The sequence below is a fragment of the Mixophyes fleayi genome, chromosome 9 (assembly GCF_038048845.1).
Source record: "Mixophyes fleayi isolate aMixFle1 chromosome 9, aMixFle1.hap1, whole genome shotgun sequence".
NCBI classification, from domain to species: domain Eukaryota; kingdom Metazoa; phylum Chordata; class Amphibia; order Anura; family Limnodynastidae; genus Mixophyes; species Mixophyes fleayi.
In genome coordinates this window covers 27,848,273-27,956,539 of record NC_134410.1, presented here as the reverse complement: position 1 = coordinate 27,956,539, position 108,267 = coordinate 27,848,273, and the positions used below count along the sequence as shown (strand labels likewise).

The window sequence follows — 108,267 nt, the reverse complement described above, 5'->3', positions numbered from 1 at the left end:
CCCCTTGTACCAGCCCTCGAGTTCATCCTAAATTATCATTAGGTCACCATGAAGCCAGGTCCCGGGGTAGCATGTGTCATTTCTGTAAACACAACGGGGAGTCACGCTGCATTTACACTGGTCACAATTTGAAAGACGAGGAGGGTAGAATTATTTGCCCTGTCCTAAAAATGTATACTTGCTCGTTATGTGGGGCAACTGGTGAATCCTCCCACACCAAGAAATACTGCCCACTGAACAAAAATAAGCAGAGTCCGGGTACAAAGGCTGGACGCAACTGTTTTGGGAGGAGGGTGAAACGTTAAGTCAAAGATCAACACTCCTCAACATGAAGCCAACATGGTTGTTTTTTATTGTTCTCTACATTTTAAGGGACTGTCTTTTTTTTTTTTTAACATTTGAAACTGCAGAGATGAAGCAGTGGACTAAGAGTTTTACTGTGTATGGGGGATACCCACGTGCTAATTTTATTTTAATACCACATAAAGAGAAAAGCTTAAACCCTCAGTTCCTGCAGCAAGACAAGAAGTCAAGTTTATGTTTTGTTTCAAGGTATACTTCACCGAAACTTTTACTTGTGACTGTTCCACACCTCGGCCCTGGAAGAGAAGAGAACAGTGAAATTACAGTTAGTAGAAGATATTTTCTGGCTTCTGAGGAAATCCTGTTTTTGTTGAAACAATTTGCAATAAATAGTTATTTTTTCACGGATATGGTTTCCTTGCTTATCTTTTTGTGTAACATAAAAGATCAGGTAACTGTTAATAATCTTATACCTATACAAAGTCAAATCTTTAGTTTCAATCACTCTGTATTAGCACAGTACAGCTATAGTACAACTGATAAGTAGGAGTTTAAAAGAACTTGGTAAAGTTGGCAATCTTATATATACAAATTATTATTAACAGACTGTGACATGATGGTTAAAAATAGTTATCTGCAGATGTTCATAAAATACGGTGTTAACTAAGAGGTCAAATTAAATTCATCTTGGGGGCGATTCCTTATTTATAAACACAAAATGCTTGGTAAAATATTTTAGCACAAAAAAAGCCTCACATTACAGGTATCCAGGGAAGCAGTGCTTAGAAACAGGGGTTGTACAAAGGTGGGGATCATCATCATTTTATGTCCCTATCTCTTGAGAAGATTTTACTATGACACTAACCATAACTTTTAACTGCTTACAACTGATTATTGTGCTATATAGCACTGACTATACTATCATAATATGCCACATATAAATGATATAATATACATTTTACAATCAGGATCAGGGGTGCAGAGCATTTAGCAGAAGCTGTTAGTTCTAGACCATGGGTACTAAGTAGTATGGTTAGTGGCTGATAGTCTAAAACAAAAACAAAAAAAAGACTACTCAAAAGGGGGGATAAAAACACTTGCAGAACCTCTTTATATGTCTTATTGTAGGTGTATTTTCCCAAAAGCAGGACCCACTTTTCATGCTTGCTGTTGGCACTCTGTACATGATAAAAGCATCATTCATTTGTGTGAAAAGGTTTATTGTGAAAGTATACTATGATGGAAAGCATAACAGTTGGTAAAGGTAAGATTACTACACATGAGCAACTAGATTTTTTTTTTAAACACTTAAATACTGGAGACCCTCAGAAGCTGCAAGCGGCATTACTTGCCCAAACAGTTTATACAGAGGTAGTCAACCAATGTCTCTGCAGCTCTTGGGGAACTACAAGTCCCAGCATGCCAGTGTGTTGATCAAAGGCTGGAAAGCCACAGACTGCCTAAGCCTGATTTAGAAAGTTAAACATAACTAACTGGCAGAGAATGCCCTTTTCCCGGAAATGGTTCAGACCTGCAACATTTTGATACTCCATGAGATAAGTAAAAAAACACAGGGCCCGATTCATTAAAAAAAGTAAGACAAAAAAATTAGTAAGTTTTCTCCAGGACAAAACCATGTTACAATGCAAGGGGTTCATATTAGTTTATTATTTTGCACATAAGTTAAATACTGGCTGGTTTTTCATGTAGGACACAAAGGTGGAAAGTTAATTTTTTTTTTTTTACTTTACTTTCGTTAATGAATCAGGGCCATAGAGTTTGCCTATTTAATGTATTAGCACGAAGATACAAAGGAGGGACTATAAAGGGCATTTACAAAAGTACAAGACTTTTCCATTTGTGCAAATTCCCCAATTGGCCACACAGCACATCCTTAATTACATGCCCACATCCCGGTATTTGGAATACCCGGAAAAATCAATATGCTCCTACTTTTTTCAAGCCCAATTTAAATGTGCATGTTGTAAAGTCTAATCTCTCATAAAGATCACTCCCTTCACTGCGTCAAACTTCTCCATTTTTAGCCTAACATACAGTATTGGTTTATCATGGTGCAGGAGTGAGGGGACATTAGGCATACCTCCCAACCGTCCCGATCTGAGGGCTCTGCATGGCAATGAAGGTATTTGGAGGGGAAGAGAGTATCGGGCAGCCAAGCACATCAAAAGCGCCAGCCCCCCTCCCCCCCCCCCCCCATTGTGATGTGGTCACGCCCGCTGTCTCAATACCGTCTACCCAAATGTTGGGGGTATGCATTAGGAGGTATATGTACTAAACTGCGGATTCATTAGATCACCGGGTTTTGCCATTAATGAAATTGGTGTTTTAAATATGTCAGCCAGAATTGGCGAGTCCGCAGTTTAATACATTTACCCCTAGAACTGTCTGTATTACACCTGTCGGATCTTTATGTGTGAATGTTTTTATTATTACATTTGTACAAATAAGCTTTCTGGTAAAAGAAGACCTGGGAAGTACAGAAGGTGTCCTAGTGATTTACAGTAATGGTACATTACTCCCTATATATTCAGTAGAGGGTGGTCTGTTTATTTATTATATTATGCAAGAGTTTCTAATGAATACCTTATTACTTCTCTACCACAGATGAGTATATCACTACCTATCATGGTTTATACATATTAACAGGCCTTCATATATTTAATAATGTACACCACTGAGTAGTTTGTTCTGCCCAGTGACAGAACTACCATTGGTGCAGAAGGGGCGGTGCAGCGGGCCCATGAAGTAATGGGGCCCCGGTTCCTTCCTTCCCGCCTCCCTGCACGGAGCCCACAGGTCGCTAGTTCTGCCACCACATTAAGGCACAAGGTGGAAAGCGGAGTGCTTTTATACAGATCACAGATTTCTGAGGTTACGTCTAATAACTGCAAACGTGTATAGCAGGGGTGCTTTATTTATTACAATACACAAGATTCCTTCATTAACACCGAAGTGATGACATCAGAACTCCCCGTTTATACATATATTATTTACAGGAGTTTATACATATATTATTTACATGAGTTCATACATATATCAGCACCACTTGTGTATTACAAGCAATTTAATATACAGTGCTACATAAAATGTTTGAGCTTTATAAGTAAAGGATAATATAACATAATAGAGTCAAAAAACATGTATTAGCCTTCCCCCTTCCCCGCCCTCTGTAGCTGTGCATTGAGCGTACTGAGTTGCTGTGTTTACTGTACTGTGCTGTCTCCCATTGTATTGTGATTTTGTTTGTCTCTGTACGGCGCTGCGGATGCCTTGTGGCGCCTTATAAATAAATATTAATAATAATAATAATAATAATAATAATAGCCTCTATGTTTAATAACTTCACAATTTCACAAGACTAGGGGCAGGGGAGGGCTGGCAAATGTTAGCCCAGGGGGCAAAACTCAACTGAGTAGCCCATTAAGAACATTTTAAAGGAAAACAAATGCAGGACACACAGTGATCCAGCCCAAGGTAGCCCATTATAGGACCAGCCCGGGTGGCAGATGCCCGCCACACCAGCCTGCCCCTGACTAGGGGGTATATTTACGAAACTGCTGGTTTAAAAAAGTGGAGATGTTGCCTATCATCCGCTCTGTAACAAAATAAATGTTACCTTTCAGTCTTCCTCAATTTTGAAAGGATGTACCCTTCTTCTAGGAACCTGATTAATGTTTTAAAAAATAATGTCTTCCTATTATATCACCTCTGTCCCTTAATTTCTCTAAGCTGTCCGTGTTCAGCTATGGAAGTATTTTCTGATAAGATTGATATGCTGCCCATACATCATTTTAGTAGCTCGTTTTTCTTTTTCTATTTTAATAATGTCTTCCAGAACTGTACACAGTACTCAAGTTAAGGTCTAAACAGATCTGTAAACTGGCAATATAACCTCCCCTCTCCTGCTATGAATACCTCTTTCTTTACAAACCTGTTACAAATCTTTGTATCATCTGCAAAAAGACCATGAGTAGTACACTAATATATAAAACAAATCAGTACCCAGGACTGATGAGACAATTGGTTATAAACTTAAGCCAATGAACTGCAATCCTAGGGAATGATTCAATTAGCCTTGAGGTCCCGTAGGAACCTAGTACAATGTTCTGTGATGTTGTAGATAAAAATGTAACTAATTTTTGATCGCACCTCTAATGAGTGATGTTTCCTATACCGTACATTGTACCAGGTTCCTACGGGGCCGTGTGGCTAATTGAATTTGCCCCTCTTTCTTCTGTCCGGTAACCATACCATTATCCATTCCACTATTTTAGTGTCAAATCCAAGGCTATTCAGTTTCTGAATTTATTTTAACGTCAATCATTTTCTATTGAAATTTTCACAGGCATATGGGGTACAGAAATATGGGTCTATATTACGGAATTTAGACTGTAAGCTCCAATGGGGCAGGGACTGATGTGAGTGAGTTCTCTGTACAGCGCTGCGGAATTAGTGGCGCTATATAAATAGATGATGATGATGATGATGAAAAGAGGGGGAGACAAATACACATAAAGGGGAGGGGGCAATCAAGGGAAGGTATGAGGAAGTCCCCCACACAGGGGGCAAGGGGAAGTCACTCAATTGAAACAGCATTCTTATATCAACAGTGTATTTACAGATTAAAACATGTATATAGTGTACTTATTATTCTTTCTTATAGCTCATGGAAATAACACATGGTGTATCAAGGACATCTAGCATAGGTGAAGCATGTTCATTGGGTTGAGGGTCCTCTATGAGGGCCGCTGGTGAGGGAGATATTGAGAATTCAGGGGCATCACGTGATCTGCCAGGGCCGTATATGACATACTCATGCCATCCAAACCATTTCACGGTAGGATCTGAAGCGGATGAAGAATAGGGCATATCAATTGTCTCCATCTCAAAGCTATATTGAATTTTTGAGACAACTCGGGTGATAGTGGGGGGAGGAGGACTTCCAGCCCTGAGCTATTGCCGCTCTAGCAGCTATCAGTATATGTCCTAAGAGAGAACGATCATGTTTGGGAATGACGATCGGGTATATATGGAAAAGAGCTTAAACGGGGTCTGGTGTAATAGTAGCGTCTGAGACAGTGGATATCAAGGCAAAGACCTCCTTCCAGAGAGGCTGGATCACCGGACATGTCCAAATGACATGGTAAACGTCGGCTATCTGATTGCATTGACGCCAGCAAAATTTTGATTGGCTTTGCCATATCTTGTATAGACGGTCTGGATTGAGGTAGACCCGATTAAGGAGCCTGACCTACATTTCAGTATGGTTAATGCATATTGACATACGATGTGAGGATATATAAATAATTTCCCATTGTTGCGGGGTAAGGGTTAAACCGATGTCTGCTTCCCAGCGGAGTTGGGCTGGGGCTTTAGAGGCTGGAGCCAAGGACTGGAGTTACTGGTACCAGAATGTAATTCCTCCTTTGATGGTCCTTTTTGTTAATCTATCCAAAACAGGAGTCGGTGGCAAAGACAAAACGTAAGGGGTTCTAGAGACAGTTCCCACCCAATGTCTAATTTGCAGATATTCATAGGTCTCAGATGTAGGTAGATTATATTTGTGTTGAAGCAAGCTAAAGGGGAGAAAGAGACTTTGGGCAAACAACTCAGATAGGGAGGCTATCCCCTATCTCTCCATATGGTAATATTCAGATCCGGAATAAGTTTAGACAGTGCTTGGAGGGAGAGATTGCGGGATGGAAGTGCAAAGTTTGTATGTAGCTCGATAACTTTGTCCCACACCAGTAGGGGAGCAGTTGTCAGCATTGCGGCATAACAGCACTGGCGCCATGGGTTCGAGGCTGACTAGAGAACTGTGTAAAGTTTGTATGTTCTCCCTGTGTTTGTGAGGGTTTCATCCAAGTGCTCCATTTTTTTTTCTTCCTATAGTCCAAAACATTCTTGCAGGTTAATTGGTTGCTGACAAAATAGACCCTAATGTGTCTGTGTGGCTGGTAGAGTATTTACACTGTAAACTCCAACGGGGCAGGGACCGATGTGAAGGATTATATATTCTCTTATAACGTTGGAATATGGTGGTGTTATGACAATAAACAATTGTGGTCGGGACTTTCACAATAAAATAATTCAAGAATGCATGGGGCAAATATAAGGCTATAAAACAAAACACAAAGCAAAAAAACAACAAATAACAAAACAAAACAAAACAAAACTGAGATAGAAAAAATAACAGGCTCATAGGTTCTTTTTTGCTGCCAAATGCTATGATTGTATGACAATATGACGTTTGTCTGGACCACTATTTCCAACTTACTTCCTGACTGAATTAACCTGAATTTAATTAGCCGATATCATACCTCCCAACATGCAAGTCCCCAGCAGCGGGAAGGGGCGTGGCCACATATCTATGGTGCTGTAAAGTGCTTGGCTACCCATTAGCCACCCTCCTTCGCCCCAATATTCCCACCAGCGAGACAAACATGTCTGTGGCTCAGTGGGCAAAGCCCTAAATTTGGTACTGTCCCGTTAAAATCTGGAAAGTTGGGTGGTATGTGATATAAAGGGCTTGATTTACATCAACAAATTAGCTTAGCCCAGGTTGAGGTGCTTCACGTGTGATATTGACCAGAAAAAAAGAATGGATTGTAAGGGGGCAATTCAATTTCCCCTGAAATAACGCTGCATGAAACATATTACCATTAATACGGTAAATTTAACCCGGATTTCTGCTTGCGACTCCCTGAGCTGCAAGCAAAAACCAGCGTTAAAGATTACTATACTAACTGTAATTATGCGCACTATTACCACAATAACGGTAATAGTGCCCAGGACACGTTACTTTCTGCTGTAATGCGGCCAATTGAATTTCCCCCTAGGAATTACATCGAAGGGGCAGAAAATATTATTGTGCACTTGGTAAATATTGAAAAATAGGGACAATTGTAGGTACAAACATTTGCAGGGAAATATCTCTCAAACGTGAACTGCCCCTTGCAAACTAAGAAAAAATGACAAATATCTGCCCAATGACGTGTTATCTTGGCATACATTAGGCTGCGTCCACAAAGATGATTTTTCAGACATGCAGGGATCATTGTAGCATGAAAAATGATATAAACATAATCATCCATACATGTACCCATTGCAATTGGCTCCTGCTCACACTGAAGAAGCGTCAATCTGGACGTTTACATTGACTGTCTGAGCAACGTAAAAATAATAAACACCTGATGAAATACCACCTCCATTAAAAGTGTTTGGGTACAATATAAAGGACATTTTATTTGGGGACAAAAGAACCAAAATACTGTCCATTCTATTTGTAATAGTTATGAGCACTAACCATAGACCAATTTGTTTAACTTTTTAATAATAGACTAAATTACAACACCCCCCCTATTAAAAAAGACAAAATCTACCAAAATATTCTCCTAAATTTACAAAAATTCTCTCACAAAAAGTTGCATAAATTCTATTTAACCTAGGCTTGGGCACAGGGCAGGATTAAGATTTGTGGAGGTCCCTCAGTAAGTTAGGTATTGCAGGGGCAAACGCAGGATTTGTAGAGGGGGGTTTACACACCACGCCGCCAGTGGGCGTGACCAGCATGCATGGGGGTGTGGCTATACTTTTAGACAGTACTTGGCTGCTCTCCAACTCTTCCTATCCCTATAATATACATGGGCAATGCTGCGTGGACTACTGTTAGGTGCACGCAGCTCTCCCTTTTCAAGCAGAGCCGTGTGAAGCGGAGGCAGGATACAGCCACCTCAATTGTCCCAGGCTTGGAGGGGGGTTTCCAGGCACTAGAAAATCCCCGCTCGGTTTGCTTATGTGTTGGGGCCCATGTCAGGTAAACTACATGATCAAAATGAAGCCTGCAGTTAATGCGGTTCAGCTTTGTCCAAATGCTGGGCAGTGGGCATGCAGAACCCTCTGTGGACAGCGCATGCTGCTGTCACATGATGAGGATGGTAGCTGCCACATGGTAGGATGGCCAATTTGTTGTGGTCTGGGGCAACTCTTGTTTTAGTGTCTAGGGGCATGGGTGTCTATGTTGCCCAACCTTCAATCTGATGCTACTTATGCAACATCTGGCACTCAGTGCTACTTATTGACATTATTTAGCATGGCATGCTGGAGCTTGTAGTTCTACAAAACCTGTAAAGAAATAGGTGCACCACCTATCTATAGATAGACATGTTTAGCACTCCAGCTGTTGGTGAACTCCACCCTTAGTTACACTACTTACCTATTACACCTAGCTCACCACAGCTGGCACAGCTTGGCATACACAGTATAATGTCTGCCAGCACGCACACGTGACTGGGGCGAGGCCTCGCGGTTGCCATGACAACGCTTTCCTTCCCCAGTCAAACCTCACGACACCAGCTCAGCTTGCTGCCATACAGAGAGCCTTTCACAGGCGCTGACTGACCGAGCGCTTGACCAATCCGAGAACAGCAAGACGAGAAAGGCGGACGCATGTTTGACGTACAGCCCGTGTAGCCAATAGGGGGGCAGAAGATGGGGACAGCGGCAAATGGGGATAGAGGGCGGTGTTGCTGGGGGTTACCGGCGGTTTAACTGACCGAGGCTTAGTAGCTTGAGGAAGAGAGAAGAAGGTGAGTAAGGGGATTATCTGTGTAATATCTGCTTTTACTTTGTGTCCCATGATTATTCACCTGTCTGATGGTTCCTCTGCCCATTCTCTATGGCTAGCACTGTGTCCTTCTATATTATATTTTATGATTATTTCAGCACCTGGGACCACTCACGGGCTTCATTCCTCAGTGTATTCCACATATTTCTTGCAGTTAACAGTGATCTCTCCTTGTCCCTGTGATATACTATGTATAGTTTCCATAATAATCAATAATAAATCAAATCTCATGGGACTTGAAGCTCTCCTGCAGTTGTGGAACTAATAGTCCCAGCATGCTCTTTTCAGTGCCTGCCTGGTACTTGTAGTTCCACAACACCTGGTGAGCCACTGGTTTTCCCAACCCCACTTTAGCTGTTGTAAAATTGCCCTTTCTGCGATCATTTAGTCTGCCAACGCTTATGGGTGTTATAGTTTAACAACAATGGAGTACTCGCAGATATTAGAACCCTGATCTATGCTATTAATTCTCTTTTTAACATATATCTCAGTAGTTCGGTGATAAGTGATGTTGTGTTTTGTACCTGTTGATGATATCCGTCTCTTTTAGATCACATTATGGATGAAGCTGAGATAGCCGAAGCACGGTGCGTGTTTAGAGGCATAGAACACATACTGCGTGTCCGTGACACTGGAGATCGCCTAGAAGTAGAAGTGGAGGATGCTTTGACGACTGACCAATGGAGGGGGGAGTTTGATGCTGAATGTGAGTATCAATAAGTAAAGAAGAGCACTGACTTCTTAGAGGGTTCCTTTGTTTCACAGCGATGTTCTTCTAACAATACAACTCATTGTGTTTATATAGTGCACGTTAACCTATGAGAAATAGGTTGTGCAGCGTTCTGACATTTTAAACTGTATGTTACAATTTTAAATTACAAGGGTGGAAACATTGACAAATGTAACCTATTTTTAATCTGTTTATTGGGGTGCAAAAAAAAAAAAAAGAGCCAATCGGTGTGAATGAGTTCTTAAGACTTACAATGTGTCAGTTCTATCACCCTTTGTTTGGTAGCTATCGGGCCAAAGAGAACGATTTGCAGCCTGCATTATTTTTGTATTGTCATTTTCTTTAGTCGATGCCCATTTATCATCTTCACTTGGTTTCAGTTATAGAAGACCTCACTCACAAGACAGGGAACTTCAAGCAATTTTCCATCTTTTGCAACATGCTGAACTCTGCTCTCACTCAGGTAACGCTCCTGCACTTTCTTTTCTCTGTGATCGACCTGTCTGCATGACCCATACTGCGACGGTACTTACAGTTGTCATGTGACCCTGTGTAAAGGATTAATACTGTATATGACAAGTGGTTGTAGTGTTTAATTTCTGAACACCTATAAGAACTATGGGTCCCCTTATAATTTTTGGTCCTGGGCCCACATCTACTTCAGAGATGAGTTTGAAAAATATTTCATCACAGCATCTAACTAATAGAATTACGTTTAAAACAATCATTTTATTATGTTTTGGGGTGACTAAAGGAGCCCTGCCATGTTTCCCCATTTTACTACTCTGTCTTTGACTTGTTAGAGCAATATCTACACAATCACATAAATGGAGAGATTTTAGTAAGTTAAGAACGTAGTTTGTTACATAAATAAATCATTAATTGGGAAATTAATCTATGAAGAGTGAATTTGTTATTTTGTAACTCTTAACCTATACTGAAGGCTGTTAGAACACACTGATTTATCTCTTTTGATGGCAAAAAAGCTTTAATTATATCTGAGTAATTGCAATAGTTTGAAATATCTGCATTACAAAGTGTTTTTCTCTTTCCTACCATTGGGGGACCCTGCGAGACATTGGGGTAGAGTAGGTGGGACTAGGAGTCTAGGCACTTATTAAACTTGTTTGTTCCCCACGCTCTCGGGGACATTTTTCGCGAGCTGACACCGATATGGGACTCTGCTTTGGTTCCCTCAAAGTGCATCTCCCGGTGCTCTTAATCTACTTCAGCGCTGTTTTACAGGATCACGGGAGGTTTAGTCTTTTCTTCAGGTTCAGGCCCCCCTTTGGTTGGTTAGGTGAAGCCATGGAATCTAGATCTTGTCCTCAGAGCATTTACTTTTGCCACTTTTGACCCATTCATTGTGGGAACTTATGTTATCTCATGGTAGGGGTGTTCCCTTGGATATTGCCTCTGTTCGCAGAGATTCGGTGTCGGGAGTATGGATTGCACTCTCACATTTTATTTTCAAGGAGGATAGAGCGATGCAGCATGGTGGCTTAGTGGTTAGCACTTCTGCCTCTCAGCACTGGGGTCATGAGTTTGATTCCCAACCATGGCCTTATCTGTGTGGAGTTTGTATGTTCTCCCCGTGCTTGCGTGGGTTTCCTCCGGGTGCTCCGGTTTCCTCCCACACTCCAAAAACATACATAGTAGGTTAATTGGCTGCTATCAAATTGACCCTAGTCTGTGTGTGTGTGTGTGTGTGTGTGTGTTAAGGAATTTAGACTGTAAGCTCCATCAGGGCAGGGACTGATGTGAATGAGATCTCTGTACAGTGCTGCGGAATTTGTGGCGCTATATAAATAAATGATGATGATGCGTCGCACCGGGCGTTATTGGTTCAGATAATAGTGTCTGCATCCCACTTGATGCAGGGGCTTGTGGTCAAGCACTCTTTTATTCTTCCTCCTTTTCGTGTTGCAATCTTCCTTGGCTGGTTGTGGTTCGTGCTCTTGACCTCACGGTCTCTGTCCGTGAGACTAATGTCCTCTTTGTCCTTTCGGACGCTTAATAGCGGGGTTGGCCAGTTTCAAGTCTCTGACCTGCTACATCACTTCCACCATTCTGTTGGATTCGGTTTGTGCCCCTCATTGTGTTCTGGTGACATTTAGAGCGCACTCTCCAGGGCGGTTGGCGCTTCTTGGACGGCACATCTGTGTTCTTCGGTTAAGCGGTTGTGCAGGGTGGCAACATCCACATCTGATGAGTTTCTAGGTTGCATGGCTTTGCATCCTCTGATACGAGCTTTGGGCAAAAAATATTGCGTACAGCCGTTCCCTTCCTTAGAGGCCGCTTTGGTATGTCCCAATGTCTGTGTCCCCCAGTGGTAGGAAAGAGAAAATAAGATTTTTACGCACCGTAAAATCGATTTCTCTGACTCCATTGTGGGACACTGCGCACCCTTCCTTGTTCTGAAAGTAGTGCTGCGTTTGATGCCATTTTCAGAATGGTTTCTCCTTTCTTCTTGGCTTGGTTATACAAAACTGAGCTGGGGAGTATGGGCATAGTAGGGGAGGAGTGTGGGGAACAAACAAGTTTAACAAGTGCGTATACTCCTAGTCCCACCTACTATACCCCAATGACTAGCAGGGTCCCCCAATGGAGTCGGAGAATTAGATTTTACAGTGAATAAAAAATCTTTTTCTTTTTCTTTTTTTTGCTGCTTCTATGCGTTTGTTTAAAAAATGTACCATATATATTCTCGAGTATAAGGCGACCCGAATATAAGCCAAGGGACCTAATTTTACCACAAAAAACTGGGAAAACTTATTGACTCGAGTATAAGCCTAGGGTGGGAAATAGCGCTATATAAATATCGTAAATGGTGATGATGATGATGATATCTGTCAGTTTACAAAAATACCCCCCCCCCCCCCCACCAAAAAAAATAATACAACAAATCTTTTGAAAGACTATATGACACAGAAATACACATTTATCTCTCCCTGTTCATCTTCTTATAAGTGATTTATATAAACTTTTGACTAGGACTGCACTGCTATAGACATTAATATCTCTGGGGATAAGGCAATGGGACCGTGGGTATATATCTTTGCATGTGTATTTATATTATGGTGAGGTAGCTGAGCAATAATGTATTTTTCAGGAAGCGTGGTATTGACTGGAGCCAGGCTGCCCCCCTCTCTCCCTGAATGTCTGTAAGACTGTCTGTGCCAGAACGCACATGCGTTCCACTGCGGAACTACACAGACATTCAGGGAGAGAAGGGGGCAGCCTGGCTCCAGTCAATACCAGAAAAATACATCATTGCACACACAGAGGTAATGTTTTATGCTCCGCTACCTCACCATAATATAAATACACATGCAAAGATATATACCCACGGTCCCATTGCCTTATCCCCAGAGATATTGATGTCTCCTCCCAACTCACAAGAGTTTGGTGCTTGCCGAAAGCTCCGCAGTGGAACGCATGTGCGTTCCACAGACAGGAAGTTCGGCACTTGCATTGCGAGTGCCGAGCTTCCTGTCTGTGGAACGCACATGCGTTCCACTGCGGAACTAACGGCAAGCACCAAACTCTTGTGAGTTGATTTTTTTTGTCCACCAAACTCTTCAGTTAATGTTTTCCTTCTCTTTCTCTTCAGCCCTTAAGCGGGCTGAAGCTATGGAGGCAGGCACCACCCTCCTTACGGCCGTGCATTGTGGTCTTTAACTATCACTCGAGTATAAGCCGAGGGGGGGCTTTTTCAGCACAAAACAATGTGCTGAAAAACTCGGCTTATACTCGAGTATATACGGTATCTGTTATTTTACAATCTACATAAAGTAAATTGTCTTAAAATGTACAATAGAATAGCATATATCTGAAATCAGTAACAATCACATACATAAATATTTATGAAGACTAAAAAAATAACCCCAAAAATGAATGCATTATAGTAAAAACAAACTAAACCCTTACACCTGCTACCCAACAGTTCAAGTGAACAGAGTGGGCAGAAGGGCTGTTATATAATAGTATATCTGATAATTAACAGGTAAGACACTTTTATATAAAGGGTTGAAGTTAAAATAGTACATGTGCCTTGAAAAAAATATTCAACCCACAACACATCGAATTTTAAGTAGGTTGAAGAAGGATTTTTTTTTATTTGTCACTGATCCAAAAAGTTTTGAGTACACCAGTTAGTGGACGAAAAATAAAATGGAAGCACCTAAGTATGTGATGGATACCAAGCATATCAAAAGCATGGGCTTCCACAAAGGTGTGGCTTATGCGTTGACTAAGCAAATGACATTCCAGCATGTCAAGGTCATATATAAAAATTTTGGACTGCCTTGATTGCATGTATTTAGAACTAGCATGGCTGCAAGATAGGCAGCACGGTGGCTAAGTGGTTAGCACTTCTGCCTCACAGTGCTGGAGTCATGAGTTCAATTCCCGACCATGGCCTTATCTGTGTGGAGTTTGTATGTTCTCCCCGTGTTTGTGTGGGTTTCCTCCGGGTGCTCTGTTTTCCTCCCACACTCCAAAAACATACCAGTAGGTTAATTGCCTGCTATCAAAAATTGACCCTAGTCTCTCTCTCAGTCTGTCTGTGTAAGTATGTTAGGGATTTTAGACTGTAAGCTCCTATGGGGCAGGGACTGATGTGAATGAGTTCTCTGTACAGCACTGCGGAATCAGTGGCGCTATATAAATAAATGGTGATGATGAAGATATTTGATTTTGTAAAAGGGGTGATTGTTGGGGTGAGTTTAGCAGAAGCTACAGTGGCAAATACAGCACAACTTGCTAAATTTTCACAAACAACTGTCTCTAAGGTAATGCCAGCATGGTATTCCAAAGACAAAACATCATCTGCAAAGGACAATTATTGGGCAGAAAATCATACTCCAGGAATGTGATATTAATGCATTAATGCAAAGTACAAGGCAAAACAGGCAAGCATCTGCAGATCAATTGACTGTAAATTTCATCCTGTGCCGTGAGCTTCCAGTTTACTCAACAATAGTCCAGCTCCAGTTTCCTCCCACACTCCAAGAAAACATACTGGTAGGTTAATTGGCTGCTAACAAATTGACCCTAGTCTGTGTGTGTGTGTATGTTAGGGAATTTAGACTGTAAGCCCCAATGGGGCAGGGACTGATGTGAGTGAGTTCTCTCACAGCGCTGCGGAATTAGTGGCGCTATATAAATAAATAATGATGATGATTTCATGTATTCTCCCTAGACCAGTGAATCGGTAACACTTGACCTCCTGACCTATGCTGACCTGGAGTTGCTACGTCATAGGAAAGCAGGGGGAGCCCAGCGACAGGCACCCCCAGCCCGAAGCTCATCCCTCAGTTCCAAGCGATACTTGATACTTATCTATTCAGTGGAGTTTGACAGGTGAATCTTTTCAGCAGGTGTAGTTTAGATGTGCTTAGTTCCACCTTGCTCTATGCTCATTTCTATATCCCTGCAGGATACATTATCCACTCCCTCTGCCCTATGTTGGCAAACCAGACCCTGTTTACTTACGGCAAGTGATTCGAGGCTTGAAGGATGAGCTGGCTGCTCTGAAACAGGTATCAAATGGAGAGAGCAGAGAATCTGAGATCCGGCATCTGCGAGAAGAGTGAGTACCAAAATAATTTTGGTATTTAAAGAATAACTTCAGTTATCTCCTCTCCTTTTTAATGAGAGAGAACCTCCCTCCCCCATCCATACCTGGAGCAGACAGTCGAATGGTGGTGCTGGAAAACTTTTCACAGACATCTTTTAAAGAGCTATAGACAGCCTTGCAGTATGCTTGTATCCCCTGCATTGTTGTTGAAGGTGAATTGAGCCTGGTTCGGAGCAAACCAGCATTTGGCTTCAGTTAAAGTGGGGGAGTGTTTGGAGTTTGTATGTTCTCCCCGTGTTTGCGTGTGTTTTGTCCATGTGCTCTAGTTTCCTCCCACACTCCAAAAACACACTGTTAAGTTAAATGGTTGCTGACAAAACTAACCCTAGTGTGTGTTAGGGAACTAAGCTCCAAAGGGGTAGAGACTGATGTGAATGAAAATATTCTCCTGGTAATTGGTGGTGCTATACATTATAAATGATAATAATTAGTGTTGTCCTGTAATAACTATTATTCAGGCTCCAACGAATGACAGAGGAAAAGCGAGAGGCTGATCTCGCGTTACAGCGGCTGCAGGACGATGACATTCCCAGTGGTAAAGAAGCCGGTCACATACGTATCCTAAAGAGAGCGGTACAGACTTTGGAGTTAGAGCTACAGAAAGAGAGAAGCAGGAGTCAGCGACTGGCCAGTAAGAGGAGGGAGGAGTGCAGGCACCTAACGGAACAGGTAAAATGAGAGTGACTCATACGTCCTCTTTCTGTACTCTTTATTAAAGAATGCCAGCTTTCAAATTTGGTGCAGAAAGTTGCCAAACTGTCGAATTTCAGAAAACCTTACAGAAGCCTCAATACAATTATGTTGTGCTACGAGGGATACTCTTAGGTTCTTTTCTTATGAATGGAGATGGCAGGCTACATCCTCTATCCGACCACCATCTCCTCTCCTTCTCTCTCTCCTCTTCTCCTGCTCCCCCCCCCCTGCCCAAACCTACTCTGTCCATACGCAACCTCGATGCTCTTGACCATGCCTCTCTGTCCTCCTCTCTCGATACCCTCCTTTCTCCCCTTTCCTCCCAGGCCTGCCCCAACCAGGCGGTCTCCCTCTACAATCACACCCTCACCTCCGCTCTGGACGCGGTCGCCCCTGCCCACTCCGTCCACCCCCGCTGCTCCAAACCCCAACCCTGGCACTCCAAATTTACCCGCTTCCTCCAAAAATGCTCCCGTTCCGCCGAACGTCACTGGAGAAAATCCCGCTCCCTGGCTGACTTCCTCCACTTTAAATTCATCCTTTCATCCTACAGCTCTGCCCTCTCACTCGCTAAACAATCTTTCTTTAAATCCCTCATCTCTTCCCAGTCCTCTAACCCCCGCCGCCTCTTTGCCACCTTCAGCACTCTCCTGGCCCCCTCCCCTCCCCCCACCCCCTCCTCCCTGACTGCCTCTGATTTCGCCTCCTTCTTCTCCTCTAAAATCGAGGCCATCCGACTTGAAATCTCCTCCTCCACTCTCTCTTCCACCCCTCCCACTCTTCTGTCCTCCCCCCCCAACCACCTTCCCCTCCACTCCTTCCGTCCCACCACCGGCGAGGAAGTCCACTCTCTCATTTTATCCTCCCCCCCCCCCCCCCCCCCCCCACTACCTGCCCCCTGGATCCCATCCCCTCCCACCTTCTTCGCTCCCTTTCCCCCACCACCTGCTCCCACCTCGCTCACCTCTTTAATCTCTCCCTCTCCACTGGCATCTTCCCCTCCTCCTTCAAACATGCTCTCGTATCCCCCATTCTTAAGAAACCTAATCTCGACCCCACTTCTCTCTCGAACTATCGCCCCATATCTCTTCTCCCTTTTGCCTCCAAAATTCTTGAGAGGCTCGTCTGCAGCCGTCTCACCTCCTACCTTTCTGAATACTCCCTCCTTGATCCTCTCCAGTCTGGTTTCCGCCCCCTCCACTCCACTGAAACTGCCCTGGCTAAAGTCACCAATGACCTCCTCTCTGCAAAAGCCAGGGGCCACTTCTCCCTTCTCATCCTCCTTGACCTCTCTGCAGCCTTTGACACCGTTGACCACCCCCTCCTCCTTCACACCCTCCAGTCTTTCGGCCTCTCCGGCCCAGTCCTGTCCTGGTTCACCTCTTACCTTACTCACCGTTCCTTCTCTGTCACCACCTCTGGGTCTCTCTCCCCCCCATCCACCCTTCCAGTTGGGGTCCCTCAGGGCTCTGTTCTGGGACCCTTACTCTTCTCTCTATACACCTCCTCCCTGGGTGAACTCATCAGCTCCTTCGGCTTCAGCTACCACCTTTACGCTGATGACACTCAACTATACCTCTCCTCTCCTGATCTCTCTCCCTCCCTCCTCTCTAGGGTGTCCGCCTGCCTCTCTGCCATCTCCTCCTGGATGTCCTCTCGATTCCTCAAACTTAACCTTGCCAAAACTGAGCTCATAGTTTTTCCTCCCTCTCATACCCCATCCCCTTCTGACCTCTCCATCACTGTCAACAATACCTCTATCTCACCTGTCCCCCAACTTCGCTGCCTTGGTGTCATCCTCGACTCCTCTCTCTCCTTTGGCCCCCACATCCTCTCTCTTGCTAAATCCTGCCGCTTCCAGCTGCGCAACATCGCTCGCATCCGGCCCTTCCTCTCCCAAGATGCCACCAAATGCCTTATCCACTCTCTGATCATCTCCCGCCTGGACTACTGCAACCTCCTCCTCACTGGCCTCCCCCACTCTCATCTCGATCCCCTTCGATCCGTCCTTAACGCTGCAGCTAGGCTTATTTTCCTCTCTCGCCGCTCCTCTTTTGTCTCCCCCCTCTACCTAGCCCTTCACTGGCTCCCATTCCCCTTCAGAATCCTCTTTAAGCTCCTCACACTCACCTACAAGGCCCTCGCCAACTCCACTGCGCCCTACATTTCCACCCTCCTCTCTATTCATGCTCCATCCCGCCCTCTCCGTTCTGCCTCTGACCGTCGCCTCTCTTCCCCCCTTATAACCTCCTCCCACACGCGTATCCAAGACTTCGCCCGCGCTGCCCCCCTCCACTGGAACAAGCTCCCTCCCTCCATCAGAACTTCCCCTAATCTGTCCGGCTTCAAACGGGCCCTAAAAACCCACCTTTTTCTTAAAGCCTTTCTGTCTCCCACTTAACTTCCTACCTTATCTTCTGCCTCTGTCCCCCTACTCTCCCTCTCTCCCCTGCGTCTCTCTGTCTGTCCACCCCTCCCCTTAGATTGTACGCTCCTCTGAGCAGGGCCATCTCTCCTCCTGTTTCTACCACTTCTAACTCTGCTCTCCAGCTACTTAGCCCTCCTCCTCAAAGGTCCTCCACCCCACGTCCACTTTCGCTCCCTCCTCCCCCCTGGGGGTCTCCCTGTCTTCCGCGCCCCCCTTCTTGGGCCCCGTCGTTTTCGGATCCTCCCTCCCCTTTCCCCGCCCTCTCTAGCTGTGCATTGAGCGTACTGAGTTGCTGTGTTTACTGTACTGTGCTGTCTCCCATTGTATTGTGATTTTGTTTGTCTCTGTACGGCGCTGCGGATGCCTTGTAGCGCCTTATAAATAAATATTAATAATAATAATAATACATAAGCCACAGGAGTGGCAGAAACTGGTAAAATAGATTCCATCTAATAAGAAGATATTACAGCTTCTAGAGAGGAGATCAGTAGACTGTGGTGAGACCTGTTATATGAAGTTCTAGTTCATAATCATGTTCAAAGTAATCTTGCAAGTAAATAATAGACGATCACAACTGGATAGTGTTGCGCACTTTTGTTATTCACAGCACATTGCAGAATTACTTTTAATTTGTCCCCTCCCCGGGGAACATATATCTGATTACTTCTTACCCTCTGGGCTGCAGCTGTTACTTTAACGTTAAAAGGGTAGTGCTAGAATTATTTTGTTTTTCAAGGGACCATATATTACTAACATCCTGTGTTACTACCTCCCTTAATTCAGCTGGAAGAGGCACGGGCTGTGGAGCGGACACTTTGTCTAAAGGTGAAAAGTCTGAGCACGGAGCTGGCTATGTACAAGCGAGGGTGAGATATTGATGAATGTTGATGAATTTATTATTCATTTACTTTGTACTGTGTCGTTGTGATAGAAGCTTGGTTGGTTGTATTGTATTACTCTCCCCTATGAGTTTTGTATGTTTGTATATGAAAGATGACGCATGAGCTTAACGTAAATTAGTCCCTCGCCCCTCCTACAGGCGCGTGACACCTACTGGCCCTTCCTCCCAGAGTCGCTCCAGCTCTGCTGGTCGTGCGCCCATTCACCGTAGCACCTCTAGGGGAGAGACTGGCACAAGGCGGGAGCGGTCCACATCGCGGGAGAGAAGTGGACGGAGCTCGGGTGAGGGAAGGAGTCTGGCTAGGCAGGCCAGGTTATCACCCTCCCCTATGGGTAAGTGCCACCTCCTTCTGTCTGCACAATGTGCTGCCTGTGGGGCAGGACCAGCAAGTATCACAATATGAATGTACTTACTAAAGGTTAGAATACAATGCCCTTATAGCTACATTATGAGTATCTACCATTGCAGTAAATATATGCATATAAATCTGTGTGCAAATAGATGGTTGCATTGCTGGGTGGCACCATTACAAGACCTTTACTGCACTCCCAAGTATTGATGTCTATTTAATGCTCTGGTTGGTAACCAATATATTTATATATGACAAATAGCATCGCCACCTATGGTGTTAGTTGATGATGCATACTATAATTATGATTGTTTACAGTTCTAATGTGATCGTTATTAATGATTCTTTTATACCTTGATTTTTGCAACTTATTTTTATAAGAAGGATAACAAGCAAAGCACCAACACAAAGATAACAAGCCTTTACTTTTATTTGTTAACAGTTATTCATATAGCGCCTACATTATATGTAGCACTTTTACAGGGAATATTTAATCAATCATTCACATCAGTTGTTGCCCAAGTGGAGCTTACAATCTATGTCCCCTACTACATGGACACACTAGGATTAATTTGGTCGGCTAATTAGGCCAATCAGCCTACTTCTATGTCTGCGGAGCGTGGGAGGGAACTCGTGCAAATGCCAGATGGATAGGGCCTTGGTCAGACTCGGGCCAATGAGCAGTGTAGTGAGGCAGCAATGCTAGCCACTGTGCAACTATGCTGCTTATATGCACTCTCCCAGTTGTTGCTTTCATTATCCGATTTAATTAATGTGCCAGAGGCTGATATCATCACACAAATGGACAGAGATTTTTTTTTCTCCATTTGCTTACTGTCACAGGTTGTTACTATGTATGCCATTGTATAATATTCTGTGGACTGTGACTAGCCGCTTATATCTCAAATGTTTTCTCTTAGCTATCCGCCCCCCGCGGTTTGACCCTACAGCTTACATCAGAGACAAAGAGCGTAAACAGAAAGACACAGACTTGAAGAAGTGGGTGAATATTCCTCCACCTGCCCTCTGTCCGTGCCATATATACCCACTCTTTTTCCATTTACCCTGTAGTGGCATCTTTTCAAAACTCTACCATTATTTTATTTTTATTTAATTTTTTTATAGAGGTCGTCAGGTCTTGGCATCCCCATCCAGCATGAGAGGCCAAAGACGTAGTTCATCAGGTAAGCCATACAGCCATGTATTGACCTACTCTACTACAACACCTTCGTGTGCCGAACAGAACATTTCTACAGGGTCCATTTAATAGTGTCGGAGAAGCATCTTAAGATGTTTCTCCATGTGGTCCTGTTGCCTTCTCCATCATAACTTACTTATAGATGTTTCTCTGTAACAGTTGAGAGTCTTCGAAGTCATCGATCCTACCAAAGCTCCGGGGATGACATGGAGTATGCCAACCCGCTGCCCATCAGGTGATGTACTAAGCATACTGGGGTTTTGTACTTCGTTGGGGAGGTGCTGGTCCAACACAGGTAAGTCCACTCTCCACGTTGTTCACAACCTACTGTAATCCTGTTGTAGTGGAGACAGAAAACTGGCTACACGTGGCCGGAAGCCCTGCACTCATTCATCCTGGAACAGCCGCAATAGGGTAAGTTCAGTTATGAAACCTGCTTCGTTGTTGCTCTCTGAAGTCAGTCTGTGCTTTTACTGTTGGCTGATGGACATTTGTACAATATATTCTGTGTAAGCTGGAAGTAGGAGAATATCACTTGTCATTTCCTTTGGTTTGCAGGGGAAGAGAGACCGGTCATCTGGAAAAAAAAGGCTTTCCAGCACCCCAAACTATGACCGTAAACCTGAGAAAGGTACCGGCCCACGACCATATTTACAAAAATCTTGAATGCAATGAAACCTGATCAGGAGTTAACCTTTCGTATAAATCCTTACTAACTCTCTTTTCTCTCCTTTTTTTTTTTTTACTGAACTTAGAGAATCGCTTTGACCCAGTTTCTGACCTATCTGACATTGATGCCCGACTGCAAGCGCTGCAGGATTACATGAGAAATCTGGACACACGCACCTAAAGTAGAGACCTGATCAGTATTGATAAAGCATGAAGGCTTTCAATCATTAGGACAAGGTGTACGGAGAAACAATGGCCGATCAGGACTATTATTTTGATTTAATATATTCCCACAATGAAAATGTCTGACATGCACTTCTCTGCCGGAGGTTCTTGGACACTAGCAGTCTCTGAAAGGTTCTTATGCTGCTAGTTAGTACACAGTCAAACCGTGCAGTTCGGCGGAATATGCAACATCCTTCATCAGTGCTGAATTATGTAAACGGAGCGGTCATAGATGGAGCCTGGTCATTCATATTGAAGACTTAACCATGTCAAGGAAGGACTCCACAGAGCGCAATGTAATCTGGCTGTGATGAAGTTAATGGACCCATAAGATATTTCATCCCTCATCTTGGAATGGATCTGACATTAGATTTGGATAAATGAAACACATACTATGTTAAGTAAAGGGGAGGGTGCAATTTTAGGACTAATGTATAAGGAGGTTTATACTTCCTAAAAGGCCTGTGTATATGGGATCTGTGTGTTTATGCCATTTTATTATCAAATGTTTTTGGCTGGTGGATGGGAAGATGGATTTTAAATGTGATACATTTATTTATTTGTATTTTAATGTCTTCAATGAAACTTGAAATATTTTTTGTTTTGTCTTTTTCTTTTTCTTTTTTAGTCCCTAAAAAATATTTAACTTTTTAAAAATATTTAAAAGTATTTTAATCCTTTCAAAATATTAAACTCCGGAGTTAAAATATCAAGTTATTTAAGACTGGTATCGGTGCTGCCCACTCTGAAATGGCAAAGATGTAACTCTGTGTTCCAAAACAAGCCTAACTCATTGTTTGAAGGGGAAGGTGAAATAGTCTGTTGTTTTAGGGTGCTCTCCTTCCTAATGGAAATCATAGACACAAACACAGAAAATATAAATTGGTTCTATTTGTAATATTAAATAAGGTGTGTGTGTGTGTGTGTATATAAATATAAACACATACAGGACTATTAATGCACCATATATATATTATTTTATGTATATATAGTCCCAGCTCTTAAGTCACATTGTTCTGACCAAGCCGTGGGGGGGGAGTGGGGAGGAGCCCTTTGGGGTGTGGTGCAGCACTTCCAGTTTGCTGCACGTCACTAAAAAGTATTGATTTAAAAAATAAATAAATACAAGCACAACAAATGGCACGGCAAACAGGGAGCAGGTAAATGCCCCGCCGGTTTGTCTGACAATGGAGCAGATAGATACACTGCAGGTCCTTCTGACAAGGGATCTGGGTAAATGATCTGCATTCCTATTGAAAAGAGATGTTGTATAAGCTCTGCAGCTACTTTTGACCATGGAAGTGGATAAATGCTCTGCAGATCCTCTTGACAAGCTAAGCGGGTAAATGCTCCGCAGGTCCGATTGACAATGGAAGCGGGTAAATGCAGTTTTCTCTGACAAGGAAACTGTTAAAGTGCTCTTCAGGTTTCTCTGATAAAGGAGCAGGTAAAAACTTCTAAGCGTCTGACATGTGAACTGTAAAATGGACTGTAGGCCTCTTTAACAAGAGAACAGGTAAATGCTCTGCAGGGTCTTTGTGAGAAGTGAGTATATGCTCATTAGGTTTCTCTGACAAGTTAGCGGGTCAATGACCTGCAGGTCTACCTGGCATGGGAGTGGGCAAATAGTCTTTCTGATGAGAGGTAGGTAACAGCTTAATAGACCTCTGGCAAGGGATCTGGAAAGTAATTTGTAGGCCTCTAATAAGGGAGTGGACAAATGCCTTGTGGGCAGCACGGTGGCTCAGTGGTTAGCACTTCTGCCTCACAGCACTGGGGTCATGAGTTCAATTTCCGACCATGACCATATCTGTGTGGAGCTTGAATGTTCTCCCCGTGTTTGCGTGGGTTTCCTCTGGGTGCTCTGTTTCACCCCCCCCCCCACTTCAAAAACATACTAGTAGGTTAATTGGCTGCTATCAAATTGACCATACTCTCTCTCCGTCTGTGTGTGTATATGTTAGGTAATTTACACTGTAAGCTCCAATGGGGCAGGGACTGATGTGAGTTCTCTGTACAGCGCTGTGGAATTAGTGGCACTATATAAATTGATGATTCCCTGCAGGATTCTTTGGTAATAAAGCAGTTAAATATGTGCTCTTCAGGTGTCTCTGATGAGAGCAGGTAAATGATCTGCAGGTTTCCCTGGCTAGAGAGCAATGTTCATTCTCAGAAGTGTTCTTTACCAAGGGAGAAGACAAGTACTGTGATGAGGGATCATCAAAATCCTTTGTTAATGATCAGACTGAAAGGGAGAGGTCTCGTGTTATGTCGTGTGCTGTATGCTGGTTAATAGGACTACACTAGTTGGGTGATGCCTCTACTTAGAAGTCAGTGTTTTCCTGTGGCCAGTAGGCTTTTTATATTAGAGAGAGATAATTTGTGTATGGTGGTTTAGTTCTCTGGCATATTAATTGCTGTGCGTGCATGACCCTGATTCTGTGTGTGTCTCTGGCAAGTGGTTAATAATTTAGCTGAGAGTCTTTGCTAGATCTGCTCTGTTGGTTGTCTTTGCCAGACACAGGTTAATGAGCCCAATTGGGGCTGGATGTCTTACAGGCAAGGGTTAATTGTTCCCCCAAGTGGCTATGCATTGGCCAGCGTTGGTTTCTGCCTGGCAGGGAGGGTTAAACGATGTGCGCTCGTCTGCACTATGTTTGGTTACATTCCTGTGCCGAGAGTTTTCGGATGTTTATATTTAGAGCATGTGGAACTTATGAATAGGGAGAGAGACATGGAAAGAATGAGATTTCTATCTATATCTGCACATCTATCTGCTTAATTCTCCGCCCTTCTGTCCATCAATTTACTGTACCAGTAAATGTCTGCACATCGTTTTACAGCACCTGTCTAATCTATGTGCCCAAAGTGAATAATATAACTGGTTAGAGGTATAACACTAATTTCTGTTTATAAACGAATCCTAATGTAAAATGTATGGGACAGGAGAGACGGTAATAAATGTCGAGAGGACATAGACCACAAGAAAGGTAATATGGAAGATAAGGGGCCTAACGCTGAGTTTAACTTGCACCACTTTGCGTATCGTAACTGCGCACGGCCACAATCTGACCCTTGCACCTCCTTACGACAGGAGAAGCAGAACCGGGAGGGAAGCGCCGATTCCTATTCACGTAAATGCGGCTGAGGGAGCCGTATCTTTTGCACCTGATGATCATCATCAGCACTAGCTGGCCGCTGCTGATTGGCCGAGAGTTCACCTCTGAAGCTGATAGGTGCTTTCTTCATTGGTGGTCCGTATATTCTAGGTTTTTGTGGATGTATATTAAATTTGTGTGTGAGAAGGAATATTATATCTGCTGTTTTAATAGATGTTTGGATAGAAAATGCACAAAGGGAAGGGGGACAAATAAAACTGATGGGAGTAGAGGAATGAGGGACATTTGCAAAGAAGGAGAACGAGAGTGGGGAGAAGGAAAGGTGGACAAAGTAAAAAGACATTGTGAAGGCAGGGAACAGGCAAAATGGTGTGTGGGGGGATTTAAAGGTGGAGACGGAGGGGACTGTAAAGAGAAATAAGGGGGAATTAAATTGAGAAGGGATTACACGGCGGGAAGCAGAGAGTAAGGTTGGAGGAGAGTAATGGCGCATTGTGGAGGCAGAAAGAAGAGGGAAATGATGTGTGAGATTAAGGGGGACTGTGAAGACAGGATAGGGATAGGTGACTGCTAAGGCACAACAATAAAAGTGGTGTGATTGCAAATCCATAAGGAATGACCAAGAGGAGTTGCAAAATCATTTTATAGGAGCTGACGTGTGGGGAGATCGCATCTAGGAAGGGAAGATTGAGGGGTGAATTGCATAGAAAAGAAAGAAGATCTGACTTGGGGAGGGGGTTGTGAGAAGGGGTCGCAAAAGCAGTAAAATAAAAGGAGATAAAGGAGAGTGATGCATAAACAGTAGAGAGAGAGAAAAAAAGAAAGTGATTGGGGAGTGTAAATTAAAGAATACAAACTGGCTAATTAGAGAAGGAAAAGTGAAGCACGAGGGATAGAGAGGATGGAGAGCCTCAGGGAAGCAGGCTGCAGAATCAGTGGAAACTGAGAGAGAAGAGACTGAGAAAGTGAGAAAACTGCAGCAGACAGGAAAAAATATTACTGGAAAAACCTGATTGGGTATGAGAGGAATGACTTGGAGATAAAATGAGTTGACTTTGTGAAAAAGAAGTGAGTAATTCAACCTTGTTAGAGTTAAAGGGACAAGGGAGGTGGAGAAGGGGGGTTGGATAGTGGCAGGAAGGAGGGAGAAAAGGGTGGGACAGAAAACAGAATTTAGAGGATAGGGAGAGAGAAGCTGAGAATGAGGATTGCCTACTGAAGGGATAAGGAGGGAGAGAGAATCTGGTAGTCACGCAAGATAGTAAAAGAACAAGAGGTGAAGTATCTTGCAGATCTCAGTACTTTCAATGCCTCGTTGTTTGTACTACTCAAGTCATAATGTTGTGGCAGTATCAGTAAGAGCTTATATAATAGTGTAATGTATCAATAATTACTTTAAAGCACTGAGAATAAGTTAGGCTAGTGGGAATTGATGATAGAAAGCAGCAGGTAGTAACCGGTACCTATAATTATCAAAATACTAGTTGATACCAGTCGATGCCAGTACAGTGAGTATAATTTGCTATAAAATTTAGACCCGGACCCAGAATTCATGGATGTAAGATGATCCCTCAGCGACTGTGACATGGACAGGTGGTCCTGCCAGTGAACCCCGAGTACCAGTACTCACAGGATGGAGCGTATACTCCTGACACCGGCACTCCTGAGTCTAGATGCTCTGCTGGACCTGATGATTTGCGTGTGTCACGAGTTGGTCACATCGCCTTTGGCCCATGAGCCGTACATCGCAGATTTCATCCATTGGGGTGAGTGTCTCCTACTGTAGCCCAGCATTGTTTTTCAATGAATGTTTATGTAGTGCCTTCATATGCCATATCGTTGTACAGCACATTCCAAAGGCAGAAAAAGGGTAACATAAACACACAGACCTGAGATCCTGTACAGAGTGTGTGGCTGTCACTTACGTCCTGCGCCTGTGTAATCCTGTGACTATAGCCATGTGGTTAACATGTCCTGAGTTTATAGGCTCGTCATCTGGTGTCGGGGAAAAATCTTGACTTTATTTGGCACTTAAAGTAATACAGAGAGAGTTAGACGGACTGTCTTTCAGTGTGTCCCTTGATCTGCTGTTTTATCACGAGTATTTATATCTTTGCACCTGTTACATTGTATGTAGACGCCATCTCTGTTCTCTATCTTATTGTTTCTATATACACCATCAATACCAGAATGTACAATACTGATGTATAGATGAAATCTATATGTACGTATATGTTTATACACACACTAGTCTGACTGGATGGGTTGGTTTATAACCCAGGGAGTGTAGGTGTCTGCAGCGTAACGCCCTGTAATTATAGATACAGTGCTGGCTGCTGCATGGTGTGACACAGACAGAGGGGCTCCTTCCCTCCCATAATAGGGTAACAATGGGTAATATCAGTTTGTCATGGTATGAAAAGTTCAGAGTAAAGTTATGAGACCTTCCACACAGTGAGAACACAGAGGGCTGTCTGCATGTTTGGCATGGTGGCACAATCAGGAGGGACTTTGGACTGTCCCTCTACAACTTAGTGTTATATGCTTCCCGAAAGATCCTCCCAATAATATGACAAAGAATGTCTCTCTGTACCTCCACATGCCAGCTAATACAGCCTCTCCTCTTTAGGGTGGCACAAAGAAATGTGGTAGCTTGTTTCTCAATGTAGTGTGAACTTGACACAACAAAGGCCCACACCACAATCCCATGAGGTTCAATCTAGAGGCATGTAAGAGTCCACTTGTTATACGAGTGGGGGGCTGCTCTCCATTTTTATACCCAATTTATGTGTGAAAGTGTTATATAAATAGAGGTGAGTGTACAGTCTGCGTCTCCCAGAAAGTGGGAATGAGTTAATTCCCCAGACGGGGAGGTAACACTATTACATTAACCATATGTGGAGTCTGTAAGAGCTACAGACTGACACAGTCCATATAAGGAAGAGGTCTTACTCTGCTCCCCCTGGACTAAGTACTCATTCTGCTGTCCCCACACCCTCCGCTCTTTCATTGCTCCCCCTTACTACCCCAATTATACTGATTGCACCCTAACACTCAGCATTTATACTACAGCCAGCACTCACTCAACATGGGAGACCCCCGACTCTCATTGTTATTCCTAATATTAGTACTTTTAAAGTGCTCCATAATAGAGACCAATAGCCATGAATTTTAAAATGCCATATCCAGCAATTATTTATTCTGCTATATACATATATATATATATATACATCAACATACGATGAATTGCTGACACAGCTCCTCATCGGCAACACACACTCCTTAGTCTATTCTTCACCTAACAGTTGTTTCTTCTCTTAACACCTATCTTTTCCTCATTCATTTATTGGGGTAGATAAACTGCTGAGGACATTCATCTCTCTCGTGGTCAGGATTTGATGGATTCCCAAGGACATACAGAGTTCTCTCTTTCTCATGTAGTTAGAGGTGGACAGGCTGCTGAGGACATTCAATGCTCACGTTACGTAGACAGTTGTGGACCATCAGCAGATGACACTCTGAACTTACCTCTGTATGTGAAGACACACAGAGCTCTCCTCGTGTGGTCAGTTGTGGACAGTTAGCAGTGACACGCTCCTCATGTGAGGACATAGAGTTCTCCTCCTGATGTAGTTAGAGGTGGACAGGCTCACTTTACGTGGTCAATTTTGGACAGTCAGCAGATAACTCTCCTTATGTGAGGACACTTAGAGCTATCCTCATGTTCATGATTAAACACATGGGTGAGGACACTTGGCATGCTTTTCCTTAAGTGATCAAGATTATCTTGAGGACAGCACTGGTGCTACTAAATCTTGGCCTGGTTGAGCTGGTCAACAACTGCCCTGTCCAACTGGTGTAGACTTTTTTATCTCATCTAGTGCTTTTGCTCTATTATGCCTCCATCTGGTTCTCATGCACTGTTCCCTCCTTGAAACCACTATTCTTGCTGTATGCTTATAGTACTTAGTGCCGTTATCTTTTTCTTTCTCTAGTTCTTTTACTACTCCTATTCTTTATCTAGTGTTCTTGATCGTCTTTTCCTCTTCATTTAATGCTCTATATCTAATCTTCCTCTTTATCGAATACTGTTGCTCTATGCATCCTCTTCATCTTATGTTATTTTCTTCCTCTATATTTAGAGCTCTTGCCCTGCCCCCCCATCTAGTTTTATTGATCTTTTCATCACTTATTACTATTGCTTTAGACTGCCCCCATCTTTTCCCTTTCATCTATTGATCTTATTTTATGCTACCTCTTCGTCTATTGCTATTGTTCAGTTTTACATCTGAATTTAGTCCTCTTGCCCTATACTTTCTCCTCATCTAGAGTTCTTGCTGTATTCTTGATTTAGTACTCTTGATTTGTTCTTTCTCTTCATTTAGAGCACTTCCTCTGCTCCACCTCTTTGTCTGATGCTTCTGCACTGTTCTTCTTTTAGTGCTTTTTGCTCTCTTCTTATTTTAGTGCTTTTTGCTTTGTACTTCTTTTAGTGTTTTTGCTCTGTTCTTATTTTAGTGCTTTTGCTTTGTTCTTTTTTTAGTGCTTTTTGGTCTGTTCTTCTTTTAGTACTTTTTGGTCTGTTCTTATTTTAGTACTTTTTGGTCTGTTCTTCTTTTAGTACTTTTTGCTCTCTTCTTCTTTTAGTGCTTTTTGGTCTGTTCTTTCTTTTAGTACTTTTTGGTCTGTTCTTCTTTTAGTGCTTTTTGGTCTGTTCTTCTTTTAATGCTTTTTGCTCTCTTCTTCTTTTAGTGCTTTTTATTCTCTTCTTTCTATTCTGTTCTTGCTCTGATTTTCCTCATTATTTAGCATTCTTCCTTTATTTTTCCTAATTGTTTAGAGCAGAGATGTGAAACTTATTAATCAGGATATGCAATGCATTCTACTGGGAACTTCCCAACACTGACATTTTGGGCCCCTGAAAAAATGCAAATTGGATACCTGGTGTCTCAGCTAAAAAAAAGGTTGAGTGTCATTGGTCTAGAGTAGGGTTGTTCAACCCTTTTTATCATTTATAACCTTATGATGATTAGTTAATGTGTCCCCCCTATTCTGTATCAATTCATCCAAAGTTCCCTTAACATCTGTACATTTATTCCATGCACCCCTGAATGATAAATGATTGCCAAGTAAATCCACTGTGTCATTAAATGTTTGGGGGAAAAACATAATTTTAAATATGTTTTATTCATAATATATTAAACTATTATTCTGACATTAATCCATGCATACCACAGAATTTGTGGAAGTACCCCTTGATTCTGTGTGATGTACCCCTGGAGTTACATAAAGCATACATGGAGAACCCCTGGTCTACACAGCTTGCTCCTCTTCTCCCTCCACATCCATCTTTAATTAGTTTGGCTACTAGGTGGTTCTTTTGCAATTGTTAAATTATAATTATTATTATTATTATTATTATTACTATTATTATTATTATTATCACTAACAAGCATTTTAGAAGTTATGCTTATGTTATACTAATTGTTGTGTGATAATTCATAGATTTTAGTTATATTAAAAGCTTTATATGTTCCAACCTTTGTCTACATGTCTCATCTTTGAATATTATTAAGTGATAAATCATCAGACACTTGTGTTTCCAGAATGTTTATCCCCCCCCCCCCATGTGTGTGGCACATCATACATGTAAGCCAAAAAGGAAACGCCTGTCTATCCCAGTTGTGCGAGACATTTTCTAATTCAAGGCAACTATCATTTAAAACAACTTCTTCATAGAAAGTATTGATATTTCTCGTAAAGTGCCGGTCACCTGCACACACTGGAGGCAGCCATTGTAGGCTGAACCAATATTTATGTGAATGGAAGTAAACAATACATTAGGCACTAATGATATTACTGAGGCATGAAGCACACTCTTCTTAGTGAATTTAGGCTTATTGACGACACTTTGGCTACTTCAACTTTATGTAAGTGACCGGTACACTTAAAGGTTGCTATCTGGGTATGGGGCACTATTTCGGTGAGAGCTTATCCTAAACTAGACTTATTTTAAGAATTTTCTCTGTTACTCATATTATTTTATGAAACATCCAGCCTGTTATTGTGATAGACGAATGTGCCCTGACACACTGATTAGGAATCACTGCTCTCGGTATATACTGTTATATGTAGGAGACCTTGTATCCATACTGTGCTCAGGGTTTCAGTATACAAGATCTATGTGTAACGTGTACATTTGTCGGTTGGCAGCTGAGCCATTAGTCCAGAGTTTACGGGAACAGAGGATGAAGAGAAGTGATTTTGACATACTAAAGGTGATTGGACGAGGAGCATTCAGTGAGGTAAGAATGTGGTGATCTCTGTTCTCTATATAATGACTTACTTGTTTTTTAATGTTTAACCTTGGTATGTGAAGATTGTTCTGAAAATATCGTTATTGTTTTGAGCATAAAATGTGGAAACAAGTATTTAATTATTTGTAGACTGTCTACACAAGTAGAGACAGACATATTCGAGTCTTTTTTGCATACTAGCCACCAATAGTATGGTATTCATTGTATACTAGCCACCAGGAGTATGGTATTCATTGTATACTAGCCACCAGGAGTATGGTATTCATTGTATACTAGCCACCAAGATTATGGTATTCTTTGTATACTAGCCACCAGGAGTATGGTATTCATTGTATACTAGCCACCAATAGTATGGTATTCATTGTATACTAGCCACCAGGAGTATGGTATTCATTGTATACTAGCCACCAAGATTATGGTATTCTTTGTATACTAGCCACTAGGATTATGGTACTCATTGTATACTAGCCACCAGGATTATGGTATTCATAGTATACTAGCCATCAAGATTATGGTATTCTTTGTATACTAGCCACTAGGATTATGGTACTCATTGTATACTAGCCACCAGGATTATGGTATTCATTGTATACTAGCCATCAAGATTATGGTATTCTTTGTATACTAGCCACCAGGATTATGCTATTCATTGTATACTAGCCACCAGAATTATGGTAATTATTGTATACTAGCCACCAGGATTATGGTATTCATTGTATACTAGCCACCAGGATTATGGTATTCATTGTATACTAGCCACCAGGATTATGGTATTCATTGTATACTAGCCACCAGGATTATGGTATTCTTTGTATACTAGCCACCATGATTATGGTATTCTTTGTATACTAGCCACCAGGATTATGGTATTCTTTGTATACTAGCCACCAGGATTATGGTATTTTTTGCATACTAGCCACCAAGAATATTGTATTCATTGTATACTAACCATCAAGATTATGGTATTCTTTGTATACTAGCCACTAGGATTATGGTATTCATTGTATACTAGCCACCAGAATTGTGGTCTGTTTTGTATACCAGCCACCAGATTGGTGTCTGTATTTTTATACTAGTCACTTAGATTTAAGTTTTTTTGTCCCCCTCCATGACTCAATAGAAAAGATATAGGTAATCACAAAGATAATTACCATTACAGATAGTAAAAGTAATTAAAAATGATCATTGTATTTTTTTATGCTGATAGACACACATAAGAAAGTAATGTGGTAAGATCATTACACAAGGAGCACCCTGTAATTATATCCCCCTTGGCCTGGGCTGAAATGACCGTTCCACAAATGCAGACCTGGTGCATTGTATACTTGCCGTTAGCTTGGGGGCTGTATTACATATCGGCTATACGATTGGGGTGGGTATTGAATACTTACCACTAGAATGACTCCACTAAACAACATATACAGAGACTCACATTATAGAACTATGTATGGTTTATTCATGCCTGATTCATTCAAAAGCTATGCATGTCTAATTAATGCATGCCTAACACAACAACATGCTGTGTATCATATGAAGAATGTGTCTCTAATCTTTATTTGAAACATCCTGTCAGCAAAGTATGGGTACAAGTTATTCTGTTCAGAAAGCTACGGTTTAATTAGTATAAATAGGAGCAGTCATTCTGCCTGCTTGGTTGTAGGTAAAACACTTACCATAGACTCTAATAGAATAATGCCATTAGCACACAGTACGATGTCCCATCGTTCCTCCTGAGCAGCAACCTGACTGAGTCAATGGTCCAAGGGGTGACAACTATATGTAATGTGATTGCTGTGGACTTTGGAGATGATTGACAGACCTCTACTTATAATGGCTTCTCATAGGCAACACAGGAGATTAACCCACAATACTGAGAAAAGGAAGCCATATATTCCAAATAATATGTATATTTTGGGTATGTCCTCCATGTATGGAGCACATTTGGAGGGACAACACCTAAAGCTAGAGAACAATTCAACAGTTGTTAAGGATTTGTCCCTGGAAATGCCCCTCCTTTTTTAATATTGACCTACTGCACAGTACAATTCCTGCAGTTATGTATGCTGAATGCAATTCTCACCATCCATTCTTATACTCTGGACTTTGTAACTTGATGTTTATTGAATGGGAGCATTGAAAATGCAATTACATTATGTACCCAGGTCAGTAAACAAATGATGGGCAATGTTGCCCTTGTATGTCTTACTGAGATCACGCATCACGTTTCCTAGATGCACTTGCTCAGCATTAAAGTGCATCAGCTCTGTAAAATCTTCTAACTATAATAAAATGAGTGCAGCATTGTGAGGTTTGGTTTGAGATGCTGTAGTGTCATTAACAGCTTTTATTTATGAGTTTATTCAAATTTAGGAAACCCACTTTGTAAAATGAAGAGCGTTTTTTAAAAAAGCCGAAGGGAAACACAAAGGATTGTCCTTACTCCTCCGTATAGTCACTTGTTAGATGCTACTGATACCTAACTCCGTCAGTATGGATGTGTGGGAATGAAATAACAGGAAGCTGCAAATGATGAACCTGTCCAGCCTGCTGATATGCACCTGTGGCTAGGTAGTGACAGGCAGAATCCAGAACGAACATTACATTTGGATGTCCCTGTGTGCAATGAGTGGGTGTCCCATTGGAGATTGCTAGGGGCACACCCTCCAACATAGACACCCTACTGTTCTACTGTTCTACTGTTCTTCTGTCTTGGCCGGAAATCAAAGAACTAAGCATCTGGTAATATCTCCTTTTTGAACCACCATTTAAAACTAGACATAGTTAGGGGTGGCTTTAGAAACTGGGAATATTTCACCAAAACCTGAGTTTCCTTTTTGTGTAAAGCAGAAGGAATTAATAGTAAAATACTTTCTACTTGCCTTCTCGAAGGGCCAATGACCATATCTTCTTTGGGGTGTCTGATGGGCAGCACGGTGGCTTAGTGGTCAGCACTTCTGCCTTACAGCACTGGGTTCATGAGTTCAATTCCCGACCATGGCCTTATCTGTGTGGAGTTTGTATGTTCTCCCCGTGTTTGCGTGGGTTTTATCCATGTGCTCCGGTTTCCTCCCACAGTCCAAAAACATACTGGTAGGTTAATAGGCTGCTAACAAATTGACCCTAGTCTGTGTCTGTCTGTGTGTCTGTGTGTTAGGGAATTTAGACAGTAAGCCCCAATGGGGCAGGGACTGATGGGAATTAGTTCTCTGTACAGCGCTATATATATATAAATGATGATGATGACTGTCACCTGCCTCTTTACTACTAGGCACACCTAGGCGGTCACATGAGGTGCCAGGATTTAGGGGATTCCTAAAACACTGATGAATGACATAATGTCACTCATTCAGTATCTTTATTTTCACCGCTGCACCCCCACACTGAGTGACAGCCACTGACATGGAGGGTAAGCGCTGGCAGCTTCTTAATTGTGAAGCCTCTGGCTGCTTCTCCTCCATTCTGGTAAAGGGCTGGGAAAATTTCACCTCCCTCACCCATTCCATACGAGCTAAGAAGCTGGTAGAGGCAAGGGAGGGGGCGCCTTGGTGGAGGGGTGCCCAAGGCCGTGTCAATCATACAGAGTGGTGTTGATAGCCCTCTAAGTGGATTTTTTTATTTATGTGAATGGGAAGTTCACAAGTAACGGCATCAGCACCTACTTGGCAATCTGAGCTATAAGTGTAGAAGGGAGAGTGGAGTACAAATAATAGAGCCATCAGGGAACCTTGCAGATCCAACATGCAACATATCCAGGGCAAGTGGGATTTTAAGTGTATTTATAGCTTATATTGGGAGTATTTTTTTTTTCAAAAATTTTAATATAGACGATGAGTTAGAGAAGAATTGTCTGTGATTCATTGGCATTTTTTTTAGGAGGAAGTTAAAATATTTACTCAACTGATACCAGATGAGATGAAGATCAGTTAGGACTTAGGGTGGGTCTACACATTCGTGGAGGTCTGAAATTTGAACGCTTTGTGCTGCATGGGGTGTAGGCTTTTATGAGCTCCAACAAATTTCACATGTTTAGACTGAAGTACTGTCAAGATATGAGATCAGAACATGGATGTTTAAAAAAAAAAAGATAATGTATGGTCATTTGGACAAGAGAACAATATTAAATGTGGTGATAAGCGGTGTGTGGACCCACACTTGTCTTCACTGTCTAGAAGAATAAAAGTGGTGGGTGACTAGCACTATATTACAGAAAGTAGGTTGAAGTGGGCTTAATTCACAGATGGTTAAATAATTTGCTGTCCAGTGAAAATCAAAGTTCAACTTAAATAATTGGTTTGGAGGAGAGACACTTGTGAGTGTCTGATTTTGAGTAAGATGTAGACCAGATATTTGTGTAAACTGATCTGGTGTGGGATAAAGATTTAGAAATGCTGTTAGGGTTGGCAGAAGCTCAGATGTACAGTATGTTGTTGTGAACAAGGAACACTTAAACTCGTACTGACCTATTTGGCTTCTCATAATACTTGTATCTTTTCTTATAAAAGCTGCAATTGTTTCCTTGACATAATAAAGAGGCCTATTTTGTTCTACATTTAATTCTAAAACTATAGGAGACATGACCCTGCAGTTTTATAAAAAATAAGGGGGTAATGACTAGACGGTACCACCAAGGGACCATGCTTTAAGTACTCTATACCGAATAATAAGTTGTTCCATTAGAGGGCATCAGGCAGGATGAGGATGAGCATAGGTTGCCTGTTGTTGATTCAGATGCAGCCTTTTGGCAAATGTGATTGAAAGATGACTGCTATCATTGTATGTGTGGTCATCATCCAATTGTTTATTGTCCTCTTTGTGAAATAAAACATATTGCTGCCTCCTTTAACCAGCCTTTGCCAGTCAACTACTAGTTTTAGCATGCACAGCTGACAATAACTTCAGGTAAAAGGCAAATTATCACCGCAGGCTAAAATTATTCAGAGCTAACACTAACCAAGCTCGCTACCGTATTGCAATATTCAAGTATGGTATATGTGTACCTTTTTGTCAGCTGTGAAGTGTTGAAGTGTCTGCATGGTGTGGTACATTTATCATGTGCATGGCCAGCTTCAAATCTGGTTGCTATGGGTTACAGAGCATGAATGGGCTGTTTCCTCCATGGTATTAAACAAGCCCCATAGTCTCTATGGTGCTTCTATGTCCAGCACACAGTGGTAACTACTATTTTGTTGGCTGAACCAATATTCATGAGAATGCAGCTTATAAGTTCCCTAATACACAGTGACAACACTTAGGGATATATTTGTAACGCCTGCGGGGAACAGGACAGACGCACACAGATAACTTACCTTACAAACGATGGTCACCTCCTGTCCGCTTCCGAGACACCCCAGCCACTCTCCTACCCCAGCAGACCAGCAACCGAACCTCTGTCCCCTCGTTTTACTTCCCTCTATGGAAGAAACAGAAATTAAGGCCGTGCCTATCAGGGGAGGGCTGTCCGAGACCACAGCAATGAGCAGAGACACTCAAGTCAATCTCGCTTGCCGCCACCTCGTTTTATTTTTGCCAAGGGTGCGGGACTATGAGCACTTGAGATCAGGAACAGTCCCGCCTCAAGTACTCCACTCATCTCTCAGTGAGGGTCTAACCGAAAGAGCGAATATTGCGTTATACTCACCAGGCACTCCAACTTCCGGTCCCTGCTCTCCTGCTTCTCTCAGACACCTGTGGATGACAGACACAACACAGCCTCCCTCTACTCTACCAGTGAGGCTACTATGTACACCCACACCACTGCACTAACTAACAACAGGCGGCCCGACCCTACCAAATATCTAATGGCCAGGAACGCAACTTGACTATAAACTGGGTGCCTAAACCTCCTCCCTCTACTTCACGGGGAACACCAGTCGGTGTTCATGCACTACTCCGGATGGCTGTTCTATAACCCTCACCCAGGTCGTACTGAGAAGACTATCTTCTCCTATGGGGTCACTCACAAATTCCTAAGGACTAGTCGCACGTGGCACGAAAGAGGCTCACTGGAGCAGCGCACCACCGGAGTGTCAACTGCGACACGGAACTGCCAGTCGTCACTACCGGAACTCGAAACGACTGCCTTCACTCAAGCGGAAAACCTGTCCCAGTCCGGAACCGCCAGAGAACGTGCCGGAACTGAGGACTGTAACACCCAAATAGAACTACGGGACACCCCCTGGAACTGAAATGTGCTGTGCTGCACTGCCAGTGAGAAACTCAATCACCGCCTCTGGAAACCAGCATAACCCCAGGGACCTACGGGATGGGAAAACAACTGTGTGTTCTTCCCTAGCTATGTGTATGTGCTTAACTACACCTTGTCCCCACAGACTCCAAAAACATACTGGTAGGTTAATTGGCTGCTATCAAAAATTGACCCTAGTGAGTGTGTGTCTATATTAGGGAATTTAGAATGTAAGCTCCAATGGGGCAGGGACTGATGTGAATGAGTTCTCTGTACAGCGCTGCGGAATTAGTGGCGCTATTTAAATAAAAAAAGATGATAATGATGATGATGAAGATGCAGATTATTGCAGGAATAATAAACAGATGATTCAATGACCAAGGTAAAAGTCAAAAGCATACATCAAACACAAGATTTCCAACTTCCCATCAGGGTCAATGTGCATCTCATCCAAATTATTGCCTTTGAATTCAGCCAGTCTGTCACTCTTGAGAGCCATTAACAGTTTGCTGATCTTGGTAAGTTGGAGAGTACTTTCTGGGAGGTGGTAATACTGCTGGTGCACAATGATGTCATGCCGAAGGAAGTCCGCCAACTGATCCAGTGTTGTTTAGGTTGAGAACCTTTGAAAGAGTGGCAACGTGCTTTCAAAGTTTCGTGGAAACCAGCGTGTGGGAATGTTTGGCCCCACACTCTCAGACAAACAAACCCTCCATCATGGCTCGGCACTCCACAAATCTCAATATATTTTGCAAGCTGTGCCTGACTTTCAGTGCCAGAGAGCGTGTCTTAAATGTACTTGTCTCCTCGTCATAGCCAGCTACCAGCTTCACAGCATCTACTATACGCAGAAGGTTTGATGAGGTGGTAATATCTTATTTCCTCTATAAAGGGGTAGCTCTTCTGGTCTGTAGCAGTAGCCTGCCCATTTCTCTAAACTTCTGATGGATGTACATGCTAACATCTGAACTGACCCGGTTGGAGAGATGCTGCCCCATCTGCATGATGCATCGGTCATTCTTGACTGTGAGAAAGACTTCCTCCTGGGTCATGTCACTCAAGAGCTTCCAAAAGCCATCACTGATGTCAGGTGGAACAGGCTCAGCAAAGGCTCTGTTTTTGCCAGGTGTAGGTTTCGTCGCCCCTTCGGTTTAGCTTACATCTCTTCATGTGTCGTTACAGGTACTTCCATGCAAACATACCTTGGCAGGCTGCACAGTGCATGAAACCTTCGTCATCCATCTCTTTGTCTGGAAGTGTGCATAGGCCCAGAACGCCACAACCTATGCTTATAACATCAGCGTTGTGTGCAAAGTTGCCTCTATGGTGAAGATGTGCCAATTGAATGCACCATTCTTTCGAGTGCTTGGGGAATTTTATGGCCCGGGCTCCTTCAGTCTCATTGTGGTGAACATGCTCCATATGCCAGGTTAATTTTGTAAGGGGCTTCTCACAGTACAGGCAGCACTGCTTTTTGTTATATGCCATGAAGCCATCATTGTTTTTGAATAGCTTCCGACCTTCTGTGTTTAAAACACCACTGCCATCTGGTCGAGAATGGTCGAGCATAGAACACATCTCTGGGTACCTGCATTTACTTCCACTGCCAGTCAATGGGGCATCACCACTGGTGTCTGAACCACTCTCCTCCAAAGTGTCAGGGGCATACTTATCTCTACTGCAATCTCCTCCTCTTCCTGCTCGTAGTGGGACATTCGTGTGAATGGTCAACTAACCTCTATGGTGGCGTGCACACACACTCTACCCTCCATATCGGACACATGCACATTTTTTGCGGGGACATGGCAGATTTTTAAGCTGAGCATATCAGCAATGTACCCTGCATTGGTAAGCTTGTTCAGACCTCATTGCTTGTCCCCACTAGGACCAAGGTCCCCACAGTGCAAACAGCTCAATGTCCCCACAAGTATAGGAATGCAAGTACGCACACACACACTATATATAATATACAGCTTATATTATATAGTGGTCTTTTTACATACATTATGAAAGACTAGCTCATTTTAGTTATTAAATAATTAATATTAATTAAATCTTATTTAAACATTACTGCATAAAAGTTTAATTCTAAGAATAAAGCATTTTTAATGCCTTTATTCTGTGGACACTATCCTGAGCTGGCGCTAACAGCACAGGTAACGTGGCAGTAGAGTTTCCTCGTGTTGCCAACGGTAACACTCATTGTCCTTTCATAAATAGACCTCTTGTTCATTGTCTGAAAGAATGGATGCTGAAGAGAAATATATGGACCTTAGCAGTGACATTCAGTTCATAGTACATGTCATACTTCATCTGTTCCTCTGTTCTCTAGCTCAGCCATTTGCTCATTTCTTATCTCCAGGTTGCAGTTGTGCGGAAGAAAAGCAACTCTCAAGTTTACGCCATGAAGATAATGAACAAGTGGGACCTCCTGAAAAGATCGGATGTGAGAGGAGAGGGCATATAGAGGGATGGTGTGTGGGGAGTAACGGGAGAGAGTAAAGACCAAAGGAAGAGGGTGACCAAGATCACATTTTGTTCATGTCTGTTGTGTCTAGGTTGCCTGCTACAGAGAAGAGCGAGACGTGTTGGTGAATGGAGACAACAGGTGGTTAACACAGCTGCACTTTGCTTTTCAAGATGAAAATTATCTTGTAAGTTTGTCCTACTGCAAAGACATTGTGATATCAGAAATAAGGGGAAGGGGGACTCTGTTCCTTGTTACACAATGTGTTGCAGGCAACTGACCAAACAGACAGTACCTTATTCCTGCAGAATGACAGTGACTTAGAGAAGGGAATAAAGTCTGTCCTTTAGGACATTACGGTTGCAGGTGACAAACACAAAGCCTGGTAATCTGTGCTTTTATGTATGGAGATTTATCATTTTAGAGGTAGTATAGTCAGATACATGAATTAGGTGTCCTCAGAGTGATCCACCGATTTCGACAGAGGTCTTTTTGGTTTATTTTCTAGTACGTTGTGATGGATTACTACGTGGGAGGTGACCTCCTCTCCCTCCTCAGTAAGTTCCCAGATGGGTTTCCTCCCCACATGGCTATCTTCTACCTGGCTGAGATGGTCATGGCTGTCAATTCTGTCCACTCTCTTGGCTACATACACAGGTGAGGGAATCGCGAGCTATGTAGAAAATTTGTCTTACAGATGTGATAATGATTAAACTTTTTTCTCAATCTTCTTCTCCTATTCTCCCCGTCCTGTCCTTCTATTTCAGGGATATAAAGCCAGACAACATGCTTTTAAACCGGTCGGGTCACATCCTTCTTGGGGACTTTGGTTCTTGCCTGAAACTACGAGAAGACGGCACGGTACAGTCAACCTACGTTTCAGTCTCCGCTCCTGACCACTCCAATTCTCCAGTTTTTTACTTAAAACTCCTCACTTTTCTCAAAGGTTTCCTGCTCTGTGGCTGTGGGGACTCCTGACTACCTTTCCCCAGAAATTCTCCTTTCCCTTGAAGACCACACCTTGTCCTATGGTGTTGAATGCGATTGGTGGTCAATAGGGGCTTGCGCTTATGAAATGTTCTTCGGACACCCTCCCTTTTATGCTGAATCTGTTGTGGAAACATACGGAAAGATCCTTCATTACAAAGTAAGTGAACTTTGGTCCACAGTACATGTGAATTTGCCTTGTATCTCTATCTCTCTATAAGACATAGGGACTGTTTTACTGTTGGGTAAAATAGAGTATTTCATTTGTTCTATAGAGGCACACAAGCAGATGAGTCTTTGGGATACTTAGCTTCATCGCCAGGGAGACACTGACAGAATCATAAATAGTTATATTAGTTTTCTATCTTTGGGGTGTTACACAACCCACCTCCTCTCCTCCACATGAGTACGTTGGTGGGAGTTGCTCCCCTAGGGCTCCTGTCTTTTGTACTTGGACCTCTGAAAGATAGCTGACTGAATGATGCAAGTCCAATTTACTTATAGAATTAACAGCTGGTTTATTATTGGATGATAGCGATAGCTGTTAATTTGGGAGCCGGCTGTCTTCTACACCTGCATCTTACCTACAATGATCCAAGTACAAGTCAACATTAAACAGATGGCTGGAGATCTAACGTGAGAGTAAGGAGGTCCATCTTCTGGAATACACAGTCAGACATGACCTCAGTATATGACATTTTTCTATGGCGAGACTGCCAGATTGGACCAGTGAATATTCCACTCTGATACACCTGACATTGGTCAACACCAGCTGATATCACCCTTTGATGCAAACCACAAACCACCTGCCCCCACGCAGCTGTACCAACTCAAAGCTGAATGAGGATGTATACACATTGAATCATTAAAAGAGGTAAAGATGGGAGGCTATTAAATTTAGCTTCCTGGCAATTACATTGCAAGTGATTTGTGGTGGTTACAGTAATGGAAACATTGGCTTAGGCCGGCCCACAAGGAGCTATTTTAAAGGTATAAAAAATTCTACAACCATTAAAATCCATCACTGGGTACACAGTACTTAAACATGATTAGGAGAGAAAAATGAAAATGAAAAATTATATAGTAAGACATATGTTATTTATTTAATGAAAAATTATATATATCTATATATATATATATATATGTATATATGTATATATACGTGTGTGTGCTATGTAATATCTGTATGGGCATCCCCTTTAATTTTAGCTACAGTGAAATCCTTACAGACAGTAAATTCCTACGGATCTGTAAATATTTAACTGCTGTAGGGAGACTACGACAGATAATACTTGGGAATATTTCATTTGCTGGCTTGGGAATAGATACCATAACAGGCTGAAGAGAAGATCAACTTACTCTTTCTTTTTCCAGGAACACTTCAACTTTCCCTCCTCAGCCAATGGGATACCACCTGAGGCGTTTGAATTCATCTCATCACTCATCTGTGAGCGGGAATTCCGTCTGGGCCTCGATGGAGTTCATGATTTTCAGACACACCCGTTGTTTGCTGACATTGACTGGGAAGACTTGCGGGATTGCACTCCACCGTACGTTCCTGACTCAGGAGGAGCCACAGACACCTCAAATTTTGATGTGGTTGAAGATCAGCTATCAGAAATGATCAGCGGGGGAGGAGTGAGTATCTTCATGAATTAAAGGGCAACTATCAGAGTTTTTTCTAACGGAAATTTAGTACCTGATGATTACAGCACCTAAAATAAAAATTTATATTTACTAAACTGCGGATTTGAAAAAGTAGAGATGTTGCCTATAGCAACCAATCAGATTCTAGCTGTCATTTATTTAGTGCACTCTACAAAATGACAGCTACAATCTGATTGGTTGCTATAGGCATCATCTCCAGTTTTTCAAACCCGCAGTTTAGTAAATATACCCCCTGGTGCTTAAGTTTTGAAGGTATTTTTTAGAAATCTCAGGGACAACTAAAACCTTTGAGGTCCAGTGCAGAATTACAGCACATGGACGTCACAATGAACCACGCTGTAATACAGCCCAACATTTAAAGCTAAATGGCAAGGCAAGGCTTGATTTTTCTAGCACAGACAGCATAGATCCCTGTTGGAAGGAATCGATGTGATGTGGACAGTGTTGCATTGTGGTATGCAGGGCCCACAAGTAAATCCAGCTACAACGGCCCACTTTAAAGTTGATAATAACATATTTATGTACATACTTTTCTGATAAGTTTAATAGCCAGTCCAACTCAGCAGGTGAAACTTCTTTCTTAGTCATTGTGATTGCACATTTGCAAAGAGATCCTAGAAGATCTCGTTTGGTCATTTTCCCTGTGACAAGTAAGAAAGGAGAGCTTTGTGGCATGCCGCATTGTTTACTAGTAAGGTAGCAAAGTAGAACCCTTTGTACAAATTGCATCTCTGAGGGACATTTATAAAAACGGTCATCACTAAGTTTTTAGCAATTTGCCCCGTGTCTGTATTTTCAAGAAACTAGCCCAGTTCATTTGGAGTCTGACATCACTTGTTTTGAAAGTGATCCAAAGCAGAACCTCTTGTTTTTCTCAGGAGACCATATCAGATGTCGGAGACAGCTCTCCTCTTGGAGTCAACCTTCCCTTTGTTGGCTACTCTTATACGTCAAGGTAAGTGCAACCTGACCTTTCTGCAATATTGATGATGATCAGCAGTGCTTGGTAAACATTTTTGTGTAGATGGAACAATAAATGTGTTTTTCAGAAAAACATGCGATATTTGTACACATATTGCATCTATGTGTCTGTCCTAGGGAGGATGGGAGAGAGCATGTTTGGGGAAACTTGAGAAGCTCCTGTGGATGTACGTTGGGATCAAACCCAGACCTGAAAACGATGAGCCATGGGGTGGACTTGGTGAGTAATTTTGTCACATACAACCCTAGTTTCCATGTTCTAATCATTTCATACATGCAGAGCTTCTTCTTTTTCTTTGCTTGGGATCAGTTTCCAGTTTCAGACATTAAAGAGTTTATCAACAAATTAAGAGCGGCAATATATTTTCCTTATCCTTCTATTAACACCAGTAACCTTTGTGTATATGTGGTTGAACACAGTATAGTAAACTACTTCAATATTCTGTAATTAAAAGAATATTATCACCATCAGCTATTTATATAGCACCACAAATTCCGCAGCACTGTACAGAGAACTCACTGGCATCAGTCCCTGCCCCATTGGAGCTTACAGTCTAAATTCCCTAACATACACACACACAGACTAGGGTCAATTTGATAGCAGACAATTAATCTACCAGTATGTTTTTGGATTGTGGGAGCACCCCCAAGCAAACACAGGGAGAACATACAAACACCACACAGATAAGGCCATGGTTGGGAATTGAACTCATGACCCCAGTGCTGAAAGGCAGAAGTGCTAACCACTAAGCCACCGTGCTTCCCATAATAAGGGATATAAGTCCCAATTGGTTTATTGAAGAGGTGATATCACTGTTTATAAGTATGCACAGTGTGCAAGACTTTGTAATCTTAGCCTATATGCCCCCTTGGCTGTCTGCCTCTGTAAACGTCTTTCAAGTTGGTGGTTTATGGAATACACAGACTACATAGTTCTGCGAGATGGTATTGCGTCACAGGAGCACTGCATGTAAAGGGATAAATTGGTATTTTGGGTGTTGGTAATAAATTTATATCCAGACTGTAGTAAAACATATACTTCATGCCATCAGGAATCACACCTGGACCCCTTACTGTTGTCCGACTTGCGGAATGCTCTACAGAGTGAGATAGAGGCCCGGGAGGCTCTAACTTCAGAGATCAACCTACTTCAAACAGCCAATCAGAGCCTGGCCTGGTGAGAGCTGATTTGTCAGGATGCATGAAACTTGTCCTTTTCAATGACTATACTTATTGATTTATTGTGGACTGAATAGAAATGTTGTGCCAGCAATTGAATAAATGAATGTAATGTAACCTATTTTTTCTAAGTTAGATTATTGTGATATATGTAGTTCCCCTGTTGCTATATGTATGTCTTGTTGTGTACTATTAATATGTACATCTGAATTTTGGATCTATCAAATAATAGTAGGTATTTAAATATGTGAGTTTTACCCTACCATTCCCCCATGTGGAAAGTAGTTCATAGGCAAACGGAATTGTTTAGATGAAATTAGATTTTTTGCTGCAGGAAATGATATTCAAATTAACCTCAAGTGTGTAGACTGTATATATAGGGACATTTCTTGTTTAGCAGGTGGTTGCAAAGTAGTTTTAACCTCGCGAAGGGACTTGACTTTTACATGTCCTCAGATGTGCTGGGGATCTGCCGTTGGCAATTTATGGGATATCCTGTGCCCCTTCTGCAGGCAATTGATACGGTAAAGTGCATTTATCTGCACTGAAGAATGAATGTAATTAAAAGATTAAAATCTAGAGATCTGAGAATGAAGACCTTGTCCTCATGATGTATTAAAAACATAAATGAGGCTCTAAAAAGCAGTAGCTTGAAAAAAGTTAACTAAAAGTTGTACTAAAGGTTGTGTTCATAAAAGGATAACAATCAGATCACCTATGACGGTCCGCAGCCTTGCATATCAAAGCGTCAGTATGGCAGCAAAATCAAAATACGGAATGTGCAAATGGAAGAGAACCTGAGAGGGGAAGTCTGAATTTTTACTTTTTTTGTAAATAATGCGTCAGATAATTGTATAATACTTGAATGGCGTATGTTGTGTTATTTATACTTGTATAGTGACTGCTCCATAAGCGAACACCTTTCCTGTACACATTGTGTTTTACAATCTCGCTTACTTCTACCAGTGAGTTTGGTTTAGTAGCAAATTGTCTATTATCCTCTCTGTCCCCACAGTCGCCTGTATGAAGCCGACCAGATGAACTGTGAACTTCAGAGCAAGATCCGCTCATTGGAGCAGCAAATAAGAGACCGAGAAGGAGGGGAGGAAGAGGAGAGAGGTGAGAGAGGTCCCCAGTTTAATAAAGAATCCATTTACACATTAGGTAAAATTCAAGTGATTTACTTGTGTGCCCTATAGCTGTGTCTATTGCATGGCGAACGCTGCTGGGAAACCTGTTATTAAGATCTAGGAACGTTGTGGTTGGAAGCAACACAGTTACAACATGCAGTGTTCCAGGTCTAGCGCATGTGTGTACTCATGACGCTTTTACCGTAGAGAACCATTATACCAGGTGCCCACCGTACCGTTATAATCAGGGCCGCCAAGAGGAATTTCAGGCCCAGATACAGCAACTTCTTGAGACCCCTTCCATAGCTGCCACAGGGGGCATTGGTGGTCTCCTCTACTACACAGGCAGGCCAAGGTCACCAGACAGGCCCGGGCCCCGGTACCTTGTACCTGCCTTCCCCTCTTTGGCGCCCCTGGTTATAATACCCGTAAAGGTATCTTTTTTTACCTTCTGTGTACAATCTCTAACACTGTTGTACCGTCTGTTTCTTGTGTTTTCAGCGGCTTCCTCTGCCTCCTCCTGCTCTCCTAGTCACTTCTGCTTCCTCTGTATATACCAATCTCCCCTTCTCTGTCTTTATAACTAACCTTTACTCCCTTCTACTAGCAGCACGTGTCTATGATGTGTCTCCTCCACCCTCTTACAGACAAACTTTCCCCCCCTCGAAGATGTGAAACCTGCAACCAGAACTCTGAGCCTGCTTCTAGGATTAGACAAGTGAGATACCTCTAGGGATGGGAATGGGAGTCTGAGCTGGTGCTCTGGGGAACTAGTGGGGGTAACAATACATCTAGGACTGGATATTGGGAAAGGGGGTAAGAGGCAGTCTTGGTCCTGGGGAGGAGGAGACTACAAGAAGGATATGGTGATTGTATAGGACATAGAATGCATATATCAGCTAACGGGCATAAGGGTTATGGTAGAGCCTGGTTTGGTGGACGGGGTACTAAGGGATTGTGGTAGTGGTAGGAAGGATTAAACCAGATGGATCATTGAAACCTCCAAGGCTGACTCCATACTTGTGTCTGTCTTCTCTCTCAGCTAGATAGCTGTATGCCTTCCTATTGCTACCCCTTAGTGACACCAGTTCACCGTCATATGCTGCTCTTCTCACGGGTATGTCACGTGCATGTCACCTATTGTGTTCCTCCGTGTGGCAAGTGGTGGACACCCCATCCCTCCCTTGTATGTCTCTGTCACAGTATACTCTGGTCATCCCTGTTGGAAGTCCCCTGTCCTGTGTGTGTTGTCCAAATCAAAGGGTTACTGAACCTAATATACAAGTTAATCCAACATAAACATATATATATATATATATATATATATATATGTATATATACACATACATACTCACAACAATACATGTAAAAGTTCTTGGAAGTCTTTTACATTGTTTTACCATTTAATTTACCATGTGCCAAAATACAGAAAGTTTGTAATAACTAAAATGATTTGTGACAGAGGACAGAGGAGAGGGTCCCAGAGACGAGGGACCAGATGTCAAGAGGACATGGTAACCTTAATGCAGCATCAATGTATTTACCCCCTTTAAATTCCAATTCCTGTGTATTGTTCGCTTTTATTTCATCCTCAATCTCTCTCTCTTTCTGAATCTCTGAATCTCTCTTTCTGAATAACTCTCTCTCTCTTTCTCTCTCTCTCTCTCTCTCTGTCGCTTCCTCTCTCTCTGTCTTCTGCTCTCCCTGTCTCACTTACCGGCCTCATTTCTTCTCCCTTTTATTTCTCAGATTCCCTCTGTGAGTGGCGGATCATTTTGCCCTATAAATACTGTTGCGCTGGTGAAATTCCTGTGCTGGTCCGCATTGCGCAGTCTCTTTCAGGCTTCACTGATGAATCAAATATTGGGCCTTTTCGTCTTTTGACCGAAAACGCCATGAGCACCCTATATATATTCAACAAACCCAAGTTTCTGATTTAAAACTTCCTCCGTAGGCATTGCTAGATTACTCAGTCTGCTTGGAAGGCATAGAACGGGTCCTCTGCTGGGCAGGTGTGACAATCCGATCAGATCACAACTGACCTACATTCAACCATGCAGTGATCCAGTATGTAATGGCAAACCTGATTCTCAGTCCTGCCAAATCCAATCCAGTCCAATCCGAATCTGGTTGACTATTGGGTGGATACACACTGCATACTGTTGACCAATTTAGTTTAATTGAACAACCAAAATCTTATCAACCATTTCAAGCTGAGGGAAGAACACAACTATTGTCCTCTTCTCTGAGACTCAAACACAGGAAGTGTCACAACATTACCTTAAATATAGTGAGTTCTCTTAGGTTCTGAAATTTTAATATATATATATATATATATATATATATATATATATATATATATTAAAATGGCTCATCCAATTGTCAATACCTGAAATTTGGTATACTGACATTATTTGACAAAAAAATTAGAAAAGTCAAGTCCGTTAACTTCCATCATCCCCCCTTCCCCCCCGTGGGAGGGGTAGTAAAGGCTAAATTTACGACTTGAGGGGTCAAACTCATTTTCGTGAGGTAATTTTACCTCATGAACACACATTAAAAAGGGCGCTTGCGTTGGGAAGTAAAGATCTTTCCCTGAGGAGGCCTGGGCTAGGCCCAAATGCATGACAAGAACCTTTTTAAGACCTTAAGTATCTTGATTTGACTAGAATGCATGAGTATCATGCACGGGTTAACTTATATATATATATATATATATATACACACACACACATATACATATTAACTTGTATTTTAGGTTTGGTGGTCTTTCGGCACTTGGCGTTCCTCTGTGTCACTCTTTCACTGTGTCTCCTACAGGTACCTAAACCAGACTCTTCCTGGGTCGGATACCTTCTGCACCCGAGCACTTGGCCCTTGAAGTAGATGATGACTCCACTCTGAGGGACAACTTTGAGACTCAGTTTTCAGAGATGTACAGAGCAGTCACGGAGCAGCAAAGTTTACATGTCTCAAGCACTCTGATAGCCCTTAATCGCAAAGATCAGGTTTACATTATATACTTTGTGTTACACTGATAACAAATGTATAAGAAGTCTGACACGTGTAAATTAAAGTGCACCTGTCACTGAAGACAGCCATTTTGTTGCATTTTCGTTGTATTTGGTTCAGCCCACAAAATGGCTGTCTGCTATTTTAGACCTTAGATGCACTTTAATGATATACAGACACACTGTGAGTTCTCACATCTAAGATTACCCAGCATCCTTATCTGCAGTGGAAGAACTGCTTGATGTGTGATTTTTATTTTATGTTTTTACTGTAATTGTCTTAATCACGTGCACATATGTGCAAATACACACGCACACATATAGAGATTAACCTCAAGCACATAATCAGCATTGTTTTGACAGGTCTTAAATAACATAATAACAGAGTAAAAATAATATTTCTATGAATCTTTCATTTATAGGAATAAACTGTGAAAATCTAATACCTTAAGAAAGATGTTTTTATATTATGAGGTAACGCACCAGCTTACCCACAACATAGCAGCAAAGGACATGAATCATTTGCTTAGCCCATTACAGGATGTGTTGATGTTTTTTTCACTGGTTTATTTCAGATAATTTTATTATTTTTCTATTTTTGGCCAAAAGTATATACACGTAGAGTATGCATAGATTTGTGTATAACGGCGTTTCTACACAAGAGTACTGAGATCACAGTGACTTCCCTTTATGACAATCCTCTCTTTTCTCTTTTGATGAAGTACGATGATGATGGTGATTATGATAATTATGTGTTTTTAGAAGCAGCAGTTGATTATGACTATATACAATGTGAGACATAAGAGGTAATGAGGCGAATCTTCTGTTCTTAATCGGTGCATAATGGAGTCAGACTACATTGTCCACGATGGGAGATACTGGCTTATTTAGATGAATGTTAAGGACGTTTAGAACTTACCTTTGAAGTAATGAATTATTGATAATGGTCCCAGTTTGAATGTATTCCGAAAAAAAATTCAGTCCAACTGTTTTCTGTCATGTTTTAAAATAGATGAGACCAATCATTGCACTCACTTGTTGGGGGGCACAGTCAGGGAACTAGAGTCCACCCATCTCCTTGACCCAGTGGCAGATAATATTAAACAGAACACAGTGGAGTCCTACATCCGTGAAGTATGACTAGTTCTGAGTGAACTGGTAGACTGAGAATGAATATTGGTTTAGCCCACAAAAAGGCTACCACCATTGGAGGTAATTTTTGAAGGGCGTTCGATGCGCCATCATTATTCAAGCATTTGGTTATTACTCCTATTATAAAAAAAAACTAATTATGACCCAAAACCCTCTCTGATATACTTGTCCAATCTCTCAACTGCCATGTTTTTCCAAGTTTCTGTAAAGGCTTGTCTACACTTACTTCTCTCACCTCCTTTCCTCACACCACCTAATGCACCCTTTTCAATAAGGCTTTTGTTCCATCATCATCATCATTTATTTATATAGCGCCAACATATTCCGTAGCGCTTTACAATTGGGGACAAACATAGTAAACTAATAAACAAACTGGGTAAAACAGACAAAGAGGGGAGAAGGCCCTGCTCGCAAGCTTACAATCTATGGGACAATGGGAGTTTGACACATTAGGTTAAGTCTACATTTTGCATTTTGGCCCAGTCAGACTGCAAAGGTAAAAGTGACTCATAAGCTAAATGATCCTGTCACACAACAATGTTGGTCAGGGGGTGGTTGTTTTGTGTGAAATTGTGTAACGGGTGGTAATAGGGTAATGTAGTGAGGTTAAGAGGGTGGCTGAGGAATATTATAAGCTTGTCTGAAGAGGTGGGTTTTCAGAGAACGCTTGAAGGTTAGTAGACCAGAGGAGAGTCTTATTGTGCGAGGGAGAGAATTCCTTAGAGTGGGTGTAGCCCAAAAAAAAGTCCTTTAACCGAGAATGGGAGGATGTAATGAGTGTGGATGAGAGACGTAGATCTTGTGCAGAACGGAGTTGCTGAGTTGTGAGACAAGAGAGGAGATGTATGTTGGTGTAGCCTTGTTGATGGCCTTGTATGTTAGTAAAAGTATTTTATATTGTATTAGGTAGAAAACAGGCAGCTTGTACTGACCAAGGTGGTCAATAATTTGATCACTGCTAAATCTGAAGGCCTCTTGTCACTTCTAGGCTTGGTCCTCAGTCCTCTTCTCTATCTATACCACTTTTCTATACCACTTCTCTTAGACAAAATAAATAAGTTGGATTTCAGTGTCATCCCTATGTGGATGTCGACCAAATTTTCCTGCTCGCATTCTTCAACATATGTTTTGGCCTGTGTTACTGAATGTCTTTCTACCATGGATGTCCCCTTGTTACATCAAACTCAGTCTTAAAATTAGAGCTAATAATCTTTCCACTAGTCAAATAAACTACATACTTGACATCAATTTCTGATTACAACACGACAATGACCCCTACCCTTCAATCCCACTGCCTAGGTGTCATCAACTCAGGACTTTCCTTTGTTCCCCACATCCAATCTATATTCAGATTTTGTTACATACATCTAAGAAACATTTCCAGAATACACTTTAATTCCTGCATCCACTATTGAAATTTCATTCTTGCTGGTCTTTCTCTAACCAGACTTTCATCCTGTAATCTAGACTAATTTTCCTTTGAAACTACTGCTGCTCCATTCAGCTGGTCCTCACTTTTCTTACATGTATAAAATACGGGTTGGATACGCTTTACTTATTACCAGTATTCCGACATGGAGAAGCCCTACAAAGAAAATCCGAAAATCCGACTTACCTTCAACCCGACGCTGGACATCTCCGATAAAAGCACCATGTTGACAGCAAGTGATTCCGATTGAACAAGTGTTCGGCACTGCAGGCTGACGTCATCGCGACGTCTGTCATTAGAAATTTAAAGTGGCAATGTTGGGTTAAGTGTTTAAACACTTAAGCTTAGGGGTCCCCACATTGCCGGTTTAAATTTCTCCATGTCGGAATAGTGGTAATCGTAAAAACGATTATCACCGATAAAATACATCTACTAACGTACAAAGTCATTATCAAAACTGTACCAATATACATCTCTTTCCTTGTCTCAGTAAATCTTCCAACTCAGTCCCTCAACTCTGCCCAAAGTTTGCGCCTCTCATCCACACTTATTACTTGTGCCCATTCCCAGTAACATGACTTTTGTTTTGGCTGCCCCCCACTCTGTGGAATTCCCTCCCTCTACAACAAGACTTTCCCATTGCCTCAAGTCCTTCAAGGGTTCCCTGAAGACTGACCTCTTTAGGTTAGTGATCAAATTCCCGAACCACCCGATTACCACTCAAAACTTACATTTATTTATTTACAACCTACTGACCCCCAAACCCTCATTGCTGTATGACTGGATCATATAGCCCCACTAAGCACTTTTCCCATTGCAATCTGGCTGACCAATATGCACTCTGAGGCACTTACTCTTGTATATGAAATGCAGAGTTTCCTATGGACTATAAGCTTGCAGATAGGGCCCTGTTACCTCTTTGCCCTTACTACTGTGTTTATCCCCAATTGGAAAGCGCTATGGAGTATGGTGGTGCCACACAAATAAATAATGCACCGTACAAAATGACCATGGGTTTGCACCCGTCTGTTCGCCCAGCACATACCAAGGTGCACACCTGCTCCCCGCTGTCAGAAGATGCCTCCACTACTACAAGTGGGCCTAAGTGTGTGGAGGAGTATAAGATGAAAGACGTGCACTGTGCCAAATTTATAAACGTCACATGAAAAGTCTAACTACCGACCACTTTATAACCACCCACTCATTGGTTATAACTTGTGGGGTTCTCTGCTAAAATACTGCTTGGTGTAGCCTCATTTATGACTTAATTTAATCATGAAAGTGAGGGGACTTGTGACACTTTTGTGTTTTTAAAGCTTGTTTAACATTGGGCAAAAAGTGTATTTAGAAATCACTTCTCTACTAGAGAGCAAACCGTGTCCCATTAAAAGTACAGGATCAGACTTGATCTCCACCAGCCCTGAGCTGCTACAAAAAAAATATCAAGTTTTTTGCAACCCTAAAAATTCACGTCCTTCGCCCCTTTATTTTATTTCAGTATTCTTACTCCCCAAGCTGATATCTTGTTTCTGCAGTACTCTGTCATCCTCCATAAATGGAGCGATGTAACTCCGCCCATCTCCTCCCATTGGCTGATGCAAGCTTATCTTCCTCTAGTAATGCTGCCCTTTAAACCTGTGCGCTTTGGTGGACATCTAGGTTCATTTGCTGAAATAGGGGCATTTCCTATGGATCTCGGATACTTTTTGCTCCGGAAATTGCCTCTACTGTGTTTAAGCAAAGGCTACATTAACAGTTTACCACCGGATTGGATTTCAGGCTAATACCCAAAAATCTATTTTACTCATTAATACTTTGAAATGACTAGACGCTGGTTTAGTTTATTCCAAGGAATTTTTAAATAGAAGCAACTGTGGCATCAGTCCCAGAAGAGTCTCGTTCCTTCAATACCTAAAGTGCATATTGTAATCTTAATTTCCAACCTAGCAACCAAATAACATCCAATGACAGCAACAGTCAGATGTTTGCACTTCACTTGTGGTCTTTTTATATAGAAGTCTATATATCTGCGTAATTGTACTTTAGGGACAGGGCCGGATTAACCATAGGGCTAACTGGGCTATAGCCCAGGGGCCTATGGCATCCAGGGGGCCCTTGAAAGTGCTCAGCAGCAGTATTGATCGGTCGGGGGCGCCCAAGCCTGATCAGTGCTGCTGAGCACTTTCACTGCAGTACTTCCCCGGCGCGCTGTAGTCTCCTTACTGGGGGGGCCCTCACGGGGGAATGGAGGCCCCTTTAGCCCAGGGGCCTCCATTCCCTTAATCCGGCCCTGATTAGGGATGTGTATGCACTGACACTTCAGCAATGACGTTTAGTCATCCAATAGCTGAGCATCTTGGTAGTTGTAGTTCTGCAGGGGCAGACATACCAAAGCTTACCCACCCCACATATTTGGGAGCATGAGTACTAGTGAGCTTCATATATACTTCTAATGGGCACACATAGGTTATTTTTCAGTGTCGATTTTGCTAGTTCCCTTAAAATATACACTTGAAAATACATTTACATTTTATTTTATTATTTCCAAAGTGATTATCGACTCCTAAGATTAAGATTCAGGGCAAGGTGGTTTTTAATGTTGGCTCCTAATGCCTTAATTTGTGTTTTCAGGGTTTAAAAGTGGAACTGTACCAAATTTCTTTAGATGTTGTTTAGAGGGCATGCTGTACTATCTTGTTTTCCTTGAATATCAGAACAGATTTATTCTTTCATAACATCATTTGAGGTTGCTCACTGCATGCTCCCATATGTCACATTCCTAGTCACTTACTTGGATGCAAATCACCAAACAACTCCCTCAGAATTTAGTTTACATGACATTATTGAATAGTTATTGAAACGTTTTGCCATTTTCCATAATATGTACGCTCACTTCATATAGGTTTTAAAAAAAATATCTATATGTATATATCTGTTTATATATAGAGATATATATAGATATATAAAACATAGATGTAATATATTTTATTTATGTTTTGTTACTACTAAGGTTATGTATATATGCATATTGTATATATTAATGTACATATCTGGAAAGAAGTGAATATTTGTGTGTATAGTAAATAAAGAAATATATGAGGGGTTTTTTTCTCTTACATGTTTGTATTTATATATATATATATATAATATAAATTGTGTGAGTGATGAATAAAGATATTAAATATATTATTTCATTAACTGTTTGCTCTTTTTTTGTTTTCTTGCTTTATTCAATCTATAGTTCTCGTCAATTTTACTGGGGAGTTTAGAGAATATATACAGTATTGCCTGGTAAATTGAGAATTCAACAAAAAATTGCTGCTGCAGTTCCATGTCTGCACAGCAGGTGGTGACGATGAGTCATTTTTCCAGTGCTAGTTAACCTAGGGCCAGATTTACTAAGCTGCGGGTTTGAAAAAGTGGGGATGTTGCCTATAGCAACCAATCAGATTCTAGCTGTCATTTTGTAGAAGGTACTTTTTCAAACCTGCAGCTTAGTAAATCTAGCCCCTAGACTCCATTCATGATAGTTCTGTGCTTATTCCTGAACATGGTTTACCATAGTAACGTTTATCTTTGTGTTAACATTTGTCTTGCAATTGTAGGACTGTAGAAAGGGAGCCCATGTCTGATTTTCTAAACCTCCCATAACTCTGGTCTAATGTAAAATCTGTTATCTTAAGGCCAGTTCCACCCTAAACTTAAAATTCAATTGTGGGTTGGATGCCATAAATCGAACATTAATTCAAAATATTACTTAATTGGGGTCCGGCTTTCCACCTAATCTTGCCTATACCCTCATATTGCCTTAGCCTGGTGATGTCCATGGTCCGTGTAGGTCTCCTCCAGAACTGTATTTAGGATACAGGTACATGCAGTGTGGCGGTAACCCCATACTTGCCAACTCTCCCGGAATGTCCTGGAGACTCCCGCATTTTGCGTGAGTCTCATGGACTCCCGGGAGAGTGTGGCAATCTCCCGCAATTCTGCCCACTTCACTAGGAAGTGGCAGAATTAGGTCCAAAATGCCGCGATTCACAGGGAATGGCGGCATTTGGCCCCGCCCCCTGCATCATTACATCACGGAGGCGGGTGCAAAATGATGTGAATTTTGAAGCCCCGCCCCCATCACGCCCACCTCCCCCAGCAGGCTCCCGGAAGCGAACTTTAGAAAGTTGGCAAGTATGGGTTACCCTTCAGGTGCTTCACTAAGCTAACGCCCATTTCCTCACACTTTCCTTGCATACAGGTTGTGGTAACAGCATTCATCTCCAACTAGAGCTGTAACATAAAATTTTAGCGCCTGGGGCGAGAAATAAATCTGTCGCCCCCCTGAGCCTTTCATTTTAACCAAATGAACCTAAAATATTCATAAACTGCGCTCCCGTCAGCATTGCCCTCTGAGTGGCGGCCCCTCTCGCACAGCCCTAGTTATGGCCCTGTCTCCAACCTCATACTGCAACTCAACTCCTCCAGACGTTTCTCGGAACTCCTGTGCACCTGAATCAGGTCACGATCATACCTGACTGACTCGGGCTGCACTCGTAACTCAATACCCAATGCTGACTTGCAGCTTAAGCCTGAACACACACACGTATGTTTTCCCCCAGGAACCCCAAGTTATACATTTCTAAACAGGTCCCACCCAGAGGCATAAAAGTATCACCCTCTCTTACCCGTCAGAAGGAGTGTAGCCATCACTCTCTTACACCTCTGGGAACATTAACATAACACACTATAGGCATACACAGGAGGGTCATCATTATGCCAAAACACTTAATATATATGAGTATGCAGTAGCTACACTTAACAACAATACACTACATGCATGAGGTAGTAATTTAGCATGCAGGGTAAGCACTTACTAAGTGTATTGTTTTATTTGTGGAGTATGATCATATTGGCAGTCACTTATAAAGAGGTCAGGGAGTTTTTGTTTGTAGTACTTCGTATCTGCCATTAGACATATTCAAACTTTGCCCTCTGGGAGGCTCAGTAATTATTATGAAGAGATTGATCCTTGCTCTATGATAAATCTATGCTATACACATTTCATTACCCGTTTCCTGTCATACCCTCCTTGCTTCCATTCACTTTACTGCACAGATGATGAAGGCAGAGGGTTGACAAATGGATCGCAGGTTCCTACCAGATTCCACAAGTTGGATGTATTAACTTAATTTCATATACAGGTGAATGGGACACTGCAGTTTTCCTGTAAAAGTTTGACAAGAGCCTCACAGTACTTTGTGCTGTTGGGAGACCCTGCTCCTTCCCCTGGCTCTCTCTGTGACTTCTCGCTTGCTTCCATACCCCACCTCATATCATGACACTGAACTAATCGTGTGCACCCCTGTCCTCACTAATATCACAGGAGTGCATACCTCCCAGCATTTTGGAATCCGACATGGGGACAGGGGCATGGCACATCACGGTGTGCGTGGTCACGACCGCCAGGGCCGTGCATAGCACTTTTTTAAGTGCTAGGGTGCCCTGTACTGTCCTCCCCTCCATGCATGTGGCACCCATTCACAGCCGCCCTGCCATGCAAAGCAGCAATGAATGAGAGATTCCTCCCAAATTTCTAACCCGCAGGGACAAAGCTGTCCCAATCAGGGTGGTGGGACAAAGCACTCAATTCAGGATGGTTAGGCGGTATGGGAGTGGACAGGTCTCGGTCTCCTACAAGATCAGCACACTCATTTCCTGAAACAATCTATGCAATCCTGTCGATCTGAATGGCTACAGGTTGTTCTCCAAACTTAAGACATCCCAGAGCAGCAAGAGATTAATTATTTGGGATCAGTAAAGTTTTTAGATCCTAGTAAAATACACCTGAAAAATGGATAATGGCCCATTACAGAGAAAATGAAAACAGACTTCTCATTGAAAGATCATGTGAGCTGGTGACAAAGGCATCAATTAAAATGGACAGAACGATACAGAAAAAGTGACAAAGGTCTGCAATTTTATTTTTATTTTTAGCACCATATTTTCAATCAGTGCTAGAGTCAACAATGCACATATTTCAATATAAACAGCAATGATCCCATAGGCTGCAGCATGCACCTTTGATGCACTTGCAGAAAGGGACAGTTCAGGAGCAGAGGTGAGAACATCATCTCAGGTAGCATAATTTTGGGAGAAGACAGAGAGGTGATTATCAACTCATCTACCGATCCTTTTATACCTAAGTGCCCAGCAGTGGTCACCGCCTCCACAAGCAGTGACTACTGGGCTCCAGCAGCCTCAATGACCGAGAAGAGGAAGCACTTTTCCCTCCACTTATACCCCCTCTAGTCTCACTGTTACATTTTCATAAATCACCGGTGGGAGATGGCACTAGGGGATATGTACCACTGTACATTGCTTTATTGTGGTAATTGTCTTGTTGTGTGCGATTGGTTTCTTCATCATCATCATCATCATTTATTTATATAGCGCCACTAATTGCGCAGCGCTGTACAGAGAACTCATTCACATCAGTCCCTGCCCCATTGGAGCTTACAGTCTAAATTCCCTAATATAGACACATACTCACACATATACATACAGACAGAGAGGTAGAGACTAGGGTCAATTTTTGATAGCAGCCAATTAACCTACCAGTATGTTTTTGGAGTGTGGGAGGAAACCGGAGCACCCGGAGGAAACCCACGCAAACACAGGGAGAACATACAAACTCCACACAGATAAGGCCATGGTTGGGAATTGAACTCATGACCCCAGTGCTGCGAAGCACAAGTGCTAGCCACTAGGCCACTGTGCGTACACACCTATGCAATCTTACTTCAGATGCAATTTCTGTAACGATTTCACCAACGATAGAAAGTTCTGATGAGCATACAGATTCATGTGCAATTTACCCTCAGATCTGTGATCTTCATCTCTCATAACCATCTGCTGAAAATATTGTGACTCTATACACATTATATAGAAACCTGCCTACACTGCTGCAATATGTTGGAGGAACTATGGGCCCAAGTGTTGGCCAGGCGGTCGTGAGTGCGTACACACTTCCACATTGACCCGACATCGTTCCATTGTTGATTGTGATTTTTAGGAAGTTTAGGAAACCAAATCAACAAATGCAATGTGTATTGGTACGATAAAACATGATCATGGAAGCATAAACACTCTTGCAATCAACTGTGGTGAATTGTGTGGTTTGTACAATAAAAGCATAAATGTGTATCCAGCTTTATGCAACATAGGAGCAGAACTGCCCATACCTGCAGAGTTATATATCTATCTATCAGCACTGATGTCATCATATCATTAAGCACAGTTGACGAATATGGTATTGCTGTGTACATAGCTACATACGGGAATTATAAACTTGTCATCTTCTTTCAACATTCCATTCAGAATATTACAGTTGCTCCTGAGAGGGTATAAACTACAACTCCCGGCATGCAATGCGACCTGAACTTTCGGCACGTGATGCGAAAGCGTCGTTTGGGTTCCTAGCAACGCGGTGAGAGAGCGGTTGCCCCAGCAACGGGAGTCGCACACGGACAAGCGGCGTACAAGAGACACTTGTTCGGCTCGGGTGTCTCCGTGCACGTTGTGGGGCTCGGGTGTCGGTGTCAGTATCATTGACAGATGGCGGAGAATCCGGTTGGTGTCGCTCCAGATCCTCGAGAGCTGCAGATCCAAAATGCTAAAGCCTATCTACTGCAAGCGGGGCCATCAGGGGTCAGCCTGTAAGTATGGAGGGGGAGGTTTTATCTTACTGGACATGGCGGAGGTCAAGATAAACATATTTTAAAAGTACAGTATGCATGGCTTCAATACATAGGGTCCAACGTCTTATAATGATTGAGGGTGCTCACATTACTCCTCCATATGACTGAAATACACCAGGCATGGGTATGATTAGTGGCTATGGCAGAACAAATATTGGGGGTGCTCTAGCACCCACAGAGCTGGCTCTAATGCCTGGACAATTAAATACAAGAGCAATGGAAAGGAAGATTTGTTTATAGTTGCTTTAAGTATATTGTTAGGGTCTTTGTATAGAAAGATTTGTAAAGCTGGGTACACACTACAGAAATTTCGACCAGCTTTTTATGCCGAGCGATTTTACATGCGATCGATGTTCCGATCGCTCGGTCCATGGACTGCATACACACTAGCCTTGTTTAGGAAGATAAAGGGAAGAGCAGACTTTTTACAGCCATGTTGTCGTGAGCAATGACTGTAATTTCGTACTCACTGTTGTGGATCGGTCGGAAGTTTATACACACTACACAGCGGAAACGAGATTGAACCGAAAATATTAAACGGTACGACCAACCAAATGAGGCGATAATCGTCCATTTGGGCAGACTTTCGACCATTGTGTCACTGCACAAGCTGACCCGGCTTTTGAACGAGCGGTTGTATGTCGGCTGTTTGAGCCGATTATTGGATGAAAACTGTGTAGTGTGTACTCAGCTTAAGTACAGGGTGATAGGCAACTTTTGGATTTCCAGCTGTTGTGCAAATAAATGTACCAGCCATGGGAATAACACCCAATTGCTGGGCCCCATAGCAAAATTTTGAGGGGCACTTGGCAATGAATGTCACATCCATCCATGCCGGAGGCCCTCGATTCACTCTTCTTAATATGCACGGGGGTAGGCATCAGTTGAAAGCTTCACTGCACATGCATCTTCTCCCGCGCATACTCAGAAGAGCTGAACGGTGGCCTACATAGCATATAGACCAGTGTTACCAGGCCTCCCTCAGCACTGGGCCCCATAAGAGCTGCATGGGCGGCTCCAGCTCCAGTTCTACCACTGGTCCCAGCATGTCCTGTCATATTGAGGCTAGCCGAGCATGCTGGGACCACAACCACCCATGTTGCCTAAGACTGATTTTAAAAAAATCTGTGGAATTTCTCAGTGTAGTCACATTTGTTAGTATTTGAGACTCTAGGTAAAGTGGGGAATCTGTGGGGGAAACTATGTATGGAGTGGGTATATTTGTACATAGAAAGGAATCCAGCACAAACAGGAAGCCCCAGAGGTGTTGGGTATGGTAGTGTGGTTACCACAAACCCAACACCACTTAACCCGATGTGGATTATCTGAACTTTTCAACCCCGACAGAGCGCTAAATCCAACTGTTGAAAAAGCTGAACTTTCTCCAACTCGACGAATTAAGATGCCGGGACACCTAAATGCCGTCACTTTCAAGGGAGACAGTAGTATTTCTGGTGTTAAAGGGGTAATGCCAGGAGACGGCGCCTGTACAATGTAGAAGCGTTACTAAAATACATTGTACAGGCGCCGCCTCCTGGTATTACCCCTTTAACACCAGAAATACTACTGTCAACCTTGAAAGTAACGTAATTTAGGCGTCCCGGAATCTTCATTCGTTGCATTGGAGAAAATTCAGCTTTTTCAACAGTCGGATTTAACACTTTGTTTCGGTTGAGAAGTTCGGGTAATCCATGTCGGGATAAGTGCTGTCGGGTTTGTGGTAGTCACTGCAATGACTACCACCGCCCCAGAGAATAGTAAATGTTTAGTTAGTGCTCGCTGTGTGAATTAATAATTGTAGCCTCACCTAAAATAGTTGAGATGCAGACATTAAATAAACTATTCTCTTGAGTTTCACTCAGATACGGTAATGGCAGATTTCAGTCTCGTATAAACTGGGACACAAGTTTGTGTATTTACAGTCGGGGATATCTCAATATCTCCCACCAAACAAGTCCACCACAATTAAAAATGTATTAACCAAAATATATAAACAACACATCGTGCAGGAACGTAAGGCAATTGGTGTATTAATGGGAAAGTTGCACTCACAGAATGACTTGCATTTAGGCTTAGATTATATCAGCATCTTGGTAATTAAAACCTTCAGCCACAGAGACGCTGGTACCCCCACATTGCACCTCCATTACCAGCCTCCATGAACAGTCTGTACCATATCTCTATGCATTTCACAGTGTTCCTAATTGTTTCCAGTCAGGGCCATCTTAACAACATTATGGGCCCCTGGGCAAAGCAGTGCCCTGGGGCCCCTACCTACTAAACAACTCACAGGAATAAAAAGTAAATTTAACGATAAAATTAAGTTTATATTTATAGGTACCTGCAAAAAAAGTCAGTGTTTAAACATTAAAAAAACATGTTGTACCAAAGAGATTGATTAAATTTTTTTTTTTACAATATCTTGCCAAATACATCACCATATGCCTCTTACATCCACATCAGCTGCTTTTGTCCCTCTTCATGTCTCCCCTATTTCACACACTGTGCCCGCCATTATGCTCCAGTTTGTCCCTCTTAATCACGTTTCTGGTCTGCACCTGTATCAGATACCGTGCCCCTTATTATTTTCCTATATGTCCCCTTCATCATGCTTCTGGTCCCCCCCCTATGCCCCTGTATTAGATACTGTGGCTGTTCTTTCCATTATTCTTCTATTTGTCCCCCTTCACTTACCTTCCTATCGCCTTCTTCTCTTCTTTTCTGTTCTGTTTCTTCCTCGCTTGCTTGTCCGTCACGTCGTGGCTCCTCTGTGCTGCGCTCCTCACTGAAAATTACATTCAGTGCGAGTGTAGCACAGAGGAGGGGAACAGGGAGGGAGCCAGATCGCCACTGCGTGATCACATTTAGGTAAGGGTTTTTTTGGGGATTTTTTTCAGAGCCCTGCCTATGGGGCCCCCTTTCCCGAAGGGCCCTCCGGCAGTTGCCCAGCATACCCAATGGGAAAGACAGCTCTGCGTCCATTAGACCCCCAAAAGCAATTTGGAACCTGATACAGTGGACAGTTAATAACCTATTAGTCAATATATTATTAACATATAATACTAATCATAAAAAAAACATACAAAGTATAATAATTATATCCGTAATCTAGATGCACAGTATAAGGGGTTTATATAAAATTCATAATCTAAACGTACAATATAACACATGATTAGTATGACAAATAAGAATGCATATATTAAATCAGCAGAAGCTTGAACAATTATTCATAAGATCTAGGAAATTAGATCTAGGTATTAGATCTAGGTATTAGAGTGGGTCTAGCATATGCCTTTTGAAGACATTAGCCTAGCACAATCAACGCAAAGAAGTAACTTTCAATAATATAGTGCATTAAGAATTAAAGTCATCATCATCATCATTTTTTTATATAGCGCCAACATATTCTGTAGCGCTTTACAATTGGGGACAAACATAGTAAACTAATAATAAAACTGGGTAAAACAGACACAAAGGTGAGAAGGCCCTGCTCGCAAGCTTACAATCTATGGGACAATGGGAGTTTGACACATGAGGCTAAGTCTACATTTTGCATTTCGGCCCAGCCAGACTGCAAAGGTAAAAGTGACTCATAAGCTAAATGATCCTGTTACACAACGATGTTGGTCAGGGGGTAGTTGTCTTGTGTGAAATTGTGTAACGGGTGGTAATAGGGTAATGTAGTGAGGTTAAGAGGCGTGGTTGAGGAATATTATAAGCTTGTCTGAAGAGTCCAAATAAAATTTAAAAATTATTCTTTACTTTTCCACTGCCAGAAATTATAATGTGAGAGTATCTTTTACTCTTACACGCTTATAATTTGAGAAGGTCAGAGTTCTGAGAGCCCCTTTAGCATTTAGGATAATAACATTGGTAGAAATATAGTATTCTATAGAACTTGGTCAAAGAATCAGATGAGATGGGATCCCTGGCATTTGTTTTAGAGAGGAAGCAAATATAATATACGTCAGCAATATTTGACCTATTGGATAATCTCCACAGATATGAACATCTCTCTGCCCTTCTGTCACGGATTCTGTCAGAGCGCCCTCCTAATGCCTTGGAAATCCTGGAGCAACTGAGTACAGAACTCCACTGGTCCAGACTGAACAAGGGGCTTGATTCACTTCGCACACTGAGAGATGACCCTCCCACCTACCTCAAGGCAGAGTCTCACCGTGCACTGTTCACTCGAGGTTCGGGGGAAGGCGAGGACAACGAAGGAGAAGGGGAGATGGTGAGAGAAAATAATGGGGAAAGGTTTAGAAGAGGGGGCTGAATAGAGAAGGTGTAATAATTCCCATCAGTCCCTGCCCCATTGGAGCTTACACTCTAAATTCCCTAACACACATAGCTACAAGTATGTTTTTGGACTATGGGAAGAAACCGTAACACAAACATGGGGAGAACATACAAACTCCACACATATAGGGCCCTTGGTTTCCTGGATGAGGGAAAGCAGATCGGGCTGCGGTAATGGTAATACAGGTCCATAATGCTCAATACTATGCTGACTATCGTTATTTGTTGAGGTCATAAAGATAATTTTTCAATAAGAAAAATCATTTCCACCATATTTTCTAATATATATATAAAACAATATAAAACACTTTCCCGGAGTGGTAAGAGTTGCTTATTGCCTCTCCGTGCTTGTGGGCACGTATGAGTTGACTTACCGGCTTACACATAAGCAACGGAACTGAAATAAAACCCTTTATACATAAAAAATATAGCAGTAGATATATGTTATATTATACCTTCCACCCTTCTATTCATTTTCTGGCACGAGCGGTTTCTCTTATGTTACCTCCTTTCTGAAATGACATTCACTTTTGATTAAAATCTATTTATCGTGGTGAAGAGCAAAACTTTTCACTAGTTGATAAGTAATATATTTACAGCTCTATGGGGGCTGCGATAGCCAGTGAACAGGGTTATCACCAGCAGTAGCTACATTAGTATATAGGATATTATTTTTTATAGTGGTACACAGGCTGATGTAATGTACTTTTTGTGCGTGCGGGATGGTGTACTAATGCCATACTTGCCAACTCTCCTGACTTCCGGATTCCCGGGTGGGTCTCCTGGGAGAGTATGGCAGCCTTCTGCATTTGCCCACTAGATCCAAAATGCTGCGATTCGCTGAGAATCATGGCATTTGGCCCCACCCCCACTGTTAATTGACGCGTTTGCGTCATGATGTCACGGGGGCAAAATGAAGCAAATCTTCTGAGCCCTGCGACCCGCACACCCACCTCCTCCCTCCCCTAGTGCAGCTCACGGACACCGACTGCCATAAGTTGGCAAGAATGACTAATGCTCATTTTTTTGTGGGTGCACGCAGGCTGGTGTAATTGACGTTTTTGTGGGTATACACAGGCTGGTAGGGGCACACAAGTTGGAGCTATGTACAATATTTGGGGGAGCACAGTCTGGTTGTAATGCTTTTGTAGGGACATGGGCCTGGTGTATAATTCTATTGTAAGTTATATAGGCTGATATTTAATCTTTTTTGTAGAGGCATACAGGCTGACATGTAATGCTTTTGTGGGGGGTATAGCGCTATGTGTGGGAGGCACAGGCTGATGTGTAATCACTGCCAAGTTGCATGGCTTCCATCTCTAAGAATGTTTGTGCGACTTGCAAGTTTTTAATTACAATATTGCTGGCTCTTATTTTTTGGCTCTGGTTCCTAAATGTTGGATAATTTTGTCCAAGGGCCTGATTTATATTATCATAAGTGTGGCACATAAAATATATTAATGTCAGCTCTACAATGGGCCCTTGAAACTGGACTTACTGGTATACCTTAGTCTAACACTGGATAGCACTACATGGGTATAGTTAAACGAGATTACTTTTAATTGCCGCCCCTTTTTTTCCCTTTAATAGACAGACTCACCCCTTCCTAACCTGCTGGACCTTGCTCACCTTCTTCAACAAGGAGCAGTGAGCTTGGGGCGAGATGAGATCGTACGGATAGCCCTTGCCTTGAAACACCTCACTGACAGCCATCCAATCCAGTACTGCCGCTTCTGGGGCAAAATCCTGGGTACCACGGGCAGTTATTTGGTGGCAGAGGTGCAGTTCCGTGAAGGTGAAGATGAAGAGACTGAGGAGAGTGCAGAAGAGGAAGAAAAAGTGGCAGAAGAAGAGGAAGATGAGGAAAAAGAGGAAGCAGAAGATTTGCCCCCACAATCCACATACCGTCCTCCCCCTTCGGTGCCTCGAGAAGACAATGGTACAGGTGCAAATAAATATGTGTACTTTGTGTGTACTGAAGTTGGGGCCGCATGGGTCAGACTGCCGACAGTTACACCAGCTCAGATCACAGCCGCACGAAAGGTATATACCTATATACATCTATCTCTTTCTCTCTACACGTATGTCCCCCTTCCCTCTTCACCTATCTCCATCTTACATCCATCTAATCAATCTTTCCCACTAGATCAAACGTCTCTTCACTGGGAATCTTGATGCTCCAGTTATCACTTACCCCCCGTTTCTGGGAACAGAAGCTAACCTTCTTCGTGCTCAGATTGCCCGGATCTCTGCAGGCACACATGTCAGCCCCCTGGGTTACTACCAGTTTGGAGAAGAGGAGGGAGATGAAGAGGAGGAAGGGGCAGTAAGAGATACCTATGAGGAGAACCCAGAATTTGAGGGAATTCCAGTGGCTGAACTAGTAGACAGCTTGTCTAATTGGGTTCATCACGTCCAGCACATACTGCCACAGGTCAGTAGGCTGTCACTCAGTGGTTTAGATATCAGTGGTACTCGCTATTGCGACGCTTTAAAGACATTCATAGAAGTCGCAATGACATCAAGCTCTAGTGCCGGAGAGCTGAGGATTCGGAATAACTTGCTGTCACCATGGTGGTCCCATCGGAGATCTGCTGCGTCAGTTGTCTATATTGAATAGTTTATTCCTAAATTCGGTTTTTATTTGTAGGTGTCCTCGGTGTGTCTAAATTGTGGTAATCGTTATGAGATATAGCCCCTTCCCATGTTTAATTTTTAGTTATCTTTGTGTATTATCTCCCACTCTCAGGGGCGCTGTGTTTGGGTTAACACTGCTGTAAAATCTGAAGAAGAGATGGAAGAAGAAGAAGGAGAAGAGGAAGAGAAGGAGGAGGAAGATGAACCAGAGCCTGAAGTGGGCCCACCACTCCTTACCCCTCTGTCTGAGGATGCAGGTACCAGCCCTTTATACCATTACATCCGCTCCTGCTCCACTTTCGCTGGTTTCCCTGTGTTCTCTTCTGGAGCATAATAATTTGCAAATTCATTTCAAAATCTGCTTTTACTCCCAGAAAAATCTTCATACGCTGTCACAGTAATTTCATTTTGAATACACAATTATTGAATCGCTGTTTACAGAGATAGATTTGAAGTAAAGCAGCAATTACCTTGCTGGTAATATCTCCTGATTCATTCTGCCCCTGTCACATAGTTATCATGCTATCAGAACTGTCAAATGTTGTTCAAACCCTCCTGTGACTTTCCAGTGAATAGAAATGCTATTTCAAGAGTAGGGGGTAAATGTATCAACCTCCGATTCTAGCAAATTGCCGATATTCCGCCAGAAAAATTTAAAATGGCAATGCATCTAAAGGCAATTTTTTTTAATAAATTGCTGTTTTAAATTTGGCCGGCAAAGTCGACGAATATCGGAGATTTGCTAGAAACAGAGATTAATACATTTACCCCTAAGAATGAAAAAATAGTAGAATGTATAGGGTTACATATATATTACATACAAGTTAACCCGTGCATGATACTCATGCATTCTAGTCAAATCAAGCTACTTAAGGTGTTAAAAAGGTTCTTGTCATGCATTTGGGCCTAGCCCAGGCCTCCTCAGGGGAAGAGCTTTACTTCCCGACGCAAGCGCCCTTTTTTAACGTGGTTTTGTCCACATGTCACCACCTCATCATTTTTCTCCATCACCTCATCCTTCATCTTCATCGCCACATCCTTCATCAAGCTACTTAAGGTGTTAAAAACTCCCCACTGTCACCCCCGGCAACCACCAACCACTCCCAACTGTCACTTCTCCTTCAAGAAATATATAGGTCAGTGTATAACTCTGCCCAGCAGGTGGTGCTGCAGCTTGGTTGTTTTTTTTCCACACACGCCACTAGGCATTTATATAGTAGATATTATAGAAATACAATTTCCAGTTCCATAACAAATATTATAGAATATGGAAGTGCTAAAGAAAGTAATAATGGGTTTGGAGGGCTGCTGCAAATCATCAACTAGGGTTAGGAGTATCATCACTTAACAAAGCTTTTGGTCAGGCTTATGTGGAAGGCAAGAAGAAGATACCTCCAGTGTAGTTTAGATGGATAGACACAGGTTCTGGCAGAGTGGAGAAAGAGCTACCGCAAAATATTTCCTTTTTGTATATGAACTCTTTGTGGACTTATTTGATGCCTGGATCACCACTTGCACCTGGGTCAGTTTATTCTTACAGTCTTGTAGACCACAGCCCAATGTCGTTTGGAGCTGTGGTTTGTATCAGTAGAACAGTCAGGCAAGACTTAATAGATAACAGAAGTGTGGTGTACTTACCGTAGCTGCAGAACACTATGGGGAGAATTTAATTGTCCGCGAGTTGTTTTTTTTTCCCGCAGTGTAAAAAAAAAAAAAAATCTTCTGCGGGTTTTTAACTGCAATAGCGATCGATTTTTGTTAGCGCAGCGCGAAAACTCATGCAATTCAATTGAAAAAGAGGGAACGTTGCCCCTGCGCATTAAACATTGTGTTTGCGAGTTTTTAGGGGAGTGAAGGGGAGTTTTAACGCGGTCATGTATAACACAAAAAAAAGGTTTTGCATTTTCATACATTAGATTGCATTACACATTGATAATATCTACATTACAGAGGTTTTTTTATTTTTAACACACCCCAAAGAGGTGCGAGATAAAACAGCATATTTGCCTGGTTAGCGCGCCACGTTAAAAAACAACTGAATAGCTCTTAACGCGGCTGCCTCTCGCACACCCTATAATTTCAATAGACCTTCTACTGGAGCGCGAGAGGACCGTTTCATTTGAAAAAAACCAGAGAGTTAAAAATGGAATTGAATCGCGGGTAAAGTTAACCCGCTTGAAAATGATAAAAAACAGCGTTACAATGACTTAACGTGGTCAAAAAAACAAACTCGCTGACAATTGAATACCACCCTATTTACTCACTCATGTCTTCCTGTGTTATTTATTGTCTTAACCCACTTAAATATTTCTGGAAAGTGTCTTACCCTGCCAAGTACTAATAATTGAGACTCAATCAACCATTCTCTTTTTGCAGAGATCAACAATACACCTCCATGGACAGCGTCTGTCTCCTCCCGTCTCATTCCTCAGTATGCTCTTGCAGTTCTCCGTTCCAACCTATGGCCTGGAGCCTACACCATTGCCACCTCCAAGTACGTTATCCGATCCCTCCAGTTTTCTGAAATTCTTGAGGTTATTTTTGTCTTTCTTTTTGGAGAGGAGAGTGCTGTGGCGGACAACAGATGATTAACCATAGTGAGAGGTATTGAAGGAGAGCAGAAGGTTTCAAGGCTTGATGGCCACATGCTTCAAAGTGAAACCTTCTGCTCTCGTTCAACATGCAATACCTCTCACCATGCAGGGACAAAGGCAGGATTTGTAGAAGGGGGTTTCCACACCACGCCACCAGTGGGCGTGACCAGCATGCATGGGGGCGTGGCTATAATATTAGACCGTGCTTGGCTGCTCTCCAACTCTTCCTATCCCTATAATATACATGGGCAATGCTGTGTGCACAACTTTTAGGTGCACGCAGCTCTCCAGAACCGTGCGAAGCGGGGGCAGGGTTCAGTCACGTCAATTATACAGTGCCTCAGGCTTGGAGGGGGGTTTCCAGGCACTATGAAACCCCCCTCGGTTTGCCTATGCCATGGTTAATCATCTGTTCTCCATCCCTCTCCTCTCCAGTGTTTGTCTTTTACTTGGGCCCATAGGTGGTCTCAAATCACAAGGATGTACCTTTAAGTTTACTTTATAGGTGAGTCAGTTGACTCCATGCTGTGGCATTGACGTGGTAACTTCACATAGTTGGTACAGACAAATTATGCTAATATGTTTAAAACTGAAAATGCATACTATATGTGTTATACAGTATATCAGTATTAATAATCAAATTTACATTTCCCTACACACGGAAATTAGTTTCACTAATGATAGGATATCCTGTCTGCATTGGAACTTCCTATATAACCTGAAAATACTATCTGAAAATTGAGTGTATTTGACATAGGGTTGCAAGGTGATTTTTAAAATAAAATTCATAATATATGGCACATGAGAAATTTCATTCAAACAGTGGAAAGAATAACGGCATTGTCCCCTTGTGAACGTATGTGTACTCCTCCATTATGGACTTTCAAATGCAAGCTCTTGATTTCTATTTTTATTTACATTTTTATTTAATTTTTATTGACACACAAGTATCCTACACTCATGCTCCGTAGATTATGAATGATACTTTACTAGGTACTTCTTTTTAATGATCAGATTTTGATAGAAATACAAGACTTACAATTTTATTCCCACACTTACATATTTTATCCCACAGTACATTTATTTTGAAAGACATATATTACACTATCACTCTACTAGAGCGTGTATATAACATTATCTGAAATTAACAAAGATCACCTAGATGGTCAGTCTAATGACACAGCGGTGGAGGAAAGTGCAATACTCTTGATTCTCATACAGCATCAACGCCCCCCCAAAGCAGCTATAAAGGTGATTTATTTATTTTTGTTAGATACACTCTACTGAAAAGTGTACCTAACAATTTATCATAGTTGATGCCTATCCAAGGTAGGGTTCCCATCAGAAATAAAAAAAAGTAATAATGTTCTAATAGAAACTAGCAATTACCACTTTTTTTATGTCTTGGTTGACAAAATATGTTAGGAAAACTCTCAGTTAATCAGCACTTTTTAGGGTCCCCCATAACTCGCTATGGATTTATAGACAAGGGGCCTGATTCATTAAGGATATTAACTTAAGAAACTTCTTATTTCAGTCTCCTGGACTAAACCATGTTACAATGCAAGGGGTGCAAATTAGTATTCTGTTTTGCACATAAGTTAAATAGTGACTGTTTTTTCATGTAACACACAAATACTTGATAGCTTATTTGTACACTGAAATGTAAAGTTGATATTTGTGTGCTACATGAAAAAACAGTCAGTATTTAACTTATGTGCAAAACAGAATACTAATTTGCACCCCTTGCATTGTAACATGGTTTAGTCCAGGAGACTTAAATAAGAAGTTTCTTAAGTTAAGATCCTTAATGAATCAGGCCCAAGTTGTTGTAGTCCTGGCACATGTTCATTAAGCAGCTAGTCTCTCCAGACATCCTCGTATCTCAGAATGTATGTGCACTATAAAGAAATACTTGAATCATAGCATCAGCATGTGATTACTAAACCGTGATGTTTCCTACAACTAACTTTGCATTTTGGTAAATCCACAGAAAATTTGAAAACATTTATATCGGTTGGGGAGTAAAATACAGCCCAGAAGTACACAGCCCCCCTGCTCCTCCTCCACCCCAAGCCGAGTACCCAAGTGGACCGGAGATTAGTGAGGGGTTAGACCCGACGGTAGAGGAGGAACAAGCCCTGAAGGCCGCACAGGAAGAGGAAGCAGCTGCCGCAGAAGAGATGGAGGAAGAAGAGGAAGAAGAAGAGGAGGATGATGATTAATTCATTGCTATGTGTTTCTTTCCATTCTATTTAATAAAGTTTTGTTTCTTTGACACTTGGCTGATTGAGTTATTTAGAGGCGGTTACAGTTAGAGGTGGATATAGTTAGATGATGCTCTTTGTCCTTCAAGTGAGGTCACTGGAATTACCGCCACAGGAACTGTTCTCATAACAGTGATTGCAGGTTCAAGTAAATCAAAGCAATCTATTGAATGCCAGGCACGTGTGCATAGTACAGCTACCTAGAGCAGTCATGAGCAACCTGCGGATCTCCAGGTGTTTGGGAAACTACAAATCCCAGCATGCCTTGCCACCTATCTGCTGGTTATCTACTGACAAAGCATGCTGGGACTTGTAGTTTCACAACACTTGGAGAGCCGCAGGTTGCCTACCCCTGACCTAGAGGTGTAAAATACAGAGCTCCTACATTGGATATAGCAGAGACTCATAGCTGGAGGAATTACATAACATAATACAACACATTATATTATTACAATGTTAAAAACCTTAAAATGTTATTCTATCTGCCCTGTTATGGGCCCCTGATGTGATATTCAAAGTATAAGTGGCCACTACTAGTATTAGGTACACCTTGCTAGTACCGGATAGCTCACCCTTTACCCCCAGAACAGCCTGAATTCTTTGTGGCATGAAATATCCCAGAGATTCTGGTCCATGATGACATAATAGTGTCACACAGTCGCTGCAGATTTGTCAGCTCCACATTCATACTGTGAATCTCCCATTTCACCACATCCCAAAGGCGATCTATTGGACGGAGATCTGGTGACTGTGGAGGCCATTGGAGTACACTGACCTCATTGTCATGTTTGTGGAACCAGCTTGAGATGACGTCTGTGGCCATAAAGGGATACACATGATCAACAGCAATCCTCAGGCTGCGGTATTTAAACAAGGCTCAATTAGTATTAAGGGGCCTAATGTGTTCCCCACACCATGACACCACCAGTCTGCACCATTGACACAAGACAGGATTGTTCCTTGTTGTTTACTCCAAATTCTGACCCTACCACCTGCATGTAGCAGAAAAAAAAAATCGAGATTCGTCAGACCAGGTGACATTTTTCCAATCTTCAGCTGTCCAGGTTTGGGGAGCTTGTGCCCGCTGTGACCTCAGTTTCCTGTTCTTAGCTGACAACAGTGGAACCTGGTGTGGTCTTCTGCTGCTGTAGCCCATTAACTTCAAGGTTTGTGCTGTGTTTTAAAGGATACTTTCCTGCAGGCCACTATTGTAAGACATGATTATTTGAGTCACTGCTGCCTCCCTGTCGCTCATGGGATGTTTGTTGGTTTGCGTGACCTTCTCTGTAAACCCTACAGACTATCAAGAGCATTTGATTTTCATTGTCCTCTGACTTGGCAGAGATTGGGCCTCATTCTATAGTTTCAGTGGGATCATAGCATCAGTTACTCTTTGCCCAGGAGCACACTTATTCAGGTGCACTTCAACCAATGTAATAAAACATATTCGCATATACAATGCTGTGGCAACCCCTGATTACATGGATAAGGTGGTAGTATCCATGGTGATGCCCTAACTTCAAAGACCAAATTGCAGCTGAGTCTCTCTTCCCTCTCTCAAGGTATATGGGTCAGTGTAGGCAAACAGTAGTCCCACATATGCAGGTGTGATGAGGCTATAATACAGATGAGAGGGGTGACATGGGGCACGGATGTAACTCTTCAATTTGTTATGCTTTTAGGATAATTACACAATCATCATTTAGTCGTCTCATCTCACCGTCACTGTAATGTACATCTCCTAAGCTCACTTCATTGTTGCAGCATAAACACTTCTCTTTTATCCCCATCCAATATGTAGCTTCTCAGGACGGGTGAGATTCAATTCAGCACAATGTGTCTCCGGAACGGCCACAGAGACAGCTCTTGCCGGTGTTATGGCAGGAATCTCTGCTCATTTTTCCACACACCACATAGAGGTACGCAGAAAAATGAGCAGGGATTCCTACCGTAATAGTTAGCAATGTGCCCAGCTCGACACCATGGTGATGTCCTCCAACAATTGAATCTCCCTATAAGGGTACTTGTCTAAGGACTCGCACTAGATGTATAACGGGTATCACTTCACCTCTCCTGTGACTTTAGATACAACAAAAACCATTAATATTAGCGCTATAGTCCAATCACTAATTTGATAATAAAAAAACCTGATAAACTACAAACCCTTGTCTGTGAGAACCATAAAACACTGCGGTAGTAGTTACATAACGCCAAATGCCAGCATAGACTATAAAAACCAACTAGCTTGGATTTAAGAAATGCACAAACAATCTCTGTGCGTCAGGTGAAAGATATATAAAGCAGTATTTTGACTCATGGAAACATGGAACAATAATGTCCATTGAAATAACCCACCGTGTTAGATGCCACAGTTAATCAATCCAGGTTGTTAGAATAAGCAGGTCTTAATTACAAGTCCCAAGAAAAACAAATCAAGATCCAGTCAACCTTTTATTGATATTTTGGCCTCTGAAGAAGTTGTTTCTGTGCAACGAAACGCGTTAGGCTTAGTAACGCTGCAGTGACAACTTTTGTGAAAGCTGAGCGCTACAAGTGCTGCAGTTATATGACTAAGGACTTTCAATTGGATATCTGCCAACACATGTCACAGACTGGAACAAATGAGATCCTACAACTGCAAGTACTTTGCTAAAAGCCTCAGTCCTTTTATGAAATATGGTGATTGCAGCATCAGTGGCCTAGCAAGAGTAGCCGGCGTCCTTTCTTTGTCAGGCAACAGCGGATCGCACCCTGACGTGCCAAGTGTATGATGATCACCACCACATACCAGATCTGTTACCAGTGTCCTTCCCCTGTCAGGCGACAGTGGATTGAGCTCTCGCGTGTAGGAGGTTCATGATCACCGCCACATGCCAGATCTGTACTATTTGTTTGTTTTTGGTTATCGTATTATAATTTCAACCCCAGAGCACGCACACCATTTACAATGCCTGGCATATATATATATATATATATATATATATATATATTTTTATATATATATATATATATATAGCAGAATACGTAATAAACACTGGCGCTCACAACAGTATTGTACGGAATTAATATATAGAAAGTCCACAAAAACACCTCTTCCACAAGTGGAGGCAGCCTTCCTTAGAATTGGTAGGTAAGTCCAGAATAATAGAATAAGTAAAGCAGGGATACGGCGCACAATGGTGTGTTGCTAGGATAATATCCCAAGTTCAGTGGAAAACAACAATAAAGTTCAAAAAGTTCAATGTTTCAAGCTTGCTGGACGGTCCTCTAGGACCAAGGGTATATGTCCAGTGTTGTAAATATAAAAAGACAGAATAACAAAGCATAGGATTAGTAAAAGCAGTGTGTTAGTGATAGCCCATCACCATGGTATTACACACCCAGAAGAAATATATCGCTTATCTGTATAAATATATCTTGTCCATATACTGGAATACAGCTTAAAACCACTGTTCTCTCAATGATATGTGGTCAGCATTCTCAGCAACTGCAAGTCTGGTCTCCAGTCATATATCATCAGCATACTGTAAACACCATATCTCTCCTCCACTCAGTGGATAGGAAAAAGAAGATAATACACTATATGGTGTAGTATTTCAATGATAGCAGTATTTAATTAGCATATAAAATGCACACTCACATTGAGTAATAAAAATACAAGCTTATCTGTAATTCAGGTAACAGATATACCAGAACCTTGGGTATAACAGAAACCTCCCACAGTCTCCTTACAAAAGATCTGATGGTATGATAATCCAATATAGCCCAGGGGTACATGAATACAGCCTCTACGCGTTTCGTCCTCAGCAGGACTTCCTCAGGAGGTAAATATATATATATATATATATATATATATATATATAGTGACTATTCTTGATCCCACCAATAGTCTCTGACATTTCATGGCTGTAACACCTATTTCAGAACATTAATAAAATACCTTACTTAGCAAACCCACATATTTGGTACCTAGTGCATCATTGTTAGAAAACAACTCAGATTCTGCCCACAATTAGGGCATTTATATATTTTTTAGCAAACGGGACAAGACCATGAAAAGAAACACAATTAAATGACATGAAGCATGGGTGGGACACTTGTGACATTTATGCGATTTCAGAGAGTGGCTGTGTCACTTTCAAACCTTTGATGACTGGAGTCCTAGTCCTGTCCTGTAATTACGCTATACTTAAAACCAGGTCCTCATAAAACATCTTCAAATGGTAAATCCCTTATTACATGAAGAACATTTGTAATGAAGTGGCTCGGAAGAAGAGTCGGTACAGAATCCAGCTTGCAGCGTGCTCCTTATGTGAGGGTATTTGACCATCGCTCTTTGTCTATCTTTACCTTTAACGTCCTTAGAAGATTCTTCCATAAAACGTAAGTACTCACAGATAATTATTATTTGTAAAACAGTAGACGTGTTATATTTGGGGAACATTGCCAACACATACGCAAATTAATTGTGTTGTGACTTGAGCTGCGATTTTGATGACCGTTACACACTTCATTAAATCATAGTGTGTATGGACCCAAAAATACAGCGGATGACAATTAGCATCTGATGTGGAGCCAACCCCTGTCGGTTGGGACAAACATTAACTTTGGTCGGCCCAAGAGCTGAATGACGAGAACTTACAGATATGTCCAAAGACATCTATCTGTGTCTATGGCCAAAGCTAACAGAGATCCGCTCAGAGTTAGGTCAGTTAGATCGCCAGTGTGGGTCTAGCTTTAGTTTTGCAATACTTCAATCTAAATCAGGGGCCTGATTCATTAAGGATCTTAACTTGAGAAACTTCTTATTTCAGTCTCCTGGACAAAACCATGTTACAATGCAAGGGGTGCAAATTAGTATTCTGTTTTACACATAAGTTAAATACTGTCTGTTTATTCATGTAGCACACAAATATCAACTTTACATTTCAGTGTACAAATAAGCTATCAAGTATTTGTGTGCTACATGAAAAAATCAGTCAGTATTTAACTTATGTGCAAATCAGAATACTAATTTGCACCCCTTGCATTGTAACATGGTTTTGTCCAGGAGACTAACATAAGAAGTTTCTCAATTTAAGATCCTTAATGAATCAGGCCCCAGATCTGGTAAAGAGATGCTCTTTATGTAACACCACTTGACTCCACTCCTGAATGGGTGTTGTAGATATGTTGTGTTCACGTTACTCATGTCCACTCTTGTTAGTGCAATGCTTTCACCCACATTTTTTAGGTGGCACATTATGTGGTTGTGGTAGCTTGTCTTACCTGGGGACAACTTAGGAGACCCACTAGAATCCACACAGACCTCTCAGAGAAACACAACACAGCATGTATTTATAAACCCCCTAGGCATGATTATTAAAGTGATGGGTGATTAGAATAAAGATTTAAGTTAACCGATTGTAATATACAAAAGGAAATAGACAGTTTAATCTCCAATACAACTCAAAGCACAACTATAATGCACTTGTCAATTCCCACTTCTCAGATGCAAGTCTCTCCAAACAGAATGTTTATACCTACAGGCTTACCACACTGACAGACAACGTCACACCCAAACTACACCTCATTGCCTGTCAGGACTGACCACTCTCTGATAGATCACACTTGCAACAGTTCTCTCACTCTGGCTTTCTAAAGCAGATAATACATTCACACTTCCCATAACATTGGGTACCACTGGTGCATTTATTGTAGCCCCTATTACAGATGAAATGTAATTATCCTTGTTCATTTTGCACCATATTTAGGGGTAATCATCATCATCAGTTCTTTATATAGCACCACTAATTCTGCAGCGCTGTACAGAGAACTCACTCACATCACTCCCTGCCCCATTGGAGCTTACAGTGTAAATTCCCTAACATACACACATCATACTGTGTCCCCTTCTTCTGTGCCTCCTTCGTCACACTCCATTCTTTATTTACCTTTCTATGACCTTCTTTTTCTCTCTTACTCTTCTTCCTTCCCTCAGTCTTCTGGCTCGTCTCTGCACCGCTCCTCACTGACAATCAGTGAGATGGGAGCAGAGAGGAGGGCGCTGTGTCGGATGCGGTTCCAAGTATGTATTTACTGGACCTCACGGGCAAAACATTCTGACGGCCCTGGCTGCCTGTAAGGAAGTGAGTATTTGGAGTCACCTCCCTAATCCATGACCTGTATAAAAGCACCAGCCTCAAAGTCAAAGTTCCTGGTGGCTTCCAGTGTAGGAATATATATGAGAGAAAGAGGAATATACAAAATATACTATTATATGTATAAACTTCTGTAAATAATATCTGTATAAATGGTGAGTTCTGATGTCATTACTTTCGTGTTATTCAATATCATAATAGGGTATACATTATTCCATGTTTAACCTGTACTCTGTTTAGCTGTTCAGCAATTATCTCTCTAAGTTGAACGATCTAGAAAAGCAATCACATTAGAAGCCCATCCTGAAAGGTTACAATGAGAATCTACTGTTCAGTGCAACTTGTTTTCCTAAAAAGACTTTGTTTTCCTAAAAAAGACTTTGTTTTCCTAAAAAGTTTGGTTACTAGGACTATAATTTGTACATGACTCAACTGAGGGTAAAATGTTTGTTCAATGATTGAAAATTAATATTTAATGCAGCTCCCATTTTTTACAGGTTAAATATAATGTTGAAGCCATTCCATCTTCACAATCTGATCTTCGTCGTCCCCATTCTCTTCCTTGTGATCTTTTTTATCTGGGCCAGAGGGAGATTAGGTCTTCCAGTGGACTTTGACTGTAAGGAGAGAGAGATCATTTCCACAAGCTCCAGACACAGTCAGGAGAAAGACCTCCTTGTTCTTGTATGGGTCTGGCCTTTTGGGGAGCCTTTCCCATTAGACACTTGCCAGAGTGTTTATGGTATCTCTGGGTGTAAGCTTACAGCAAACAGGAGTTTGTACAACGTTGCCGATGCTGTGGTCATGCACCATGTAGACATCATGTACGACAAAAAATCTTTGCCGCAACAACCGAGACCCCATTATCAACGTTGGGTATGGTTCAACATGGAACCTCCATTGATTATTAAAAATCTGCATTTCCTGGATAATCTATTTAACATGACTATGACATTCCGCCAGGACTCTGATGTCTACAGACCCTATGGTCGTATTGAAGCCTTGAGAGAACCTCAGAGCTTCATCATCCCAGCCAAGTCTAAATTAGTCTCTTGGGTAGTGAGCAAGTGGTACCCAGGTGTCCGACGCAATGTCTATTATGAGGAGCTGAAGAAATATATTCCAATTGATGTCTATGGGAAGAAACACATACAGTTGTCCTGGGATGACTTCTATCAAACCATCTCCCAGTACAAGTTTTACCTGGCCTTTGAAAATTCCAATTACAAGGATTATATTACGGAGAAACTATGGTCGAATGCTTTTGATTCTTGGGCCGTACCCATTGTATTAGGGACGTCTCGTAAAAACTATGAGCGTTTCCTGCCTGGAGATGCTTTTATTCATGTAGATGATTTCCCAAGCGCAAGGGACCTAGCTTCTTATCTTCTGGAGTTGGATAAGGATGATAAAAGATACAAGAAGTACTTTAACTGGAGGTCCCAATATCGTGTGAGAAGAGAAACCGGATGGGACAACAACTACTGTAAAGCTTGCCGGGCACTGCGTCATACTCACTATTACCAAGTTATCCCTAGTGTGGAAAAGTGGTTTTTAGAGGGTATAGAAGTATAAACTCCAGTTGTTGAAAAACTGTCAGGCATTTCAGATGTTTACATTTGTAATTCTCTTTTCCTGTCCAATTGGAGGTTGGGTTGTGGATGTTGGAAGGATGGTGAAGTTGTGCAGCAAACTGTCTAATTCTTTCAAAATGTTTTTATTCCAGTGTCCCTTGCTTTATGCATTTAACCTTAAGATGGCCACTCACACACACGGACACGGACACACACGGACACTCTCGGAGGCCCTGTTCACTGTTTTTTGTTAATTTGAGTTACTTTAAAGTTTTGTTACTTAAATTATTGGCTGATTACACATTACAAATATTTAAAGATTTTTAATAATATATTGTAAAATATGATTTTGAATATATATTCTTTGCAGAGGGTACTATGCGCCCAAGGTAGCTGGAAAAGAATTTTAAATAAAAAGTATAACACTGACACACATGTGTAGTTTTTTCTCTTTATGTAATATTTGGGGCTCCACTAAAAGCATTAGGTCTACGTAAGCAGCCCCTGGACCCTTGACGAAGACATAATGGAGGGCATTTAAGAAAAATGATTTTGAGGTAACTGGAAAAAATAGTGATGTTGCCCATGGCACCAAATCAGATTCTAACTCTTTTTTGAGTGTTCAACATTTGATTGTTTGGTGGTGCCAGGCAGAGGATCTAACTCACCTCCACATATATATTTTACTGAGCCCTGCTCCTGTTTGGAGGTACATTTTTTTTTTTTGCCAAAACCAAAAAGAATACTTTTTACATTTTCAACAAGTAACTTCTCTAAGTTGTCAATTACTTCACAGATGTAGTAAAAGTTTATCCCAGGTAAATTTGAGAAGTGAAGAAAAACAGAGAAGGGTGTGTTTGTACATAACAGGCCTTTCATTATGCTAAGGCAGCCAATACCTTAGTAAATCTCATGTACAAAACCTAATAAGTTATCACCACTGACGGATGTGTTCATTTTTCATTATATATGCAAATCATAGAAGTCAAACTAATTAGATATGTTGCTCAGTGTCACCACCTGTTGGGCACTCATGGTAATAATTTCCAACATTTTTTTTTTAGTGTGAAGGTACAAACACACCATGTATGTTATACAGATGGGCTGGTTTGTTATAAGAAGCACCACGCCCTAATTACCAATGTTTATATAGCATGCAGCATCCTAGCTCTGTCTAATTGTTTGTACACATTTATAGCTTTACATTCCTAACATTCCTTCTTTAATCTACACTATGTTTAAGTCAAACATGTAACCAGCTCTCCCAAGTGGTATCTAAAGATGTTATTGCTGTAACTGTACAGACTGGAGCCACCAGCAGGGGTCTCTTTTATTGACATTTCCCACAGGTCACATGGAAAGAAAACATTTCCCCCAAATATCCATCCCATCCCTTCTCACATAGATTTATCAAGTTGTTGTGTACATATTACACACAACATGGCCGTGATTGTACATGGAGTGTTATATAATCACAGACACATCAACTCATGAATGTCTAAGCTGTCAACATGCTCCCGGGGGTTGGGGGAATTTACTAAACTGCAGGTTTGAAAAAGTGGAGATGTTGCCTGTAGCAACCAATCAGATTCTAGCTGTCATTTTGTAGAATATTCTAATAAATGACAGTTAGAATCTTATCGGTTGCTCTAGGCAACATCTCCACTTTTTAGTAAACATCATCATCATTTATTTATATAGCGCCACTGATTCCGCAGCACTGTACAGAGAACTCGCTCACATCAGTCCCTGCCCCATTGGAGCTTACAGTCTAAATTCCCTACCATGCACACACAGACAGAGAGAGACTAGGGTCAATTTTGATAGCAGCCAATTAACCTACCAGTTTGTTTTTGGAGTGTGGGAGGAAACTGGAGCACCTGAAGGAAACCCACGCAAACACGGGGAGAACATACAAACTCCACACAGATAAGGCCATTGTCGGTAATTGAACTTATGACCCCAGCGCTGTAAGGTAGAAGTGCTAACCACTAAGCCACCGTTCTCTAATCATTGATGACTCAATTGGACTCTACCCATCTTGACCAGACTTGCGCATATTTAATGAGGAAATCTCTCATGTTTCAGCATTTTGTTAACTAGAGATACCTAGCACTAGGCCCTATGAGAACTGGAAGACTAGCAGCATCTCCAACTATTACTCTTGCAAGTGCTATCAAATTTCAGTCATATAGCAGTATTTTTATCCAAAGCACTTTAAATAAAGCCCAAATATACACACTTTTGGGAGCCAACACATGAGCACCACTCCAGTGTCCCGCACACATCCTGCCACTGCTCCCCCAAAAGTGATGAACCATTGAGAACTCCCACAACAGGTGTCAGACTGTCCCTTCCTTCGTCTCAGAGATATTTAACTATGTAACTGACAACTCTGCAATGTGGTGGAGAGAAACGTTGAACAGCGAGTCATACCTAGCAGGGATTAGCAGAAGAAATAATGAGAAGATGTTAGCTATGGAAAAGTAAAGCTGGATCCCTTATTAAAATAGTACTCCTAGGTGGGGTGAAAAAAAAAGACCCCACCCATAGCTCCCTTCACCATGCTTGTGGAACTACAAGCACCAGCATATCCATGGCAGCCAGGGCATGTTGGCACTTGGAGAACCACAAGTGCCAACATGCCCTGACACCCACGGCTGGCTGGGACCTGTAGTTCCACAAACCAAAATGTTTACAAATCCACAACACCCTTGTTAAAACCACTAACATTTATTAAAAATAATAAACCCACAATAATGACAGTAAACACCCTAATTTACACCACATATTTTTATTAAAAATAATAAATCCCCAATATACTCACCAATGAAGTTTTCTTCTGTTGTCAGTAGCTTTCAATCCAAAAATGATTGTCACCAAAGTCCAAAATAAATTTGTATCCAAAGTCCATGCTTGACCATGTCCAAAATAAATTTGTAATTCCAAAAGTCCTGCTTGTAATGTCTTCTGTTCTTCTGGCCAGGGGGGCCCCATTGTTGATTGCAGTCTTCTGTTCTTCTGGCCAGGGGGGCGCCATTGTTGATTGCAGTCTTCTGTTCTTCAGCCAGGGGGGGCCCATATTTGTAACATCCCCAATTCTTCTTGCTTGATTGAAGGAAAAAAAAAAGTGTAGGACCGCCGCAAACAGCTTCTACATAGTAGAAGCTCCGATACGCAATGAGCTTAGCTCATTGCGCTAGGTCTATTTATAGTATTAGGGGGTTTTCACACTAGCGTGGGAAAATCACCCAATACTATAAATAGACCTAATGCAATGAACTAAGTTCATTGCGTATCAGAGCTTCTACACAGTAGGAGCTCCGATGCGCAATGAGCTTAGCTCATTGCACTAATTCTAATTATAGTCTATGGGGATTTCCCCATGCTAGTGGGAAAATCCCTAATATCCTCTAATATATTTTTAATAAATGTTAAGAACAGTGTTGATATAACAAATATATATTATTTGGTACACAAAGCATTAATGTTAGAAAACAACTAATATTCTACATTTCAGACAAAATATGTGAGCCATGTTATAGACCATTAAAAGAAATACAATTAAATGAGATAAGGCATGGGAGGGACGGTTGTGCCTTTGTTTGACATTTATGCGATGTCAGAGTGTCAAGTTCAAGCTTTTGATGACGGGAGTACTAATCCTGTACTGTAATTATCCTATATTTAAAACCAGGTTCTCACAAAACATCCAAAACTCATAAATCCCTTCTTGTATAAAGAACATTTGTAAAGACATGTCTCAGAAGAGACTGTACCAGAATCCAACATAGAAGATGCTTATTATGTGAGGAGCATTGACTGTGGCTTTTTATCTATCTTTTCTCTTACATTCCTTAGGTTCTTCCAGAAAACGTAAGTATTCACAATTATTTTTTCTTTACAAAGCAGCAGACATGTTACAACTGCACACATATTACCATTGGGGACTAGTGGCAAACACATAAAAACTGATATATAAATTAATGAATTAATTCTGACATTTTAGACCTAATTGGTCACAAACCATAGTGTGTATAGACCCGAATATACTGATATTGATGGTTAACATCTGATGTTGAGCCATCATGTGTCCGTGGGGACAGATTGGCAATGTAGTTGTGCTGAGTTCTCAAATGATCAGATCTTTCAGCTTTCAAGAATGACCACACACATCTATACATGTATGGCTACATCTGACAGAGGCATGGACCTCAGTTGTCAGGATCCCTCAGTTATATCAAATCATACTTCAACCTAAACCATAGTCTCCGTGGACCATTGCTGGCATTCCCTTTACAGTCTACCTTACACTCAGCTTCCTAAATGGTCCCTCTTTCTTCATGATCTGACAAGCATTCAATCCACTGTAAGTAGAATTTGTTTTATATTTTCTCCTTCAACACCACCCAAAACAAAATGTTACATTTCTTTAAATCTCTTTTGTGGCTCCTCATTAACCACTGTAACATAAAAGGGTACACTCATTTTTTAAAAGACCAGTAAGAACTAAGTCAATGTACCCCCCCTCCCTTAATAGCATACCCACCCTATTCCCCTCTCTGCTTGTTGTGCAGGGCTTCAGTGAGAAGCCCTGCTGGTGTAACACTATAATCCTTAGTATCAGGATCCTATCTTTGGTTGGTCATCTGAGCGTGTGAGGTCGCACTTGTTTGACCAGGTTTGAATGTCTGCCTTTCTTCAGATTATTACATTAGAAGGAAGTCAGTGAGGAGCAGTTGGACTCTCCTGATGGGTTATTGCAGAGTACAATGACAGCAGCATTCTAAGTAGTAACTGATCAGATACGTCCTAAATTCTAGCGGTTACACTCATTCTGTCCCCTTTGATTTAAAAATGCAGAATAGGTGTGGACATTATAATCTGGTTCATTGAACATACCTATCAGCTTTTCCTGGTGGGAATTTCAGGACACTTCAGGTCTATATCTGCACATGTCATTCTTCTGCCCACCCAACCATGCACCTACACATGCTTACCTTCACCCACAAATTGGTAGGTCTGCCCTTGAACACAGTTGGGAGGTATGCACTCACATTCTTGGCAGTCCAGCCTAAGTTGGGTCTCTTGTTGCTACAGGGTCACAGAAGCCCTGCACTATGGGGAAGAGGGCGCAAGGTGGTAATTATATGAGCGTTTGGTATTTACTGGTCACTTCCACTCAGGCACTCTCCTGTATATCTTTTATCTTGCTTGGTGCAACAGGATTCCATCTCTGGACAAATCCCAATTGTCTCCTTCCCAACCCATGCACTCCCATTTGCCGACCCTTGTCTTTAATCATCCTGTCCCACGCATCCTGTTCCACTCTAGCCAACCCTCTTCCAGTTCCTGCCATTATGCATTATGTATAATCCCCTGCAAATAAGACTTGTTTAAATGGTGTGTTCTTATGTTATTCATTTTAATCAGTCAGTTCTGATGTCATAAGTTCAGTATTAATGAGGAAAACAGCAGGAAATACATTATTTCTTTTATAACATTTACTCTGTTTAGCTGTTCATTAATTCTCTCTCGAAGCTGAAAAATAGAATACAATTAATAGACTGCCCTAGAGTGAGAGTGCTAGATTGAGAATCTAGAGTTCAGTGCAACCTTGCAAAATGTAATATTTTTTTTTCCTAACAAGTTTGGTTACTAGGACTATAATATCCAGACGACTCTGCTATGAGGGAGTAGGGTAGTTCAGTAAGAGCCTATGGACAGTTAATTGTAAAATATTTAATGCAGCTCCTTTATTTTTACAGGTTAAATATCATGTTGAAACCATTCCACCACCACAATCTGATCTTCCTCATCCCCATTCTCTTCCTTGTGATCTTGTTTTTCTGGACCAGAGGGAGATTAGGTCTTTTAGTGGACTCTGACTGTAAAGAGAGAGAGATCATTTACAAAACAGTGGATCAATCCTTAAAGAATTACACGAGCTCCAGACACAGTGAGGAGAAAGACCTCCTTGTTCTTGTATGGGTCTGGCCTTTTGGGGAGCCTTTCCCATTAGACACTTGCCAGAGTGTTTATGGTATCTCTGGGTGTAAACTAACAGCAAACAGGAGTTTGTACAACACTGCCGATGCTGTGGTCATGCACCATGTAGACATCATGGGTGACAAAAAATCTTTGCCGCAACAACCGAGACCTCATTATCAACGTTGGGTATGGTTCAACATGGAACCTCCATTGATCATTAAAAATCTACATTTCCTGGATAATCTATTTAACATGACTATGACATTCCGCCAGGACTCTGATGTCTACAGACCCTATGGTCGTATTGAAGCCTTGAGAGAACCTCAGAGCTTCATCATCCCAGCCAAGTCTAAATTGGTCTCTTGGGTGGTGAGCAAGTGGTACCCAGGTGTCCGACGCAATGTCTATTATGAAGAGCTGAAGAAATATATTCCAATTGATGTCTATGGGAAGAAACACATACAGTTGTCCTGGGATGACTTCTATCAAACCATCTCCCAGTACAAGTTTTACCTGGCTTTTGAAAATTCCATTTATAAGGATTATATTACGGAGAAACTATGGTCGAATGCTTTTGATTCTTGGGCCGTACCTGTTGTATTAGGGACGTCTCGTAAAAACTATGAGCGTTTCCTGCCTGGAGATGCTTTTATTCATGTAGATGATTTCCCAAGCGCAAGGGACCTAGCTTCTTATCTTCTGGAGTTGGATAAGGATGATAAAAGATACAAGAAGTACTTTAACTGGAGATCCCAATATCGTGTGAGAAGAGAAACCGGATGGGACAACAGCTACTGTAAAGCTTGCCGGGCACTGCGTCATACCCACTATTACCAAGTTATCCCTAGTATGGAAAAATGGTTTTTAGAGGACATATAAGTATCAACACTTACTGAACAGATCATTATTGGATATGTTGGTAAGTGATGACTTATGAGGTATTTTGTCCCAATGTGTGTTTCTGTAGTTATCATTGTTTAATAACAGCCAATAATTTATATTTCACTAACATTTTTTATGCATCTTCGCTTAACCCATTCCCACCCATGCCTACATACCACTTGTAGAGCATTTTAATACATACTCATAACAAAAATAACTAATGGAATAAAGTGTGGTTTTGTCTAGTGGGGAGAAAATTATTTAAAAAAATTAAGGAAACATTGTATAATGACCACGTAAACAAACTAAACCTGCAATAATTAAATTATATTCTAGTACGGGTTCTCAAATTTGTGGATCTCTGGGATTATATCACCTTTGTGCAGTGGTACAACCGGACTCTACGTCCCATCCCAGACAGCTGGGTGTGGTTGCTGTGGAATTTCTGGTCTAAGCCCGTGCGTTTGGCTCATCTCTCTGGGGAAGTGACTGCCAATTGTGATAAAGATCAAAACAAACTGTAGTATCTTCTTGGAGTGAGTATAATCTTACCTGGTCCTCATCAGATAAGCAAAATAAGCTGATAATGTTTAGACTTTGTACACACATTGATTCATTCATTAACTACTCCTATATGTTAGTGACTTGTGGCAGTGGCTGAGATGTGGTTCTTTTCCGGCACAATGATAAAATTAACCAAGGAGTTTACATATTAAGGGGTAGTGCCAATATTGTTGATGAGATAAATTGTTTTGGCACTCAAGCAAAAATAGCCAATGTGCCTTGCACGTGCCCTTCCCAATGTTACCTTTAGCCCATTAGACACATCATAGAGCCCATCTCATCGAATTGAGTAATTTTCCAGCATTATAACAGACATGACCCCAACACATTATATAAGTAAGGTGGAGCCACACAGAGCCGAATCCTTGGTGGCCAGGGGTGCCATAAGGAGCTCAGTTCCTGGTGGCCAAGGGCAGGATACAGAGTCCAGTTGGCCAAGCATAGAATACAGAGTCCAGTTGGCCAAGCATAGAATACAGAGTCCAGTTGGCCAAGCGCAGAATACAGAGTCCAGGTGGACAAGCGCAGAATACAAAGTCCAGTTGGCCAAGCGCAGAATACAGAGTCCAGTTGGCCAAGCGCAGAATACAGAGTCCAGTTGGCCAAGCGCAGAATACAGAGTCCAGTTGGCCAAGCGCAGAATACAGAGTCCAGTTGGCCAAGCGCAGAATACAGAGTCCAGTTGGCCAAGTGCAGAATACAGAGACCAGTTGGCCAAGTGCATAATAGAGAGTCCAGTTGGCCAAGTGCGGAAAACACAGTCCAGTTGGCCAAGTGCATATTACAGAGTCCAGTTGTTGGTGACCAAGTACATTACAGAACCTTGTTCCTGGAGTTTAAGTGTTAAATACTTTGCTGGGGGCATTGTTTGGACAATGTGTGGCTGCATCCTCCTATCGGTCCTATAGATAGGAGTCACATGGGACGCGCAACACGTGACAGGTGCTGCCCCATGTGACTCCTGTCTATAGCTCTGACAGGAAGAAGCAGCGAGACACAGGGATCCGTGCTGTTTTCACATTAAGGAAGGTGGCTGGTCCTGAATGAGGGGAAAGCCACCCACTACCACACTGACCCCCTCCGCTAGCACCCGTTTCGGTGGGAGGGGGACTCACAATTTATTTTTTCAAAAAAGCAAAACATGCAACGGCCTACTGGGAAAAAGTCCAAGTAGGTTGTATGGCCAATCCGTCCCTGGAGGAGAGGGTGATATTAAAGGGCACTCCTGTTACTAAACTTGCTGACTGGCTTAAAGAGAACAACAAAAACCTAACCCACCATTCTGGCCACAACCTCATTTCCAGTCCCATCCCTGTCCAGTGGGCAGCTAGGTCACTTACCACTTTCACTAAAGTGACTGAACACATCCTATTACTGTGGTCCCTCCTCAGCCAGTTACTGTGTCCTCTCTCACTTGCTAGGATATATTTACTAAACTGCGGGTTTGAAAAAGTGGAGATGTTGCCTATATCAACCAATCAGATTGTAGTTAGCATTTACTTAGTACATTCTACAAAATGACAGCTAGAATCTGATTGGTTGCTGTAGGCAACATCTCCACATTTTCAAACCTGCAGTTTAGTAAATATACCCCTCTGTCTCCAAGAAACACATGACTTTTGTGCTTCTATCTGGTGGAATCCAGCTCTCATGGGAGAGACTTCTTGTCTGCCTCAAAGTGATCATCAGTCTGGATTTGCAACTTCTTTCTCTGGGGCTCATTTAGAGATGGCTTGCATTTACTTTTTGCACATTTTGCATTTGCCAATCACATTTAAGGTTCGCTGCTCATTTTAAAATGAGTGTTTTAAAATATTTTTATTATTAAGCATTAATAAATATTTTTTTTAAAAAAAATATTTACATATTTAGAATATTGATTTAATAAATAATATTTCCACACTACTGTTTTGAAAGTTCATTGTTTGCCACTCGAAGTTTGGAATTAAAAAATGCTTAAAGATATCAATTAAAGCTCAAGCTGGCTCGAACACTGTCAAACCTGTTTGACTTTCTCTTACTTAACTTTATCTTTTTAATCAATTTAAAATTTAAGAAATTCTACCGAATTTCCAAATGTTTTGAATTTCCAAATGGCTTGAGAAATGATATACGAATGGTTTGAGAATCTTTAGTTAAGAATAACCACAGGCATAAGTTCAATGTAGCCAGAAAATTGTCATATAAAACACATATAGAACGTAGCATCCAATAGACTTTAATTGCCACAGCAAAAGATGGAGAGCTATGTTTAAATTGAAGAAATGGCACCAGTCAAGAGACAGCTGTGTGTCACAAATGTTTTATATGAGGGACTGCAGCTTTCCAAAACCGTGCATAGTCTATTGTTTTGTTAATAAGAAAACATATAAATTATCTTCAACCAACTAATGTTTCCCCATAGACCTTACCTGTTATAACACCTTCTCCATGACTCTACTTTGTGTTGTGTGCATGTCATGCCATAAAATGCAGCTTTCCCTGTAAATGACCTCTTATATATCTTATATACCTCATATAGTTCAGATTTTCTATACAATTGTATACCATACTTGCCAACTTTTCCTCGTTGGCTTCAGGGAGATCCCAGGGGAGGTGGGCGTGCGGGGGCGGGGATTGACAAATCACATAATATTGGCCACACCCCCTAAACGATTGACACTATTTCGGCCAATTACAGCAGGGGGCTGGGCTAAGATGTCACAGTATTTGCGTCATTAAGCCCCCCCCTCAACTTTTCTATTCCAAGGACGAGAACCAGGAGGTTGCTCTGCTCTCCCTGGAAGTCTCCCAGAAATGCGGGAGTCTCCCGGACATTCCAGGAGAATAGGCAACTATGCATTAAAGAAAAGCAGCTAATGAATCTCTAGAGACTAAGGTGTCTTTTACATTTCTGTCTCCATTACTGAAGTCATGTTGTCTTACCTGTCAGTCTTTGATTAAATCTTGGTCTCCATGAAAATGGCCACCTTCATAGGCATCAATACATGGACATAGGACACAATTTCTGAACTGTGTCATCATGCCACAGATGCCGAAGCCAACCACGTCTTGTACTGGCTCAGCATCAGGGAGAATGCCAGACTCTTCAGGGAGTGAGGGAGATCACCCCTATTTCAGGGAGTCTCCCTGACATTCAGGGAGAGTTGGCAAATATGTTGTATACAGATCTAAAGGTACTTCTAGGTATTGCGAAGAAGATGAGCCCGGTAGCAGTAATGGTGGATATCAAACCGTTTGTGCACAAATATCTTTGCCAATAGCTCGCTTTTATATAGATTGGTGTGACTGTGTTTTATACAGGAAACTCCAATCCAGGAAACAGTGGCACAGATGAATAACAAACCAATCATGCACAATTAACTTGCTAATAGCTAATAACCTCCTTGCAGGGGTCCGTGGTGAACACTGGGGACATGTTAGACTCTGCGCTTCGTTGCCCCGTAGCGTCAACTACTACACAGTGGTTTGTGACAGCTGCCCAGTTATGTGAGGAAGGAGCGAAGCTATCAGAATCCCTGAAGCCTCCTTCTTCAACTTGTGGTACTTGTAACAGAAAGATTCAAAGGGCACTGTCCCTTGTTCAGGTAATCTTGGTAAATATTTATGCCCATTAAGAGATATTTGGAATAAATGTGCAACATTCTGGAGTATTTGAGACATACAAAGTGTTATGTGACTACCATTTGTAACACAAAAGGTTGGGAAATCCTACAGTAGGAATGAGGAGATGTCTTCTAAGTGGCCAAGCACCCTGGGCTCATTTTGAAACAAGCTGAAACCTTTTGTGGATACTGAGGAGAATATTTACTAAACTGCGGGTTTGAAAAAGTGGAGATGTTGCCTATAGCAACCAATCAGATTCTAGCTGTAATTTTGCAGAATGTACTAAATAAATGATCGCTAGAATCTGGTTGCTATAGGCAACATCTCCACTTTTTCAAACCCGCAGTTTAGTAAATCTAGTCCTGGGAGTTGAATGATGGAGGAAAGTATATATATATATATATATATATATATATATATATATATATATGTATATGTATAAAAACAACAAACAGAAACACATTACATTTTTGATAAGTTACAGGTACTCCGTAAAAATAGAAAGGCAGGTTATTTAGTGCTGAACAGAATCTTCTTATGTAATAGTTTAATCCGCAGTTCTCCAAACACAATATAAGAACAAGTCTTTCTGGCTTTTTTCATTCTGACTTTTAAAGCATTGTTAAACGAGGTATGAGTTACCAAGCACAAGCAACCATCCTGACAATTATTGGAGATTAGACACAGCAAGCAGCATCATGTTAAAATAACAAATAATAGTGTGTATTAAAGCCTCTCACTGCCAAAAAGCAAAGGACAAAAGCTGAAAAAGGGCAGAGAAAATTATGTAATACTAGCAGCAAAGGCAATCTTTGTAAAAGCTTGTGTGCCAGGCCAAGGGTAGGAGAACCATTTGGGCTCATGTCCTCCTGAGATTTATTGGAAACTGAACCAACTGTGACTGTAGTTTGAGGAACTATGGATGCCTGTGAGGCTCAGCTCTGCCATGCATCAAATTGTCAAAGTCGAATAATTGGATGAAAGAAAGTATATTGATTAATATTGTTTTACGGTGCGATTGCGATCAGTACATCACGTGTCATGACGTAATCGCACGATAAATAACGCACACACACACTTACACATTCACTTATATATATTTCATATTTATAATAGTTCAAATCCACAGTCGTTTATGAACATATGTAGCAGAGTTTATGGCAGTGGTTCCCAAACTTTTGCAGTTCGCAACACCCTTAGAGTCTTCAAATTTTTTCAAGGCACCCCTCCAAAATAATTACTGAGGAGTCCTGTTTTAGAAGTAGGTGGGTCAAAAAATTGTAATAAGTATTTAGGTCAGGATAGAAATACTTTTTTAGTTGTATGCAAAAATGCCCCCTCTGCATCCAGGCACTCTGCCCCCAGGCACGCTGCCCCCTCTGCAGCCCTCTGTCCCTCTCTGCTGCCCGCTGTCCCCCTCTGGTGTCACGCTGTCCCCCTCTGCTGCCCCGCTGTCCCCCTCAGCTGTCACGATCCTTCTCACTCTGCCCCTCTCTGCTGCCCTGCTGTCCCCCTCCACTGTCACAATCCTTCTCACTCTGCCCCCCTCTGCTGCCCCGCTGTCCCCCTCTGCCCCCTCCGCTGTCACGATCCTTCTCACTCTGCCCCCCTCCGCTGTCACGATCCTTCTCACTCTGCCCCGCGCAAGCCATAAAAAAAAGAAAGAACACAAAAACTTACCAATCCGCACGGCGCCAAGACCCAGCATCCACCTCTCTCCCGCAGCTGTCACTGACATCGATATTCAGTGACAACCTGCGGGAGAGAGGTGGATGCTGGGTCCCGGCGCCACGCGGAGTGGTAAGTTTTTGTGTTTTCTTTTTTCTATGGCTGGCCTGCGGACCCAATGACAGCGACGCGGCACCCCTGGGAGCCGCGGCGCACACTTTGGGAACCACCGGTTTATGGTGAAATATTATAATGTTATATGAATTTAGTGAGATCTAAGGTTCAGGTCACAAGGAAACATATCATGTCTGGTATCATTCTAATCCCCTATTTATCCGCTGACTGTTCAATCGCCTAAAGGATAGCACCTTGCGTATGCTAGATATGGAATATAGGGAATAAATCAGAATGGTATTGTCTGTGTAATGTAAATGATCAGTTTGAACTAGTTCTTGGCGGGAAGATTAGTATACATCTTCTGGAGAGCTGAACCCCACCCTTGGATGGCATCATTTGAACTGGCCAATGATCTGCATTACACTGGACCTTCCTGAAGCCTGAACCTATGTAAACATGCCAAATCATCTGTATTGTTTTCACTGTATCACTGAGTGTATATAAGCAGGGGCTCTGGGACCAGCATGCAGTCACTTTGACCACAGACTTCAGGACTGAATGACTGTATAGCTGGATCAAGCAGAGCACAGCACTGCGCAGTGTATGTATCGGCTGTACTTATTTATTTAATTGTTATTCTTTTGCTTTTGCTAATAAATCGCTTTGTGCTTTGGAACCACACAAATCGCATAGACAATGATTATTGGTAAATTATAAAATAACTTTGATAAAATCCATCCCTCCTCAGAGATGACAGTGTATGACCAGCAGTGGTCTCCTCTAATTGGAATACCAATACCAAGGCCAATACCAATATAATTGTAATATCAGGACTCCACCTAAGAAGTAATGTGGGTAGGAGAGGGTTAAAAAATAAGGTAAGACGTTAGGATGGTATGTAACACATTTAAAAGAACCCATTGAAAGAACTTTATACTTTATTTTACTTTATCTTTATATAAACTATTATGCCATACAATATTCTTTATAGCGTGCTCAAAATCTATAAATATAATAATTATAATTTTATTTTAAAATGTGCAAATGCTCCCACTGACAAACCAGACTGATCATCATCTTATTTTTTTAATATTGAATACAACTTTTAAAGTAATTCTGCGAGGCATGTGGGTGTTTCCACAGTGACTAGCTGAATATTTGCAGCATCTTTATATAGAAAAATAACATCAAGCTGTCATTTCAATAATTGCCGTAAATTACAGAAAAAATGTCTTTCATGTCATCTCCAACAAGTACATGGTTTACACCCTGGACACATTGAATGTTATGGCAAGTGACATTATGAAACAAGGTTTACATCACCCAGGTGAACCGATGATTGGTGCAATCCTGTCCATTAATGGCCTAATGATCACAAGCTATCATTCAGGAAACAGCCAGGGCGTAATAGGTATATTTTGTAAGTAGTGCTAATTATGTCTAAAGGCATTCTAACCCTATGCTTTTCATTTCCCTTTGTATTTGTTCAAAGTAAATATTAGGAGATTAATATGTAAATGTTTTAGCATGTAGGTGTTACAAAGTCTGCTTGCAGAGTTCAGTACAGTACATGTTAGTAATTCAGTACAGTGCCATTGTTTGACTTTTCTCTACTATCCCTTTATTTACTCCTACAATCCTTTCCCGTAGTCTTATTCAAATGTGATAATCCTTTCACACTACAGCAGTTTGGGGGGAAATGGTCTAGTACAGTGTTGGCTAACCTGTGACACTCCAGGTGTTGTGAAACTACAAGTCCCAGCATGCTTTGCCAATATATAGAAGCTTATTGCTGGAAGGGTATGCTGGGACTTGTAGTTTCCCAACACCTGGAATGTCACAGGTTAGCCAACACTGGTCTAGTAACATGTTGAAGGGTATGATGTCATGTCAAGGCGTAGCCAGGATTTGAAAAAAATAAATAAATATGACAGACAACAGGCAAAGAGATTTACACAAGATCCTATGTTCTCTCACACCATGCGCAGGGAGATGCCATAAATCAGCACTAGGAACAATGACAGACTTGGGGCCTTTGCACGGCATAAAGATGCGTCTTAGTGCAAAATTGATGAACTTGTGTCTGTATTTACTTGTGGTTGTGAGAGGTGAATTAGGGGCAATAAAAGGAAAGTGCAGGTTAGCATGACCCTTTGAGATGTGCTATACTTTCATATACATTAGCTATAGTTTTTGCACCTGCGTAATCCTGCTGCAAGTTTTGAAATTGATGATGATGATGATGATTGGACATCTTAACTTTCACAGTCATTCCTTTTAAATGGATCCATCTCTTACTCACAGCGGAATCAGCCATCTACAGAAGAATGCAGGCTGTTAATTCCCATATCTGAATAATGCCAGAGATTTCTCTGGCCGTAAGCAACCTTCAAGCTTTACTTTTCACTGCTAGCACTAGGACCTTAACGCCATCTCAGGAAGCCCTTACTTACGTTTTCTAATGGCGTGCGGTCCCGCTGGAGAGGATCGCTTCGCAGGCAGCACGCTTCTCCCTCTCTTACTCCAGCGTTGACTTTACTGCGCATGTGCTAAGAAATATTGGCGCATGCGCAGTAAGTCAACTATGTTTCTTCAATACAGCCAGTCCCTTTCTCAACAAAACAAGAGTTTTGTTGCAGAGATGGATTGTCACAGAGGATCACACGGCAAGTAAGTGTCCATTAATAGCAGTGATACATCTTTCTGCATCGCTGCGATCAGCCGCAATACTGATACCTAAGTACTGCTGCCCACTGCCCAAAATGATATATAGACCCCCATATATATCCCCAGGTCATAACTCTATTGTAGTGTAGGTTTATTAACAAATCCGCAGTGGCAGGGCCGGAGGAAGCAATTCAGATGATAACGGACATAAGCCGAGGTCAGGTGTCCAAAGCAAGTAGAGTAGTCAAAGACAGGCCAAAAGGTCAGGGCTGGCAGCAAGCAGCGATATCCAAATAACAAGCAGAGGTCACGGCAATCAGAGTTCAAGCAGGTCCACAACAAAGCCAAGGTCAAAACAGGAAATATATCAGGAGTCAGCAACTCAGCACACAGCAGAGCTATCCACAGGGAATTAAACGCTATAACCGGCAGGGAGGCTAAGCCCTCCCTGCCTTAAATACTGAAAAGCACCAATGAGAAGGGAGATGGGAGATTTTGTTAATGGCCCCCAGGAGTAGAATAATAAATTAAACTAATTAGCCCTACAGGTGCTAGATCACACGCGCCCGGCTGTCAGCATTGCAGAGACGCGGCGCTGATTTAGAACAGCGTCCCGGCCGTTTCCCTGACAACGGCCGGGACACAGGAACCGGAAGTGACGTCCCGGCTGTTGTCATGACACATGTAGGAACAAGCAGTGGCTCCCCGCCGCTCGTAACAGCCTGAGAGTTTAAACAACTTGAAAGTCATACCCAAGAGAAGTACAATTGCAATACTTGATGTCTCATTGTACTGAGGATTAAGATTCATCGGAAGCAGAATTATATTTTGATCCATTTCTGATCTTTTTTTTCCCTTAGTATTGAAGAGGGATAAGTTTGTGATCTGGCATCTAAAATGTGATTCAGTCATTTCTTCATTTACAGGAGCATTCCCTGCTCCTCTGTAGGGCACACTGCCTTGGAGGTAAACGTATCAAGCTGCGAGTTTCTGGCGGGTTTGAAAAACGGAGACGTTGCCTATAGCAACCAATCAGATTCTAGCTGTCATTTTGTAGCATATAATAAATAATAACTAGAATCTGATTGGTCTCTATATCCAACATCCCCACTTTTCAAACCCGCAGGAAACTCGCAGCTTGATGCATTTATCCCTTGATTTTTCACCACCTTTGAAGTGGTGGAGATTGGATAACTTTCTATATTTTCACTGAGACCAGTTTTGCACCTTGTAGTTGCACTTCTACAGAAAAGTGTATTCCTAGGTCAATCAATGCATTGAAAACATTCAAACACACAGATGTGATACGTGTAGTAAAGACATCCCCAGTGTCCCCCCATTTATAATAAATTTAAGACGTAAACAAAGATAAACCAAACAGTATCTTAGAAGAAAAACTGAAAAGACTAAATGGATAAAGGCTGGGATTCTAAAGCTGCAGACGGATTCCAAGAAATGGAAAGTGGATGAGCTCAACACCAGTTTTCCCAAAAATGGCTTGGCAGGACGATAAACACTCACACAAATAAAGTAGTACAAAAACATATTGTTTGTGGTTTGTAAAAGAGCTTTAGGGCTAGATTTACTAAGCTGCAGGTTTGAAAAAGTAGGGATGTTGCCTATAGCAACCAATCAGATTCTAGCTTTCATTTTGTAGAAGGTACTAAATAAATGAAAGCTAGAATCTGATTGGTTGCTATAGGCAACATCCCCACTTTTTCAAACCCGCAGCTTAGTAAATCTAGCCCTTAGTGATTATTCACTGAAAATGACAATTTTTTTATAGACTTTAAATAACATCAATACAATTCCCTGATGTAAAAATAGGTAATCATTTGTATTCTTCAATTGTTTTTTTTTTTTAAAACATCATGTTTTTCTGGGGTATTAATTCACAATCACATTCCTTTTTTTTATCATTTTCTATGCGATTCATGTGCATTTATTATCATTTTTCATGTTCAATGTGTACTTGTAAAAACGGCCAGATTGCCTTCCTAAAGGTGGGGACACGATGATTTGCGGGCAATAGGACTGACACGTCCTGGCAATATGACTGTGGCCTGTCCGAGGTGTAGTGCAATTTTTTTACACTGCTGCTATACCAAAAGGAGCGAGACCTGACGGGCTGAGATCACTTAAGGAGAATAGGATTTATTAACAAAAGAGACAAAGGGATAGATATACTAAAACTTCTAGAAGAAAGAGTGGAGGTGTTGCTCAGAGCAACCAATTAGATTCTAGCTTTTTACTCACTACATTCTAGAAAACGATAGCTAGACTATGATTGGTTACTATGGGCAAAACCTCCATCTTTTCTAGGTTTTAGTAAGTTTATCATAAAGATTTTAAATACTCACAGAATAGAGCAGACATATGTCATATTGCACAAATGTCCCCGACGGAAAAAGATACATGCTGGATCAGATCATTCGTTGCTCCTTTCAACCTGAATGCTGAGTTTACTCAATTGCCTGATTTTTTCTGTGGATTAAATATAAAGAGACTTTTAAAAGACCAATGATTGACTGAATCCAGGGGGGCTTTTATTCATAGAGGTGCATTTAACATAATATACCTTACATCCTAAGTGACCATCCGTTTTGTGACTATTTAAAACAATTATGCCCTGATAACATAAATATCCACCACCTGCACCATTTGTAACTATACATAGAAGTAGCATTCACAATGATGTTGGTAATCAAACTTGAATAACACTTTTTGAATCATTCTGCATTCGATAAGCTATACTAGGATCTTTCTCCTAGTATTGCCACTGCAATGGGACTATACAGAGTCCTGTGGGAGGTCTTGGTGTAGAATTCACATGTTCTCACTCCCTAGTTGAATAGTTACAGTAAATACAAGGTCAGGGATCACAAGCAGAACTTTGAAGTCAGAGTTCTGGCTAAGGTCAAAATCAAATTTAGACAAACATTGCCCAGGGAGCAGACAGGCAAAACTGGTTATATAAGGCACTGTAGTCGGTACATCACCAATTTGACTGCATTATACCCTATTTCATGGCTAGTAACTCACTCCTTAGTGTGTTGTAAACTGTGTTTATTATCTCTATATAATAAAAATATAAACATCAATTACATCACCAGTCACAAAAGAAAAATATGGGAAAAAAATATCAATAATATTAAATGTTATGCATCATGATAGAAAAGTGTTGTTCAATTAATTTTACTATGTTATTGTGTTATGAAATTTAAATGGCTTGGCAGGTAAAGTGATTTGTTCCTTCAAAAGTAACAAATAGGCTGTTAGGAAACTGGATAATGTAAAAATAAAACAATGAAATAAAAAAAAAAATGCCACAGATCATCTTAAAACATAATTATTCATTTTCTGGGCAATGTAAGACATTAAGATCAGATTTACCCCAACAAAAATTTTAGGATTTATGTATTTCAATCAATAAATCAGTCCATATACTGATTGCAGGTTCCTCATAGTCTCCATCCTGACTTTTCAATGTGTGAAGTCTAGTTACTGTAATATCTCTGAGATCCTCAGGTCCTTTCATGAGACATCTAAAATGACGTATTAGTCCATCAAAAGACAGTTGAGGAGCATTACTAACCCAGCTTCCAGACAAGTCTTGCTCCATACCACCACCAAGCTTAAATAAGCAATCCAAGTAGGCATTTCTGAACTTGGAGCACTGCAAACTTAAACTTGCCAAAACCTGGCAGCTTGCATTTAGGCAGAAGCCAGTCCATGAAACATCATTTGACAGCAACCAGTCAAGAAGAAGTTCAGCCAAACAGTCCTGATGGGAAGAGCTCAATGCACCATGAGTTGTCAACACGACTGCTATGAGGTGGTAAACAAGTGGCTGGGAAATCCCAGAAAGAACATCCGAGACAACAGATAACTTCTGGTTATCTTCAAACACCTTCAATCTGCTCTCTAGCATGTTCTTGAGTATATCAGCTTGTGTTTTTACTACAGGGTTATCCAATGGTTCTCGATGTCCATCAGAAACGAACAAAGGAAGCAAAAGGAACAGTTCTGAAGCAGCTTTCTGTGATATAATGTGTTGTAAACCCAAAGACTCAATAGCCTTGGAATCAGAGTCTCGGAGTAGCTCAAGTAGATGCTTCAACACGTGAATGGGGACGGCTTTGTTCTGTAGAAGAGACATACAAAGTATAGCCTTGCCTCTCCCAAGATCATTGAAAGTTATGTGTTGGTAGTTCTTCATGTAAAGACGAAGTTCTTCATTTTTTACATTAAGATGATCTTCAATAACATTTCTGAGGGAGATATTGGCCTTGAACTGATGGTGGACATGTTGAAAATAACTTCCCCATTCAAGGGCTCTCTGTACATTTAAGACATCCCAGTCTTTGACATGGGCACTTTGGATCAAAGCAAGGACCTCAATAAAATGGTCTAAATTCTCCAACATGGTATTCATCTTCCCAGACATGGTGTAATGATGCTTTATCTAAAACACAGAGAAAATGCAACTCATGTAAAAACCTGACAAAGTAGAGGTTGCAATTTATTGCAGACGAAAACAACATAGTTTTATTTAAGCTAGGATTCTAATGCCAGTGAAAGATGTTGTTTACCTTCAGATGATTTACTAGTTTGCAAAAATCACACACTCTCTGCTTTATCTATCCGACTGCCCTCTACAGTTTTCATCCATGTTTTTAGATGATAAGTCAGAGTTGCTGATCATCACGTCCTGGGGCGTGACACAAAGCTGGTCTTTGCATACAAGTATGTCTACAGAAGAGCTGCACTGTAACCTATGGGGGGATATGAATATAATAAATTATGCCTGGTGATATAAATACAAGTCCAAAAATGCATTGAAGGAAACTGGAATCATAAGTACTAAAAGCTACACAATGTACATGCCAATAAGTTAAAGTTATCTGATGGCAAGAAACTCCCTCTAATGGGGTTAGTTCAGAGTATTAACCCATATTTATAATGGCATTCAAAATAATGCTCTCCACCATGGCTATATAGTGTGGACAACACACACATTTAGAAAATTATATATTGTACAGGAAATTATAAAAGTCTGCACCAGTCAGTGAATATGTTGAGCATGACTGACATTTTAAATTAATTTTCATTGACACACTGCATAGTCAATAAAGTAGAAAAAAGACAAGTTCAACCTTTTATAAGTTCTAAATGTGTTGATCCTGAGGAAACAAAAGCCCCAGAATCATCTGCCAAATTAGCCTCACAGGAAAACACTATTTCTTTCTTGTCCCATACTTGGCAATAAGCTGTTTTTTTTTTGCTATCAGCAGTAAAATAGTCTAACTAGCTTAAGTGAAAAATACCTTTGTATATAGTCGATAATAAATAGAGCGAATGGTGGGAAGTAGACTACACACTATACGAACCAGAGCTATTATTTGGAAGGAAGGTGTTCCAAGTGAAAAACCACACTAAAACCTAGGCCTACTCCTGGCCATTATGATCAGCTTCTGACTACAGTGTCCTTGGCGAGAGCACAGCAACTGTAAGATTCGCCATATTTATTATTCACACAGACATGACCAGGACCGCACGGAAATCCTCTCACCCTCTCTATGATCTGGATCTAAGTTCAAACAACGGGGTAGAAACCCAAGGCGCCATCTTTGTCGAGGGCACAGGCTTCGCGCATCCCCTCCCTCAGCCGCTTCCACCATCAAAATATGCCTTTCAGACTGCTGCGCCGTAATCTAATGACATATCGGTGTTATCTCCACAGTCGACGGCGACAGGGACCGCATAACGCCTGTTCGCTGCCCTGACTTAAAATGGCCGCCGGAAGTTGGCTGCGACCGTCGCGCATGTCCGGTGTGCGAGTATGACGTCACGAAGGGAACGGAAGACGTCATATTTTTTTTAGAGCTAGAGAGAGACGATGCCGAAGTGCTGCGTGGCCCTGGAGTGTAGGAGGACGGAGGGGGGCAGAGAAAGTTACTATAAGTAAGTGTGGGAGGTCTGTGTAGTACGAGAGGGCGATGTGTCAGGTGTAAAGAAAGTCGTTATGGTTGGGGGTCAGGTCTTAAGTTGTATTATAGGTAGGTTGGTTTCTGCACGGTGCGTAAATATATAGTTGAACCCTAAATCCTATATTAATGATAAACTTCATGGTTATCCCGAGCAGTGGCCGAGCACCACCGCTTACTGTAATGTGTTATGTATTACATGAGAAACGGCACAATCCCCAGCAGCCAATCAGGGCCTGGGTTCATGCTGTACTCTGCCAGTGGTGAGTGGAAACTGATTGGTTGCTAGTGATTAGTGCACATATACATTTTGTTACTAAATAATCCACAATATGTTGTAATTGAATATTAGGGAGAAACAATTTACTGAGTACACGAAACTGTAATGTTAATGATGGAAACTGCTAGGAGTGCTCCAGAGCTGCACATAGGTGATAAAACAGGCCAGTAGTGTATGTATTCACCTATGTACTATCAGACTTCTGACATTTTGTTATGGTAGGGTAACTTTTATACACAGATGTGATCAGGTTACAGAGGTTTTCCATTTTTGCAAAGTGTTTACACCACTATCTTGCCCCCACATTAGTATGCATATCCCACCCCTTTATCTCTTCTTTTTGCTCATTGCAGTGGGATCTGTACTTAGTAGTGTGACCGGGGAATGGAGCTCTACAGCTTATGTAAAGCTATAGATGAGCCACAGAATTCAGAGCAATGTAATCTGGCTCTACAATCAGCGCTTCAGTCATACCAGTTTGCAGTAAGCAAACTACAGAGGCTGCAGGGAAAGGAAATACTTTTGTGGTCCACAGGGGCAGCTCTCTAACTTTCAAAAGGGCTAAATGTTACCCTTAATCTCAGTAATAAGGTAAAACTATACATTTAATCAAAGAGACTGACACTTATCTGTAATAACATCATACTTGCCAACTCTCCCGGAATGTTGCGAGAGTCTCACGGACTCCTGGGAGAATGTGACAATCTCCCGGATGAAGTGGGCAGAATTGGCTTAAAAACGCAGCGATTCCCGGTGAATCCGCCCCACCCCCTGCTGTAAAATGACGCGCTTGCGTCATTACATCACTGGGGCGGGGACAAAATTACACAAATTTTGGAGCCCCGCCCCCATCACGCCCACTATCCCGGAATCCAACTTTCAAAAGTTGGCATGTATGAATAACATATCAGCAGACATTTTAAACAAGTGTTGCAAGTTATAACAAACACATCTAAAGCAAGAAGGAGATGGGGGGCCCCAGGTGTAGGCTCGGAGGGCCCCCTGTTGCCCATCACTGATCTAAATACTGGTGCTGGGCATAAAAGTGGTGGTATAAATGCTCCTATCAAACCTGAAAGATATATTCATATCTCAAGTACAGTTTGCTTCACAGTTTATTAGCAGACCTGCGGTCTGTGTGTCTGTCATGATATTGTAGTTTCATTAGTTTGCATGACTTTCTGTTTCCCACTAGGTTTCCTTTACACGACAAAGTGCGTCTCAAGCAATGGCTAACAAATATAAACATGGAGAATTTTTTTCCCACCAAAAATCAGTATCTGTGCAGCAAGCACTTCAAGCCATCTTGTTTCCAAGCCCGCTGGGGAGTCCGTTACCTCAGACATGATGCTGTTCCCACCATCTTCTCATCCGGTGGGGTGACTGTGGTATGTGTTCTGTTTCCAGAAGTGTTGACTATTGGTGTCAGGTTAAGATCAATTGATCCATCTACCATTTTTTTTATTTATTAATGGGGTTTTCTACATACAATAGTACATTTGTGGTCTCTCCTCTTGGACCCAGCTGTTTGCCCAATGAAGCTCAGACCACTACTTACTTTTATTGGTGGGATCCACATGTAGAAATGGCGGCCAGCTTCTGATTCACTGAATGACACGGCCATCCAATCAGTAGTCGTGTTTCTTTTTAACCAAGTCCTGTGGTGCTGCTACCTGGTTCAGTGACAAACTGCGGAATTCTCACGGGAATACGATCCCCGGTGTACTTCTGTAGTGGAAGGGGAGAATTGTGCACAACCCTTCTTAACATAGAATATATCTGTAACCAGAGTTTGTTTGCATGCTTTTATTCATACTTGCCAACTCTCCTGGAATGTCCGGAGACTCCCGAAATTTGGGTCTGTACCCCGGACTCCCGGGAGAGCAGGCAATTATCCCGATTCTTGGCGGCTCAGTAAATTAAACAGAGGGGTCGAGGCTTTGTGACATAATGTTCGCTGCATTTTGGCCGCCCCTATTTTTATTGGCCGAACCGGTAATGACTGTATTGGAGGCAAGGCTAACGACACAATTCTTTGAGTCCCGCCCCCACACACCCACCTGCCCCCCGGGACACAAGTTGCCAATGTTGGCAACTATGCTTTTATTACAACCAGATTTGTTGGAGCATTGCTACGGGCAGGGGCGGATCTAGGCAACTGTTCTACCCGGGGCGATTTTAGGGGGGGGCGATTTAGGCCCGCCTCCTTTCTAATTTCTAAAGCTGCTGACGGCTGCACAGTATGTGCAGGTCCGTTCAGCATTGGCAGTGTGCTGTCCCGCTGCTCTGATTGTGTTTAAAACACAATCAGAGCAGCCAGGCAGCATACTGTCAATGCTGAACGGACCTGCACAGTGTGCAGCCGTCAGCAGCAAGCCCCTGCTAGGGGGGGGGGCGATCGCCCCGATCGCCCTCCCCTGGATCCGCCACTGGCTACGGGCATGTACAACTCTTCAGTAAAATAACATTTTCTAATATTCGACGTTCCACACAGTCTTACATTTTCCCATTGTTCAAGAATTTTGTTTATTTTGTAAAATGCTCTGGTGATATACTCTGATTTCAAAGCTCATGCTTTACTGAGCCTAATGTCCCTGAAATAATTAATGTGTGTTATATTTAAATGCCTCTGTCAAGCTTGCTATCTGTCCTATCCTTTAGCAAAAACTGACATTTTCAAAGGGTTAGATACATCTTTATTTTGGCTCATTTATTTTTGATCCAAAACCAGAGCTTGTATGATTGGTCTGCTCATCTGTTAGATAATAGAATTGTTCTGTACGGACTCCAGATTATTGGATTGACACATGGTCTGAGCCAGTGATGCAAAGGGGGGGGGGATTTGTTTATTTTAGGACTGGTTTTATTGGATGCCCATTTATTAATTCATTTGGGACTTAGGGTGAACTTTTAGACAATAGTCATCATTATTGTACTTTGAGGTTATTCAGCCTTAAATTATTTGCGAAGAAGTTATTGTGTGTGGTAATTAAGATGAAAATATAAGATCTAAATCTTTCAGAAGAAAAGTAATGGCTTTGATCTCTGACATTTAAACAGTAGACAAGTCACAGATAATTAGTTACTTTGAAGCCATGTTCTGCTGTGGTATGGTCCAAAAGTTTGTCCCTAATGCACAGTCATAGGTACCAGAAATGTAACAGTCCTTATATGACTGATGTAATAATCTGTCAGGAACATTGTTGACTTGGATTAAGTAAGAATTTATCAAAAGTGTTGCAGAGGAGAAAGTACGGTTACACATAAAAACCAATCAAATTGATATATATTTTTAAATTAACTTAAAAAAAATGTCTATTTGGAGTATACATGTATTCTCTGCCTTGGTTTTAATATGTACTGCTACATCTCTCCTATTTTTCAGAATAGAACACATGCTGCAAAGTCTAAAATTCTGAACTCTGCTCAGAATTTAAATAATGAAGTCTGCATACCCACCGTTTCACAGTTAGGCATTGGCGGGACTCAGCCTCTTTCGGATACATTGGCAATTACCCTAGATCCCAACTCATTAACCAGTCAGATGTCCATAGAAGGAGCAGAGGTGTTGCTCAAGAATGCCAACACTCTTACTATTCACAATACAGTGATGGGCGCAGTGAATTTATTACCGCTAGTTCATATTGTGGAATCCTTCGATGGGTTATCTTTGGCTCTGGCACCATCTCAAGGCTTTTCATCTGTAGCCTTGCCCATTGAGGTGACAGGAGCACAGCAGATGCATGATATGCCTTTGGTGCAATCTGTTGCAATCCTATCGGAAGAACACCTAGCATCCGCATCATTGCAGTGTGAACTTTATAATGGTCAGATCTTGCAATGTGCTGGGGAAGATGTGCCCACTTTTATTGCAATGAGTGAGGATTCTGGTAGTGGTGCACTAGTTATAGAAAACATCTCAATAGAGCCGTATTTTGAAACTGAACTGCCAACAACCACACCAGCAACAATGTCTACAGAGGATGTAATGGCCTATTTAGAAACCATGCAAACCGCCACAGTTGTTCCTGTTCTTTCAACGGGCCCTCTTCCACCGTTGATGCCTTCTCCAGAGACCGTGCTGTCGACCTCCATAACAAGGCCCATATCGTCTACAGTTCCTATTGTGTCAAAACATATGAAAGAGGTGTCTGGCAACATATCGGAACAACTTTCCACAGACCCAGCTAAGGAATTAGAGGGTCTCTCTGAAACCTTAACAACTGGAGAGATGGTGTCGGTAGTGGTGAACTTGCAGAAGAAAGTGAAGGCTCTTCAGCAGAGACATCAGAAGCATTGTTCCAAGCTGGAGGTCATGGAAGGTGTTGTCGAACAATTGAAGACGGAAAACCTAGTTTCAGAAGAGAACATGAATTTGCTGGAATTGGTAAGTCTGTAGCCCGTGAGGAACATGGTTAAGTTGTGGCTGTAGTTGAAGTGTTAACCAAATACTCTGTTGTGCATGTTCAGCTTGTACCTGCTGCACAGTGTAGATCCAGAAAACAATCTTGTTGAAAGTTAACTATATTTATGGAATAAGTTTGGGAAATGGTAATTAATTAATTTCTTATGTGCCGCCAATGGCTAGCTTTGTGCCTTCCCCACCAATGCAGATCTCCCATGACAGTAATTTCCACCACATTCCACCTTTTTAAGAATAATCGCATAACAATTACCTTTTTTTTTTTTCATGTTGAGATGCTAAAACCTGCTACCCTTATTGTGACCTCTGTAGGCCCAGGCTTATGTGACCTTGCTACAAATCTTGGCCTGGCTTTGTCATAAACCATTGTTGACAATTGCATATCTTTGTTTTATTTGGATTAGATTACTGTACCTGTTTACTTATTACGTTTATTTAATGTGTTTTTTTTTTTTTTTTTTTCAGGCCTGTCTCAATTCCACCCCTGCACCAACAGAAAATAATGACACCATTGCAATTGTTTGTCAAGATGATGACCAAACCTTGATGTATTCTCTCCCCAGCCAGGATGAAAACCGGACAATGTATCGTATAACAGAGTAATGATCAGATCCTATCTTGAATTTTTCCCCATAGTTTATTGTCCACATAAGCTCTCTACTGAACATATAGGCTTAAGGAGTCTTCAGTGCATTATCAAGAGAAGAATAGTTTTATATATGGTGTTTTGCAACTAGTCTATTTATACAGTGTCGTTTAATTTTGTTTCTTAAGTTGTGTACGCTTATGTTGCCGATCGTGGCCCTGCTGTCGCTTTGGTTTATGGTGTGTAGTTTGTGACAGACAGAGTCTATAAACTGAAACATGGTGGAGGTGGCGTGATATTTCAGTTATTTACATCTGCAGCAAGATTCTCTGCTGAAGTTGCTTCAAATATAACCATTTGTAGAGATACTGCTCTTAAGCTTTGCAAACTTCACATTAAGAAGAGTGAATCCTCCTGATTCTTTGCTCCCTGTTTTCGGGGGATGGCTAGGTTTGAGATGATGATGTGCATTGTATCAGATGAGTATCCTTCTAGGATATCTGCCACTGGAAGGTGTATCTCAGGAGTGTAACTGTGAGCACAGACTGTCTAACTCCACTTATGCTCATCTAAGTACACCTGTCGCCTGCAGTTAGTCATTGTGTGTTAGCCGACTGAATGTTCATGTGAATACTCCCTATCCTATCGCTATAAACCAGGGATATTTGTTACTGGTGTCTAGTGAACTCATAAACTACATTCCCAGTGATGTCACAGGTTACTAGTGACTAAATAGACATTTGATTGGCTTAACTAATATTTGTGAGAATTTGTGGGTTCAGGGAGACGTCCTGCTCGATCATTCTCCAGCGGGTAGAAGGTACGGATGCTGTTTTCTGTTGGGTGAGGATAGGTTATAAGCCATACTAGCTTTGATATAGATAAATTCCCATCCCCTGCCATTGTGGTTTTCTTTAATCATTACCATTGAACGGCTGTTGTATTTATTTTGGAATAATATAGATTTGCGGAGTGAAATTGGGGTACTACTGTTTCTGAAAGACTTTGTTCAATTGCAGTTGCTTTGTAAAGTTGTGCGAGCATTGTACCGATTTTTTTGGGGAAAATTGGATAGATGAAGCTGTTGTGGTCATTCATGTCTGGATACGTATGCATGTAAGTAACTGAACAGCTAGACTAAATATAGGAAAGAGAGTTTGCATAGTCTGGGGAGATTACATTCCTCTTACAAGCAGGGATTGTGTATACTAGTATCATTATGTCACATTCCTCTGTGTCATATCCTTACTCTCCCCAAGCTACAATCTTTATACAAGACGTCTACTAGTTTTCTTTTTACTTTTCTGATATTCTCTGCTGGCTTAAGGTTGGTTAAAGTATTGGACTCCTCGTCTTCTCTAAGGGTTCAATGGCAGGCCAAGCCCTGTTTCAGGAAAGTACAGGTTTTCCGTGAGTGGAGAGAGAAGGGAATTGTGTTTAGTGGGAGAGTGGACCTAATCTTTTTTGCAAACTGATTTGAGAGCCGAAAGATCCAACTCACAAGTAGATAGTTGAAAGCTAGAAAATCAAAACATATTTACTTCGTTTTATTACTAGAAGGCAATAAATTGAAAATCGGCACCAGTTAGGAGATATCTGTTAAAAAGAAAAAAAGTGTAGACTTCCGACAATGGAGACAGGATGGGCCAAGGTTAGTTTAAAACCTTATAGCTGGACATTATCCTAGAATGAGAAGATAGAGAGCACCTTTTAATAATCTGTTTTGTGTTTTGTGATTTAATATTGATTTATGTGCAATACTACTTGAGCTTGTTTCTGAAAACTTGAATCTTTTGTTAAATTATAAAATTATTTTTCCCTATGATTTTGCTTATTTTGTGTCCAGTGTCTGTTTACTGCACAGTTGTACATTTACTTAGAACTTCTTACAGACTCGGAAGCTAATGTACGGACTTTAATACCAGTTACATGAGGACAGATGCAAGTTCTTGCACAGTGCATCATCAATGCCGGGTGAAAGCAGTTTGGTTTCTGAGAGGAGCTGGGTAAAATTGGATGGGGGGGGTGGGGTTGTTCTTTGCGTGAGGCAGCCTGTCTTCAAGTCCCCCATACTCATGCTTAACTTATGCCAGAAATTAGACTAAACCAATAGTCTTATCATTTTAAATGGAAATGTTAAAATTAATGAAGGGGGAGCGGACTTTGAAGTGGCATTTTTAAATGATTGTTTGGTCCGATAAAACATGATCGTGGGAGTGTACACACTCTTGTAATATCATATTATTTGGTTTTATAAACTTCCTAAAAATCATGAATAGTGATGGAACAAGGTATGCAAACATCCACTTTAGTGACCAGCATTGTAGGCAGATATCTAGATGTGTACGGCAGGGTTTCCAAAACCCAGTCCTCAGGGCTCCCCAACAGTGCAGGTTTTCTGGATCACATGTGACATAATTAGGACCACCTGTGGATCTGTTACAATGTGTCAGTCAGTAATGAATACACCTGTGCTCCAGCAAGGAGATATGGAAAACATGCACTGTTGGGGAGCCCTGAGAACTGGGTTTGGGAAACCCTGGTGTACAGAGTCACAATCTTTTCAGCAGATCTCGGGTCTGTTGGTAAATTGTAGAGGTGTCTTCACAGGAATCGGCATGGGCGTCGGGACTTTCAGTCGTTGCCAAAATAGTTATAGAAATTGCATCTGAAGTAAGATTGCATTGGTGTGTGACCAGCTTTACTCCTACATATGTTTTCAATAATTATCTTATCGACACTACCATAGGACTCTGATCTTTCCTGTACCTAGTTTCACAGCTCTTGTACACTGCCAGGAAGGGCGAGGACCTTCCTGGCCCTGGG

At 41.7% G+C, this 108,267-nt stretch overlaps 7 protein-coding genes across 12 annotated transcripts; 6 read left to right on the top strand and 1 right to left on the bottom strand.

Annotated features, from left to right (window-relative positions):
* Positions 1-8,805: 8,805 nt before the first annotated feature.
* On the top strand, positions 8,806-22,381 carry CCDC61 (coiled-coil domain containing 61). The gene is made up of 14 exons (XM_075187139.1): positions 8,806-8,912; positions 9,501-9,656; positions 10,061-10,143; positions 14,884-15,044; positions 15,121-15,273; positions 15,780-15,990; positions 19,226-19,308; positions 19,482-19,675; positions 20,613-20,691; positions 20,818-20,876; positions 21,050-21,125; positions 21,235-21,304; positions 21,449-21,521; positions 21,646-22,381. Exons 2-14 carry the CDS (start codon positions 9,509-9,511, stop codon positions 21,738-21,740), a joined length of 1,485 nt encoding a protein of 494 aa, XP_075043240.1. The 5' UTR covers positions 8,806-8,912; positions 9,501-9,508; the 3' UTR covers positions 21,741-22,381.
* A 3,703-nt stretch (positions 22,382-26,084) lies between these two features.
* On the top strand, positions 26,085-52,376 carry DMPK (DM1 protein kinase). 3 transcript variants are annotated; one of them, XM_075187134.1, is made up of 16 exons: positions 26,085-26,179; positions 26,439-26,669; positions 31,117-31,208; positions 39,767-39,850; positions 39,963-40,058; positions 40,380-40,528; positions 40,639-40,732; positions 40,818-41,018; positions 42,233-42,496; positions 43,405-43,481; positions 43,625-43,727; positions 44,560-44,684; positions 45,702-45,805; positions 46,464-46,534; positions 46,859-46,933; positions 48,637-52,376. In XM_075187134.1, exons 2-16 carry the CDS (start codon positions 26,537-26,539, stop codon positions 48,700-48,702), a joined length of 1,734 nt encoding a protein of 577 aa, XP_075043235.1. In that variant the 5' UTR covers positions 26,085-26,179; positions 26,439-26,536; the 3' UTR covers positions 48,703-52,376. The 3 variants fall into 3 exon arrangements, with proteins under 3 accessions (XP_075043235.1, XP_075043237.1, XP_075043238.1); XM_075187136.1 differs by having other exon boundaries at positions 26,085-26,669; positions 46,863-46,933; XM_075187137.1 differs by lacking the exons at positions 46,464-46,534; positions 46,859-46,933 and having other exon boundaries at positions 26,085-26,669.
* Positions 52,377-58,857: 6,481 nt separating this feature from the next.
* LOC142101537 (radial spoke head protein 6 homolog A-like) lies at positions 58,858-70,967 on the top strand. The gene is made up of 7 exons (XM_075185990.1): positions 58,858-59,114; positions 63,159-63,393; positions 65,049-65,501; positions 65,605-65,892; positions 66,208-66,352; positions 68,472-68,589; positions 70,683-70,967. Exons 1-7 carry the CDS (start codon positions 59,014-59,016, stop codon positions 70,912-70,914), a joined length of 1,572 nt encoding a protein of 523 aa, XP_075042091.1. The 5' UTR covers positions 58,858-59,013; the 3' UTR covers positions 70,915-70,967.
* A 6,636-nt stretch (positions 70,968-77,603) lies between these two features.
* Positions 77,604-78,671, top strand: LOC142101812 (3-galactosyl-N-acetylglucosaminide 4-alpha-L-fucosyltransferase FUT3-like). The gene has a single exon (XM_075186254.1). It carries the CDS (start codon positions 77,604-77,606, stop codon positions 78,669-78,671), a length of 1,068 nt encoding a protein of 355 aa, XP_075042355.1.
* Positions 78,672-84,601: 5,930 nt separating this feature from the next.
* On the top strand, positions 84,602-85,540 carry LOC142101405 (3-galactosyl-N-acetylglucosaminide 4-alpha-L-fucosyltransferase FUT3-like; the record flags this gene model as incomplete). The annotated part of the gene is made up of 1 exon (XM_075185867.1): positions 84,602-85,540. A coding segment is annotated over one exon (939 nt), but the record flags the coding sequence as incomplete, so codon positions are not given.
* Positions 85,541-96,709: 11,169 nt separating this feature from the next.
* FANCF (FA complementation group F) lies at positions 96,710-99,953 on the bottom strand. 4 transcript variants are annotated; one of them, XM_075187131.1, is made up of 3 exons: positions 99,738-99,953; positions 98,758-98,940; positions 96,710-98,630 (listed from the first exon to the last, which is right to left on the bottom strand). In XM_075187131.1, exon 3 carries the CDS (start codon positions 98,610-98,612, stop codon positions 97,572-97,574), a length of 1,041 nt encoding a protein of 346 aa, XP_075043232.1. In that variant the 5' UTR covers positions 98,613-98,630; positions 98,758-98,940; positions 99,738-99,953; the 3' UTR covers positions 96,710-97,571. The 4 variants fall into 4 exon arrangements, with proteins under 4 accessions (XP_075043232.1, XP_075043231.1, XP_075043233.1 ...); XM_075187130.1 differs by lacking the exon at positions 99,738-99,953 and adding an exon at positions 99,493-99,730; XM_075187132.1 differs by lacking the exon at positions 98,758-98,940.
* Positions 99,954-100,011: 58 nt separating this feature from the next.
* Positions 100,012-107,275, top strand: LOC142102324 (uncharacterized). The gene is made up of 4 exons (XM_075187129.1): positions 100,012-100,129; positions 101,628-101,820; positions 103,818-104,819; positions 105,321-107,275. The coding sequence occupies exons 1-4, from the start codon at positions 100,065-100,067 to the stop codon at positions 105,456-105,458; spliced, it is 1,398 nt and encodes a 465-aa protein (XP_075043230.1). The 5' UTR covers positions 100,012-100,064; the 3' UTR covers positions 105,459-107,275.
* Positions 107,276-108,267: the final 992 nt, after the last annotated feature.

Bases quoted from the DNA above. Each gene is read 5' to 3' on its own strand.
- CCDC61 (XM_075187139.1), top strand. From the start codon at position 9,509: ATGGATGAAGCTGAGATAGCCGAAGCACGGTGCGTGTTTAGAGGCATA. The intron at 19,309-19,481 runs GTGAGATATTGA...CCCCTCCTACAG, and splicing joins CTGGCTATGTACAAGCGAGG to GCGCGTGACACCTACTGGCC. The intron at 20,692-20,817 runs GTGGGTGAATAT...ATTTTTTTATAG, and splicing joins AAAGACACAGACTTGAAGAA to AGGTCGTCAGGTCTTGGCAT.
- FANCF (XM_075187131.1), bottom strand. From the start codon at position 98,612: ATGTCTGGGAAGATGAATACCATGTTGGAGAATTTAGACCATTTTATT.
- DMPK (XM_075187134.1), top strand. From the start codon at position 26,537: ATGGAGCGTATACTCCTGACACCGGCACTCCTGAGTCTAGATGCTCTG. The intron at 26,670-31,116 runs GTGAGTGTCTCC...GTCGGTTGGCAG, and splicing joins CGCAGATTTCATCCATTGGG to CTGAGCCATTAGTCCAGAGT. The intron at 45,806-46,463 runs GTGAGAGAGGTC...ACCCTCTTACAG, and splicing joins AGGGGAGGAAGAGGAGAGAG to ACAAACTTTCCCCCCCTCGA.
- LOC142101537 (XM_075185990.1), top strand. From the start codon at position 59,014: ATGGCGGAGAATCCGGTTGGTGTCGCTCCAGATCCTCGAGAGCTGCAG. The intron at 63,394-65,048 runs GTGAGAGAAAAT...TCCCTTTAATAG, and splicing joins ACGAAGGAGAAGGGGAGATG to ACAGACTCACCCCTTCCTAA. The intron at 68,590-70,682 runs GTACGTTATCCG...GTAAATCCACAG, and splicing joins TACACCATTGCCACCTCCAA to AAAATTTGAAAACATTTATA.
- LOC142102324 (XM_075187129.1), top strand. From the start codon at position 100,065: ATGCCGAAGTGCTGCGTGGCCCTGGAGTGTAGGAGGACGGAGGGGGGC. The intron at 100,130-101,627 runs GTAAGTGTGGGA...GTTTCCCACTAG, and splicing joins GGCAGAGAAAGTTACTATAA to GTTTCCTTTACACGACAAAG. The intron at 101,821-103,817 runs GTATGTGTTCTG...CCTATTTTTCAG, and splicing joins CATCCGGTGGGGTGACTGTG to AATAGAACACATGCTGCAAA.
- LOC142101812 (XM_075186254.1), top strand. From the start codon at position 77,604: ATGTTGAAGCCATTCCATCTTCACAATCTGATCTTCGTCGTCCCCATT.